The sequence below is a fragment of the Chelmon rostratus genome, chromosome 14, assembly GCF_017976325.1.
Source record: "Chelmon rostratus isolate fCheRos1 chromosome 14, fCheRos1.pri, whole genome shotgun sequence".
Lineage (NCBI taxonomy): Eukaryota > Metazoa > Chordata > Actinopteri > Chaetodontiformes > Chaetodontidae > Chelmon > Chelmon rostratus.
In genome coordinates this window covers 19,639,765-19,758,505 of record NC_055671.1, presented here as the reverse complement: position 1 = coordinate 19,758,505, position 118,741 = coordinate 19,639,765, and the positions used below count along the sequence as shown (strand labels likewise).

General features: G+C 41.7%; 6 protein-coding genes, 1 non-coding gene and 1 pseudogene across 9 annotated transcripts; 4 read left to right on the top strand and 4 right to left on the bottom strand.

Annotated features, from left to right (window-relative positions):
• The first annotated feature begins 3,870 nt into the window (after positions 1-3,870).
• On the top strand, positions 3,871-8,978 carry timd4 (T cell immunoglobulin and mucin domain containing 4). Its single transcript, XM_041952801.1, has 8 exons — positions 3,871-3,940; positions 4,908-5,086; positions 6,475-6,637; positions 7,077-7,154; positions 7,379-7,458; positions 7,872-7,983; positions 8,179-8,212; positions 8,852-8,978. Exons 1-8 carry the CDS (start codon positions 3,871-3,873, stop codon positions 8,934-8,936), a joined length of 801 nt encoding a protein of 266 aa, XP_041808735.1. The 3' UTR covers positions 8,937-8,978.
• Positions 8,979-12,805: 3,827 nt separating this feature from the next.
• trnav-aac lies at positions 12,806-12,878 on the top strand. The gene has a single exon. It is a non-coding gene; the product is annotated as a tRNA-Val (tRNA).
• A 1,109-nt stretch (positions 12,879-13,987) lies between these two features.
• Positions 13,988-19,804, top strand: LOC121617635 (15-hydroxyprostaglandin dehydrogenase [NAD(+)]-like). Its single transcript, XM_041952834.1, has 7 exons — positions 13,988-14,080; positions 15,085-15,208; positions 16,589-16,695; positions 16,907-17,003; positions 18,787-18,863; positions 18,975-19,132; positions 19,492-19,804. Exons 1-7 carry the CDS (start codon positions 13,988-13,990, stop codon positions 19,601-19,603), a joined length of 768 nt encoding a protein of 255 aa, XP_041808768.1. The 3' UTR covers positions 19,604-19,804.
• A 569-nt stretch (positions 19,805-20,373) lies between these two features.
• LOC121617353 (15-hydroxyprostaglandin dehydrogenase [NAD(+)]-like) lies at positions 20,374-25,321 on the bottom strand. Its single transcript, XM_041952508.1, has 7 exons — positions 25,127-25,321; positions 24,323-24,446; positions 23,483-23,589; positions 23,175-23,271; positions 21,806-21,882; positions 21,287-21,444; positions 20,374-21,079 (listed from the first exon to the last, which is right to left on the bottom strand). The coding sequence occupies exons 1-7, from the start codon at positions 25,217-25,219 to the stop codon at positions 20,962-20,964; spliced, it is 774 nt and encodes a 257-aa protein (XP_041808442.1). The 5' UTR covers positions 25,220-25,321; the 3' UTR covers positions 20,374-20,961.
• A 7,457-nt stretch (positions 25,322-32,778) lies between these two features.
• Positions 32,779-38,778, bottom strand: LOC121617352 (15-hydroxyprostaglandin dehydrogenase [NAD(+)]-like). Its single transcript, XM_041952507.1, has 7 exons — positions 38,580-38,778; positions 37,765-37,888; positions 36,931-37,037; positions 36,623-36,719; positions 34,296-34,372; positions 33,805-33,962; positions 32,779-33,597 (listed from the first exon to the last, which is right to left on the bottom strand). The coding sequence occupies exons 1-7, from the start codon at positions 38,670-38,672 to the stop codon at positions 33,480-33,482; spliced, it is 774 nt and encodes a 257-aa protein (XP_041808441.1). The 5' UTR covers positions 38,673-38,778; the 3' UTR covers positions 32,779-33,479.
• A 2,573-nt stretch (positions 38,779-41,351) lies between these two features.
• LOC121617606 lies at positions 41,352-47,607 on the bottom strand (annotated as a pseudogene).
• Positions 47,608-52,767: 5,160 nt separating this feature from the next.
• On the top strand, positions 52,768-106,706 carry larp1 (La ribonucleoprotein 1, translational regulator). Of its 3 annotated transcripts, none has more exons than XM_041952285.1 (21): positions 52,768-53,405; positions 75,797-75,861; positions 77,191-77,256; positions 82,502-82,573; positions 85,729-85,885; positions 88,339-88,473; positions 89,089-89,241; positions 91,474-91,636; positions 93,244-93,388; positions 95,276-95,450; positions 95,606-95,772; positions 96,461-96,559; positions 96,833-97,159; positions 99,548-99,671; positions 100,427-100,632; positions 100,756-100,862; positions 101,143-101,300; positions 101,473-101,617; positions 101,726-101,835; positions 101,953-102,080; positions 103,055-106,706. In XM_041952285.1, the coding sequence occupies exons 1-21, from the start codon at positions 53,018-53,020 to the stop codon at positions 103,277-103,279; spliced, it is 3,315 nt and encodes a 1,104-aa protein (XP_041808219.1). In that variant the 5' UTR covers positions 52,768-53,017; the 3' UTR covers positions 103,280-106,706. The 3 variants fall into 3 exon arrangements, with proteins under 3 accessions (XP_041808219.1, XP_041808218.1, XP_041808220.1); XM_041952284.1 differs by having other exon boundaries at positions 95,606-95,787; XM_041952286.1 differs by lacking the exon at positions 82,502-82,573 and having other exon boundaries at positions 95,606-95,787.
• A 138-nt stretch (positions 106,707-106,844) lies between these two features.
• faxdc2 (fatty acid hydroxylase domain containing 2) lies at positions 106,845-118,517 on the bottom strand. Its single transcript, XM_041952665.1, has 9 exons — positions 118,464-118,517; positions 116,743-116,780; positions 114,444-114,541; positions 113,198-113,301; positions 112,794-112,915; positions 110,537-110,742; positions 109,634-109,739; positions 109,189-109,355; positions 106,845-108,304 (listed from the first exon to the last, which is right to left on the bottom strand). Exons 1-9 carry the CDS (start codon positions 118,486-118,488, stop codon positions 108,148-108,150), a joined length of 1,023 nt encoding a protein of 340 aa, XP_041808599.1. The 5' UTR covers positions 118,489-118,517; the 3' UTR covers positions 106,845-108,147.
• Between the last annotated feature and the right edge of the window lie 224 nt (positions 118,518-118,741).

Below are 118,741 nucleotides of genomic sequence, written 5' to 3'. Positions count from 1 at the left end.
AACCATCATCAGTTTGTCTTACTCACTCACACAAACTGCTGGACGCTCTGAAGACAGCCGTGGCAGAATGCAATGTTTGACGTACTTCCATTTTATGCTGCCATACACTTCTACTCCACTACATTTATCTGACAGCTGTGGGGATTTGTATATTAATATTTAACATACAAAGCATGTTGTCACTTTATAAAATATGCTTCATAGATAAGGATTAAACAACCAGACAGGAGCTCAAAGTCGACCAGCAACATTAAATGCTGTTTACATGTTAATGCACCAATAGGAATCAATAATATAAAATAGACTACTACATAACAATATATCACTCAGCAAAGGGTCATTTTAAATATGATGCTTTAAGTACATTTGGCTGCTAACGCTTCTGTGCTGTGCAGGGTTTTTTTATCACCACTGTCATATCATATTTTATTTACAGCAAATGTAATTAATGTTTTTTATAATAACAATATATGAATTCACAATGAGTTCCATAATCAGCTGAATCTGCAGCTCCCCTCTGCTTTGAGGAACTTAATAGTGAGTTTAAGCTCATTGTTTCTGTCCAGACACAACTTAACTGTTCTGGTTCAGTCTCACCGCCCTCATAGTGTCGTTTCAGAGAAGAAGCTTTAAAAAGCCACTGTACACTACCTGCTCAGCAGCAAATGGCAGACAGACACAGTTAGAGATAAACTGGTGAACATAGTAAAGCATTTAGCAGCTAACGAGCCAGATATTCCCCTCAGGAGCTGGTGGGGACCAAAAACAGAGCTAAAAGAGAGTGAATACTGGACTTACATTCATCAGGTGACACAAACATCAGACTTCAAATGAATTATCAGGTTGCTCCGTAACTGCTGGATAAAGAATATTTCAACATTTAGTGAAATACTCTTCTCCTCTTGCTGCGATGGCTGCTAAAGCCCGCAGCTGGTCATCTTAGCTTAGCATAAAGACTGGAAAAGAGGGAAAAAAGCTAGCCTGGCTCTGTCAAACGATAACAAAAACCAGCTACCTGCAGCTCTAAAGCTCACTGACTAACACTTTTTATCTTTTTAATTTAATCTGAACAAATATTGAAACTTTAAAAAATCAGTTCACTGCTTTACAGTGTTTATGTTCTGCTGGTTGCCTGGCAACTGTGTTGATCTATTCTGTAAACACAACATCTACTCCCTGTCTGTCCGTCCTGAAGAAGGATCCCTAAAGCTGACTGGGCTACTTTGACACAGCATATTAACATAACATCAGCATGCTAACATGTTCACATTGACAATGCAAACATGCGATATTTAGCAGGTACAATGTTTACCATCTTAGTTTAGCGTGTTAGCATGCTAGCATCTGCTAATTAGCTCTCAACAAAGTTCAGCTGAGACTGAATGCAATGTCATCAGCTTTGCAGGTATTTGGTCAAATTGAAACATTGACTTGATGATGGCACTAGATTAAAAGTCACAGGATCACCGGAGCTATTTAAATCATCCTGAGGGGATCATGAATGACCACATGTTGCTGCTGAGATACTACAGTCTGGACCAAAGTCACAGATGGACACACAAACAAGCCTGAAGCCTGAACAGTTATTCTATGATATGAGTTGACATCTGATTTTGGACATGCAGCTTCAGTCAAACATTAAACCGGTGCTTAACTGATGTCTGTCATGCCTTCCTCCTCCAGCTTCTCTCCCTGTGCGTTTGGAAACTGTTTGAGATTTAATATCAGTGCTGTGGATCAATATTGTCTATCAATTTCTATGCACATCACAGTGAAAAATATGAGAACAGATGACAGGAGGGCTTTTTCAGTTTCATGACAAATTCACCCACATTCACCAACATTCATGTTCAGCTGAAGAGTTTTATACTTTGTATTTTTCTCTTTTTACTGACTTTATAATGAATTCAATGATCTTTCACATCATCCTCCTGACAAACTATATATATTGTTTTCATTATCATTTTGGCAGGTCAATAAGCAACATTCAGCTCCCCTTTCTATCTGCACATCTTGTAACAGCAAACATCATTAATGCTTATTAAGTTTTTAGCAATTTCCCAGATATTTTGTCGGCGTAAAAAATCTTAATCTTGTTAAATTCGGGAAATTACTATACCTCACAATCACCAGGAGTAATTATGGAGCCCATGTGGGAATTTAATTCAGAGTTTGTCCATGACATATTTGGGTTCAGTTATTTTGTTTTTCAGATTAAAAACCTTTCAGATTTGGGGAGAAACCGACTAAGTGAAGGAAAGAAAGAAATATTTGATGTGAATAACGAGTCCTTTGTGTTTCTGCGATGTCTCCACACAGCCAGCCTCAGTGTGTGAGTGTCCGTTACAGAGACAAGGGCCTTTTGTCCTCAGTATTTCCTTCCATCACTGTAAACACACTGCGTTCACCCTCTTTTAAATTAGTTTTAATCCTGTTTTTCTTTACTTTAATCAGCATAGAGAAACACTTTTAATTAATTAGCTTAATATTAAGCCTTAGCTTAACTCCCTTTGAAGTATAGTGAATTAGCCATTAGCAGTTCTTGTTTGCAGTGCACACCTCGATGTACAGACCACCATCGCTGGATCACTGTGATACTGAAGAAAACCTAAAAACATGATGACTCTCAGGCAAGTTCTGAAGCGTCCTTTTCCCATGGTTTCTTAGCAGATAAATGGATGTTTATTCTGGATGTGCATCAGATATAATGATATCCTCAGGAAGTTTAAGTCACACTGAATCTTGCATGCACATGTCTGTGCAAATTGCAGCCATCAGTCTCTATGTGCACCATGAGCTCTCTGTGGCTGCAAATCTGCAAACCACAATAACTAACCTCCTGTTCTTACCACACCTGCATGCACCTGTCCCTTTCTCCTCACACAGTATCTGTGACTCAAACCTCGACAAAAAAACGTGATGCAATCTGTATGTGAGTAGATTACATCTTAAAAGAGAGTTTATGAAGAGTGGGAATGGAAAATAACTTTTCCTCCACTATTATTGTGAGCACGGGTTTTCTGTCTCAGTCCACTGCTTTACAGCCAATTTACGCCTGACTGTAATGCTGAGTATCTGAGTTACCAGATTATTTAATTAGCAGGTGACACCACCTTGTTCGGCCTGAGAAATGACCACAACCAACGTTACTACATTAGAGAGATGAGAATAAACTTCCTCTCTTTGTGTGCAAAACCAAAGGCATCCCTCACCTCCTCCATCACCATCTGGTAAGCTGCTGCCACTGCCAAGGACAAGGGCAGACCACTGAATAGCATTTGCTCTGCTGAAAAGGTGATTGGCTGCAATCTTTCATCACTCCAGGACCTGTACTGGACCCTGAGGCGAGCAGGAAAGATTGTGGCCATCCCACCGCAGACACGTGTTTGACTCTCCTCTCCATCAGGACCAAAACCTCACACCACAAGAGAAGTTTCTTCCCAACATGTTAGATTAACACGAAGAGTTTGTGTTGCTAAAAGAATTATTTTAGAAACTAACTGAAATAAGTTCATTGGCATTAAAAAAGTAGTCAGAATATTCTCAAACAAACAAACACAAACATTCAGTTAAGGACTACAATACTCAATTTTGTGCACTGAATAAAGCATCATATTTCACTAACTGTCCATATTCAGGGGTAAAAAAAAATGCAATAAATTAAAAGTGCATTCAGATTATGAGACAGAGATTCAGTGAAGACTTCATCACTACGTCACACACACATAATAGCACACAAACAGACACAGTAACACACTGTGTCCCCCCCCTCCCAGCTCCATCACAGAGTCACACTGTGTTCATCGAACTGGACAATGAACACACACACACACACACACACACACACACACACACACACAGAGTCACAGGATGGCTGCCGTCTCGCCTCGCTGCTGTGGAACGCCTCAGACCTTCATCATCGTCCTCTTCGTCCTGTCAGGTGAGACATAAACTGCTGACATCATGACACAACTGCTGACATCACAACAGGACAATGCTGGAGGAAGTATTCAGACTAAAAGAACTAACGCCACACTGTAAAAAAAAAACAGTCAAAGTCCTTCAGTAAAAGCATGTAAGTATAATCAGGAAAATGTCTTAAAGTATTGAAAGTAAAAGTACTTAATGTCCTCTGTGACTGTTATACCATTATACATTGTATCATTAGAATATTATTACTCATGCAATAATGTAAAAGCAGGATTTTACTTTGTTGAGATGGAGCTCATTGTGAACGCTATAGGACTGCAGCTAATTATTCTCTTCATTATGGATTGTTTGGTTTGTAAAAATTCTGAAAATAGCCAGAGCCCAAAGTGACACCTTCACAATGTAGGGACCAACAGTCCAAACTTCAAAATTATTGCAAAAACATTAATGTTATTAAAATAATTCAAAGGAAAAGCAGCAAATCTTCACAGTAAAGAACGATGAAATGTTTTTACATGAAAAATGACTAAAATGATTATGAAATCAGTTGCCAATTAATTTTCTGTCAGTCCCCTAAGTGATTAATCTACTAATCATTCCAGATGTACTTGTAGCCTATAAACTGTGGGGTGGTTTAATTATTAACAAAACATCATTTTTTTAAGCTCTTCGTGTGTTTTGTGTGTTAAAATCTCAATTTGAAAAATCAGATAAATCTAGTGTCCCATTCCTGATATGTGCACACTAATAAACTGATTCAGATTCAGATTCTGAGATGACTGCTGTCTCTTCTGGTGTGTTGTGGTCTACGAAAATAGAAACTGCTTCCTTTCATATTAAATACATAGCTCACGTAGTTAAAGGCTTAAACATGGGTGGGGGCATATGTGTCCACACAACTACACCCTGGATGGATGTTAGACCAAAGTACAACAGTGGAGGTGTCTCAGGAGTGTCTGCATGTCTCTCTGCTGCAGGAGGACACTTTTCGTCTGTTTCCTGTTTTAAAGTGGCGGAGGGCGGCGTGGCCTCTCTGTCCTGTCAGTACTCTGTGAAGCGATTTGGTCTGAGTCGGGTCTGCTGGGGCCGCGGCTGCGGGACCTTCTGGTGCAACAACATCCTGGTGCAGACGGACGAGAACGGCGTCATCTCCAAGGTCAGGTTATGTCATCAAACACTTACTAGAACTAACTGCAGGTCAGGGCCTCGTTCTTCATGCCTGGTTTAAACATGTTATCAGGCTAAAATAGTCCCAATTATTCTCATCCAGATAATCTGGTTCTTTGGAAGCATTATGAGGACTGATTTATTGATCCTGGGTGAATTTATCTTGAATAACAGTGATCTTATTCTGAAATAAAGGCAAAATGAGTAGAGAGCCATTCATATGATTGGCTGAGTGCTGATCATGTGATTGATTCAAATTTAATTGCGATCATGGTGATTTCTCAATAACCTGCATGTTTTTATCTAAAACAGCACTTTAATTATAAATCCTCACCTGTCTGTCCTCTGTCTGTCTGATGTCACCTGTCTGCTCTTACCTGTCTGTCCTGTCTGCTGTCACCTGTCTGTCCTCAGTCAGTCTGCTCTACCTGTCTGTCCTGTCTGCTCTCACCTGTATGTCCTCAGTCTGTCTGATGTCACCTGTCTGTCCTGTCACTTGTCTGTCCTAAGTCTGTCTGCTGTCACCTGTCTGCTCTCACCTGTCTGTCCTGTCACCTGTCTGTCCTCAGTCAGTCTGCTGTCACCTGTCTGTCTGCTCTCACCTGTCTGTCCTGTCACCTGTCTATCCTCAGTCAGTCTGCTGTCACCTGTCTGTCCTGTCACCTGTCTGTCCTCAGTCAGTGTGCTGTCACCTGTCTGTCCTCAGTCTGTCTGCTGTCACCTGTCTGTCCTGTCACCTGTCTGTCCTCAGTCAGTCTGCTGTCACCTGTCTGTCTGCTCTCACCTGTCTGTCCTGTCACCTGTCTGTCCTGTCACCTGTCTGTCCTCAGTCAGTGTGCTGTCACCTGTCTGTCCTCAGTCTGTCTGCTGTCACCTGTCTGTCCTGTCACCTGTCTGTCCTCAGTCAGTCTGCTGTCACCTGTCTGTCCTCAGTCTGTCTCCTGTAGAGTCTAATGCAGCACATTGTCGTCTTATTTTGTTAATATTTCTAGTTACATTAATATCCCTTATTTCATTGTTTTGTATGTCTTGTATTGTGTGTCTGTCTGCTGCAGTTTTAAATAGTACCTGATCATGTATAAAGGTGTCTTGTATGATGTCTTTGACTGACATTAATGTTCTGATTCAATATTTTTCTGCATGCCTGTAGATGACTGAATAACTTTGACATTTCAATCTCATGTTTTGTTTTTAGTGATTCTGTAACATCAGTCCAGAGCTACAACGGAAAACAGCCTCTTGGTTTAACTCCTTACTGAAATGTTTCTTTATGCGTTCCATCCCTGTTAACTAAGCCAGTGAAATAAAGCAATAAATAAAAAGATTCTGCCTTCAAATCAAAGTGGCGGTGATCCTACCCTGACCCTGTCGCTGCAGGTGGAGGACAGGTACAGGCTGACGGGGGACGTCCTTGACGGACAGATGGACCTGGACATCCTGAATGTGAGGCGGACGGACAGCGGGCCGTACTGCTGCAGGGTGGACATCGACGGGATCTTCAACGACAAGAAGGTGATCATGAACCTGAGAGTGGTGAAAGGTGAGCAACACTTTACCATTACATGTGCAATTAAAAGACTCTTTCACAAATTTCAGATTGTGGAGTTTGTCTCTCATCACTTACATTGAAAGTGTATTAGAAGGCATCTTTAAAGGGCCATCCACACCAGGGACGAAGAGTATAACAATAACAGTAACGATGTGAGCATCAACAGTGATGAACGATAACGTGGTGCCCATCAGGTGCTGCACATTCCAGTTGTGTCACAGCTAAAGGAAAATGGATATTGATGAGCTGTACGTATGCTGTAAGAAAACCTGGAGGACATGGGTTCACAAAAAAAGATGAGAGGAGACCATTGTTTTAAGACAACATTCTTTGGCCATGTATTTCTTACTTTAAACTATTCTTTCATTCATCTTACAGGTATCATGTCGTCACTGTCTGACATTAGTTTATCCTGGTTTGTTCTTCTCAGCTCTGGTCACCAGATCTCCTCCAACAACAACCATGACAGCAACAGCCAGTCGAGTCACTGAGCCATGGACGTCCACAGGTGAGACGATTACCCACCTGTTGGTTGATCAGATAGGTCACATGACTTGCTGATACAAACAATAACCTAAAGACCAAGTTCACCTTCACAGAGATGGTCCTGGCTAATAACTGGTGTTATGAAGCTGGTTATCAACTGGTTCTGTTAACTCTTGGTTTACTTGTCCAGCTCTGAACGTGTTCATGTGACAGCGGTGGAGTTCTGTGCTGTCTGTCTCCTTGCAGTGAACTGGAAATCCCTGCTGTCGTCTCAGCTGGACCTGCTGAGGAAGAACTCCACCCTGCTGCGCTCCGACACCATCACTGTGAGCAACCATGAACCCATGTCTGTGTCTGCGGGGGAGAGTCAGTAAATACCTGCCACCCGCCTTTGAAAGCATAGAAGAAGAAGCTTCAGAACTTGCCTGAGAATCATCATGTTTTAAAGTTTTCTTCTCTATCAAAGTAATCCAGTGGCAGTTTTCTGTACATTCACGAGTTCCATCTAAACAGGAGCTGCTAATTGCTAATCAAGCAAACTTTTAATGGAGCTAATTTGACCAAATATTACCAAATATAGACTACAAGCACAGGTCTGTAAAAAGAACAGCAGGGTCTTTTTCTCCTGAACAAAACACGATCATTATCATCATCATAAACACCAACCAAGTTGTATCACACATATAGTTTGATGTTTAGGATATTTTAGGGATATCAAACCTCTCTCTCTCTGTGTCAGGTGGAGGACTCTCTACCTGCTCTCTCCCTTCAGATCAATGTTCCCGTCCTCTCTCTCTCCCTCAGTGTGTTGCTGATCTTGGCGGCAGTTTTTCTCTTCCTGGCCTTCAAACGTACGTTTTCCCTTTTAATCCTTCATACAGTGTCTCCACACCAGAGTTTGGTCACATGATATGAAGAAAATAAAACCATGAATGTTTGTTATTTCCTTCAAACCACAGTGAAGTTTGCAAACTGAATATGATTGTTTGAGCTGACACGCTGTAGACTTCATCCATTTCTAAGTCAAATTGTGCTTCTTTCTCCAGGTGGAATATACAGAAGAGCCTTGAAGACTGGCTGGTAAGTTCATCACATGTTGTTTCTCAAAAAACGCCATCTTGGATTTTGATGATCCAATGATGTAATGTTCTGACAATTTGGCCACACAGCAGCAGAAGCTGGTCTTCCGACTCAGTGAGATTAATGAAGAAACAGGGAATAAATGAAGAGAGAGGAAACAGATGTTCCTAAACTATTCCACAATACATCCCATCATTGTTTGTCGTAATCTGAGGGCAGTGTAATCTATTACTACTTTAATATGTTGCACATTTCATGACTATAAAGTGAAGTTCAGTCTCTATTTTGATGTTATAGATATCATTATTGTTCAAGAAGCGAATATTCACACAGATGAAGCTGGAGCCAGAGAATTTATGTGGCCCAAAATTAGAATAATGAAATGATCAATTAATTCTGACCACTTGACTGTCCTGCTGTTATTACAGACACTTGAACTAAGCACAGACACTTACTCACTCATGGACTCTCCTCTTCTATCAAACCGTGGACTCATGGAAATAGCGTTACCTAAAAGCTCTTAAAATATAAACAACTATATTAGATTAGAAATGCTAAACTCAGCTGTACACAATGTCGTTAGAATCAATTAGACCCGTTGTTTGACGAGTGTCTGTTAACTTTTCTTTTCTGTTCCAGTTTCTCCTCTGAGGAACCTCCTCACATCATCTATGAGATCCGGATGAGAAGACCAGTACAAGAGAACATCTACACACTGGACTAGAAAGCCTTGTTCATACCTGGACCACAGATGAACTGGTTTTCCTTACAACAATTAAATTAGATTAAATAAATCACACACACACACACACACACACACACACACACACACACACACACACACACACACACACATTCTTATATGAAGCTACATGTGTTTGGCTGAGTGGGTGCTGGTTTACAGTACATTTTATTCAGTGTGCGAAATAATAATATGACAATCGGGGGGTCCTGTGCCGTGGGCAGTACTTAGTAAAAATCAGCCACATGCTAACCAACACATCATCCAACATGCAGGGCATAAAATCTGTTAAAACAACCTTCTATCCAGAGTCCTGCATGTTTCTAATGTCGCAAACCTGCTGCACAGCTGCAGTGCTCTGCATGACAACCGACAAGTCACTTGCACTTGCATGATGATGATGACGATCATGCCAACACAACACTGGGTTTGACTGTTAACTGACTGTGCTAGTCTGAAACATTCTTAGTTCTTACACTGAGATCACTTGTAGATTAGCAGCAGATCTCTATGGGCCCTGGGACCCCCTGTATTTCGCACACTGATTTAATTCTACATGCAACTGTGTGTGTTGAGATGTTTCTGAGCAGGATGCTGCTGCTGCTGCTGCTGTAGTTTGTGTTTTATTAGTGTTTCTTGTGGTCAAACCTGCCTGAATCTTCTCAAAACAAGCTGAATAAAAATCAATCAAAATGCAGATGTCTGAGTGTGAATCCAAGGAGGAATCAGGGGGGCTTCTAGAGTTCTGACTGACTGGTTGGGAGGAGTCTGGTTTACTGTGAGGGCTCATGGTAGTCTGGACGTCTGGAAATTTCTACACACAGTATTCCAGACAGGTATGAAGGAGTCATTTCTAATATTCTAAAAGCACACATTTGAATAAATATCAGATTTTATGAACGATATTGATGAGTAGCTATCAGATATTTATTATTTCTAAGAATTTCTGGAATGTTTTAATCGATAAATGCTTATATGAAGCACATCGCGGAATCAAAATGCTGCAACTGATAAAGTTGGCAATTAACTAACTGACGTCATCATCGTCCATGCCAGAATTCAATTGCATATTGGTATACAGCTAGAAATACTGCACATGTGTAGCAGTAGGTCACAAGGACCCTGCAGAGAAGAGGCTGGAGACCAATCAGGAGGGAAAGGAGGGGCTGATTGGCAGCAGGTGTGACTGCAGCAGCAGCAGCCTTCAAATTGTGTGTGCTCACTCTGGCTGTGACTGCTTGATTCCCTGTGACTCTGGTAGGGTGGACTTTTACATTGTTTTATTGTTATGTTAGTATTTTAATTGTTAGGGTAAAGTAGGGGTACTTGCACCCTGAGGTATTTGTATTTTAATGATTTTAATTGTGGGTCTACCATGTTTCCAGGTCTAAGTCAAGTTTCACACTGCACAGAGGTATGTAAAACAGCCAGCATTTTAAACCTCTTGTGCTTGACCTCGGAAATTAATTGTGCTTTGTTTGTTTCCAGGCAAAGCACTGGCTGCCGTTTATTATGTTATTTTAGTACTACGTGTTTTAGTTTTACTGATTCTATTATTAATTGTTTTAGTGTAGGGTTTAGTTTTAATACTCTTTAACACTGTCTCCTCTTGTTTCTAGTGCGGCGGTTGGTGGGGTCCTCCACTTGCCAGTGTGGTTGACGCTGGGAGTTCACTTTAGATGGTGACAAGATTTTGTGGTGGCACATTGTTAATTGTGTGGTGTTTTTATTTGAAGTGTGTTGAGTTTTGCTTTCTTTGGTTATGTAGTATACTCCCAGTGTCCCAGCAGTGAGTGGTTGGTGTCCCAGCCGTAGTACGACTGTCTGTCCTCTCCTTTTTAGTTCCCTGTGTTTTTAATCAAATAAATGGCATGCGTATGACCCACACTGATTGTTGCGGCATCTTTTATTGAAGCCCTTTGTGTTTCACCTGGAAGGCTGCACATGTAAAACCATGTGGAGTATTTATAAACATGACATGATACATTTTAAGAATTGTTCATTTAATTCATTTTATAATATCAAACTCCCTCTCTTTAACATTAACACAAGTTCATCAAAAATGAGCATCATTTAACACCTTAGGCTAATAATTTTTAGGATAACATAAATAGAATTTTATATCGGAAATACATGATCTGCCATTCATATAATATACCTCACCAGGGCTTCTTCCTCCACCTGGTAACTCTATTCGTATGAGGACCAGATGCAAACGCCTGCAGTTTGTGGTCAGCAAGGATCAATTTAGGATTATTATATTGTTGTGAGACATTAGTTTCATCTGCACTAATCTCTTCCATTGCTGCTTGTGAGGTCAGCCCGTTGAATTTTTTCTGTTCCCTGACAAAACTTGTTGAATTCGACATGATGGACCTTATGCTGCATTTTACATGGAAATTTAGCATGTTGGTACTTTTCATATTTGATTTTTATTGTTATCAGGTCCCTCATGTAGTTCTGTACCTTGAGATAAGTATGTGGTCTTTAAGTAATCCTGGAGCGCCGTCTTGTGGACAAAGAAAACACTTACCACTGCCCCAGCTGCAGCTCAGTCGCCTGACTGCAGTCAGTTTTGCTTTCATAGCTCAGTAAAGTGTTCATTTGCTTTACATGTTATCGTTTGATACAGCATAGTCTGGTGGCCTGGTATATCTATATGTTCTGTTCAGTAAAGTTGTGTGAGATCTCACTCATCTTAAATCTTATACGATATCACTGTTTATAATCAATTAATCAAGCTGTTTCATCTGTAACAGATCAAACAGCTTGAAAATCATCTTCAGCTAGTAATATGACCTCCTGCCTCGATGGACTTACATACATTAGGAGACGCGGTTTCCCTTCAATTTCGGTCAGCTGAGCAGGCTTCTGTATTTATTTTGGATCATCTATTTGTTGATATTGAAGTACTCCATACACACAAGAGTAGCGTTTCTGCCGGATTTCGAACCAGCGACCTCTACTCACCTCTGTACTCCTTCAACGTTTTCCATTCATTTTCATGGTAGTTTTTCCATTCATTCTAGGGTGTAATATATTTTTGGCCACAAGCTGGGTTTTGGTGGCGCTGTTTCTCGCTTTTGGATAAAAGTAAGTTGAACCCATTACACATTCGAGTGAGAGACATCGGTGAAAGGTTTTATTTTTTCAGCTATACGGCATTTTTTCACGGTTGTGTTGTCCAACATTTCGAATGTAAATCCGACTCATTTTTTTTCGTAAATCAACGTTTCTCCGTCGCTCACGAGCAAACCTTTTTTCATCATAGATAAGACAAGGTGTAAGTAACCCTGTTTATTGTTAGCTAAGATAGCCTTTGCTAGCTGAGAGTCTAAAATGCAGTCATTTGCAAGCGAAGTGTGTTTCCCAAAAAGGTTTTTCAAAGTGTTCCTGAGCCCATGTAGTACACAATAATGTGTTTTACACACTTCCTTGTTTTGAATGACATTTTTTCGGGGTTGCGCCTTTCACATCCAATAGACCCACTGGCGGTGATTTGGGATTCATGCGGTTTGGGAAGTAGAGGAAGAGACGTGATAACCACTACGCTATGGAAACTACGCCCTACTAGTCCCATATGATGGCTTATGATTTTTTAAAGACAAAGAAATGCATACATTTTAAAGTTTCTCTCAATGTCAGGGGGATTGAACCTTAAGACCGTTGGTTTTGCGCTTTAATTTTGAAATCTAGACGTCCAAACCGGATGTGTGCTAATAATTTCATCATGTTAATGTCGTGCTTATTGTCATCTTGTTGCAGCTTCCAGCATAGAAATCAAGACATTTCATGTCAACAATAGACCGTCGTCGGACTAAATATGATTTATGCCTTACGTTTATGTATGGGTTTCCGTAGTGTAGTGGTTATCACGTTCGCCTAACACGCGAAAGGTCCCCGGTTCGAAACCGGGCGGAAACAAGATTTGATTTTCTCAAACAATTACACAAGTAAGTAAAAACAGAAATTAAGTGAGATGGTCACACCTGCAACAGAGCCACAATTCACTTTCTTTATCCTATCCTTGGTTGCACAACATGCTTTTGATATACCATGGCTTCATAAATGTCATATTTTATGTCACACCTTGGTGAGGTTTGTCTCGTCTTGGGGGTTTCTGTCTTGTCATTTCCAGTTTTATTTGGAAGGTCTAACTCTTCTCTCGTTTCAGAACATTTGCCCTTCCTCATGTGTCACCTGTTGTCTCCACCTGTTCCCCATTACCCTCCAAGTGTTTAAATAGTCGGCATCTTCCTTGTCTTTTGTCAGTGTGTCTTTGTCCGTAGGTTGATTCACCTGAGCCTGTCTTTGTCCCGGTGTCGTTGTTCTCGTAAGCCTTTGTGTTTTTTGTTTGTAAATTTAATAGTCTAGTTTTTGTTTTCCTGATCTTGTTAATAGCTTATCCGAATTGTAGTTCCTCGTTGAGTGATTTTTTGTTTGTTAACCTTTGTGATTTAGTGACTAGTTTCCTCCGTCTTTTAGGAGTGTATTTTGTTTTGTGAGATTTTCTAGTGAGGTTCTTTCCTTTGAGTTTATCTGTTTCATAGCCTTTTGTGTTCCTCCTCCCTTGGGAGCATTTTTGGTTTATCAAGTTTTGTAGCCTCTGTTGTTTATTTCTGATCCTCCTTTCGGAGCGTTTTTTGTTACTTTGCTCTTTTCTTTGAATTGTAGAAATTGATATTGTTCTCTTGATCATTGATTCCAGGTTAAGTTTCATAGCGTGTTGTTTTGCACTCAGCAAAGAGGTCCCTGGGTTGCTTGAAAATAAACCTGTGTTTGAAATCTCTGCATCTGAGTCCTGAATTGAGTCCCGGCCTGACATTTTATTTCAGAACTTTCCATTTCAAAACACAAAGAGCATCCTTCATCCTAAGCAGTTATTTTGTTTGCTCTGCTGGTTCAAAGTTTGGTTAATGGTTGATGTTTAACATATGCCTATCCTTCTGCAATCAGATATTTCAGAGTGACATTTTAATTTTGCCTACAGGGTCGATAGAGCTGACATCCTCTCTTTTTGTTGAACAGCTGAAATGGCATTAAATGGTAAAATCGCGGTGGTGACTGGAGCAGCGCAGGGCATAGGAAACGCAGTGACACAGATACTCCTTCAAAGTGGTGCTAAGGTAAAGTTAAGCTTCAAAAATGCAACATTATCCAATTTTGTGGGGCAGCTGCATTTGTTCGCAGCATTACAGATAAGAGCCAGCAGTGTTGTAATTAATGAATAGATTTGAAAACCAGACACATTTATTTAACAATGAGTCACTGTTACATTTAACTGTAAATGGTTTCAAACAATGCCCCGAGAACACGATAAGAGAGTTCATACTTTTCTGTTTTGCCTTATGTCCTTTTAAAACATTACCTGCTGTATGTTTGGCAGTTTATCGTGGCTTAGATATGGGTTAGAGTACTTGTTTTTAACCCTTTATAGGGCATTCATTGAAATACTTTGAAATTCAGAAATTCAACCTTAGAGTGTTATTGGAGAACACAACAAGAGTTCTGTTTTTGCCGACACAGACACCTTTCAAAATAAACAGTATAACAAGTATACATTGTATAACATACAGAGTACAACTTTATGTACTGTATAACAGCATAACACAGTACAACTTTATAAACTGAATAACATACACAGTATAACTTTAGACACCATTCATGTGATCTGCAATGTAGGGTGATCTCTTCTGATTGGCTGAGTGAGGACCACATGGTTCTAATAATAGATTTTATAACACACTTTACATTTGAATACAAATCTCAAAGTGCACAGTACAGGCAACAATAAAAGCAACAATAACTGTAAAAACAAGCAACACAGCAAAACAACAAAAAGCAATAAAAAACAGTCAGCAGATTAAGAAAAAACATGGTTCTTAACCCCACTGAGGTACAGGAGGTTGGCCATTTGTAAAAGGTGCAGAAATTACCAAAATAGTCACTTGCCCTATAAAGGGTTAAGTGATAAACCAACTACTTTCAAATAGTATATTTTAGTATATTTCTACAGCTCTGCATCTATTTGGGAGCAAAATCCAGCCATAAAAGTCAATGGACGCAGACTCAACCATGAAAAGCATGGAGATGTCCTGTCTGGCTCTCTGACGGACCTTCACCTGTACAGGTAGCCCTCCTGGATGTGAATGAAACTGCAGGGAAGAGTTTTAAGGAAGCCCTCGACAAACAGTACAGACGGGACCGAACTTTGTTCCTGAGCTGTGATGTTGAGTCAGAGGAACAGATCAAAGGTAACACACCCACACACATACTAGGGTTGGGAGACATGGCCGATAATTTGTATCACATGATTACGAAAATTAGGGGGATACTCCACTTAAAACATGATTGTACCTGTCTTCACTCTATTAACAATGTACAGAAACATCTTAAGAAAGAAAAGATGATGAGAAAAAACGTGTGTATTGGCTTGAGGAATGAAAACGAGGGTTAGGCCTGTGTTTTGGATGGACCTGCATCATAAAGTAGATAATTAGTAAATGTCCTGTGATTCATTGTTTGGAGTAGACAAGGGGTAGGATTAGCCATCTCAGTGAGCTCAGTGTCTCAACAGTGTTTTTCTCAGACGAAAATCATATGTGCAACAGTTAGTGCACCAGTGCATGTCTGTCAAGTACATTCAGATGCGGCAACAACAGACACACACAGCACACAGCAGAGGAGGCTTTCCTGTAACAACACAACCAGCTGAGCTTGTGTTGCAGTATGAAGTGTGGAGATAACGTCAGCTCTGGCTTTGTTGTTGGTTTCAAATGAGGCTTAATGTACTCTTGACTGTCCCTCAATATTAAATATCCTAACATCGCTCCAGCTTTTTGGTCTATAATGGATGCTACTGTCCACATTAGCCGTGGAACGTGCCAACACTAAATTTAAAAGGCAAACCAGCGAAATAAACAGTGAGGATGAAAATGGCAAAACTTACAGGTGAAGTTGATATCGATCATCCTTTAGCTTCAGTTTTGAAGCGAGTCCTGCATTAACTTGGCCCTCAAAGCAGCCTGAAGTAAAATAATTACTTGTAATTACTGGGTGTAACTCATCACAAATCACAGCCACTTTAAAGCATATTGTTTTTAATATGCTAAAACATTTATCATGGTAATAATGGTAATTAGAAATCCATGATGTGACAATGGTGATGGTGACAAAACCGGTATGAGCAAAGCTATGGGGAGTGTAAGGCAACTGAAACACGGTTAAAGTTCAGGATTAAACTGCTCATTTAGTTGAGCAGAGTTTTTAATCGTAGACCTAGAAACACACATGACAATGTGAGTCTACATTTCTTAATCTCTTTCATTTATTTAGTGAGGAAATCTCATTCACATCAAGATCACTTTTTCAAGAGAGACCTGAGCACAGCAGAAGGAATGGAACAGAGATAGGTCCAAATCTCTTAAGTGTAGTTCTCTCCTTGTTGCTACTAAGGACCATCTTACTTTTTCAGATAGTGAAATGTGATTTATCTCCTGTAAGGAAACACAGGGCTGTTAAACTGTATCAAGTTATCTCAAAGTATAATGAGCAGCATGACAGAAAGCTGCAAATATGGACATTGGTGTCAAATGAAAACGTAATCACTAACTGTGGCATTTTCTTCTTTCAAGCTGCCTTACAAAAAACGGTAGAAACCTTCGGTGGAATAGACATCCTGTGCAACAACGCCGGCATATTGAATGAGGGAGAATGGGAGAAAACAGTCTCCATAAACCTTGTAAGAATTTATACCGTGACCTCATCCAGGTCAGACGATAAGTGTCTACATTAACATTAACAAAAACTACACTCTCCTCAGCTCACATTTCCCCATGTGCCCTCATGTGCAGGCTAACTTATTATGATTATTATGATTATTTATTCAGTGGAGGACAGAAAGAGACATTGCTGTAAAAAATCAACACCAAAATAACAAATCTATGATGTAGGTGGGTCTTGTCAGGGTAACCTACCTGGCTCTGGAGCACATGAACAAGTTGACTGGAGGTCGAGGGGGAGTCGTTGTCAACATAGCATCCATGGCAGGTAAGGCAGCAAGTGGTTTCTTTGTATGTCCTCAAGCACGAAGCACAGACACAGAGCATTTTCAGTTTTGTGAACAGGTTGTGCAATTTAGAATTTAGATGGTCCATGAGTAAAAAGACTGTGTATTTTATTGAGCTAACAGTCCCTTTGGAAAATTCAGTGGAGGCAGCTTATGAAAGGAAGAAGACCAGGTATGCAGATTTAAAGACAGAATCTGAGCAGAGGGGATGGAAGACCAGGGTTTGAAGTGGGGTGTAGAGGTTTTGTTGCAGGGTCAGCTGTTTCACTGCTAAGAGAGCTGGGAGTGCAGGGGCAAACTTTAAGGAAGACAGTGAGGTAGATGTCAGATGAGGCTGCTAGGTCTAGTCAGTGGATATGGATTAGGAGAAATAATAGTAGTTTGGGGGTGAAATAGGGGCGGTGAGGGAGTAGGGGGAGGCAGAGGACATGCATGCCTAATCTGGCAGGAGAAGAGGTTAAAATCTGAACAAGACACCTCTCCTCTGCTCTGCTTTCCCCGCCCCATCTGCTCGCTCTCCCAATAGGAAGAGATTCAGGAAGAGGAAGTGTAGATAAGGTCGGGGTGTGGCCAGCTAGAGTCTCCTTTTGGGACCATATGGCCTGTTCCGGTGAGTTTGCATTGTAAGATACAGAGTTGGCCTGCTTGTTCTTTTTTGGTTGTTTTCCTGTTTTGTTTGCTTTTTGAAGGAAATGGTAGGGTTTGTTGCTTCTTGAAGGAAATGTTAGAAAAGGCCGCTAAATCTAATCTGTGGATTAGGCCTCCACCTTCAGAACCCTCTAAACTTTCTACCCCCTACCCGAACCAGGGTTTGTATTCCCATCCCGCTTTTATTGGTGCAGTTGGTGAGAGGCAGGGGTAGATGATGGTAGTGTGGCAATTGGCAGTTACATGTGGCATCAAGGCCTGTGCTAGCATTGTAGCAGCTAACAATAGCTAAAGCGGTGGTAGTCTGATAGTATCTTAGCAGTTAGTATTGGCAGCTAGTCGTTAACATTAACAGTATAGGTGAATCTAGCTGTATTGTCTTCTTCTGTTCCTCTTAGCAGGTAGTGGTTGGCATTTAGCATTAGCATTGGCATTAGCTAAATGGTTGCATCGGAACTGTATTGTCTTCTTCTGTTCTCCTTAGCGGTTAGCATTAGCATTAGCTAAATGGTAGCATTAGTACTGGCCACTACCTGGAGCATCTCCTAAACAGGCCTGGGTCAGTTGAACGTGCCTGTTTGGATTGTGTAGGAGCAGTGTGAACTGGCACTAGGGGGGGTGACTCTGGGACGCCGGAGTTCACCACCTAGCGTCCTGGAGGTGTAGTGGGACTAAGTAGGCGAAGCACCGTTGACCTTGCACCGTCACCTGATGACCCCCAGAGACGTGTTAGGAATCGCCGCTCTTTGGCATGTATAGAGGCAGATTAGAGCTCCAAGGTTCTTCACTGAGAACGAATCCTCTTTTTGAGCACAAGTATCTTGTGTTTAAATTAACTAAATTTGTCCACACTCTTTTGTTTCTAATTCTATTGGAATTTAAATATTCAATGTAAGCCAAAAGCAATCTATTCCATTTAAATGGAGTTGTTAGGTCAAAACTCCACCAGCTTTTTATTTGCAATGACAAATGCAATGAAGATGGGAGATTTAACAAGTGCCATCAGATCTCGACATCATTATTTTAAAGGGAAATTGTTGCATGGAAACAAGCAAATCTTGGAAGAGATTTTGTTCGTCCGTATTATTCTGGTTTTTGAAAACCCACATTCTACAGGTCTAGGTCCACTACTGAGCAGTCCCGTCTATACAGCCACGAAGCATGGCGTGGTCGGCTTTACTCGAGCCATGGCGGTAAGGAGGTTTTAAGATAAATAACAGCTTTTCCTTTTATTGTATGTAATTTTTATTTTGCCTCTGAGCAGCAGTTGAAGCGTAGTTGTGTGCATGTGTGTGTCTTACTAGGCTGCCTCTACCGCCTCAGGTTATGGTATACGGTTCAACGCGCTTTGCCCGGGTTTTGTCCAAACTGACCTCTTCTCCAACTTATTAGACAAATTGGGACAGTTTTCCCACCTTAAAGATGTGACCCAAGAACTGGCCGACAGGACAGGGGTGATAAAGTGAGTCTTTTCTTCTATCTTGTTTTGTTAAAGTTATAATCCTTTATATTTTCATGACATCAGATGTCATTTTTGATCGTGCTTATGGTCTGCATTTTTTACTTTTTGGTGGCTTTCAGTCTGAGAAAGAGCAAACATTACAAATTGTTTTAATCTTATGCAGCCTCTCGAGAGTTCCACTTACCTCAAGGGACGCACCCCTGACGTTTTTCTTCCCTCAGGTTTTACTCTTGAAAGTGTTGAACACTCGAGGCTAGCCTTTGCATGTCTGACCACAGTGCTATTATTGTCAAAGTACCATGACCGTGTGTGATAATGTTTACATCATCACTGTTAAATCAGTGTATCTTCTATTTCAGTGCGTCTCAGGCTGCCGAGTGCCTCCTCGAGTTGGTGACCGATGAGATGAAGAATGGGGAGGCCCTCGTGGTGAAATCGAACCTAAAAAAATATATAACATTTCTGTATTAAGCTAGTAGCTCCTGGCCACGACAGACCACAACACCATCATACAGAACCAATCCCTCTGACTGAATCCTGTAATGTTCCTCTGTGCTTTAATGTGCATAGAAAGACAAATGACCAATTTATAAAAAGCGATTGTCTGGTGTTTGTCTTATATAGCTATATATCTGACATGATAACAAATGTTAATAAAGAAATGAAAACTTGGTCATCATCCGTTCATCTGCTCGTTTTCAGTAATTTGCGGTTTCACAAACATCCTCAAAATGCAAAGGATTGTGGGTATAAGTGAGCACTGACGATTGATGCTCATATTCAGCTGTTGCCGAGTTAAAGTTATGGGAACAGGAATGATAAAATCCTACCTTTAGTATGAAGCAATACAAAAAGAACATCCTCTGAAAGGATCGTACAGTTGAATCGACACCTCTCTCAAACAGTTTCAACAAAAACTGAACATTATAGCCTTCATGAAGGTCGGTGTTATTTCAGGACTGTTGTATTAGACTGCATTAGTTTCAGCTACAGGGCCCTACTAAACTGGAAACTGACTGCAGATCAAATTAATCTATGTAATGTAGTGCAGACTCAACAAGCCAGACCAGATTAATCTGTTTAGGCTTCTGATCTTTTAAAACAGAGTCATGTCAACGCTACACCTGCAGAGGCTGCAGGACACATTTATCTAACACCTTTAGTTATTAGTTACTTTGCAGATTCAGATTAATCATTCAAAATATCACCAACAAGTAGAATGTGATGTATTATTATAGGTTAAGATAAGACTTTATTGATCCCAGGGGGAAATTCACAGGATATAAATTAAAGAACCATTAATGCATCAGTAATTATAATCAGATAATATAAAATATGCACATTACTCTAAAATGGCCCATTCTACATAGTAGTACTTTTACTTTTGGTACTTTGAGTAGTATATCTTCATGAATTTTGAATGCAGAACTTGTAACAGTATACATATTTCTACACTTTGGAATCGCTTCTTTCACTTAAGTAAACATTAACTACTTTGTAATGCTGAATAGCAAAGGTACAGCATCTGCAATAAGTTGTGAAGAACAGCTGGTGGAGGAATGCAAAAAAAAAAACTGTTTTAATTCAGACAATTCCCTAAAAAGTAGAACTTAATTATAAGAGGGATCCACTACACAGTGGACACAACAGCATGATGATAAATACACATAAAGTTCTCTGCACTCTCAGGCAAAAATAAATCATTTTAATGTTTGCTGATTTATTATGCATTAAAATATTTATTCTCTCCAAACGAGAATTACATGATGTTATTTGCAGAAAGATATTTTAGCTGAAATTACTTGTCTGCTGTACAAAGCACAAAGTCACTAAACCAATGAAGGAAAAGTCACATATTCTTTTCCTTTTGGCAATATCAGGAGGGCCTCTCCATTCTTCGTCTCATCTGTCAGCAGCTCGAGGAGGGACTCTGCTACCTCAGCTACACTGAAATAAAACGGCACAGTTACTTCAGTGAACGTGCATGTGCACAGCATCATCTATGGTCATGATAATGTGCTTCCATGGGATTGTTTTTGTACTTATAATCAATGCTCTGAATGGAATTAAGGCAAATCTGGTGCAGAACAAACAGTAGAAAAGGTTTAACAGAGCCCAGAACTAAATGTAGGTTTTTCAGAGGTAAAGACTCACGTTAAAACCCCAATATTATCTACTATTTTTTGGCCTGCATCAGCCAGGTGGGAATATTGCCCCAGTTTGGATGGAAAGGCGGTGAAAAGCTCAGTTTGGACGACACCTGGGCAAAGAGCGTTGACTCTTACACCGTAGCCTGATGCAGCAGAGGCAGCCTGGTGAAAGATACACACATACACACAATTAAGCTTCAACTATTTGCATGCACAGTTTATAATACAAGCAATGAAAGGAAAAAGCTGCTGTGTCTGTCTCGCTCCTACATTATACGACTTTTATTGTACTGTACTGTGCAAAACAAGGTATGCAAACAACGTTAGTGGATCCATGATGATCATAAGGACTAGCACAAGTTAGCTAGCTTGTGATCTATCCATCCCACTGCATGTGTGCAAGACTTTATCCAAACATGGAAAACTGTTTAATTGACACCTGTTTTTTATTTCTGCTGCAAATTCTTGCACACAGAAGTTTTCTTCATCTGTCTGGACTTGATCGTAAGAAAACCTTGCTTACCGCCACGGCTCGAGTGAAGCCGACCACTCCGTGCTTTGTGGCTGTATAGACAGGACAGGTCAGCAGAGGACCGAGACCTGTAGGATGCAAGTTAGATCAGTCAGTATTGGAGTTAAAAATGTGGCTAATAGGGATGCACAAACTTCCTGTCTGCATTGTGTCTTATTTTCATGCAACAGTGTCGACACCTGGTGTCATTTGTTGCATTTTCTCATCGTGTGCTGTCTAACTATTGGTTTACTGACTAAAATATTGCCCAAAGGCAAACACAGAAATCATGAACACTATATTACATGATTAATGCTTTATGGACTTGTGTTACTTTCAGATGCATTGGATTAGCTGTTGGCTTCTTTGCACCATTTAAGCATCTTTTATAAAGAAGTTTGTTCATCTGATCCACTAATTATTCATGTTATTGCCCGTGTGCAGATCAGCAGTTCATGATAGAGACACAAACATGGCACAGCTGTGTCTCACAAGACTGGATAAACATTATAGTGAATTACATGTGTCTGATAAGTGTGTCAATGGCCCCAGTTGCTGGTTTTATTGTTCTACAAACAAGGATATAAAAAAATCATGAGTGGAACATCCTGTACAGCCCTCCAGATAATGTCATCATAACTGCCTTTCTCATTGTCATCAACGAGACAAATATGTCTGCTCTCTCTTTCCAGACTCTGCCCCCTGCTTTAAAAAACATGGCTGCACCCAGTGAGGCTTCATTTGGGTTGCCTGCTGTGAATTTTGAATGGAATAAAGTGGTGTTTACAAAGAAAGTGTCAAGTTGCAAATGCAGAAAAAACTATTAACAAATAAGTGTTACTCAAGTAGTCTTTGAGCACCACTTGAGTAACACTTGAGTGAGCTTGAAGTGTAAGTAGCTGCTGAATTGGCTCTACTCTTGCATTACTCACACTTGCATTATAATTGTATTATATCACCAATGTGTTGGAAACATACTTAAATATACTTCAAATTAAGTGAAATTAAAGTACACTTTAAATATGCTGCTAATAGTGTACAACAGGCTTGAAAATTAAGTAAATTTTCTAAAAAAACTAACAATAAAGCACACTGTTTATAAATACTTTGAAATACCACTTTAAGTACTGCAGAATTAGTATATTCACGTGCACGTTTTGAAAGTATATGTCAAACATGCTCCAAATTAAGCACAAAATATAAAAGTGTACTTGTACTGACTTTTCGATTCTGAGTTTATGTTTTTAATACACTAAAGTAAACTACTGTTTGACCAGGTATGACCACACAAAACTAACTAAAACAAATGTCTTTGTGCTCTTTTTTCTTAAGGAAACCAAAGAACACTGTTGTCTTTTGTGTAGTAAATCGTGGGCTTTACCTGCCAGGGATGCTGTGTTGACGATGACCCCTCCCCGACCTCCACTCAGCTTGCTCATGTGCTCCTGAGCCAGGTAAGTTCCTCTTATGACACCCACCTACAACACAGGATTGTTAACCAAATCCTTAATTTACACTCTAAGTGCTGAAAAGAAAGAAATCTTAATGTTTCTGTTTGCTGTGGTGCAAGATGTGTTTCATGAAACACTGCAAGTGCAACATGTTGTGGTGCAATTTCCCTTGTGGGTGTGGTGCCACCGAGTAAAAGTAATGCATAATCCCAACCAGATGCAGTTTGCTGCTTCTTACAAGGTTTATGGAGACAGTTTTCTCCCAGGCACTCTCATTCAAGATGCCAGCGTTGTTGCACACGATGTCTATTCCTCCAAATGTTTCTGCGGTTTTCTGAAAGGCAGCTTGAGCAATGGAAAAAAAAATAGCAGTTTACCAAGTGGAGCACTTTCTCTTAAAGTATACGACCTACTTAGACCTAATTAGTGTGGCATCGGTGTCTGTAGAGCTGCAACGATTAATCGATTACCCGATCAACAGAAATTCAGCTTCAGACTGTTTGTCGGACAAAACGAGACATTTGCAGACCTTCTAACTGTGGGAACCTGTGATGGTAATTTTACTATTTTCAGACGTTTGATAGCCCAAATAATTAACAGAAAATATAATCTACAGTTTTAGCTCTCACTCACTGACATGAAATTGGATTTAATTAACTGTAGTAACTTTCTGAAATATGGACAATGTAAGTACGTTCATAAACTTTGAACCTCACCTTAACTTCCGTCTGAGCACATTAAGCCCTTGACCTGTTTTTCTTCTCCGTGATGTTGGCATGACCATTTAAAATCTCAGCAGAAGATTTTCTCACACAGTAATTAACGGATCTGTGCACTTCAAACTACTCTGAGGTGTTGTTCTGCACCTGGGCTTTAGTGCCATTCGATCGTCTTAACTCAAGGCATACTATCCTTGAGTTTGACAGCTTCCTGTTGATTGAAACTCCTGGTTGCAAAACTAAATCTCAAAAAACTTGGCAATCATGATTAGTTTCATGTGTGTCTAAGCTTGTTTATGTCAGTAAATGTGAGTCCAGCTTTTTTCTTTATCGAGTGTGTGTGTGTGTGTGCATGTTACCTTTGATCTGCTCCTCTGATTCAACATTACATTTCAGGAACAAAGTTCTCTCCTGTCCGTACTGTTTCTCGAGGGCTTCCATTAAATTCTTTGCTGCAGTTTCATTCACATCCAGGAGGGCTACCTGCAGGTGCAGACACTCAGATAGTTAGGTACGCCCACCTAATGCAGTCTAATGTAACAGTCCTGCATTAAATCTGTTCAGTTTTTGTTGAAATGGCTTCAGAGTGGTGCTGAATGAACTGTATGACCATCTGTAACTGGATCCTAGCATTCCCATTACATAACATGTTTCATTAAACACACCTCTGCTTCACAAATTACTTCCAAATGCATCTCCTCCAGTTTTTTCATGTAGTCTAAATGAAATAATCAGGCTTTTCTTCACTTAAGAAAACTCTTGAAACATTTCTGCAACATTAGTTTTTATAAGAAAACAAAAACTTAAAGGACCCCAGACCAAAATTACCTTTTTCTCCCTATCAATGCAATTTGGATGCTGAAAATCATATGCATAACAACTGGTAAGTGCAGCTGTCAAAAAGGCGAATGTAGTGGAGTAAAAATGCAACATTTTCCTCTAGAAGTTTTGTGGAGTGGAGTTATAGAGCAACATAAAATGGAAATACCCAAGTACAGTAGCCTGGAAGTACCTCAAAGGTGATTTTGAGACAGTACTTGAGCAAAAATACACAGTCTGCATGGTTTACATATGTTGCAAGGATGCACAATGAACCTGTGCTTGCAGTCACAGAGTCACACAGACAAAAGGGCTTTTCTACACAACTGAGGCAAAAACTTTACCTTGGCACCGTTTTGCAGGAGTATCTCCACCATTGCTTTTCCTATTCCCATCGCTGCTCCAGTCACTACTGCGATTTTACCGTTTAAAGCCATTTCTGCTGCTCAGTCAGAGGAGAGGAGGCTGTGAGGCAACCCTGACCCGCAGGAAATAAAAAAGATATGAAGCGAGAGACGCTGGTGTGCTTTTAATCTGCCACCGCCCACCAGGAAAATTTACCAAACGAGTCAAAGGTTATGAAGGGAAGTGAAAAAAACGCATTCCTTACATGTTGAGAAGTGTTAGTGGGGAAGAGGAATAAATGCAGTCCGGTGTGTTTTGAATTGAGGAGGAAATGTTCTGTAGATGTTAAAACATGTTTAAAGTTCGCACTGAGAGCAGAAGTGGTTGTGAAACAAACCTTAGATTAGATTAGATAAGACTTTATTGATCTCACAATCGAGAAATCCACCCTTACAGAAGCTCTTCAGAACACAAGGGTGCTAATAAGAACAAATTACAACAGTGACAGTTTAAAGTGACCTTTTCCCTGCAGTAGTGGATCTGGATGTTTATAATCAGAGAAGAACAAATAAGAACAAACATTACAACTGTAAAGTTTAAAGTGACTTAAAGTGACTTTTGCCCTGTAGTAGTGGATTTGGATGTTTATAATCAGAGAAGAACAGAGGTTATTGCACATAATAGCTATACATTGGATTGTACAGTCTGACAGCAGAGGAATGAATGAATGACCTGCAGCAGCGCTACAATAGGAAGAACAAGAACAATAAAGATGCAAATAAAGGTGCAAATAAGAACAAATAGAGCGATAAATTACAACTGTAGAAGTTTAAAGTGTCTTTTGCCCAGCAGTAGTGGATTTGGATGTTTGTAATCAGAGAATAACAGAGGTAATTGCACATAATAACTATACATTGGAGTTGTACAGTCTGACAGCGGTGGGAATGAATGACCTGTGGTAGTGCTCCTTCCTGCTCTGAGGGTGTCTCAGTCGGCCACTGAAGGAGCGGCACAGCTCCTCTACAGTCCGGTGCGGTGGGTGAGATCCTTCATGGCCTGCCTGATCCTCCATTGTTGCTCGCGCTGGATTCCCTCTGTTCCTTTCTGTCCCCTGAGTTAAAAGCCCTTTTCTTCTGGTTCAGGAGGGCTTTGGGCTCAGGGGTGACCCAGCGGTGGTTGTTGGAGAAGCACCGTACCCTCCGAGTTGGCACAGTGCTATCCACACAGAAGTTTATGTAGTCTGTGATGCAGTGTGTGAGGCCGTCGATGTCATCTCTATAAGAACCTGCTGAAACAAATCAGATCGTTGTGTAGAGGATTAACATACAGGAACTGATATCTTAATCTTAATCTTAAATAAATACTGATCAATAATCGTCAGCCGATTGATTTAACTTATAGGTGGCATGTGAGTTGGGTGAGTTTAGTTTTGTCAAAGGAGTCAAAGCCCTGCATGGCATAAAACAAATTTGCTTTCAAAAACTTTGCATTTTAATACATTTTCCTTGACATCACATACAGATGCATGCTTAAAATTAAATGCACTTTTTTTGCTTCGCTGAGACACCCTCTTCAATTCGGCATATGTTTCTATTGGCAAGTATTTTAGTTAAAGAAAAAAAAACCTGCCATCACAAAAACTCCCCATGTGGGCCACACGTGAGCCTACCGGTGAATTCCATCAATGCCGAATTTAAGAGCGTCTCCTGGCATCTCCACTTATCACCACTTAGTTAGAATTTGAGTATTTCGTATCTGCTTTGTATAGAAGGCAGCATACAACTGACACATTTTTAAACGGAGTTTGGAATGACTGTACCGAGGAAAAACATTTTCCGAGCCCAAACACGCGCTGTTTAAAAATATATGTTGGATGCAGTGGCGGCTGGTGGTGAAATTTGGTGGGTGGGCTATCAAATGCATAATACCGATTAAATAGTTAACATACCTGCAAAAGCAACATCACCTATGATACACACAATTACACAAATTACAGGTACACTATACTTTTTTAGTGCTCTACATTAACACACACTCTCTCTATCTCTCTCTCTCTCTCTCTCACACACACACACACAGATACACACTACAAGACGTGTTCCAACTGCACCGACTGCCCACAGATAGCCTGCTGCAACTGTTTATTACAACTGTTTGACCACATGTAGTGCCAAACACGCCTTCAGTTCAATAACCTCAGCAAAAACAACGTGTCACAGTCCTTTAACAGGTCTACATGGGCCTACCTTATTTGAAAAGAAGCTCACATCGACGGCCGTTGGGATGCAAACAGGTTAATCATGTCTTAGAAGTCTGGTAATTTTTGGATGAAGTCCCTCTCGATAGACAGCATGGCAAAGTGCATTCAATCTGTCCTGCCCCATCGTACTTCGGAGAAACGCTTTAATCCTCTGCAGCGTACTGAAACACCTCTCTGACTCTGCAGATGTCATCGGAGTCGTGATTTCTATTTGTGTTGATTTCAGTGTCTCAGAAAAAGTGCTCTGAAGGTTGTTCTCCGTCAGCATCCTTAAAAGTGACAAAGCCGACTTTAACCCCCGAACTCCGCATGACTGTAGGCTACATCCAAATCAGCTCACCTTTCAATTTCTCTTCACGTCGGTTGGCTGATGTGATCCTAGGCTCTTAACTTCCATCTTTTCCTCCAAAGACATTGAGGAAAATGGTCAAGAAAGCAAATAATCCACCTCGTTCATGCCAACGCCCGCCATAGCTGAACTTCTCCGTCCTTCCCATCTCTGGCACAGACAGCAGCACCGCTGCGTTTCCTTGCTGCTATTGGTCAAAAGCCCGCAGGCCGCTGACACCTGCCAATCACTTACAAGAATGAAATGAATAAAAGCGGACTGTTCGTGCTGGGGATGTAAAAAATAAGCCCATTTAGAGATATTCTATGTTTTTCTTTTGGCTGACCTAAACTCAAAACAATCTGTTGTGAGTTATTTAAAAAATAATTTTCTCATCTTTTGTGTGCTAGCTTGGTCAGTTTGACCCATAAACTACTGTATCAGAGTTTTAGTGGCTTGAAATGAATTGAGGAGCTGAAATACTAAAGATAAGTTATGTTTGTTAAAGATAAGTAAGTAAGTAAGTAAAACTAATTTCTAAAACTATAAATTGCTTCATAGTTACAAAACATATTAAAAGCCTGTATTTAAGAGGCCCAGTGGAGGTGTGTGGGATCTGCATCTTACTGTAATAATGGTGGGGCAAAAAATGTTAGAGGCCTTAAAAGAAATTGGAAGAATTTTGCATTTGTTTTGAATTTGTAATTGTGCCACAGCTTCTTGGCTGTTTCTTATACATGTAGTCACTTAAAGTCATCACAGTCTTTACACTTCTGGCATAACCTGTGATAGATATAGATAAGATACCCCCAGTGGTGATTTTAATTTTACGTATCTACATATTTTATGATAACATGATAAATACTATCTATTCAAGGGCATTTGTTTTTGTACTGATATCTCTTTCACACTGAATAAAATTAAGTCATTTTAAAAGGCCAAATTCACTTAAATATAATGAAAATTCGACAACTTTAAAGTGCTATGTCTAAATGATGATTTAATCTAATTTAATTGTCTTCTCTGCCAAATGCTACTAGCAGTAGTAGCAAACTAGTAGTAGGCTGGTAGTATCAAAGAAGGAGTTGGGTTCCTGTCCTATAATGAAAATATGATATTATGACTTAAATGATGGAATTTATATCTTCTATGCCATTTTTACACATCAACAAAAAATCCGACCTTATAGGAAGATAAAGCAGACATCTTGCTGCAGTTGGGAACTTTTAAAAACATTTTTATAATTCTCATAAAAATCAATTTCATATTTTGCTCTGAACAAATGAATAGCTCCTCACATGAATCTCTCTGTTGGCTTCCTAAAAATCTGTCACCAAGTCATCAAGCTCAACCTGCAAACAAAATTTCAAATGGAGAAAATCGCTACCATACAACACTATTTGTGTTTTCTCACTTATTTGCAAAGGTCAGTTCCCAAAGTTGCTGCTAATTGGCTTTGAACGACCTTCAAGTACGATACCTCTCAGGACACAAGTGTGTTCCTTAAATCATTTTTCCCCACCCGGAGGTCAAAGCTTTTCCACGGACTTAAAAGATGGATCAGAAAAGAAAAAAACACATTTTACTGCTCCAGATAATTTTCGTTCACTTTCTCTGTAAATATCTGCATGATTTTACTCAAAATGAGGGTCACAGAGAGACACTGCTTGATTCTAAGGGGTTATAAAGGCAACCAAAAAGGCTGAAGACCACCACTAACTATGCTGTACCTTCATGGTGGATCAGAAGACCTGGTAGTTGCCTGCCTTTCAATATTTAATGTGCTACTCCTGTACCGTTACGCTGTGTATATATCAGACACATGAAATGTAAAGCGTTGCACGTCTGGGTGTTATTTTCATAAATAAACACGAAAGGTTAACCAGTCTATTTGATTTAGTGCTGATCTGGGTTCCCTCATTGACTTTCTGTCAATGATCCAACAGTAAAATATATTCACAGTACATATGCAGTGTATGAGTTACTCCTTTAGGGAACTGATGATGATGTGTGTGTGTGTGTGTGTGTGTGTGCCTAAAGGGTTGTTGCTTAAAGGGTTTTGAAAAGCAAACTGTGCATGCTTCTGTAACTGTAGAGTTAACTCTATAGAGTAGAGTGAGGGTCGGCATAGAGAGTTCAGTCACAGCCACAAGAAATGTGTTGCATGCAAATGTGAAGCAACAGCATATCAGCACTGACTCTGCTCAGAGGTCAACAGGCTGGGATGCTGCTCTGTACATTAATGTCACTCTTGTTTGATGCAACAGGAACCATGTTGTTGCAGCTAACAGGATCACACAAAATCTATCAATTAAGACATTTTTGTGGGAAGTTGTGTCTGCGGCCTTGACCCCTGAGTCCAGAATGAGCCATGAAGCGCCTGAGGCTCACTAGTTGTCCTGGGATCCACACAAGAAGAGCAACAATAAAAAACATGCAATCATTTTGAATTATAGATTATCAATGAAGCAAGAAAATGAAAAACAAGCCAAAACTAAAAATCAGAAAATAAGCCAATAAAACACTAAAAAGTAGTAATTAAACATGACAATGTATGTGAGGTTTATCCATTTTTGTATTAGTGACTTTGTGAAAGATACCAGTGACAAAAAAACCCAGTATATTTCACACACAAATGACATTTGTCTCCATAAACCTTGTAAGAATTTATACCGCGACCTCATCCAGGTCAGACTATAAGTGTCTACATATTAACTACAAAAACTACACTCTCCTCAGCTCACATTTCCCCATGTGCCCTCATGTGCAGGCTAACTTATTATTCTTATTTATTCAGTGGAGGACAGAAAGAAACTGCTGTAAAAAATTAACACCAAAATAACAAGTCTAGGATGTAGGTGGGTATTGTCAGGTCGAGGGGGAGTCGTTGTCAACGTAGCATCCATGGCAGGTAAGGCAGCAAGTGGTTTCTTTGTATGTCCTCAAGCACTAAGCACAGACACAGAGCATTTTCAGTTTCGTGAATTTGTCCACACTCTTTTGTGTCTAACTCTATTGGAATTGCAATATTCAATGGAAGCCAAAAGCAATCTAATCCATTTAAATGCCCAATACAAACATTTCCACATCAAAATGTGCATTAGGTAATGGTGCATTTCATTTGTCAACACTTCCGCCTGAGTCACACCAGATAGATTTTCATTGGCAATGGTGTCTGTTTAACAATGAAGACAACTCGTATGATCCTACGCTAATTCAGGTCGTCAACAAACTCCAGAAATGACATGCCGTGCATTTAAAGCTGGTGAGGTATATGTCAGATCAAGCATGATCAGGGGTAAACTGATGTCTGGCATGGAGACCACTTTTAGTTGTGGTATGAGAGACCACGTAGTGTCAGATAGGGAAAAGATAAACCAGAGTTAGTAATGTTTAGGGGGCTATTAGGACTATTAACTTTAGATGTAGACATAGATTGTCACAAAGGAGAACATTCCTTAGTGGGACAATGCCCAGAGCATGATCTGGTCTTTAAGGTAGGGAAAGGTATGGGTGGAGTTAGATAAACAGTCATGCTATATATTGTGATGTCTGTATGTTAAGGGCAGAGTTTTCTGATCTGACCCTGAAGCTCTCTCGGATGGCCGGCATCTGATCTGATACTGCTTGTTAATAAAGGTCTCTTCAACTCAAGCTTGTATCAGCGGAGTTCTTCCTACATCATTATCATACCACTGCTTGGCAGGACCTGGCTAATAAACTTCACTGGAAACACTGTTTCTGGTGTTTGAACACAGGTCTCTGCAGCTGCTTGACAGCTTTCATCTCTGTTTCACCTCTGATATGATGGGCATACCCTTACACTGTATGTTATTATGAAGGTAGTTTCTGAACAAGAACCTGAGGTTAGAGTTGGGTGAAAACTTTTTATTTGCAATAACAAATGTGATGAAAATGAAATGTAACAGTCAGAGTGCGCAGATGGGAGTGCCATCAGATCTCGACATCATTATTTTAAAGGGAAATTGTTGCATGGAAACAAGCAAATCTTGGAAGAGATTTTGTTCGTCCGTATTATTCCTGTTTTTGAAAACCCACATTCTACAGGTTTAGGTCCACTACTGAGCACGCCCGTCTATACAGCCACGAAGCATGGCGTAGTCGTTTACTCGAGCCATGGCGGTAAGGAGGTTTCAAGATAAATAACAGCTTTTCCTTTTATTGTCTGTAATTTTTATTGTGCCTCTGAGCAGCAGAGTCTTTTACTAGGCTGCCTCTACCGCCTCAGGTTATGGTATACGATTCAACACGCTTTGCCCGGGTTTTGTCCAAACTGACCTCTTCTCCAACTTATTAGACAAAGTGGGACAATTTTCCCACCTTAAAGATGTGACCCAAGAACTGGCCGACAGGACAGGGGTGATAAAGTGAGTCTTTTCTTCTATCTTGTTTTGTTAAAGTTATAATCCTTTACATTTTCATGACATCAGATGTCATTTTTGATAGTGTTTAATAAAGCAGGTCTAAAGGAGAAAAGAAAGCTTGTAGTGGAACAGGTGAGTAGGCAGGAGGAGTTGTTAAGGGGGGCAAAAGCAGTTGGTCAGGCCAAACAGGGACAATGGTTGAATTGGGAAGGTGTTGAGAAGAGGAAACTTAGTTGGAGGGACCTGTGGAATATGGAGGAAGGCCAAATTAAATTTCTGATAGGGGCAACATACAATGTGTTGCCAACCCCGCAGAACCTAAGTCTCTGGGTACAGTGCGATCAATCGTGCCCACTCTGCTCAGGTACAGCAAGTTTAAAGCACATTTTGTCAGGTTGTAGAATTAGCTTATCACAAGGCCGGTATACATGGCGGCATAACCAGGTGCATTCTGACTGAATCCTGTAATGTTCCTCTGTGTTTCAATGTGCATAGAAAGACAAATGACCAATTTATAAAAAACAATATTGATTATATTCATTTTGAAAATCTATTTATCAAACACTGAAATGATGCGATTGTCTGGTGTTTGTCTTATATAGCTATATATCTGACATGAAAACAAATGTTAATAAAGAAATAAAAAACTGATCATCATCCGTTCATCTGTTTGTTTTCAGTAATTTGCAGTTTCACAAACATCCTCAAAATGCAAAGGATTGTGGGTATAAGTGAGCACTGACGCCTGATGCTCATATTCAACTAAACTGGAAACTGACTGCAGATCAAATTAATCTATGTAATGTAGTGCAGACTCAACAAGCCAGACCAGAGTTATCCGTTTAGGCTTCTGATCTTTTAAAACAGAGTCATGTCAACGCTACACCTGCAGAGGCTGCAGGACACATTTATCTAACACCTTTAGTTATTAGTTACTTTGCAGATTCAGATTAATCATTCAAAATATCACCAACAAGTAGAATATGATGTATTATTATACGCTAAGATAAGACTTTATTGATCCCAGGGGGAAATTCACAGGATATAAGTAGAACCTGGACCATTAAAGAACCATTAATGCATCAGTAATTATAATCAGATAAGATAAAATATGCACATTATTCTAAAATTTAATTCAGACAATTCCCTCAAAAGTAGAACTTAATTATAAGAGGGATCACTACACAGTGGACACAACAGCATGATGATAAATACACATAAAGTTCTCTGCACTCTCAGGCAAAAATAAATCATTTTAATATTTGCTGATTTATTATGCATTAATATATTTATTATCTCCAAACGAGAATTACATGATGTTATTTGCAGAAAGATATTTTAGCTGAAATTACTTGTCTGCTGTACAAAGCACAAAGTCACTAAACCAATGAAGGAAAAGTCACATATTCTTTTCCTTTTGGCAATATCAGGAGGGCCTCTCCATTCTTCGTCTCATCTGTCAGCAGCTCGAGGAGGGACTCTGCTACCTCAGCTACACTGAAATAAAACGGCACAGTTACTTCAGTGAACGTGCATGTGCGCAGCATCATCTATGGTCATGATAATGTGCTTCCATGGGATTGTTTTTGTACTAATAATCAATGCTCTGAATGGAATTAAGGCAAATCTGGTGCAGAACAAACAGTAGAAAAGGTTTAACAGAGCCCAGAACTAAATGTAGGTTTTTCAGAGGTAAAGACTCACGTTAATATCCCAATATTATCTACTATTTTTTGGCCTGCGTCAGCAAGGTGGGAATATTGCCCCAGTTTGGATGGAAAAGCGGTGAAAAGCTCAGTTTGGACGAAACCTGGGCAAAGAGCGTTGACTCTTACACCGTAGCCTGATGCAGCAGAGGCAGCCTGGTGAAAGACACACACATAAACACAATTAAGTTTCAAATGTTCGCATGCACAGTTTATAATACAAGCAATGAAAGGAAAAAGCTGCTGTGTCTGTCTCGCTCCTAGATTATACGATTTTTATTGTACTGTACTGTGCAAAACAAGGTATGCAAGGTTAGTGGATCCATGATGATCATAAGGACTAGCACAAGTTAGCTAGCTTGTGATCTATCCATCCCACTACATGTGTGCAAGACTTTATCCAAACATGGAAAACTGTTTAATTGACACCTGTTTTTTATTTCTGCTGCAAATTCTTGCACACAGAAGTCGTAAGAAAACCTTGCTTACCGCCACGGCTCGAGTGAAGCCGACCACTCCGTGCTTTGTGGCTGTATAGACAGGACAGGTCAGCAGAGGACCGAGACCTGTAGGATGCAAGTTAGATCAGTCAGTATTGGAGTTAAAAATGTGGCTAATAGGGATGCACAAACTTCCTGTCTGCATTCTGTCTTATTTTCATTCAACAGTGTCGACACCTGGTGTCATTTGTTGCATTTTCTCATCGTGTGCTGTCTAACTATTGGTTTACTGACTAAAATATTGCCCAAAGGCAAACACAGAAATCATGAACACTATATTACATGATTAATGCTTTATGGACTTGTGTTACTGTCTTATGTAAAGAAGTTTGTTCATCTGATCCAATTATTCATGTTATTGCCCGTGTGCAGATCAGCAGTTCATGATAGAGACACAAACATGGCACAGCTGTGTCTCACAAGACTGGATAAACATTATAGTGAATTACATGTGTCTGATAAGTGTGTCAATGACCCCAGTTGCTGGTTTTATTGTTCTTTCCAGACTCCGCCCCCTGCTTTAAAAAACATGGCTGCATTTTGTTTGTGCCTTTCTAGTGTTGTCGTTGTCCATAAGTTATGCCACGTTCCATGTGTTTGTTCTGTGTCTCCCTGTCTTATACCCATGTGCCCTAGTGTGTTCTTCTTCATAGTTCCCTGAGTTTTGGTTTTCTTGGTTTTCTCTTTGTTTAATAAATTTGTTAATTTGAACCTGCGTCCCCTCGTGTCTGCATCTGGGTTCAAACCATAATTCTTATAAAACCCCACCTTCCTGACAGAACAACCTGACCAAAAAATGAACCCAGCAGACTCTGATCCCATCTCTGACTCTTGATTTCCTGGGTGCCCCATACTGGGGACCTCCGCTGGTCCTCGATCCACCCTCCTCGGGGAAGAAGCTCCAGCCTCATGTCCAGTACCCAGCAGACTCTGATTTCAGCTCAGACGACGACGATCCCCTGAGAGACCTGTTCCGAGGAACATGGCTCGCCATCAAGCCACCCTCCACCCGAAAGAAGCGCCAGCCTAAAGCCAAATACCCAGCCAACACGATCATCTTTTCCGCTGATGAAATGCCCCAAAGCTCCCCATTCAGGGGAACAAGGTGGGCGATCAAGCCAGCCCCTGCAACGAGGAAGCAGAGGTTACGATGACTGAAGGTGTCGGTTAGCCATCGGCTGGCTAGCCTCCCGTCGTCCCCAGGGCCCGAGCTGCCGTCGTCTCCAGAGCCCGAGCTGCCCTCGTCTCCTATGCCCAAGCCGCCCTCGTCTCCTATGCCCAAGCCGCCGCCAGTGCCAGAGCTGCCGCCTCCTGAGCACGAGCTGCTGCTGCTGTTGTCGCCTCCTGTACCCGAGCTTCCCTCGTTCCCAGCGCCACAGCTTCAGTTGCCTCCAGTGCCAGAGTTGCAGTGACCATCTCAGCCAGAGCCACAGTCCCTCCCGTCGCCGGCCTCCAGTCATGCTGTCCCGTCGCCGGCTTCCTGTCCTGTTGTCTCAACGCCAGCCTCCTGTCCGGTTGCCTCGTCGCCGGTTCCTAGCCCTGCTGTCCCGATGCCGGCCTCCTGTCCTGTTGCCTCGTTGCCAGCCTCCTTTCCTGTTACCTTGTCGCCAGCTTCCTGTCACGCTGTCGCCGGCTTCCAGAGGGCTTCCGCCTTCGTCTTCGGCCACCTGCCAGACCTCCAGAGGGGCTCCGCCTTCGTCGCCGGCCTTCAGAAGGGTTCCACCTTCGTCGTCGGCCACCTGCCAGACCTCCAGAGGGGCTCTGCGTTCGTTCCCGTCCTCCAGAAGGGCTCCGCCTTCGTCACTGGCCACCAGAAAGGTTCCACCTTAGCCACTGGTCTCCAGAGGGAGCCCGCCTCCGCCTTCGGCCTCCTGCTAGTCCTCCAGAGGGATTTTGCCTCAGCCCTGACTCTAAGTTGGCTTTCTTGGTTTTCTCTTTGTTTAATAAATTTGTTAATTTGAACCTGCGCCCCCTCGTGTCTGCGTCTGGGTCCTAAAACCCCACATTCCTCACAATAATAAAGCACACTTTTTACAAATACTTTCAAATACCACTTTAAGTACTGCAGAATTAGTATATTCACGTGCACGTTTTGAAAGTATATGTCAAACATGCTCCAAATTAAGCACAAAATATAAAAGTGTACTTGTACTGACTTTTCTATTCTGAGTTTATATTTTTAATACACTAAAGTAAACTACTGTTTGACCAGGTATGACCAAACAAAACTAACTAAAACAAATGTCTTTGTGCTCTTTTTTCTTAAGGAAACCAAAGAACACTGTTGTCTTTTGTGTAGTAAATCGTGGGCTTTACCTGCCAGGGATGCTGTGTTGACGATGACCCCTCCCCGACCTCCACTCAGCTTGCTCATGTGCTCCTGAGCCAGGTAAGTTCCTCTTATGACACCCACCTACAACACAGGATTGTTAACCAAATCCTTAATTTACACTCTAAGTGCTGAAAAGAAAGAAATCTTAATGTTTCTGTTTGCTGTGGTGCAAGATGTGTTTCATGAAACACTGCAAGTGCAACATGTTGTGGTGCAATTTCCCTTGTGGGTGTGGTGCCACCGAGTAAAAGTAATGTATAATCCCAACCAGATGCAGTTTGCTGCTTCTTACAAGGTTTATGGAGACAGTTTTCTCCAAGACACTCTCATTCAAGATGCCGGCGTTGTTGCACACGATGTCTATTCCTCCAAATGTTTCTGTGGTTTTCTGAAAGGCAGCTTGAGCAATGGAAAAAAAAAACAGCAGTTTACCAAGTGGAGCACTTTCTCTTAAAGTATACGACCTACCTAGAACTAATTAGTGTGGCATCGGTGTCTGTAGAGCTGCAACGATTAATCGATTACCCGATCAACAGAAATTCAGCTTCAGACTGTTTGTAGGACAAAACGAGACATTTGCAGACTTTCTAACTGTGGGAACCTGTGATGGTAATTTTACTATTTTCAGACGTTTGATAGCCCAAATAATTAACAGAAAATATAATCTACAGTTTTAGCTCTCACTCACTGACATGAAATTGGATTTAATTAACTGTAGTAACTTTCTGAAATATGGACAATGTAAGTACGTTCATAAACTTTGAACCTCACCTTAACTTCCGTCTGAGCACATTAAGCCCTTGACCTGTTTTTCTTCTCCCTGATGTTGGCATGACCATTTAAAATCTCAGCAGAAGATTTTCTCACACAGTAATTAACGGATCTGTGCACTTCAAACTACTCTGAGGTGTTGTTCTGCACCTGGGCTTTAGTGCCATTCGATCGTCTTAACTCAAGGCATACTATCCTTGAGTTTGACAGCTTCCTGTTGATTGAAACTCCTGGTTGCAAAACTAAATCTCAAAAAACTTGGCAATCATGATTAGTGTGTCTAAGCTTGTTTATGTCAGTAAATGTGAGTCCAGCTTTTTTCTTTATCGAGTGTGTGTGTGTGTGTGCATGTTACCTTTGATCTGCTCCTCTGATTCAACATTACATTTCAGGAACAAAGTTCTCTCCTGTCCGTACTGTTTCTCGAGGGCTTCCATTAAATTCTTTGCTGCAGTTTCATTCACATCCAGGAGGGCTACCTGCAGGTGCAGACACTCAGATAGTTAGGTACGCCCACCTAATGCAGTCTAATGTAACAGTCCTGCATTAAATCTGTTCAGTTTTTGTTGAAATGGCTTCAGAGTGGTGCTGAATGAACTGTATGACCATCTGTAACTGGATCCTAGCATTCCCATTACATTTCATTAAACACACCTCTGCTTCACAAATTTCTTCCAAATGCATCTCCTCCAGTTTTTTCATGTAGTCAGTAGTAGATCAGGCTTTTCTTCACTTAAGAAAACTCTTGAAACAAGTTGATTTAAGGGTTGAAACATTTCTGCAACATTAGTTTTTATAAGAAAACAAAAACTTAAAGGACCCCAGACCAAAATTACCTTTTTCTCCATATCAATGCAATTTGGATGCTGAAAATCATATGCATAACAACTGGTAAGTGCAGCTGTCAAAAAGGTGAATGTAGTGGAGTAAAAATGCAACATTTTCCTCTAGAAGTTTTGTGGAGTGGAGTTATAGAGCAACATAAAATGGAAATACCCAAGTACAGTAGCCTGGAAGTACCTCAAAGGTGATTTTGAGACAGTACTTGAGCAAAAATACACAGTCTGCATGGTTTACATATGTTGCAAGGATGCACAATGAAACTGTGCTTGCAGCCACAGAGTCACACAGACAAAAGGGCTTTTCTACACAACTGAGGCAAAACTTTACCTTGGCACCGTTTTGCAGGAGTATCTCCACCATTGCTTTTCCTATTCCCATCGCTGCTCCAGTCACTACTGCGATTTTACCGTTTAAAGCCATTTCTGCTGCTCAGTCAGAGGAGAGGAGGCTGTGAGGCAACCCTGACCCGCAGGAAATAAAAAAGATATGAAGCGAGAGACGCTGGTGTGCTTTTAATCTGCCACCGCCCACCAGGAAAATTTACCAAACGAGTCGAAACATGAGGGAGGTTCAACCTTAGACGGAAAGTGAAAAAAACGCGTTGCTTACGTGTTGAGAAGTTTTCGTGGGGAAGGGGAATAAATGCAGTCCGGTGTGTTTTGAATAAAGCAGGAAATGTTCTGTAGATGTTTGTGACATTTTGTTTAAAGTTAGCACATACAGATGCATGCTGTAAAATGAAATGCATTTGTTTGCTTCGCTGAGACGCCCTCTTCAATTCGGCATATGTTTCTATAGGCAAGTATTCCAGTTAAAGAAAAAAATCCTCGTTTGACCTGTCATCACAAAACTACCCATGTGGGCCACACGTGAGCCTACCGGTGGATTCCATCAATGCCGAATTTAAGAGCGTCTCCTGGCATCTCCACTTATCACCACTTAGTTATAATTTGAGTGTTTCGTATCTGCTTTGTATAGAAGGCAGCATAAAACTGACACATTTTTAAACGGAGTTTGGAATGACTGTACCGGGGAAAAACATTTTCCGAGCCCAAACACGCGCTGTTTAAAAATATATGTTGGATGTACTTTTCTTGGGAGTCAGTTTGACCCATAAACTACTGTATCAGAGTTTAAGTGGCTTAACAATAATTGAGGGAGCTGAAACACTGAAGATGGGTTTTGTTGTTGAAGATAAGTAACTAAATAACTAAGTAAAACTAATTTCTATAACTATAAATTGTTTCATAGTTTCAAAACATATTAAAAGCCTGTATTTAAGAGGCCCAGTGGAGGTGTGTGGGATCTGCATCTTACTGTAATAATGGTGGGGCAAAAAATGTTTGAGGCCTTGAAAGAAATTGGAAGAATTTTGAATTTGTTTTGAATTTGTAATTGTGCAACAGCTTCTTGGCTGTTTCGTATACATTTAGTCACTTAAAGTCATCACAGTCTTTACACTTCTGGCATAACCTGTGATAGATATAGATAAGATACCCCCACTGGTCATTTTAATTTTATGTATCTACATATTTTATGATAACATGATAAATACTATCTATTCAAGGGCATTTTTTTTGTACTGATATCTCTTTCACACTGAATAAAATTAAGTCATTTTAAAAGGCCAAATTCACTTAAATATAATGAAAATTCGACAACTTTAAAGTGCTATGTCTAAATGATGATTTAATCTAATTTAATCGTCTTCTCTGCCAAATGCTACTAGCAGTAGTAGCAAACTAGTAGTAGGCTGGTAGTATCAAAGAAGGAGTTGGGTTCCTGTCCTATAATGAAAATATGATATTATTACTTTTTTTATTGAATAATTTTATTCAAATGATGGAATTTGTATCTTCTATGCCATTTTTACACATCAACAAAACATCAGACCTTATGGGAAAATAAAGCAGACATCTTGCTGCAGTTGGGAACTTTTAAAAACATTTTTACAGTTCTCATAAAAATCAATTTCATATTTTGCTCCGAATGAATGAGTAGCTCCTCACAAGAATCTCTCTGTGTCTCAGTTCCCAAAGTTGCTGCTAATTGGCTTTGAACGACCTTCAAGTACGATACCTCTCAGGACACAAGTGTGTTCCTTAAATCATTTTTCCCCACCCGGAGGTCAAAGCTTTTCCACGGACTTAAAAGATGGATCAGAAAAAGAAAAAAACACATTTTACTGCTCCAGATAATTTTCGTTCACTTTCTCTGTAAATATCTGCATGATTTTACTCAAAATGAGGGTCACAGAGAGACACTGCTTGATTCTAAGGGGTTATAAAGGCAACCAAAAAGGCTGAAGACCACCACTAACTATGCTGTACCTTTATGGTGGATCAAAAGACCTGGTAGTTGCCTGCCTTTCAATATTTAATGTGCTACTCCTGTACCGTTACGCTGTGTATATATCAGACACATGAAATGTAAAGCGTTGCACATCTGGGTGTTATTTTCATAAATAAACACGAAAGGTTAACCAGTCTATTTGATTTAGTGCTGATCTGGGTTCCCTCATTGACTTTCTGTCAATGATCCAACAGTAAAATATATTCACAGTACATATGCAGTGTATGAGTTACTCTTTAAGTGAACTGATGATGTGTGTATGTGTGTGTGTGTGTGTGTGCCTAAAGGGTTGTTGCTTAAAGGGTTTTAAAAAGCAAACTTGGCGAGACTGTGCATGCTTCTGTAACTGTAGAGTTAACTCAATAGTGAGTATAGTGAGGGTCTGCATAGAGAGTTCAGTCACAGCCAAAAAAAATGTGTTGCGACGGAAGCGACAGCATATCAGCACTGACTCTGCTCAGAGGTCAACAGGCTGGGATGCTGCTCTGTACATTAATGTCACTCTTGTTTGATGTAACAGAAACCATGTTGTTGCAACTAACGGGATCACACAAAATCTATCAATAAATAGGTTTTTGTGTGGAGAGCGGTGGGGGCAGTAGATGTTTCTACAAATATCCTCTGATGCACTAACTTGGACACATCATCAGTGTTGTTTCCCGGAGTCACAGGGTGTTTCAGGTCTCACAATAGACACCCTCACCCAGGCAACCCGAGTGAGGCTGATCAGACCCCGGTGTCCAAGTGTCATTCTACTGCCCCCTCCGCTCTCCACTCCTCAACCTTCTGTACTTCCTTGACGAACTGGATGGCCTTGGCTGTAGCCTGGGTGTATCGACTGTCCTTTATCCCATCGCTGATTGCCTCAGCAATGGATTTAAGGACTTGGTCGTGTCTCCATCGATCATGGCCCTCACTCAGTGCCTTGGAGCAGCATCTTAGGATGTGTTCCAGTGTCCTACCTCAGAACACAGGGGGCATACAGGTGTTTCTATTTTGCCCCAGGTGCACAGGTTGGATGGGCTTGGGAGGACATCATAGACCCCTTGGATAAAGAACATGATCCTCTGGGGGTTCCACTGCTGGATGTCCTTCCAGGTGATGCGCCACTTCATCGCCTGCTCCCAGGTGATGCGCCACTTCAAGCACCATGCTGCCTCATGGCCACTGCTCTGCTGGTCTGCTCTTCCTCAACTGAAGCTCTCACCTCCTCCTGCACCAGCCTCTGCCTCTCCCTCCTGCTGGGAGACTCATACAGGGCTGATGTAAAGCTCTCAAATCCAGCTCTGCCTTGTGCCACTCCCGAGGATGGCCTTGTGCTTCAGAGTTTCAGCTTGCTGGACAGCCTCCACTGCCTTCCGCTTTCTCCCTGTCCTCACCACAATTCCTGAGTACTGCAGGTGTTCCTGTGCCCGCGGCACATTAAACTCTTCCCTGCGAGGCAGACCCAGCTATCTGCGAAGATAGCGGCTCACTCTTCGCTCGAAACTTTCAATCACAGTCATGGGAACCTCATAGATGAGCAGAGCCCAGAGGATTCTTGGCAGGATTCCATGCTGGTATATCCAGGCCTTGAATCTTTCAGGGAGCCCAGACCTGTCCACTGTTCTCAGCCAGCCCTCTAGGTCAGCACTGGTTGCCTTGATGGAGTCTCTGTCATTCAGACTGCAGTTGAAGACCTTCCCCAGGCTCTTCACTGGCGCTTCTCAGTGACTGATGGGGTCAGATGTTCTCCCAGCATGAAGTGGAATTTGTCTATGACCTTCCCCTTCTTTAGAACCAAGGACCTGGATTTTGCAGGCTTGAAGCTCATGTTTGCTCATGCCATGATCCTTTCCAGCCCCTGGAGAATCCACCTGGCTCCTGACGCAGCTGTTGTCGTCACCATGAGGTCATCCATGAAGGCTCTGATGGGCGGTTGCCTTACTCCAGACCTCCTGAGTAGACCTCTGCACTCTGTTTCAGCTCCCTTGGACAGCATGTTCATTGCCAGTGCAAAGAGGGTCACTGATTTGGTGCAACCAGTGATTATGCCCACTTCCAGCTGGTGCCATTCAGATGTCAGCTGGTCAGATGAGACTCTCAAAATGAACTTGCTGCAATAGTCCAGGAAGAAGTCTTTCACCTTCTGGGGTACATGGTGTTTCTCCAGTGCAACCTCCAGCAGCTTATGGGGTATGTAGCCATAAGCGTTGGTGAGATCCAGCCACAGCACAACCAGGTCACCTCTGCCCTCTTTCGCCTCCCTGATGAGCTGGGTTACCACTCCTGTGTGTTCCAGGCAACTGGTATTCTGCCCAGACGTGTCAATGTACTTATTACTCAACAGGAAGTGAGAGAAAATCTACACGTTCTACTGCTCCAGATCATTTTCTTTTATTTTTTCTGGAAGTACCTGAATGATTTTACTTGCAGTTTTTCAAATTAAACTCTTGTTAAGGTCTTACAACCCATAAGAAACACACAATGAGGGTCACAAAGAGACACTGCTTGATTCTAGGGGGTTGTAAAGGCAACCAAAAAGGTTGAAGACCACCACTAGGTGCCTACCTTTCAATATATAATGTGCTACTCCTTTACCTTTATGATCGAGCAGAAGGCCTGGTAGGTGTTTTTTTCATAAATAAGCATGAAAGGTTCTCCAGTCTATTTGATTTAGTGCTGATCTGGGTTCCCTCATTGACTGTCTGTCAATGCTCCAACAGTAAAATACATTCACAGTGCATATGCAATGTATGAGTCACTCTTTTAGGGGAACCGATGATGTGTGTGTGTGTGTGTGTGTGTGTGTGTGTGTGTGTGGCTAAAGGGTTGTAGCTTAAAGCGTTTTGAAAAGCAAACTTGGCGAGACTGTGCATGCTTCTGTAACTGCAGAGTTAACTCAGTATAGTGAGAATCTACATAGATAAATAGATTTTTGTTGGAAGTTGTGTCTGCGGCCTTGACCCGAGTCCAGAATGAGCCATGAAGCACATGAGGCTCACTAGTCGTCCTGGGGTCCACACAAAAAGAGCAGCAATAAAAAAACAAGCAATCACTTCGAATCATAGATTATCAGTGAAGCAAGAAAATGGAAAACAAGCCAAAACTAAAAATCTGAAAGTAAGTGAGACAAAATTGTCAAGAAATAACAAAAAGCATACTAAAAGAGTTGTAAGATAACACTGTATGTGAGGTTTATCCATTTTTGTTTTAGTGACTTTGTGAAAGATACCAGTGACAAAAAAAAACAGTGTATTTCACACACAAATTTGGCTGAATAACAGAATGTTAACGTAGCCTCCACAGTTAGCCATTGTTGTATTTCATGCACAACATCGACGACCTAATCTGGATTAGTGAGAGAAAATCTTTATTTTGTACTGTCTAAGAAAACATTTTTCACCACTGCAGTGAGTATTTTTGGAGTCTTATAATTCCATGTCGGCTGAGAATTTGGGGAGATTGTTCTTATTCTACTGTTGCATTCACCAAAAGTCCTTCTCAACAGGATTAATAGGATTTGTTTGATTGTGCTGTGGAGATGTGTACAGACCCCTATTCCTAAACTGCCACTAGATGGCGTGCAGAGCTGCCACATGGTGGCATGTTGCCTGTTTCACTGAGTCCATTACATCATAGTCCCTCAGATACAAAAAGTTTGAGCACATGGACACAGAGAGACTTCCATGTCATCATGTTGTCCTCTACCTTTGTAACTGAAGCCTTTACTGAAGCGTTGAATTCTGTTCTTTTTAGCATTTTTTAAGATTAGTTCTGATTAGATTAGTTCTTCAAGGTTATGATTTGACCACTTTTATTTGTTTGTTGCCTCCATGTTGTACCCATTGATGATGCAAAAAACCCTTATTATTTTCACTGTTGCTGCTTTAACAGCAGCAACTGATATAAACAAACATTGAATTTTCACATTTCCAGATAATCAACCAATATTTCCTTTAAATAGTTTTGCTTTTTACTGAATAATGAATAAATATACTTTTTGTTATACATACATATACATAAATATACTGTATGTGTAAATAAATACACACATAAATATATATACACACACACACGCATATGTTTTTGAAAATGTGTCAGCAGCATCCAACCAATAGTAACCAATAATAAAATCATATCTTGAAACTGTATGATACAGTTTCAGCTTAGTGGATTGTCAGCTCTTATTTTGAAATATGCTTTAAAAACGTTTCCTGACAAGAAATTTCAGTGGATGAGAGTTTAGATTCACCTTAAATCAACTCTGACACAGTGGGAGGGTCTGCCTTTTTTAGTGAAATCCAGTTCCTCCATCCCATGAGGCATAAAAGGACAGCATACATAACTCACAGGCCTTATGGATCTAACAGATATACATGAAAAAAACTCTCTTCTTCCAACTGTGTGCTCTCGCAAACTGGGTTCACAAAGGCCCCCCGAGCTCGTCTTGCTTACGGGGCAAATCCACCATTTAATGGCTTTCAACTGTGATTTGCTGACCAGCTGCTGACTTGTGTTTTCATCCCAGTGGCCCATTGCCATTTCACTGGTGATTACACTGCTAAAGAGCTCCAGAGAGCTGGACAATGCCAGAGAGCTTTACATGTCACCAGTGTCATCGCCTTCAAAGAATAGGACGTCGCCATTGAACGAAATATCAGCCTGTTTACAGTGAGGGGCCACGATGGGCGGGCAGGGGGAGGGCGAGTGTGTGTGTGTTTGCGTGTGAGGGTGTGTGTGTCTACATGTCAATACCTACAGGAGACTGTGACTGTGAATGCAAAGGCTTTGGTGTATCTATGTGCAGAGATTATGTGGTCTGAGGGTGTGTGAACATCTTAGTCAGAACAGGGTGTTTGCTGGCTCGCCAGCAGTGACGGAGATCCACCTCACGGCTCACGCAGTCAGACATGTTTGTGTGAGTTTCATTCAGCTGCTCAAAAACAAACCGTGGTAGGAACAGCACTCAAGTCAAGTCACAGATGCACAGCAGACAGTGTGTGGTCTGTCATCCAAAACCACGATTGTAGCCTGCTATTGAAGGGCTTCACACTCAGCTCATTAATGGTCTGTTTGAATGCGGCTAATAACAGACGTCAAACGTGAGGCTTAAGTAGGGGATTGTTCACGTTTTAATCTAGAATTTATCACACAAAAAACCCACAAAAGTGGTTTTAATGCCTTCAACAGCCGCATTCACATCATTCTTTTCACAACTTCATGACTTGTCACATAGCTTACAAATGCAATGCTTGTTTGACTGTCAAACCTCAAGCTTTTAAAAGCATCAACAAAAGAGCGCTTTCAAAATAAACGCTCCCTGCTGGCAGCTGCATCACCAGGCACCTGTAACGTCTGACGAGTGATGAGTCCCACATATTGTTTCCCAAACAGGAGATGCTGTCTATCCAAAGTAAGACTTCCACAAAGGGCATCTTGCACGTTGTCATAGACATACAGTGAGTTTTTATATTGCATTTCTCCTTTTTTTTAATCACGTATTGACAGCTGGAGAGAGACAGGTCATCAAATTTAATGAAGTGATCCATACATACAAAGTCTCTCTTAATGTATTTGTAACCTTGTTTGCCTTTTTGACATGTTTTCCAAAATTTAAATGGGAATGCATTGGCCATTGATCTTTAAATTAACAGTTTGAGCCTACTTACCTTCTTGTCGAGAGTTACATGAGAAGGTTGATACGACTGTCATATATGGAGCTGCAAATAGCAGGCAGTGAGCTAAGTTTAGCATAAAGAGCTGAAACAGCCAGCCTGGCTCTGTCCAAAGGTAAAATCCAGCCTAACAGCAACTCTGAGGTTCCCTAATTAAGACATATTTCATTTGATTGATCTGTAAAAAAAACTGAGATGTGAAAATGACTAATTGTGGTTTGATTCTGGACTCTTTCTTGGTCCAGCTTTATAGTTACTTCCTGGAGTCTGCTGGTTGCCTGGCAACCTGACAGTGACGACAGGACTCCAGGAAGTAACTGCATCATATTGCATATGACACATACAGCTCACACATTAAAATACATTTACTGTTATATGCAGAAACTTTAAAATTAAATCAAATGAAAAAAAAAATCCTTGAAAAGCCTAAAAATTGGTTAAACTAGGCAGGGAGGCCTTATAAGTATTTTTCATCCTCCGCTGCATTCTGCTGAACACAGAAATAGCTTCAGCAGCAGCTTGTGAATGCAGTCAGATTAATCCCTTCAGGAGAAAACCTGTGTGAGTGTGTGTGTGAGTGTATGTGTGTGCACATGTCTTGTAAATAGGCTCGTCACAATTATTACATAATGGCCTGATTGCAATTAAATGAGGTGACCGCTATTGGGCGTTTGACTGGTGCTCTTTTAATGATGTCATCTGGCTGATTGAAACACACATTATTTCACATTTTCTTTGGCTGATTTAGTGTAAATTTGATTCAGATGTGTGCTACATGATGGTGAAATATACAAATACAGAGTGAATTAGGTGAGTTTCCATCAGCTGGTTGAGGCAAATAAAGTGTTCAACTGAGCACAAAGTTACAGTATCAGGAAAAGAAAACATGGAAAAGAAAGAGCTTTTAGCTTTACAGCTGTTTTAGTTCATGTGAGACCATATTTTTTTGCTTCATATGGACATAAAACTGAACAGAAAAAGACAAATTATTGAATGCTATTATTATTTGACAACACTTTTTCAACATGTTACCATCGAAACCTGGCTGCTAAAACTGGGAATAATAATAAAGGGAAAGGGAATTATATGTTCAAAGCGAATTAGCCAGAAGAGGTACTCAAGTGTCATTTCCATTCCACTGGGGTACCTCAGGGATTTGTGCTTGGTCTCCTTCGCCTCTCAGTAAACACCACCTCCGTTTGTCCAGTAATCAGCCCATGAGCCTCTCTCATTCCATTGCTATACTGAAGATACACGGCTCTATCCATGGATGGGTTACTGAACCAGCCTACCGGGCAGGAGGGGTCAGAGGGCTCCAGGTCCAGAACCTCTGTCTGAACTGACATGTCTTGTTGGAGGGTCACAGAACCCAGTTAAAAGTATGTCCTGATGTGTCAATGAAATCACATCTTGTTATTCTTTTTTGTAGTAAAACATAATGTCAACATGCTTTTAAAGGAATTCTTAGCAGTTTTGTGTTATCAAAAGGAAGAAGAAAGGTTTTCTGGGAAATATCACAAAACGTTCCTTTTTGTGTTTGTGTTTGATTGACAGCAGCTGGCAGAGCGCCTGCCTTGGCTCGTAGGAAACGAGGGACACAGTAAACAAGCATGTGCTGTAGCCTGCATGTCATGTGCTGACAGCGTGTTGTTGGTGGTGCTGAAGAGTACCAGCATCCAACCACACAGAAGTGACATTTGCTGGTGCGTTTACATGCTGTTTAATGTCAGCTGAGCAGGTCATTAGCGAGCTAGCCTGCAAACTGACAATAGGAATGTGAATGTTTGTTTGATAGTTCGTTCAATAAGCTAAGGTGCAGGGCATGATTGTTGGTGCTGTGCATCTGTCACTCGGTTTTGTCTCCTTGTGCTGTTTAAAGACTAACAACACCACCTGAACATCTTGTTTTTGCTGACCTCCAGCAGTTTAACTGTTGCTGGTTGCGGTTTACAGGTGCCATAAAGCACTTTTCTCACCACACCCAGCATAGTCTGTGGTCAAATAGAGGCTCTGTGTTCAAAACCGTTTCTGAAATAAGTGAATATAAAAATATCTGCTTTTACAACTTGAGCTTTCTTGCTATTTTGATCATATGTGAGCTAACATGCACTCTCACATTAAAGAAAAAGTCTGAAATCTACCAGCATTTTTCTGGTACTGGTTCCCTCACCCAAACTTTCATTTTTGTTACTGTGTATTCAGGCAGGAATCTCACATTTCACTGGCTGAAGGTCATGTGATGAAAATGTGAGCAATGTGTGAGGACGGCGGCTGGTTCAGTCTTGTCCGCCACACCCCGTTCAGGTGGGGGGATTTTGGTTCCTACCTGTGGGATTTGGGGGGGTTTGGTGTTGCACCATGTTGCATAATCTCATTTTCAAAGGAGTTTCGTAATATCAACATTTAATGACAAGTTTCTCAGATGATGAGGCCTCTCTGCCAGTCACTTAGATAATACAATGTCATATTTATAGACATTCATATACAATAAAATCAGTTCTACAGGCAGAGTGCCAGGACTAATGAGGGCTGGCCTTGATTCTCATTGCGTTCACAAGTCAGCGCCACCCATCAGAGTAGCACAGCTGTGAGGAAGATGTGTGAAAGGTGTGTGTGAGTATGTGGAGGATGTGAATTTATGGGGAATTTAACGTTAACTGTTCTTGGTCTGCAGCTTCTTGTTTTATTCACAACACTATTTTCTCCTCTACACCCGCTGACACGCCCTTCATTCAAACACCGAGCAACCAATGCTGCACCCTTCACGATGATGGCACCATTCAGAGCATGCAGTGAGAAACTCCATACGCGCCACGATCAGTACTGACTGACGGCATATTTCAGGCTTTAGTCATAAGCATTTGAGGAATCCTGCAGGCTGTGTGCTGCAGCTGAAGTCCCATAAACTGCAGAGAAGCTCCTGTGCTGTTTGTCAGAATGCTTCAAGTCACACAAGGTCTATTTGTGAAATGTCAGACCTTATATTTGACACACAGTGACACGTTTAAAAGATGTTTAACCTTTTAACACCACAATACTGATCACAGTCATTAATGTTGATGAGACTCTGGAGTTAGATTAGGCAGCCCTTAATAATGTGTGATCATTTTGTTATTTATTGTTAGTCTTTTATTCTCACTTATTGTATTTAATGTATTTACTCTATTTCTTATTGTGTTATTCTGTTGAAAATCACTTCTCAGCTTTCTGCAATGTTGTGACTTTATTCTGCTCTTTTATTTTGTGCCTCATTTGGTGAATCTGATCTTAATATGTAACAGAATATTCTTCTGTTTACTTTTCAGTAACCTGTACAGTAATATGTACATTAACTGGTGCTATCCTCTCATACCTTAGATGAACGGTGCTGGATAAACCCGGGTCAGGGGCAGAGCAACCACATGTTGATCCATTCACACTTGCAGAAAACAGGTTTTTCCAGGGCCTGTGCTGGTGTGAAAGGCTTATCAGACTCACTATCTAAGTTATGATGCTTATCTAAAACAACAGAGAAAATTAAATGTGCAGAGGATGAAGGGTTTTTGTTGTGTAGGATCTTGGCCGGTACTACTGTCCTACCATACTGCTAACACCCTTGTTTGCAGTGTTTTATGCTGTTTTATACATTTATATTATTATCATTCATCCATGGCACATATATCTAATATATTTTTATTTTTCTTTATTGTATTCCATATCTGTTCCTCATTTATTGTTCATTTTCTGGTAAGGTATGAGGTATTTGTACTTCATCTGAGTATTTACATTTAATGCTACTTAATACCTCTACTCCATTACATTTCAGAAGGAAACATTGTTTATTGGTGGCTTGTCATACTCACATTATTAATACAGAATATGCAACATTGACGTGGTGTACATATCAATGCCTCACTAATTAAAATCCAGTGATAATATTATTTTAAAACAGGCCTTTCTTCATAATGAGGACTCTATCCTCTCCACATCCCACAATATATCACATTGACACTCTGCAGTGTCTTGGATTATTAACTCTCTACATTGCACACATTCTTTACACTTCATATTGTGAACTTTTGCTCAATCCCTGATCATAATTGAAATGTTTCCTATTTTATGTTTATGTGTCCTGATTTTCAAAGTGCTTGCTTTTCATTCTTTTATTTTCTCAACTTTATTTGTTGCTATGCACTAAAATACCTCAGCAAATTCCTTGTATATGAAAACTGTGGCAATAAACCTCTTTCTGATTCTGAGTACTATTATGTTTCGTACTTAAAGTTTATGTTGATACTAATGCTTATGTAAGATCTTGGATGCCAGGCTTATTTGTAAAAAGTGTATTTTTACACTGTGGTATTTCGACTTTTACTTCAGTAAAAGTTCATAGTATTTCTTCCACCAATGACAAAAACAGGCACAGTTAACTTGTGTGACGCTTCATTTCTTTTTCATTCAACAGAAACCAAAACTTTATATACACTTTCACTCTCTCTCTCTCACACACACACATACACACACACACTCACACATTTAGTATTAAATGGCACACGTTAAGTTATGGCTATTATATAATCAACCTCACTGACTAAAAAAAGGCCCTTTAACGATGAGCCACATGTTGGATGTCACTACACAACACACACACACTCGCGCGCGCGCACACACTCAAACACTCCCAGTTTGTTATAGTGAAATGATAAATCTTCAGAAAAAAAACGACAAAATTCCCCAAAAAACAGGAGTCGGAGCCTCACGCACACGTGCAGCTCCGGTATGGACACGTGTGTACCGTGAGCAGTAAAGAAGGCTTTGTTTAGGTGCATTTCCCCACCTTCTTGGACAGATTATACAAAACACAGTAACAAAAAACGAGTCGAGAGAGGGACAGAACATGTCAAATAATCACCACAATGTCTTATAAACTGGTAGCAACAGAAAAACATTGTGTTTTGGACGGATATTTAATGAGGTGATTTACGGACGCCTCCAGAGGGCGAGACCGACGTCATTCAAGGCTCCGAGCTGCGTTCATGTTTGTCGGAAAAATCCTATTTATCGTAGAAATACATTTTGTGAACTGGTAAGTAGGCTCAGTGAGTACATAAGAAAATGCATTCATATAATATATTTATGTTAAATATATTACACGCGTTGCTCCTCACAACTATATAAATTGTGTAGATAAAAAAACTAAATTCAACTTAATCCAAATCTTAAAAGACTACATTAAGTTAAATAAGTCACATACACATATTTCCTATGTGATTGTAAGAGCAAAACAAGCACATGTACTCAAATACTGCACGTAAATACATTTTTCAGGTATTTGTACTTGCGGCGAACAATCTATATGTATATGATGCTTTATTATAGATTAAACTACACTGTTATGATAATTCAAAAAAATTCATAAAAAAACTGAGAAAAAAAACATGTCAACTGTAGCTACAACATTAAAATGCTGTTAATGCATCAAAAACAATAACCCAGTGATTTAACTTATATAATAATATACAATTCTGATTACTTTTGATACTCGAAATATATTTTGCTGTAAACACTTCTGTGTATTTACTGAAGTAAGATTTTGACTTTTACTTTACTTTTTAAAGACTTTTACTTTAAATCTTTACATTGTTCTTTTACAACGTTTAATTCAGTAAATGATTTGAATACTTCAACAATTGTTGACTGGTGTAAAATTAAATGTAACATACATGTGTTAGAAAGACAGACACCAAGTATGATGAATGTGTAACTAGGTATCAAGGTTTGATATCATGACTGATGAACAGTCTTCTGTGTCATGTGTTGCAGTGATCTGACTGATTATAGAAATGACTCACCTCCTGAATTGAGGACAAAGAAAGCTGTAATCTAATCAAATCACACATTGAGGATGTGATGCAATTGATCTGTAACTGGCAAAGTTTTGGTTTTCTGAAACCCAAGTTCACGTGATGTAAAGGACAGCGAGAAATGAAGGTGCATGGACAACTTTGTTTACTGGTTAATTGTCCATATGTTATTCATGTATGTTTCTAGGGATACTATGGGGTAGTTAACAGTGTCCATTTTGACAGGGTGTTGTATTTCAGTTCAAGCTTTTATTGAGGGCAGTTACAGTTTTTGTCTAAATCTATTGCTGTAGTATACATGACAGAATAGTGCATTAAAAACATGCAGTGAGAGCATATCTCATGTACTTCTACTGCTGCAACACAAAACTGGTTTGGTTTATTTCTCTTTTAAATAATATATTAAACTAGTTTAAACAGCTAAGTTAATACAAATGTAAGTCATATATTTTCTGCATGTAGTTTCTAAAAGCACTTGAATTCGCCCGAAAAGGTGCCACCTTATCACTTCCGAAATTGGAAATGAAGAAGTCGCGTTTACGACGAGGAAGCACTTGAAAGCAGCATCTCAACCTGACCCCTAAGCGCGCTCCCGGCCTTACGTGGCTACTCCCCCTCTACGGCGTACGTGCGCGCACCCTTTTATCGCGTGGTGGGGATCATCCATATTGCTGCTAGTGCTGGAGTTAAGGTTGTAATCCTGAGAGGCCCTCGGACACGTTTCTTTATTTTTATACATGTTTTAATCCAACGCTGACTGCTCTGCGTCTTAGACTGAAGCGTTTTGGTCTAGGAGCGACAGAGGAGCGGCAGACTCCGCGGAACAACTTCACATTTCCTTGAAATTGAAGGCGAATTCGGGCCGGGGGGAGGACTGGTAATCCTGAGGGGGGAAGAAAGACGGTGGTGGGAAATGGCCACTCAGGTGGAGACTCTCCTGCCCAGCAACCCGCTTGCCAAAGCGGAGGAGCACGGTAAAGTGATCCGCGGTGAGCCGGAGGAAGAGGAGGGCGGCCGGGGAGACGGGGCCAAGCGGCAGACGGGTGTAGCCGACCAGGGGAGCAGCAGCGGCGGCAGCAGCCCCGGGCAGGGAGGGACCCCCGGTACGGAGGAGCAAGCCCCCACACAGGCGACAGAGGAGGGCAAAGGGGGTTGTGACAGCGACGACAAGCAAAACGTGGAGGGTGGTAAAAGCTGCAACAGAAAGGAGTTTACTGAAGCTCCCCCGCCCAAGGTGAACCCGTGGACTAGGAAAATGAATGCGGTGACCGTGGTCAGCGTGAATGGACAAGCACACCACGGTTTGTACCCTCCCTTCATGTTGATTTACTGGTTGTCAGTGTTGTGTTGGTGTCCGTCCGCCCAGGTGTGCTCACACGGGACGACCGAGCAACTGTCACGGGGTTCAGGTATCATTTATTGAACTAAAAGAGCCGAGTGAGGGCATGAACTAGCCCAGTTTGTGGTCGCCCTCTTGTTGCTCCCTTGCAGGCTGGTTATATTTGGAGTAAAGTCCCCGCAACCCCTCCTCTTAGTGAAGGCTATTCTTGGAGTTCAGGGTGGCAGAGTAGACCCATGGGTGGCTTATTGCACAATGGATCACACCCTTTAAAAAAATCTCCAAAATGCGTCCTCATTGCTTTTTGAATTGATTTTTTAAACTCTCCATATGCCAGGACGGAACGCAGCCTGTGTTGAACCCCTATAATCACATCCTCAACAATATTTACTTTAGGTTTATTTAAGATGAAATTGTGTTGTTTCTGCTTCTTAATCCCAATTTGCAGAGTTTCGGGTGGAATTAAAGAGACGGGTTCGTTGCTCGCTTGTGCTGCACGTTTATGGACACGTTGTGTTGTCGTGCAATGGTTGTTAAGTTGCTGTGCCTGTGCCACCACACCAGACTAACTATTTATTTCACTGGAGCAAGTTTTCGGGTCGGTGGGTGTATTTTTCTGGCAGGGGGGGAGAATATCTTAATTTCAGCAGTGTCACCGTGCACGCTTAAGATTTAACCCAGGAGAAGACAGTAGTCAGGGTAGCTGTCCCTATGTTTAGCCTGCTCCGTGACCATGTTCTTCATCCCCTGCGTGCCTCATCCTCCGCCACCCAGCCACTCAAACGTTAGCTCACACACTCCCTGCGCTTGCCAAATACTTAAACCGGTGGTTACTACTGTTTGTTTGCCCTACACGTTTGTTGTAGGGCAGGTTTCGGCATACAGCCACGCCAGACATTAATGAGACATCCGCCCATGTCTCGTATTGCATCAATTAGAAGAAAAGCCACGATCTTGGCCGGCTGTGTAGCTGCTTAGCCAGCTAACAATAGCACACAGTCTTCTTTGGCCTAGCGCGTCGCCGAGCCGTTCCCACTCAGATGTTAGCTTAGCCTCAAGGTTGCTACTGTCCTTTTCCAGTCACCCCGTGTAAAACTCGCTAGCTTCGGGTTTTTCCAGGATCGATTCTCGACAGTGAAACACGACCTAACATAAAACATCTGCTCGTTTAAGCTCTAAAAAGGAGCAGGTTTGTTATGAGACGTCACGTGTTCACTCCACGTGTTCATCTAGAGAAAGGCATGGGCGCTGCTAGCTAGCGAGTTAGCTGGCTAGCTGCGTCGGATCGGTGCAAACTCGTAGACCATATATGATTCGAGGTTGTCCTGTGTGAGGCAGTCTGGTTGTTTCGAGGTTAACAATCCGTTTGTCACGTACTGTGTGTGTTGTCAGCGCCCTGCCTGCTTGTCCACCCAGCTAGTTATCGTTAGCATAGAAGCTAACGCTGGTGAGAGTCATCATGGCTTCTGTATGGTCTCATACTGGTCTTTGATTAAAAAAAATGCAGCTCACCATGTTTTGTCATGAAATACAAATGATGAATATTCTCTAATTAAGAACGTATTGCCAAAATGAAAGCCACATGAATCGGCTATGTAGAGTGATTTGTCGTGATGCACATGCAGGCAGCTCGCCTCTCTGCTCTTTGCCAAGGCAACGTGGTGTCTTGCCTCACAGCCATGTGTGCTCATTCCTGGACACTGGCTGTTTTGCAGTTACACAGTTGGGTCATCCTGTCAGCGATTTGTGTTGTCTTTTTGTTTGCCAGCTGGTTTGTTTGCGGTGCTGATACATGTGTAACTAACGTAGACTTCAGAGTACAGCCTGTACCCTGAATTTGGAGCGGTCTGGGTGGACTGGATGGATGTGCTCCAAAAGCTGTCACATCAGCAAGTAAGTCTGGCTTGGAGCCAGAGGTTGAGATAACCAGGCAGTAGTGCCCATCTTTTTATGTTGCATTCACAGACCAAAAGCTATACTGTTGATTTGTGTGTCTAGAGAACTGATTCCAAACCCCCTTTTTCCTCCTTGTGACCCCTGTAAAACAAAGCCATGCCTTCTTAGGAGTTGTCACAGGGTGTGTGTTTATGACTCATGAGCGGTTGAATCAAAGAGTGAAATTTGCTTTTAACATGTTTAATTTGAATATTAATAATAAGATGTCGGGAGGCTGACCACAGTGTTTCACAAGGAAAGAAAGCAAAGACGTGTGACTGTGTCATGAGGATATTTGCTTGATCTTTTCGTGTGAGTGTTGCCTAAGTTATAGCAGTGCTCAAAAGTTTTACTGTTTGAAAGTTATTTTCTCAAGGTGATGGCAGCCTTTGCAAATTTTTTTGCGTGGTTCGATTACAGTCAGTATGGTTGTTCATGAGCCGAAAACTAAGAAGTGGAGGCTTTGTAACAGGTAGAATGCTCTTTAATCAGTCATGTGTGCTCTGTGTGTCCTTGAACAACATCCTGGGCTCCTGTCCTGGATTAGAACACCAGCTGAAAAGCTGAAAATGTGTTTCCACGACCCAGGCAGCTTGTTTCAGGATCACAGTGGGTGTATGTTACTGTATGTGACTTTAATTTGCGGCAAGAGAAGGGTGGATTTGGACTCCGTATTAGCAGCACATTTTCACAATCCCCTCAGACATGCCAGCATTGACCGGGTTTACTGTCAGTTTACTGTTTGTTTGTTTGGGAAATATTTTAGCCTAAATGATACAGTGGCAAGAACATCACCAGCTTTCTGTCTTGTCCCTGCAGAGTTGGCTTTACGTTGTGGAATTGGATTGTTGGGTAAATCTGGTGATGTCTGACGTATTTAAATCTCTGGTCCTAATGTCTGATTTAATAGTAATTAGTCTCTCATGCCCGCCCTCTCTCTCATTCTTCTCCTGATATCTCCACATCTAACCCTGTCAATTTCAACCGAACCAGAGTTGGTGATTGTTGGAACAGTGCAACGACGAACCAAGATGGTGTGTTTTACGGTGATAAAATGAGTGTTTCTGTAAATGAAATCTAGTGGCTTTTGCGAGAGCGGCTGTTTCTGGTTAAACAAAACAGATTTTACTCTTTAACAAAGAGGTTCATCGCTGTAGGGATCATAATGTTGTCAGACTTTTAGAATAATGATCAAGGCCTGGTCTGTCTCCATTAGTCACTTAAACACAAAAACAAGGGAAAATAGGGTCCGTAAATACAGCATACAATATTTGACCAGAATTTCTGCCATTTTTCCAGGACACCTGGAATGGCACCTTTTTTTTTTCTGACAACCTTTTGAGGCTAAAATCTACCACCTCAATTCGCACAAGTGTACATAAAGCCTGTACATCCAGCCATGACCATCCAGCCCCGTCATCAACGGTTAAAACATCATTACCGCCCAGCACTCGTTATATGGAAGACTGATCATCAGCTGACTCATCAGAAGCATTTAACACTTTGAGAGATGAAATAAATCCCCTCCCTGTTAGGCCTGACCTTTTGATACTGCGTGTCCCTCCAGCGGGGAGAGACTCAAACATATAGAGGTCAGAGAGGATGCTATTATTGGACGTTACTTGACCTCCTGACATTGCTCTGTTTGTGAAAATGCAAAAAGGGCAGTTTAAATCCAGTGATGTTAAAAGCCATGTGATGCAGCGTGATCTCGTCACCTGTCAATACAGCTAAAATGATAGCTTTAGCTTCAGAGTAGACTTGCTAATGTGTGGCTGTTGGTGATAGTGGTAGACATGACTGTGACTGTCTCGTCTTCAGGGTGTGTGGCTGCATCCTTCACACTGTCACCAGAAACCACCGCTGAGACTGGTTTGCAACGACACTACTCAGCTTTTTTATACGGCACGTTTCATATAAACGTGCAGCCCAAAGTGTCTCGCATAGCAAAATTGGACACACGCAAAAAAATAAAAACAAATACAATTTTGCTAAGCAAAAAATGAAAATAATTTTAATGTTAAAAGTCAAATCAAGTTGTGCATTGTTTACAGTCATGCTTGCTTGGTAGCAGTATTCTTCTTCACAGCCTTTACTGGTGCAGTGACCGTTGAACAATGGCGTACTGTGAAACGGGCTGAATCTGCATCGAGTCACCTGTCTGCTGGTGTACAATACAAACAAAAGTGGGACCCACTTGTAAAAACATTGCTCCGTAGTGCTGCTTCTGGTCAAAAACTCCACAGGGAACCTTGCTGTGATCCCACTGGACTCCACACCCCTTACTGATTTCTATGAGGGACGTGCTGAGGCGTATTAGCTTCTAGTTGAGTTGACCTCCATGTGTGACCTCTCATTCTGGAAGTATTGATCATTTATACCATGTCTATATAAGTGAATGGCAAAATAATGCAAGAAGCAGACCAGGAGGGATGCTGCTTGGCTGAGTGCGAGGGAAGTGACAGTAAAGTGTTTAATAAGAAGCTGTATAATTTAAGGTTCGCTGTTGTTAGCCCTGCTTGCCCCACTAGCTGCTGCAGCTTATTCTCACAACCTTCCCACACTACTTCCTGTCCTGCCTGCATTTGGCCACACCACATGACTTAATTTCATCCAGCTAAATCTGGTCTGACCACACTGAGCAGCTCAGACTGAAGTGTTGAAGCTGGTCTGATATTCACATTTTTGCCATTTAGCTGAATCACTACTCTGTTTGTGATGGGTCATGTGACACAGTCTGCACAGTGGTGAAGATGTTTTGTGTTCACCTCGTCTACAGTATGTTGTTTGCAGGTTTGGAATTTGCTCGACTGCTGTATGTTTCCTTTAGTGGCGTCTTTACAACAAAAACAGGACAAAGTGAACTACCCTGATGCAGTCAGGGTCCTTTACTCTTCGGACTGCCTCGTTCATGTGTTAGATTTTCAGTGTATTTTAAAGGTTGATTGTTCAGAATTTGAGTTAATTTAACAAGTAGGCTGCGTTCCTCTGATCAGTGTAAATGTCTTGATTCTTCAGTGCATTTTGGCCCTGAGGGGGTTCATGGTGAATTAGTGATAAATGCTAGCATTGGTGTTCCCCGCCTTCTTCTGATGGGTCACCACTGAACAAGAGTACCAGTGTCTTTTTTTTTATAAGCAGACTCTTTATGCTTATTTTTTTTCTAAAACATTTAATTCATTCAGTCAGATGGTGAATATCCAGGCTGCAGAAAAAAGCAATGCAAGCAACGTACAGAATAAAACATGCTACGGTTGATCAGACAGTCCAATGCACAAAATTAATACTAACTGCCAGCAAAATGCAGCCGCTATGGTTTAACAAGTTAGCGTCCTGTCCTGCTGCGGCACCTGTTGCTGCTAACTGACGGTAAAGCCAAGTTCAGGCTAAAAGCATCCCCACATCAGAACAAATGCAAGGGCCAGTGCTGGTGCGTTGGTACAGGTAGGGGTGAGAAGATGAATCATGAACCAGGAAGTGAGGTTTGAAGGCTTCACAGATGCCGAGACAAACTGTAGAGAGTAGAATTGGCAAAATGATTTTAAAGCTGCCTGTGGCAAAATTAAAGCCTGGATTAACTTGTTTAACCAGGCAACTTGTTTCTTCCCACTGCATCAACACACAGTTGTTTTAAAGACTGAAATAGACATCATCTTGATACAATCAGGCTTCAAAATGTGGACTGATTTAATGATGATACCCAAACGTGATGCTCACGGGCACGTTTGTTAATTACAGGTGCTGTAAGTAGGATTAAGTTCTTCATGGACCTAAAACTGAGACCCACACCCAGCCTGTACAATATAAGACCTAACCCATCTTAAATTAATAAATTGCTGAGCACTGCTTTTCCCCCTGCCGCTACTTACAGCACACAGCACACATGAGCTATTGGCAGAGTCAGAGAGAAGCGGAGACAAACATCTTGTCAAATGACATTTTGAAATAACCAAATTGTGACCGAATCCCAGCAGGACAGTTTGTCCGGACCTGTCAGGTTCAAGTGGCAGAGCTGCAGTGAAATTTAGCAATAATATGCTGTATGTGGCAGTGACAGTGCAGTGAAAATATCCAGAATTCACAGTGTTATTGTAAGAACGTTGCAGATGTGTGGTTCAGCTGCTTCTTGCTATGTGGATGTTCAGCACACAGGCTTTCAGTTTGTTGATGTTTGTATGGCTTTACCGTAATGCCCGCTGAATGAGTGAGTGAGTGAGTGAGTGTGGTGTTTCCTTTATATGGGACTACAGCCACAGCAGTGTGTAATGTAGCTCCTGTAAGCTGTGCAGAAGACATGGCACATCAAGCACAGATCTTCATAGTCTTGAGAACATAGTCTCCTTAAAAACTAAAATGCTCTTGCATTTTGCAGAGAAGTGAACCAACCAGTTCAATTTATTGCCAGGTAATTGTGCAAACTCAATATTTCCAGAACAGGACGTTTTACAGTAGGAAAGTAAACTTCTCAGAGAATACATAGATGTTGATGGAGGCATAGGGCGGTAAAAGTATTAGACATTTCAGTGTTTTAGCTTTGATACCATTTTAAAGTATAGAACACTATTTTTGTGAGGAAATTTGGGTGACCTTTCAACAGGAGGTCTGATGTACAGTCATGTCTTAGAAATCTTATATTTTTAATTCAACGCACCAGAAGTGAAACCCAGTCCGAGTACAGCCTTCTTTAAAGTCTGTTTTCTTTTTGCTGTTGTGAAGAATGCAGGCTGATATGTAATGTTGTCCCCTAACTGAGACGTGACCCCCATGGTCAAGGAGTCAGGAATAACTGGCAGGTCTGCCAAATGATACATGTTAATTAGAGTTCAATGATATGCAGAAAAAAATCATATATTATTGCGACAGATATTGTGATTGCAATGTGAGACATTTAGTTGGAATGGTAATTTTTACACACACACAAAAAAAGAAAAATGATGATGCTTTTATTTTTGCTAGAGTTTGTACCAAACAAGCATGTTCCCATGTGTCTGGAGGATATGATTTGTAGGCCGGTGCGTCTCCGTGGCACCACAACGCTTCATTTATAACGGTGCGTAACAACCCATTTTACCTTTATCAAAAATTGCGGCTCGTGATTTGGGTATTGCACTCCGCCATATTGCGATTTGTGTAATATTTCCATGAATTGTCCAGCCCTAATGTATATGTATGTGTGGCTTGATGCATTAGCATTCATTTAGCATATGCATGAGCCTTGGTTAACACTTGCAAATGAAGCTCTGTCTGTGTGAAACTTTAGATAGAAAGGGATGAAAGCCATGACAGGATTTTGGCAAAACTTTCCTTTTACCCCATACATTTAGCATTTATAAGCAGGATATAAACATGGTTTATAACCCACTTGAATGTAGTTTTAAGCGGGCATAAGCACTTTTGTTATACTTTAAATGTATTTGTCAACAATTATGGCTCCATCTGTGGACAGCCATAAGTGGTGGCTGCTGTATTTATGACAATATAGTAAAATGTTGAAGTTTTAATTATATAAAATACATGTTCATAGAAGTTGCAATTGTTGAAAAATAGTATACATTAATTAACACTTAAAATAACCATATATCTATGTACATGGGGGGATTAAAGTAAAGTGTTGCCATGGTTTCCTTGTTTTTTCTAACAGACACGAAAGCCTTCACCCTGTGCGTATTTCTTTCTTGCCAGGTCTAAATGAAGTTGTGAATATGAAAGACTGTGAAGTGTGTGATGTTTCGGAGCTGCTTGCCATTCCTGCAGCGGTCTCTACTACAGCGGGGCTTCGCAGAAGGGAGGAGGGGGGTTGCTGTTTCAAAATTAGCATGGACGCCTCACCTGTCTCCCACATTTGTCCCTGCTCTGAGAATCTTGTCCTCATTGTTGTGGCCATGAAGAGGCAGACCCCCCTCCCGCCTCCCGTCATCAGACTCCTCGGGGGCTGTTTGTAGTCAGGTTTTATGAGGTGTCAGGACCCTGCAAAGGTCACGAACCTGGAAGGAGTGCTGAGGCGTGAAGGGGTAAAATTGGAGCTCCTGTTGCTGCTTCTGAATGGGTGTCCGCGGTGTTCATGCGAGCTCAGCTGATTGGCCAGCTTGTGGAAATTATGTTGTCGTCATGTTAGCAGGTTAAGGTCAAAGTGGATGCCTTCTGTTCGACACACACCTTAAGTGTCTTTATATCTTAGCTTTATTTCAAAGCTCCAGTGTGTAGGATTTAGTAGTGTCTAGCAATGATGTTGCAGATTGCGACCATGTGAATACCGTGCGCCTCACCCTCCCCTTTTCTTGCTTTTTGAGCTCGTCATTGGATGAGTTGGGAGTGAGAACGGGTTCTCCCCTTATGGAAGCTGCTAAAAACATAGTAGATACAAAGAGCTCATTCTAAGGTACCAAACACAATGACTCTTATTTTCAGGTGAGAATACACTAATGGAAACATAACTATCAATGTTTTTGTATATTTCTGCCAGTGGATCAGATGAGTAGATTTCCAAACTGAAAGGGAAATTAAGGGGGGTTGATGTGTAATGAACCCAGTTGGCTGTTGCCATGGAAGCAATGAAAACTATTGGTAGAAAGCAATCTGTACTGTTTTCGTCTATTTTCCGTGACATTTATTTTGGCTTCAGTTTGCTCTGAGCCTGCGTTTTTGCTACTTGTACCAACAGTTTGGACAAATGTGTCTTCACACGTCTCGAGCAGCATTAATATCTTCCAAATACGTGAATATTACAAATGATAGACTTAACGATGAATCATAATAGACACATTAATTGATCATGAAAATTTCATTTGCAGCCTTAGATATTACAGAGTCGCCATGAAAATGCATCTAAGTCAGGCATGTCAAACTCATTCCATAAAGGGCCGTGTGGCTGCAGGTTTTCATTCCAACCAAGGAGGAGCACACCTGGCTGGAATCAATTAATCAGCTGATCTCAGTCTTCAGCTGATAACTAAGTGATCCCTTGATGTTGATTGGTTGGCCTGGTGTGCTCCTCCTTGGTTGGAACAAAAACCTGCAGCCACACGGCCCTTTATGGAATGAGTTTGACATGCCTGATCTAAGTCATGAAGCATAATTGAACATGGGTCATTTGTCAAAAACTGAAGGGCAGTGTTATTTTCCAGTTGGCCAAGTTGAACTGCTTTATCTCGTGTCTGGACTCGACGATAGCGGTACGTCCCTCCTGTGGAGGCTCAGCGGCGCAGTCAGTCGCTCAGGGTGTGGACTGTTTGCTTCAGGGATGTGCCCTGTTAGTGGTGTGTAAAAATGTGACAAAGATCCTGCAACCAAATGCCTTGAGTCAATAATGAAGACAGTGGGTTTTACTTTTATAACACATCGAGGAAAGAAGCGTAAATGTAAATGTGTATTGCTGATCATGATGTGTCACGAGGGAGAAACACATGTCTCAGATTTAGTGTAATTAGTGTCCACTACTCCTACTAGTACTACTACTACTACAAGCTAAACTATTTGGGGTGTTTGTTGCTTTAATGACCTGCGCACTAACTGGATTAGTGGCTGAGTCGTCATTAACCAGGAATACAGTAGCTGCAGCTTGTTGGTGGCTGGTGCTCATGTTCTCATAAAAGAGGATATCTGAAAAAATTGTGTGAACTTAGGTTTCTAGGAAATCTAAAAAAAACATGTCACATGAAGTGAAGCATACCAGACGGGTCAACACCTCAAAACAAAAAATGCATGATAATAATCCTTTTGTGCTCTTGAGTTTATGCCTTCACTCCAAACCAGTCGTTCCTGCCGAGATGAGATGTTTTTTAAACAGCGTGAAAGGCAAATGAGGGGTGTCAAGATTCTGCGAATACATGATTCTGTTTGACTTCCGAACATTTTTTCATCACTTTGCCATTGTTAGACTGTCTTGAATGTTGGCAGATAATGGGGTTGGCATCCTAACACGACAAATTAAAGATTTGACATCTGGGAAACATTCAGCATCAACTTTGACTGAGTTTGAGCACCGAGCATCATTGATGTAAACACACAGTCAGCCTTCCCTGGTCTCGCCACAGCCTTGCATTCATTAGCCGGGACTAACCTGCTTAGTAGTGTAGCCTTAGTTCTGAGCTGGGTTAGCTTAGCTCTCATCTGGGCTCTCTTCTCTCTTTTCCTGGGGCGATTGACCTGCAACCGTGCTTGGTTCGGCTGGTCTATCCGGTTGGAAAATGCAATGGGCAGTGATCGTCCCAAGGTCTGCTTAACTTAATCCAATCCATGTATTTTGCATGTGTGTGTAGCCACATTATATGCATTATACCTGGCCCTAACAAAAACAAACTACTGTAAAACTGCAAATTAATATATTAAAAACGAAAGCTAAACCTTTCCGAAACTAGCAAACACACAAAACAAAGTCAAACTAAAAGGAAATGTAAACTAAAAAACTAAAATCAAATTAAAAGTAAATGAATAATAATAAACTATTACAACCTGCTGATGGTGTCCTGCTCCAAACCAGCTGTGTTTTGCTCACAATGCTGCAACTAGACAGTTACTGTGTTCGGCTTTCACTTTAGTAGATCGTAGCCGAATCTCTGTGCTTTGGAGTTCAGTTTCACTCCTGCGTTCCTGTTTGAAATCTCCACTATCGGCTTTTACTTTCTGCAAGCAAGACTTTTATTGTGAAGAAGCCAAAGGAAATGTAATGTATTTTGCACTTGTAAACAACCTTGTTTACCTCCCTGTGCTGCCCTGTGGACAACAATTTGCACGGTGCTAGCACTGCTTGAAGGATTCCAGATGCTAACAGCTGCCCATCCCTTTCAGGAAAAACTGCATTTAAAAAAATAAATTGCAGTCTGAACCATTTAGACAAACTTTGCAAATGTATTGCCTGAGAAATTGACTCTGTTTTTATGTTATGTCAGTTTTGGCCTTTATTTAAAACCCTGAGACATCAGACCGCGTTGTTTTAGCTCCCAACAGGACAGGAAGCAGCTGTTTAGTTAAAGCTCACAGCTGCACACTGGAGCTGAATGAGTTCGAAACAAGCCACAGAAAAGCATCCCAGAATAGATGTTAGGATTCAACCAGGGGTTTGGATGCAGAGGTAACAGCTGAGTGTTGATGATGTCCGGTGAGATTTGATGTCGGGGTTAGTTTTGTGGAGCCCAGGTCACTCCTTTGGTACATGACCTGGACTTAACGTGTGTGTTGTCACGGTGGCTCAGCATACTCGCCTCTCAGCCTTCTGCTGTCCGAGCTTTTGACGCCACAAGAGGTGATGTCACCACAATGACCATGTGACGCCCTGGAGAGTCTTTGACGTGTGTGTGTGTGTGCGTGCGCGTGTACGAGACAGGCGGGCTGCCGGCGTACACTCTGACAGTCGTTTCCTCCATATTTGGTTCTTGCAGACAGGCTTCCCTCCTCTGTCGTCACTCAGCTCTGCTGTGCATATACAACCATCAGACTGCCAGCGGCTTGTTGACAAAACTATTAACCGATTAAGTTTCATGCTAATTAAATGTTGGTTTTGAGCGTGAGAAACTAACCTCAGGTGATTATCACACCTCCTCAGCCTGTTCCTGTTTATTTTCCTTAATAAGACTTCTCGGCTGTTTCTATGTGCGTCTCAAGCGAGCGTTCTTGTCATTTAATTCATTCAGCGAGAAATATTAATTAGTCTTGAAATTCAAATGTGTGTATTTCATAATAAGGGTTAGTACTGTTAAACCCTGGCTTCTGTCGGTGTAAGGAAGATGCTAGTGTGCTGGTTTCCCCCCCATAACTTTCCACAGTAAGTGGGAAGTCCCAGAATACAACACTCACCCCAAATAAGTAAATCTTTCAAATGCAGTATGACCTCAGAATGATGGTACAATACATGTGGGAGCAGAAAAAAAAAACCTACCATAGCCAATAAAAAGTCCCAGCATCTGGCTGTGGACTGGGCCTGTTTCCCAACACTGCCACTGTGTTTATCTAACACTGCAGAGGCGACGTGGCACAAGGTTTATTTATAGGACTCACCAGCGATCCCCTGTGGGCTTGGAGCAGGTATTGTCACTGATGTGTGCCGCTGCGCTCATGGGAATTTGTCTTTGGACTCCACCTGAGGTGTGTACTCTGTTGAGGGTTTTGTGAGAAAAAGAGAGTTGGGACTGCATCTGGGGAGAGTGGTGAAATTGGAGATAACAGTAGGTGGAAAGAAAGAGGATACCTGACTGAGCGCTTCTGTCTTAAAATTAAAAGGAAGCAGCAAGGCTTTGTGACGGTGCAAAATGATCACATGTGGTGGAGCCTTCGCAGCTGAAGGACATGAACGGAGACAGAGGGAGAGGTAATGGTTAATGTGAAGTGGCGGGGGTTGGTTGTGGCTAATGTTAATGGTAGCCTCTGGCAGTCGGGCGTGCACAGTAGGCTGCAACAACTGGCTCTGAGTGCTGTGAAGAAAGACGTAGGGGATAAACACAGGAGACAGTGAAATGAGATGAGCTGTAAGAAGAGGGGAGTCACTGACGGAGAGGAGAGAGTGACGATGGGCCGAAGAGGAGGAGGAGTCACTGAACACCGATCAGCAACAGCATTAAAGTCACTGACAGGTGATGTGAACAGCATTGATCATTTCATCACAATGCAATGTTCTACTGGGGAACCTTAAGTTCCAGCACTTGTGGAAGTTACCAGCCCCGAACACCACTGCCGACCAAGTCCACCCCCTAATGGTGCCTGCCTTCCCTCACTGCAGTGGAGGACCATGCACCCTGATGCACTGCAACAAAGGTTCTGACCTGGCCCCCGAATTCCCCACATCCCTATCCGATCGAGCATACGTGGTATGCGCCAGAACAAGTCCGATCCATGACTCACCCCCCAACCCACAGGATCCAAGGGATTCAGTGGCAGCATCCTGGTGCCAGACACCCCGAGAGACCCTGTGTCGATGCCTCGATGGGTCAGAGCTGCCTTGGGGGCACTCGGGGGACCTATGCAACATTAGGCAGGCAGGTTTAATGTTGTGGCTGATCAGTGTGGACTGATGTGTGTTGCAGTTCACAGTTTTCTCTGTCGGCTGAAGCCCCTTTCAGACATTCATGGTCAGTGTGTTAATGTGGTGGCAGATTTACATTTTGACCTCATGTCTGATTAAACGCCTGAGTTTTTTCACCTTGAGATAAAGAGGATAAAAAAAAGCCCTGGTACAACCACAGTAATGATCAGATTCATAGTCCCCCGTCCTGTTTAAATCTGTGTTTCTGCCAGTTGCATGGATGAAATTTACATACAGCATGTGAGCAAATGGGACTTAAGAGAGTCCCATCTATAACTAATATTTGTATATGATCAATTGATGACTCCTTGTATTTGAAAGGAGCCACTTGTTGTGTTGTGCTTGTATGTTGCTAGCAAGCCTTTTTGCTAATACAACACATTATTAAAATGAGACCATTTTGAGCGGTTGCAGGGTATTTCTTTCCTGTTTGGAATGTCGTAGGCTAGCAGCTTCCCCTTCCTTCCTGCCGCTATGCTAAGCTAGGCTAAACACATCCTGCGCTTTGCTCTCTACTGAACACACTAATTAAAGGAATGCAATCTTCTCTTCTGACTCATAAGAACACAAAGGAGTGTATTTCCTAAAACGTGTTCAAAAAATTTTGCTTTAATGAGATTAGTATTCACTAATTTGTTTGTGGTGCACAAGTATGCAAATACAGCATACAGTTACATAGTTAATTTAAACACAAGATACTTGTGCTCAAAAAGAGGATTCATTCTCAGTGAAGAACCTTGGAGCCCTAATCTGCCTCTATACATGCCAAAGAGCAGTGATTCCTAACACGTCTCTGGGGGTCATCAGGTGGAAACCTCCCTTCAACAGTGTTTCGCCTACTTAGTCCCAGCGACGTCCCAGAGTCACCCCCCCTAGTGCCAGTTCACACTGCTCCTACACAATCCAAACAGCACTGCCACGTTCAACTGACCCAGGCCTGTTCAGGTAGTGGCCAGTACCGAAGCTACCATTTAGCTATTGCTAATGCTAACCGCTAAGAAGAACAGAAGAAGACAATACAGTTCCAATGCTACCATTTAGCTAATGCTAATGCTAAATTCTAACCGCTACCTGCTAAGAGGAACAGTAGAAGACAATACAGCTAGATAATGTGCTAATTTTAACTGCTAGATGCCAAGACTAACTGCTAAGATACTATTTTACTACCACCGCTTTAGCTATTGTTAGCTGCTACAATGCTACCACAGGCCTAGATGCCACATGTAACTGCCAATTGCCACACTACCATCATCTGCCCCTGCTTAAATTACTTCCGTATTGTGCAGACCATAAATAAAATAAGCATGTATTAAATTATTTCACTTTTTTCCACCTTAAATTATATGGATTGGTTGAAATTCTGTTATTGAAGTTGCACTGAAGTGGACCAAGCAGGTGCCGGGTATGTTTGGCCTGTATGTTGCTGGTGTGTGTGTGTCAGGTCGTATTTCAGGTCCAGCTGATCCAGCTTCATGCTGCTCATTGTTTTGTTTATTCATAATTGCTCTGGAGTGATACAGTTACAGGTCAAACCGGGTAGTCAGATTTGTTAGAGACTGGCACACTTCAGCATGTGTGGGGGCAGGTTATCTATGTTTTTGTTTGGAAGCTGCAGTGAAACAGAGAGTTTGATTTAGTGCAGAGAAAATGAGACTCCTGTTTTGTCTCAGAAATCATGTTATGGCTTCTTCGTCTTCTTCATCAACTGAGGGTTTGCATGTACTGAAGCAGTGATGCTGCTGTTATGGATGTGTGGTGGTCAGACTGTATTTTCTGGTGGTTTTTGTTTCCATACGAGCAGATTGTTTTGTCAGGAGGAGTAATATATTTCCTCGTCCTTGATTCTGACTCAGTTTGTTCTCATTTGCTGATGCACCTTGAGGATAAATTAGGAGCACTTGGCTTGATGAAACTGATCTCTCTTCTAATTCAAATACAACAAAATCATCAGCACTCCAGTTGTTCCTTCCTTCCTCCTGCTCCTCCTCCTCCTCCTCCTCTGTGTGTCTCTACTCCTTTCTGTTCCATATGTTTCAATGATATTTAACCTTGCGTCTCTGTAACACACATGCACACACACCTGACCTGTCCTTGAGTTTTAGCGAGTGTAACATGCTTATCAGCGCTGTTGTACCGTTGAGCACATACTGCCCAGATAACGCCCAGCCTTCTCTCCTACCTGTCCTCTCACATGGATCTTGCTTTCATGCTTTTAGCACAGTTTTTAGCACCTTGAAACTATACGCCCCAAAAACTGAAGATCAGCAGCAAAAACTCGGGGACTGAAAGTTTCTTTTAGAGCATTTATTTTGGTGTTGATCTGAGAGGAAGAATTGTTATCTAATCACATTTAAACAAGTTAGATTGGTTACTGATTAATAAATTTACTTTGAAACTTACTGTTGTGCGATTGTGATATTGAATTTTAGGGTCAAAACTGAATTAGATTCCTGTGATTAAAATGCACCCTCAACATCTTTAGTTATACAGTTGCGTTTATTAACTGGTTATTTATTGGTATGTTAATATTATTACCAAATATACCAGCACTTTGCAGTAGGACAATCAACCTTTTGAGAGAACGTGAAATATAGGAAATGTCGAACTGAAGCACTAAATGGAGATAACAGACAGGTGTCTATCTAGCTGTACCTCCTTTGGTTACTATGGCAAAGGTGGGTCATCCCATCAAACCTCTCCTTGCAGATAGCCAGCAGGTGGTAGCTTTTTTCCAGGCTTCTGATTGGCTAACATGGCTTTGGCGTGCTCTTTAACAGCATTTCAGTTGTGTTTTTGTATGGATGGAGATTTTTTTCGAATACAAAGCTTGTGTGCACAGGATTTTGTGAATGAAGAAATGCACAGTACATGTGGACCAGATGTGAATGCACCACTAACTGTGACTGCCTGGGGAGCGACAGGCGTCATGGCCCCCGGGAAACTCTGCTCTGACCCTTAAACTATCATCTGATATCATGTGATATGCACTGAACACTGATCCGCCCTGTGACTGATGCCTACATGCCCTTAGTGGGGGAATCGTGGCGCATGGCTCAGCTGATCAGCAGAATGTGGCAGCGCTCGACAAACCTGCTGTTTATCTTTGAACAGCCGCTGTTTGTCCACTCGTTGAAGGACTACATAATTCCATTACGTGCCTGATAACGTTTCAGAAAGGAGAACCCAGTCGTGTTTGATGCAGGGCCGGTGGCGCTCGCAGTTAGTTTCCCAGAAGAGGTTTTGAAGGATCTGAAGCAAACTTGACTAAATGGACCAACCAAAGACTTTTGCAGCTTTACTGCAATTACAGACGGCAGTTGTGTAAAAAGTTGCAGTGTCACCCCCACAGGTGTGATGCGGACAGGAGCTGAGTTGACACATTTTACAAAGAAGAAGTGGTCCAGTTGACTTCAAATGATTGTAAATTCAGGTCAGAGATTTGGTGTCTTCAATTTGAGAATCACTAGAAATACAAATAAGCATAAAAAGGCTTTTCCTGTTATTGTGTGGAGATGTTATAGAGACAATATTTTATATGTGTGTTTTAGAGCCTGTGTGAGTCCTCTGTCATGATGACGAGGCAAAAAGTCTCCTGAGTAAGCGTTTTATCAGTTGTCCCACTTCCTGTGACAGGTATTCAAAATCTGTTTCAGAGGAAATCGATACAGCGGTACGTTGGGGCATTTCAATGAAAGATCTGATGGTCAGGCTGTAAATCTGACACCCAGTGTGTGTGTGTGTGTGTTTGCCTGTTAAACATGCTCTGTCATGCACTGTAAGCAGCAGTGTGATTTTCATCTTTGAAACTTTTCACACTGCCGTTGCTGACACTTTTTGCTCAAACTAAGCAGATAAGAGCGGATAAATACTTGAGGAATTCTTGCTGATTCCTTCACTTAATTTAGCACAAAGTTGTGCAAAGTGGCCCCGGCCAAAGTCTCTACGTCAGGCTGCTGAGAGGGGCCAGGAGTTTTTGTTGCCCTATGACCTATTAATGTGTGTTAAATGGCCAAAATGTGGCTGTATGTTCAGGATAATGTAGGAAACTCCTTGTAAGTCAGTGTCAGTGGAGGCTGAAGAACATTTGTGATTTTTCAGGTATTTAGCTCTGCAAAGGTTAGGTTTTGTCTTGAAAGTCTTGAAATTTGGTGATCTTTGATACTCTGGTTTGAGAACTCCTTTTGTTCCCATCCATCATTATTATTATTATTATTATTATTTTTTGGCTGAATTATAGGTTCATGTGACGTCATCGGCCATGATTAGGATAAGCAGCAGGCTGTCGAAGCAGCGCTAAGTGTAGCATTTAGTGTGAATTGTTGAGTTTAACCACTGGAAACAGCACAAGGTTATAAGAAGCTTTTATTTAACAGTAAAATGTAGGCAGGTTAAGAAGTTGAGCTGTAAGCTCCACAAAGCACAAGTGTTGAATTAGTTCACGCGGCCTCTTTATACAAACATTGTATAGACCAGATTAAAACGGCACAGTACCAGGAACAAGACAAGATGTACAAAACTCATCGACTAAAAGACAAAATCTACATTTGATTTAATGTCTTTTAATTGATGGCAATCAATTTATTAACATTTTTTTCCTGAGAATCCTCATTTAAAATAAATGGGTGGCTGACTGTGTGGATATCTGTAATTTATTTTCAACTTTGTGCAATTAAAGAATTAAATCTAACAGGAAGTAAATCTGCACCCATTACTCTGTATCTGCAAAATAAAAAAATCTTCTTGTAACTGTTCGCAATTAACAATAGTTGCGTATTTAAAGCAGGATGCACTACAAATATTTAATTGTTGCTGTCTGTCTTTTCTTTGAATTCCTTTGTCACTGTTTGTGACTGTCTGTTAGAGAAACAACTGAGGAACAAAAATTACACGTTGTGTCAAGTTAGGATTTCTACCTTCAAACTTGTGTGAAATCCCTGGAGAACAAGACTGTGACTCAGTTGAGCAAACAAAATGAAGCAAAGGTCAAAACTGCAGTGTCAGGAAGCTGGAGTTAAATCTCTGTTAAACCATTTCTCGACTGCATGACTGCAAACTAAATACACAGTTCAAGTGTAAAGTTCAGAGGTCACGTAAGGTGATGTGAGTAGATGACATAAGTTGCATTTCTTAGATACCAAAGGACGCTTATAGACATGAGAGGCACACGAGTCAGCTTTGCAGTATAGTGTTGGGTATCAAGAACTGCTTCTGAGTTGGAGCCTGCTCTAAATTTAACTCCACTGATTTTGAGTCTGTTTGCAGGTCTTGGGGATTTGTATTTGTATTTGATGTCACTTGAGTCAGCATTCGATGGGTCTGAAGCACCACCTGTTTAAAAATGGAAAATATTTGTGAATGATTACAAAGGTGCAAGCTTACCAGATCTCTGTAGGACCTCATTTCAGCTCGAGGCTAGCAGCTAGACACTACATTAGCCGCTACTAGCATAACACACCTGAATCTATGATCTGTCAGTGGCCAAGTTGCATTGTGGGTGTTGTAGGCGCCTGGTTTTAACAAGGAAGGCTGATGTACTGAATGAGTCTGCTGCATTGATTTTGATACTTTGATAAGAGTGCGTTGGAAAATTAGTGGAGCTCTCTGTAAGACTTGTAAGACTGTAAGACTGCACTTCTGTCTATGTTGCTGTTCAGGTGATGAAGCATTTCCTGTGACATTTTTGTTGCCCTTATCTGCGCTCAAAATGCCTCAGAACAACCAGCATTCAGACCAGAGAATATAATATGATTTTTGTTTCTGTTCATGCTGTGTAAGATAATATGACAACAATCCAAACGGAGATTGAAGAGGATTGATGAGCTGGATCAATAACCCGTGCTGCTGAGTGCAGCTTTCTGTGGATGGTGCTCTCTGTAGTTGCTGCTCAGGGCACAGTTCTGTCTCTTGTAAGTTGTTATTGGTTTACTCTGTGTGCATGGAGAACATTTCTATAAAGCTGCTGCCATTTAGAGCCTTATTTTGCTTCTTTCTGCCTAACCGGCCTCTCAGTGCGGTTGTGCAGTCATGCTCTCTGCAAACGTGACCTCCACTTGGTCACAGTTTTTGCCCGAAAGATTGTGTGACTGTACGTAAGAAAACACAGTATAGATGGGGCTTTTGCACTAATCTCCCCCACTGGTCTTCTTAGCAGGGATGAATAATGAAAGCAGCGATTTATTTAATTATTTATTTATTTGAGGGCCAGAAAAAGTTAGATTCTGAACTTTTTAATCCCGGTACACTTCTGGCTTGATTTAACAGGGTAATGTGAGTTAATATTATGCTTGGTTTGGCTGCCTTCAGCGATTCGAAGTAATTGTCAAATCCAGTCAAGAAATTCAGGTTTTTCGTCGGTTTCTGTCGAGCCATGGCCGCGTCTTTACTCAGCCTGACCTTTTGTTATTTATGCTTTTCCTTCTCTCAGTTTCTAGTCTCAGGAATGTGAAGAATTGTTGTGCCCCAACATAAGCTGATGAAGAAACCCTGACATGTGAACACACTGCAGCCGCGGTCTGCTCCAGATATACAGTAGAGTTGTGTGTGTAAACACAAAAACACACAATGAAGACACGTTACTGATGAAAGGAGGAGCTCAGCAGGCGGCTGTGTGTCACACACAAGCATAATAATAATTTAAGTAGATGTGTGTTTAGAATTACAGAAAAGCTGCAAATCTTCACTTTGAGAATCTGAAAAAAGAAAATGCAAAGTGTTTTGATTGACCTAAAATGTTAAATAAATTTCAGTCTAAGGCTTCATTAATTAGTCAAGTAATCAGTAATTGCTTATCAGTAATGATTTTAGGCCATTGAATAATTGTTTTTTTAAGCAAAACTGGATAACATTACCTGGTTGCAGCCATACACATGTCAGGATATGTTACTTTCTCTTGTCTTACATGATATTAAACTGAATATCTTTGGTTTTTGGGCTATAGGTCAGACAGACATTTTGCACATTTCTCTGTCATTTCATTGACAAATAGATTAATTAAAACAAGAAAATGACCATTAGATTCAGTAGTAGAAAAAACCACTTGAGTCCATTGAGTAATTGACTCAGTAATCATAGCAATCGTAGTAATCAAGTCGTTGTTTCAGCTGCAGTTGGCTGAATTTCTGGCTGCTGGTTGTCGTTTTCTAGTTTAGTTCCTTGTGATTCAGAAGGTTTTTGTACTGCTAATTTAAATATGAGTAGATTTTGGTTTCTCAGAAATTCATATTGTCTATCATTGGACACATTTGGTAAATTTTCCAGCTGTAGGCGTTCCCGGTTTGCTGATCGTATTTCTCACTCATGAATACATTCATGTAATGAAACCCTGGCGCTCTGCTGTTGTTAGTGATGCCGTCCGCCAAAGGATTTAATTCCCCTCTCTCTTTCTCTTTCTGGCCTCGTCCCTCGGCGTGGTCATCCTTAAGGAGCTTACTGAGATTTGTTTTTGGCGTAAACGGCTCGACGAAGTCCCTGTGAGCCGCTTACACCTCCTTGTAGTCAAACTGTGGTGACACTTCAGCCAGAGACGGCAAGAGGCAAGATCTCTGACTTCAGATCTGGTCTGTTGGTGTATTTCTATGAAGACTCATGACTAGGTATGCCGGGGCAGATCAATTAACCACATTTATTAAACACTAGACTTAACTGCGTATTTCGCTAACTGTAACTTTTAGTAAAAAATAATCATCCGTCATCTAACCTTTTATAACACAGCGTTATGTACAGGGCTTCTGCGGTTACAAATACTAACCGAGAATCAATAAGTGCTTACACTGGAGAAAGAAATGCACGTGTACCTGAAGCAGACATCCTGTATGGCTGAATATAAATGTCCTGTATCTAATGTTGAGTTTTCATGGGTTTTATGAATGAGTTGGGTACTTAAACACAGCTTTATTGTTGTAATTATTATTGATTTATTCAGGATCAGCTGCTTTTGTTTCATCAATTTCTCTTTCTCTCTTTTTTTTTTAATGTTTTGGCTCGGATCTTGCTTTCATTATTGTACTAATGTTTAATTTGACCCGGGGAGATTAGCTAATGATATGCTAAAAGCTAATGGGGATCCAATAAAACAAACAGTAGGCCAGGCTGCTAGGCCAAATCATACAGAACGGAAAAATGCTGGAGGCAGACGAGCAAAATAATTTCATTTTATTGGATTATTTAGTACTGAAATGATTAATTGAATAATCAATTAGTCAATGTAGAGAGAGTGAATCATTGGCAGTTTTGCTTGTCTCCTTGTTTGTTATATTTAAAGGTAACATGAGTTAACAGTTGCTCTTTCCAGCTTCTGTGATGTTTTTCTCTTTTCTATATCACTCTAAACTGAATATTATATAATGTATAATTGCTTTTTGCACTATTTTCTGAAACTTATAGACTAGATAATTATAAATCTAAATCATTCTTTAAACCACTTCTGTGAATGACTTAGTTAGTTTTTTATCCACCTGACTAATTTCTTCCACTTGATGATTTCTGCTGTTGTGTTTTCTTAAAACTTTTTCTTTCTTCACGTTGAATCACTGTGCTCCAGTTCTGCTTATGTGTTCTGGCGGTTTTGCATTTGCAAGTTTTTGTTTCGGTCTGTTGAGATAAGCGGATGTTATGGATCCACCTGGTTAAGGTAATGATTGGACCACAGAGGGTATAAAACATGGACGTAGTCTCCTTGACTTCACCCATAGGTTTCTGAAGAGCCACTGTGAAGATTTGTGACTTTGGCTGACTCTGCCAAACTTGCATGGGTGGAGCTGAGGTGGGCCGGGTGAAGCCTGGTTGCTGAGACCTATCAGCTAACTGTCACTCAAAGTGGCCATGCCCATAATTCCGCATAACTTTAAGCCTTAATGTGATTTAAACAAGTGAGCTGTATAAAAATGTGTCCTTCAAAGAGTTGTCATGAGTGGGGAAATCAGCTGTAGACTTTTTAATATGGAGGTCTATGGGGATTGACTCTCTTTTGGAGCCAACCTCCAGTGGCCATTTGAGGAACTGCAGTTTTTTTGGCACTTCACATTAGCTTCATTCTTCAGTCCTGGAATTGCTGCTTGGAAAAATTAAGGTATTGGTTTGTTGTTGTTGCTGCTGTTTTGGTTCATTTTATCTGAAGTGATGCTGCATATGAAGCAAAGGGGAGCTTGGGAAAAGCCAAATAAAGGCAGATCATTTATTGATTGATTACTACCACAGGCAGATAGGGCAAGTAATGGACACATCAAAACTAATTAATCTGAGACAAGCAAGTCTGTACATGTGGGCAAAAACCTCTTCTGTGTTTGATCTTGTGGGTCTGCTCACCTGATGTGAATCTGTCGTTTTCCTGCTGTCCTGTCATTCATTGCTGCCAGATGGTTTTCAGAGCCAGTTCTAATGTCTTCCATCTTAATGTGTTCCCACAGAGTCTACTGGTCCCGCCAAGGTGGTGAGAGCAGGGAACCCCCCCAAAGCCAGACGTGGAGGAAAGGTAATGTTCTGTGTGAAGTCAAAGGTCCTTGAAGAGAAATGCTATTTTATGCATGTATTTATATCAGTATAGCAAATATTATTTGTGTTAAATTCTAGCATTTTAAGAGAATATTAATTCGACTTTTTTCTGACAAACATGCAGGAAACACTGTGTATTGATAATTTACCATCACATGAACATTGAACGTTGGTATCTAGCTGATTTCAGGCATCTATATTTGCTTGGGTTTCAGGCCATTAAGTACAAAGTCACAGTACGCTGTTGATTTCTATCCGTAGATTTAAAAAAAAATCTGATTCAGATGTGATTCACAGCTACAGTCCTAGAATGACAATGTCCTGTTTTGACAACTATAGACCCTCAAAACGAAGCACACTGTTTAATACTGTAAATACTAACATACTGTGATTATAAATTGAGAAAACAACCTTTACTCTGTGTAATTATACACAATGAGTCAAACATTAGTTCAGAGCTTCTTCAGAGCTCAGAGAAGGTATGTGTGGTCAGAGTGCTGGTATTTATCTGTCATGCCTCAAGCTGTGTAGCAACCTTGCTTCACACTTCCTGGAATGCAAATGTGAGTTCCTGGCGAGCCAATGGCGGGGCAGATAAAGCAGACTCTCCAGGCTTTACCCCAAAGCGTTTCATTCACAACTTCAAACCTTTGATGGTGACGCTCCGCTGTTGTACTCCAGAGTTGTTAACCACACCTTGGTCACAAACTTTTACGACGTCTTTGTGTAAAAAAAAAAAAAAGAAACAAAAGACAGAAATTGAAAAAAACGCAGGAAACATATGGTTAAGCATAAAAAATGTTGCCTTGGCTGCTAGCAGCAGGCAGGTTAGGAAGTGTATTTGCTAGTTTTATGAACAGGATTTTGCAGCTGACACATTAAGTTGATATATCAGGGCCAAAGGCCTCATGAGTGATGCTGCCTGTGCAAACAGGCTCAGTTGTTTGCTTACATATTTTAATAAAAATGTGTTTTCTAGCTGTGAAATACAAGGTTTTACCTGGCATTTGTTTTGTTGTTTAGCACGTGGTGCAAACAGAGGAGAAGTGTGCAAAACCAATGAGAATTTGAACGTGCTACAGTGCCAGCAGCCTCTCCTCAGACGATAATCTTGTGTTTACACTCTTTTACAGCTTTTCCTCTGTAGTAATAGAATGCAATAACGCAGTAAAATCCTCACCTTTGACTCTGTAATATCTACACTTAAGGAGTGTGATAAGGTAAATGTCTCCATTGATAACCTGCTCTAACAATTTCCAGATTCCAATTGATTCAGCTTTGCCTTTTTTTGTTTAAATTTGTTGCTCAGGTCGGAGATTTCGGCGACGCCAACAGCTGGCCAACTCCTGGGGAGATCGCAACTAAAGACATGCAGGTAGGTGTTGTTGTCTGTTCAGTCACAGGCAGGTAGCTGTGCGGGGGACACACTTATGAGATGAGGGTGGAGTCTGTCGTCCAAAACGCTGTCAGAGGCTTGGAAAACTGAACTTTTGCATAGTTGCTGCAGTGAAACTTGATCTCCATATGTCTGCCTGTACATACATGTTCAGCAGGCTGATGAAAGTGAGGAAAATCGTCCATACAATGAAATTTTATTCCACATGTGTGCCTTTATCAGCCTTGTGTTTTTGTCTTTTTGTCAGCTGGTCAGACCAGAATCTTTGCGGCTTTGCAACAGTGGATTTTAGCTGCAGAAAGATGGTACAGCGATGCCGTTCTAGCCAGACACCTTCATGTTTTAAGATCAATGCTTTTAACCGGAATGGTTGCACTAAGTGGCTACAGAGCGTCCTTTCCTCGCAGTAAACATGTTATAGCCAGAAGTGAGAGATGTCCACATTGGCACCTTAATGGTGGCTCTTGACCTGGCTGGGTTTCATTGTTTTGCTCATAATCGAGTTAGATGAGGTGTCCTCTGGACTGAGTGTGACTAGAAGTGACTTAATCAGTAAAAAAATCCCTTAAAGCCACAATAAAACAGAAGTTGAGCCATCTTTATCTTCGGTAATGTGACAAATAACCGAGTGGAAGAGGAAATGTGGTCGAGGTTTTAGTTACGAGAGGGATTTAAATAAGATCGGACCGAATGTTTCCATCCACAGCTCCCTCACCTGTGTTGTTAGATCAGGAGGCGAAGGATCAGGGAGAAATTTTATTCCATCTCAGAGTGGATTGAAGTTTTTACCACCCGACATCCAAACATAGAGCTAGTCTGTTTTAGTAGCGTAGAGTAATTTAGCAGTAAAGTACGGCTTTATATGATGTTAGCCTCTTGCCCCAAATCCCACTTGAAAATGATTTTTTGAAAGTATTGGATGCTTGAGAGTTAAGTTTAAATGAGAGCTGTATTGGTCCCAAAAAATCCTTAATATTGGCAGCAGGTAGATGCAGAAAGGACTTCGTTACCTTGGCTGTAACTGTCAAATACCAGCGAACAGACAGATATAAAAGGCTAATTTAACTCAGAGGGCAACAGAGTGAGAAACAGGATGGTGTTTATAAAAAGAGGATCGTAGTAGTTTCAAGTCACAAATTACAATAATCATAAACCAATCAGAATGAGCAGCTCAGCTCGTCCGGCTTCACTTTGCTGTAGTGGATGTGTTCAGTTTTCTACAATAGGTATTTTAGAGGTTGTGGCTGTAATTACGCAGCAGCTAAACATCAAGTCCAGACAGAGCAGTCTGCTTCTGCTGGCCCGACTTTGTGTCCTCAGGACTGCGTGTTGCTTTTTTTTAAAGGACAGAGTTAGTCCAGGCTCGCCGCCATGGCAGGACCTCTCGGAGAGTTTGGAGACAAAACAAAGATGGCTGACCTCAGAGCAGGGATCAGGCAAAGTCCTCCAGCTCTGAAATCGAGCTCACGTCATTGTATAATTTTGAAAAAAAAAAATTAAAGAAAGTATATTTAGGTGTATCATCAGGTGTGTTCAACATATACATAGATGCTGGGGAAATTATCTTACACACACACGCACATACGCACAATGGCATCCAGGTAATGAGGTATAAAAGTTTAAACACCAAACTATCATAAAATTGGGTAAGGATCAGAAGATGGTGGAGTTGCCATTATGATTACATCCACATCACCAAACTATCCAAAGGTCAAAGAATTAGAAAATGTGTAAGTGGTGAATAAAGGCCGTCTTCCTTCATAATGGAGACAGGAAATCATGGAGTTAAACACCAGTCATCAAAACCTTTGTCATATGTTGTATCATTATAAATGCACTGCTCTAAACTTCGCTTTCATCCACTCAGCAGCTCATAGAGCTGTTATCTCAGTCCGTTAATGGATTGACAAAAAAAGCCATCAACAACTTTAATAATTGTTTAAGACACTTATGAAGCAAAACAGTAACCATTTGCTAGTTTCAGATGTACATTCACAAATGTAAGTATCTGCTGTTTTTCTCCATTTAATATTGTTAACTGAGTGTCTTTGTGTTCAGGACCGCTATTTAATAATCGTTTAAATAATTTTTCCTGCAAAAATGCCAGAATTTTTTTCCTCCGTCCTCTCATTTCTGTTGGCTCCTTGTGGTTCATGGTGGGCAAGTTCTCAACCCTCCGTTTAGATGAGGAAAAACCTTTGCATTCAAGCTCTACTCCAGGTCTAAACCAGCTCAGCTCTGTGTGTCCAGAACACCCTTAACTATACATCCAGCATACTGACCCCCTACCTTAAATCTCTCGCCCCCCCAGCTGTCGGTCAGACAGGGACGGGTCTAATTTGTGTCGCCTTACAGTAACAGCAGCAGTCAATCACCCCCCAGAGACGTTTGCTATTTGTGGTCTCTGGGTGATACTGTGTCACCGGGAGAGCGACCCTGGTAACCTCCCCTATTATAGGCAGCCAGGTCTACGTGGACAGGAGGGAGGGCGCATGTCCCAGAGCAGGAAAATGTGGGTCACACCATCAGTGCCAGGAATAACCGGCGGGTCCGGTGGCAGAAATTGTAGGTGGGGAGGGGTGGAGTTTTGGGACGGGGGCCAAGGCTTGGGAAGGGATGTCCTTTTAGGGATCCCCTTCATTAAACCACCCCTGGATGGGTGCTGCTGCTATTCTTAGAGGGCCGGAGTTCAGGGTCCATCACGTAACATTTAAAGCTGCAAATTGATTCCACAGATCGTTCACGCTGGGAAACGGACAGGCTTCGAGGGAGGGGCTTTGATTGCAGGGTCCTGCTTTAGAGTTTGGTACTGTGTTGAAGTTAAACCTGAGATTTGTCCACGGTTTAAAGGTTTTAAAATATCGACACTGAGAGTATGTTTATCTGAGGCCACGGTTCTGTTACTGGAATGAATTTGCACTTTAAGCATAAAACACCGTCCAGTGGCATGTCGGTGGGACGCCTTAAAGCCCCACGAACACGTCTTCATCCACGCCCGTTGAGTGTTGAGTTGGCAGCAGAAATATAAGAGCTGCACAGTTTATTTCCACGCCATGACACATAGAGCCAAATGATCTTGTGCTGAAATGCTTAGCAGACTTATCAATTAACAGAGAATTACCTTCATAATTGGTTTATCATTCATCAAGTTGGGTTCAGCTTCTTCTTTGAGTGTGTCGATTCTCTTTGTTTAATATTGTTGTAAAATAATGAGTTAAAGTAAGCAATGTGACGATCTCACCTCAAGCTCTGTGAACCTTAGATTTTGATGCTTTTCTGTGTCATTTATGATAGTAAATGTAATATCTTTGCGCTTCAGTCTGCTGATCGGACAAAACGACACGTGGGGGGAAAAATGTATTTTTCACAGTTTTGCAGACAAAACAATCGATTTCTCGATTAAATAAATGGAAGGTGAATCAATAATGGAAACAGTTGTTAGTTAAAGCCCTAGATTAAATAATTAATCAATTCATTGGGAAAAAAGTTCAGCCTAAGTGAATATGAGGCTTCAGTAGTCTGAGTTAAACAAATCTAATGGGCAACTGCCGACATTACTGCCTTTTCAGTCTGAAATCTTACTGAAGCCTCATAGTCACTTCAGCTGAACTTTAAATGCACCAAAGGACTGTGCATTTGCTGTAGGAAGGGATCCCTACACAGCCAGTAGGGACGGAGTATAACATGTAAATAAAAGCAGGATTTATTAACAAACAGACTGTTTACCAGCAATAGTTTAACAGTGTTCCTGAGTCCATGTAGTAATCTTTTTTATCCAATCATGTGTTCACAAAGTGGTGAACCTCGCTCCATCCTCGCTTGTGAGTGACAGAGCCTTTCCAGGATGCCCCTTTCATACCCAATAATGATGCTATCACCTGTTACCAATCAGCCTGTTTACCTGTGGAATGATCCAAACAGTCTTTTGTTGCTCCTGTCTTGACTTGTTTGAAACGTGTTGCTGCATCAAATTCAGAACAAACAGATATTTACAAAAATCAATGAAGCTGGTGAGGTCAAACATTAAATATACAGTATTGCTTTGTGCTGTTTTAAGTTGTATATGTCAGAAAGGATTAGCAGGTGATCACATTCTGTTTTACGTTTTACACAGTGTCCTAACATCTTTGAAATCAGATGTACAGTATATGTCATCTAATTTTCTGCCTTTACAGTCAAACCTTTGCCTTTTCCACCTCCATGATTAAACAAGTATTTAGCTGCAGCAGGTATAAGTAGGCAAAGCCAATCACAATCCTCCTCTCATCCCAACACATGCTTGTTCAGACAGTGTGTGTTGCAGGACACACTCGGCAGCAACAAGCTGTTTGTCTATTTGTCATATCAGTTTTCACCCCATGCTGTTGTCTGCTCTGTGTCTGGAGTGGATGGGTCGTCCGTGTGGAGTTGTTGTGTCGATTAGCGGTTTGTGTGCCTGCAGCCGTGTTCAGGATCCTTCTGGTTGTGGAAGCGCCTGTAGCAGAAGCTTCATTAGTCCCTTCCTGTTGGTGGAAGAAGAATGAATCAGCATCCCTCTGATCTCAGCACTGCTGTCGACATTTTCTCAGCCGTTACACCGCACGTCCTCGCTGATTCAGGAAACGCACTCCACCTCTCACACCTGAGCCTTACATGCTGTCATCTCCTTCAGTGGTTCGTTTCTGTCATCTCACACCTCGCTGTCCTCACTAAAAATAATCGGCTCTTATTCCCATCTGTGCAGAACGCAAAGCAAAAAACTGTACGCCTGTTTTGATGTAGTGGCACAGCATTAGCCACTTAGCTATTGAGATGACGTGGGATGTACTTAAAGAAACCCAGAGGGAGCTCAGAAGGCAGCAGACACTTCTTATTACCCGCCGCTTGTGCTGCAGCCACTTGCCGTTTTCAGTGTGTTTGATGGCAAAAGGAAGAAGTGTAATGCCCTTGTGGTCTCAAAAGAGCTTTTAAAGAGGCAATATGTTACAAAAAAATGACCGGATTATAACTGCATGGAAGGACTCGCTGATGACTGTAAAATACTGAAGACTCTCTACTCGCATCCGTCTTTAGCTGTTTAGCAGTAGAGATTTTTCATACAAGCTTAATCTTTGTACACCAGTGTGTACATGTCCTACATACTGTTTGTGTGTGTGTCCGTGTTTGTTCGTTCATGTGTGTGTGTGTGTTCATCATGGTCCACCTCATTGTCTTCTCTAAACTGCTCTTCCCTCCCTCTGTTCAGATTGAGGCGGTGACACGGACCGTGTCCTGCCCGCCGACTGTCAGGCAGGTCAGAGACTCATGGAGATTCACTGTAAGTTCAACCTGCAGCCCATGAAACCTGCAGCCTGATACCTAAAAACTCGACACCACACAAAGAAATGCCAAACAATGTCAAAATCAGTTGCAGCTTACGAAAAGTCAAACTGAACGTTGAATTCTGCTCACGTTTTCATGTGAGGAAACAGAAAACTTTGTCCCTGTACAGCAGCCAACATGTGGGAGGACCCGCTGTGCTGATAAGTTTGTATTCCATTCAGAAAGCGGATGCTAGTTAGCTTAGCTTGCTAGCATTAGCACTGCTAGCCATTTCCTCCACACTCAGTGCTGTGTTCATCCCAAATTATTCAAATGAGGATTTTTTTTTGTTTAGTTTTGGCACAGTAAGAGAGAGAGGACACACATCTACACACAAATCAAGGATAACATAGTAAACTGTGTTTTTAGGTGTATGTCAGCATTTCCGCCAAACTGAAATCTGCTATCAAAAAGCCTGACTGTATCACAGTTTGTTTAATCCTCTGCCTCCTCCTTCACCTCTCCTTTAAATGCAAGGTTCCAGATCACACCTCATGAAGGAAGAAATCTTTTGCAGCAAGATTAAATCAAGAAAGTTTCTTAAGAAACACAGACTTGCACAACAAGCCTCCAGATTTCGGCGTTATCGGTGTTTCCTCATTTAGGTTTGCTGATATTCACTTTCTTCATATTTGACTGTTTTCACAGTAAAAGTAGATATTATATTGGCTCAGCATTCAGTAAACCCCCATCTACATTTAACAATTTTCTTTTGGTGCCTCTCTGAAAAGCAGTTACTCTCTCCTGCTCCTCTACAGCCCCTGTTAGACACACACCTCACACACACCTGTGAATAAAAGAAATACAATACAAGAAATGCTTCATGCATTCATGGATCAAACTAGCACCTCCACTGTTTGTTTGATTTTTATTCATGTCAATGGGATGAAATGAACTTTGAGCAAAAAACATGAACTGCAGCATGTGAGCAATTAGGAGAAGAGCAGAAGTGCAGCAGAATTCATGAATTTCATGATGAGACATTTCATTATTATTATTATCAAGAAGTAGGGGCCAGTGTCATGATGTCCGCTAATCACGGCTTCAACAAACAAGTTTTTAAACTGCATCACTGATGCAGCCTGTGAGAGAACAAAAAAAAGTTCTCCAACTGTGACTACACATAACTTTGTGGCTCTTTCTGTTATGGTCCTTTCATTAGCATTGCCATGACTTTAACAGAAAGATGGAGCCAGCAATGTTGTGTGTTCCAACACTTAAAAGGGCCTAAAACAGTACTCAGGTTTTGCAGAAACACTATTTGTATATTTGAATATACATAAAGTGTGTTAATAAAGTGAAATTGTATGTTCCATGTAACCTGATTGGATCCTACTTCATATCTCAGGTGTAAAGGATTAAAGAGAATTAAATTAAAAAGCTCTAGCGTGCCATTACGCACTGATTTAATGGTCTTAACCCTGCAAGTAACCAAAAGTCAGGAGGGCTTGGATCAGAAGCTCTGCAGCCTGGGATGAGTACAAATGCTTCCTTTAGTCAGACGTGAAATATGTTCCTTCGGCTTTTTAAAATAATCTCCCCATCAGTCTAATCACACCATTTTACAGCCATAATGTTTTACAATAGGTGTAATTTGCCCATGTGCGGGGTTTGTGAGTGTAACAGCATGGCTTGTGCCTCTTTTGCTGTTTAGTGAGACTCACTGTTAACAATGTTTAGAACTACAGTGCATGTTTGAATGGAGTTCAGTGTGATTAGATTAGTTTGCGACACCTTGAAGCATGATCACATCAGGGTTTGTGGGGGTGTGTGTGTGTACACGGACAGAATGGTTTGGGCCTTGATGTGTGTCGCACCTCTTGTCACTGACCTCGACTTGACTCAAACGCAATGCGCGACTCGTATGCAAACCCCTCAGGAGTGTCAGACTTTGCAGATGTGCGTGTGGCTGATAGCTGAACTGCCGTAGCGTGGATGAGCAGCTGAACTCGGTTTGATTTGAATGAAGTCAGATATCCGCTCTGTGAGCAAAGATAACCAGGAAGGGCAATTCATGTGCGCCGTATTCGTTAGGCTTGGCCGGAGGACAGCGGTTGTACTCGTGTTGCTCTACTGCACTCAAACATTGAAAAGAGACCGAGCAAGAGGCGAGATAATGAAAATTGTAACCGCATGCAGAGTCTGCTTTGTCCCGGTCACTTTTATCGCGGCCCGGAGGAGGTAGTATTTGCACTTTCAATGAATGGTTTAAATGCTTCTCTCAAACAGTTTGATGTGAATGTAAAACCCATTCTGAACATCAATCATGCATTTTTTTTCTTTTATGCTCCCATTGCAGATTATGAATGCTACATTTGCAGTGTTGGTTGTATGCTTGTAGACTAGATATATTAGTCCAGTGTCTGCTTGACAAGGTTGAATTGTCCAGTGCTCTGTATGCTCTGATGAAGTAATCAGCAACAATTGACTCTTCGCTAAGCTCCGCCCCTCCCTTAGCAACTGTTGCTACACAGTTTTACCCCTTTTTATTTTAGAAACGCTCCATATTTGATTTCAGACGTGGACTAGTGCTACTTATTTCAAGCTGGCTGAAATGACCAATACTGTTATCAGCTTTTATTAGCGGAAGCTAGCTAGCTAATTAAGCAAATGTTAAGTTTGTGAGTCTGCTGATAGCGTAGTCTCCTGCTGACTCGTTTTAACACGGCCCGTCTGTAAAGGTCTCAATATGCGTTCAGACACGTCACAAGTATCTCTTGTCACCTGAGCTCCATGCACACCTCTTCAGCATGCTGAGAAATCCAAAGCTTGGCATACAGAAACTAGCATAGCGCTACAGTGCCTGCTAGTAACGTTGCTAAGCTGCGGTTGTTGGGGGGAGGGGTCAAGCTATCGGCCTGTTGCCTGAGTGTCATCTTGTGCACGTTTTAACCAAAAACAAACTTTGGTCTTGAGGTCAGATTCCACTTTGCTGAATCAGAAAATAACAATGTGAATCCGTGAGCATCTAACATCGAATCTGTGGCACTAATTTCAGCCAGTTTCCCGTTTCCTGTGCGTCTGCCTGTAATTCTTCTCTTGTTTGAAGAGGTCTCAAGTCTCTTCTACAGCTCTTTTCTAAACGCCTGTCTCCACCTGTTTCCTGTCCAGGGTCCTAAGAAGACGACGACGATGACCAAGAAGGAGTCGAAGGAGAAGAGGGAGATCATCGAGGAGAGCAAGGAGAACCTGAAGGCCAAGTCAGACGACTCCGGAGAGGAGAAGAACGGTGACGACGACTCCCAGAAGAACGGACCAAAGAAGAAAGGTGAACATGGATCTGACAGTTGTCGTGTTAACGTATGTGTCCAAACAGGCGCAAATGTTTCGCGTTCAACCTCAAAATGTTGACATCCAGCCTTAGTTAGCATGCTAACTGTAGCCATGTTAACTCACATTTAGCTTATAACACAGCTTAGTGGGTTAGTGGGTAAAATGGGGTTTTGGATCAAGCTAACAGACAACTCCACATCTGTATTTGTTTTGCCCTTTCGAGCATTTTATATCACCCACTAAAGAGGCTATTGGAAATAGTTTAGTTTTTATTCTTGTTGGCTCCTCAAACACTTTCACTTTTTCTAAAAACACCCCAGTCATGACTTTGGGTGGTTCCCGTACTGTTGTTTCCCTCATCGTTTGTCTCCGTGTGTTCTTCAGAATTCGCTTAATTTGTCACAAAAAAGCCCCAAGTTTGTTAACAGTGGTATGACTGACTTTAGTCAGCAAGTCAGAAGTGAAGATAAACACTTTGACACAGCGTCAGTTAAACAAAGCTGGAAAAAGTGATGAATTGCTCCTGGAAACGGTGAAATAAAGGCTGTGACAGTCAGTGTGTTTGTATGGACACAAATAGCTGTTAAGATGATTAAACCTAAGTGATGCCCAGCTCACTTTAGAGGTCTGGAAATTGTGAACTGGGGAGAATGGACGTACTTGTCTTGTGCCCCATTGAAGAATACAACAAGGTCATATGAGTTTGTACTTTGGACTGATGACCACAAGCATTTCTGTTAAAGTCTGTTTAGTTTAGAACGATAACTTTTCTTGCTTTAACTGGATTTAAGATGCAGACGTGCTGTAGAAGTGATGAGCTCTTCATGTCTCTTCTCTGACTAAACATCAATGAGGAGAACTTTCACAACTCTGATCTCAGCATTGAAGCCAAAAACACAACCGAACAAACAAAAATTACGTAAACGCTCCTGCTCGGCCGAATCGGTCGCCTCCGACTGCTTTTAAAATCGCGATGATAGGCAATGGTTTTACTTTCAAAGCTTCGTTAAATACACAGTCGACCAACATTGTGGCTGTGGGACTTTTGTTGGATGGATTTCGGGCAGGCCCAAAATTTAGGTCGGCCATCTTGCTGTTGTGAACAGTTCCACAAACTTGTTTCCCACATTGCTTCCTTCAAAAGCCTCTTTCACACATAATTACTGGAATACGCTTTCAGGCACTGTTGGTGATTTCACTTTCACACATGTCATGGCAGTGCTGGAAGAGAGGGGCATAGTGACAGCGCAGCAGGTGGTTGTTGATAGGGGCAAGACTGGACGTTTTAGCGGAAGACGTCTGATTGTTTTCAGGAACAGGGCGAGTGAGGAGGTTTTTTTTCTCTGGTGCTCTTAGTAATGACTGATTTTTCATGATCTACTAACCATAAGCAAGTGACACATTCAAATACATCATCCGCACAGTCCTGTGATTGGCTAGCTCGCTCTGTGTGAAAGCGTCTTTCATCAGACAGATGTAACCACAGCAGTACCGCCGCTTTCCTGCAATGTTACTGAGAAATTAATCCCTGCTGTCATTCACTCGTGACCCCAATGCAGGAATTGTTCCTGAACATTTCAGGGACAGACTGCATGTGTGAAAAGGGCTAAGATATCCTGATTGTACTAAAAAGTGTTTTTCTCCCTTTGAACTCTCCGTGTCCTTCCCTCACCTACTCAGTCAGCAGAGAAACACAGAGCCACGTCACTTAACACTGGCTGTCATTTCCTCCCTCTCATTGCATGTGGTATCGGTCACACACTCGCCCACACATCCACACAGCACCCCTACAGCCAGAAGTTGTTTTAAACAGCAGACCACTGATGCGCCCTGCTGGCCAGCTGAGGTACTGCTCCGTGCTGTTCACCTGATGAAACTTTCAGCAGGGATGATACCAGTTTTCATAATGAAGGTTGCACATTTAATTCCTGTGCTGTGCAGCTAACCATCCAGCTTGAAGAGGTGCTGTTGTACCCTAAAAACATCTGACTCTGAAATTGAGATGCATTAATCAATTTATCAATTACCAAAAAATGCTTTAAAGGTCCATAATAGATGTGTTTCTTTGAAGGCAGCATCTGGTTACATTTTTTTAACTTGTAGACCTGAAGATTTTGTTTGGTGACTTTTGAAAAATATGAGATTTTTGGTAATGAAACTACTTAAAACATACAAAGTTAAATTGTATTTTTGCCAGAAAATAAAGTATGTTTTGCTTAAAGCTCATTTTATCCTGCTAATATATCAAACATACAAATTTTGCCTTTGAAGGAGCAGTAAAAAGATTGTTAATGATGAATTAAATGTAGTTTATGCCGAAATTAAAAGGTTAAGGTGATTCCTGCAGACAACTTTCAGAGTCCAAAACTAGATACAGGACTAAATGATTCAGTTGAATCCATTATTTTCTTTTCTAACTGTGTTATGTCTCCATGTGGTTACAAACAGGAAACAAGCAGAAGTGGGTTCCCCTGATGATCGAGGTGAAGTCCGAGGGTCCCAGGGAGCGCTCGGCCTCCAGGAACAACAGCAGGCAGAACGAAAACCCCCGCCTGCCTCCCAACGCCAGGAACGACCTCAGAGGTCAGTCTGTGATGTCAGCATGCTGCACTGGCGTCACAGTGAGCCATAGTGAGGCGGCACGTGTTCAGGTTGCTTGCTGTAGGTGACACTTGGTGAATGTCTCAAAGACGGCATCATCTGAAAATGAGGTTTTCCACCTTTAATTGCCAGGAGTTGTTAGTTTCCACCATTTCGCTTGTGATAACATGTGACAGCAAATTTGTATTTGTTGTACTGCTTGTGTCTGTATTGCAGCATGCATTGCTGTTGATGCACATTGGTTGAGACAGCATGCATGACTCAGCAGCAGGATGTGGAGAGATCTGTGTGCTCCTTATAATCTGCTACTTCTGCTTTGATAGCTCGGCTCTTTAAATACATGCAGTGTAAAATACTTGTCTTATATTCTCTCAGGAAATGAAATATGTTGGCATGTGAACTGTCGTTGTGCATAAGATAACACGTTAAAAGTCACTTCCTTCTGATGAAAAGCAGTAATAGCAGTAATTCAGATGGTCTGTCTGCAGTTACTCAAAGTTCCCTTTCGGCTTTCACAACTGCGTTTGATATTAGTCTTGTTCCTGCTTGTGTGCTGACGTGTTCGTGCTGACCTGAAGGCTGTTGCTTTGCCTGCAGACTGGCACAGTCAAAAGTACGAGCGGGAGTGGCGCGACGACCACGATGAGGTGTCCAGCGTGAAGAGCGAAGGGGCGCCGTTCCGCGGAGGGTTCAGAGGTCGCGGGCGTGGAAGAGGAAGAGGCAGGGGGCGAGGCAGAGGTGCTTCAAGAGGTATGTGGACAGACACGCATAGAGATTCATGTAAAACGCTGAAAATACGACTTAACCACCAGTTTTCTGTCCTCATAAAATTGCTAAAAATGGAGCTTTGTTTTCTTGGCCTTTGTGTGGTCATCGGCCTCCTGAAACAATACTGGTGAGGATTTCATTACCGAGCTGCTTGTGTGTTGGTCACCACCGGAAACTGTCTTTAGTAGCAGATGTGATGTAAACAGACCTAACAGATGTGCAAGAGTGTGTCGCATTAACAATTCACAGTGACTGTCAGTAACAGGCTGAAACACAGGATGAAAAGGTCACATAGGTGCGGTGTACTCTGGCTGTTTCAGTCCGCTCTAACCTGCAGACGTGCTGTAGAAGTGATGAGCTCCTCATGTCTCTTCTCTGACTAAACATCAATGAGGAGAACTTTCACAACTCTGATCTCAGCATTGCAGCAAAAAAGCTAACCGAGAAAAAGGCACTCAACCCTTTATGCTGGGCTAATTCAGGGTGCCAGAGACAATACAAACACTGATAATAACACTGTCGATAACTTGTATTGCTTGACAAAATGTGAGCTGATCTCGTTGCGGTCCTTTAGGAACAGAATTACCACGTTATTGTTTTGGTGTCAAAAGTTGGTAAATTGGACAACCAAAGTAAAGAGCTGTCGCGCATGAAAGAGTTAACATTTAAAGCCACGTTTGGACCCACAGTGGACAAACGGGATTAGACTGCTTACTATGTATGCGATAAACACTGCTGAAAACATGTGCCAATAAAGATGAGAAATACCGCAAACACAGCTTATCATCTGAAGCACCACCCTTTAATGACGCAGGCAAAGTACAAACGCTAACAGCATCACAACCTGTCAAATTCTGTCCAGCGTTAATGGACACATGACACATACTGTTGGTTTTAAATTGGAAAAGACAGCAAAAACAAACCTCATCTATCGCTCAGGGGGAAACAAAACAAATTAAGTTTGTATCTCAAAATGTGCAACTACTCTTTTGAATACTCTTAATCCTATTTATCTTTATCAGTTTTGGTTGTGTTACGGCTCAGTATGCTCTCAAACTGGGTGGTTGGGGACCTTAAACCGGCCCCACAGACGCTACAGTGAAAACAAAAAAGTGCAATAACAGCCAGAGAGGGCTGGAATGAGGAAAGGCCTCAGATCCAGCAGGAGAAGCAGGTTTCCCTGAAGGCCTGTTGGCTTTGGCAGGACTGGCCCTCTCCTCCTCCCTGTTGTTCACTCTTTTCCTACACATTGTCTTCCCTTAACGTCCCCCTTCCTCTCGCACACACTCCCTCTGTTTGTCTTCCCGCTCCCCTCCCCACGCCGAGGCCGAGAAAGCGCTTTTTGAAATGTCGAAGAGGGAAGGAAAGTGTGAGAGAGAACAAACAACCCGGAATAAGAGCGAATCGTCCGTTAGGTCCAGTTTTACTTCTCCGTGAGGACACGTTGTTGACTTTCAGCAGCATGAGGAAACGGTCAGAGTTAATGCTGAGCAGATGAGCTTTGTGTGTGTGTGTGTGTGTGTGTGTGTGTGTGTGTGTGTGTGTGCGTGTGCGTGTGCGTGTGCGTGTGTGTGCGCGCGCGCACGTTCTTACACACTTACACACACACTGCATTTCTCAGTGATTGCATTCGCTCTTTAAGCTCTTTCTATGTCATCTGTATGATGGTATTTTTAAGTATTTTCTTATTTCTGGAATAGAATGGAAACAAGCACAGGAGCTACAGCAGACCTATTCCTTGGTGATCGACCTTTTATAGTTCTTATATTTTAATACACTTCTTATATTCTACTAAAAGAGCAATGCGATTGCAATTTAATTTCTGTCGCTTTTCCAAATCCTAAAACTTTTCCTCAAATTTGAATTCAAGCCATTTTTGGCAATAAATCCAGGTAATTTATCTGCTTGCAACTTTGTCCAAAATGGACATATTTCACCGAAACGAGGTGCGAATTAGGAGCACGATGTTAACTCTAACCATCCAATAATAACTAATAGCGTGACCAGATGGAAAACTAAGCACTTGTGGTTGTCTTAGCAGAAAAAAAGATGTGAAAACAACAGCTGGATGAGGAGGATCAGAAAACTACTACTGCTCTAAACAGCATTGAAATGTTCTGTGGATTCAGGATCTGGTATCTACACTTGACCAGACAAGATACAAAAAATTAAATGTACTAATACCCGATCTGTCTGTCTGTCTGTCCCATCAAGGCCACTATGACTACCAGTACAGCTACAAGTCCTACGACATGAAAGATGGACCCTACGGCCAGAAGTTCAGCAACACGGTGACCTACTACTACGACAACATGAGCAGCAACGACCTTTACTCTGTCGATCAGGACCTGCTGAAGGACTACATCAAACGGCAGATGTGAGTTTAGCTTCGTCCTTACAGGACAAACACCGAACACGCTAACAGAAATAAGACATTCCTGACACCTACTTTTCCTGAAAGCAGTCAAAACTGAACACAATTAAATCTATAAGGTCAAACATTGTCCAGAAAATGATGCGTATATTAAAACACACATATATTAATCACATTCTTCAATAACCAAATTTCAAATGCTGCTGAAAAACTGTCTCACTTTGCACCGAGCATTATAAAAAATTGTCAATTAAATGTGTGCATTAATAAAATAAGTTTAAACCGTTGAGTATTTCTGGTGCCGACTTGTGAGAGTAACAACGTTTAAAGGACTAAACGACGACACATCCCCAGCTATCTGGCAGACGTGCTGCAGAAGTGATGAGCTCTTCATGTCTCTTCTCTGACTAAACATCAATGAGGAGAACTTTCACAACTCTGATCTCAGCATCGAAACAGAAAATAATAATAAAACTCTCGGCCACTGTTACACTTTGTTTTGTACAGACAGAACAGACAGTACAGCGCTTTATTCAGGTATTTGCTGGGTCGGCACCTCCAGTGTGAGCTGGAAACAGATGAAATAATGAACAAAGATGAACAGCTGGACAAACTTCTCACCTGACCACAGTTCAGACTGCATGCCATCCATTCAGGAAGCTGTTTAGATCAGGGTATCTGAGGGTCTGGAAAAGTCTGAAAGCATAGTCTTAAGAAGTCTTGATTTAATCTGATGAACTCTACACAAACCCTGTTGCTTATTATTTAAATTCGGTCAATTCAGATTCTGCCTATCAGTACTGGTTCTATAAAATCCTGGATTTGATTTTTGTCACATGATCTGTGCAAGAAAATAAATGGAAACATGAAAGAAAACTTTCTATTCAGGAGATTTTTGCTTTAGTAAAGTGTTGACTGCTTTAAATGATGAGCTGTTTTGTGAATCTTTTTGATTTAAAAGTTGCACTAAATTCAAATATCCTCTATAATAATATCTCAGCCACAGTTCTGTTGGCACATGCTAAATAAGAAGAAGTTGACAGTTTTTAATATCACCTCTCTGTTTATGATTAAGCTGACACAATGTTAGAAGCAAAAATATGCAGCTCCCCTCAGTTCAGCACCGCACTCAGTTCAGCACTTGCAGTCAGATGCAGATGCCGATGTAGATGCAGACCCTGTGTTGAGATACTAGTTTTTTGGCACCTAACTGAAGGATTTAACAGTTTCCTTGTGTGCACCCAGTGCCCCATTCGCTTCAAATCTGCATCAAGTTACTCAGAGGCTTTGAAATCCTGTCAAATATTCTGTTTTTGATCGGTGGTTCTTTGGAGGGTTTTTGGTTACACGTGACACATGTGAAAACCAAAGTGTGTTTCCACTGTTTTTATCTCATTAGTGCGGCCCTGTGTGGTCTCCTCCTCCTGACCCCCCCCCCCTCGTTGTCCGACTCGGTGCTTCTTAGTTGTCGTCTTTTTTTGTTTCCCTCACTTGTGTCTTGGTCTCTCCCACTTAAGACACGAGGGAGAAAATGGCAACAAACAGCTGAATTGTCAGTATATTCTAGCTATTGTTGACCCTGCGTTTGCCTGTTTCTCTGCCCCCTGCAGTGAGTACTACTTCAGCCTGGACAACCTGGAGCGTGACTTCTTCCTGCGGAGGAAGATGGATCAGGAGGGCTTCCTGCCCATCGGACTCGTTGCCAGTTTCCACAGAGTGCAGGCCCTCACCACCGACGTCAACCTCATTCTGGAGGTAAGCACATTTCTTTGACTCACTGTTTTGTCTTTGAAAGTGAGCGGTGCAGTTGGAGAAAGATAATCTGAGATGATACTATGCTAAGCAGAGTTTTCTACCCAAAGTTAATTTAATTTAAGCCACAGCACCAGTCAAAACACATATAAAACCAGAGACATTGCAGGAACAGAAACATTTGGATGCTGTCAAAAGGTAAAACCTGAGAAGAAATGAAAAAGGTCTGATAGAAGTGAATCAAAAACAAAGTGAAAGAAAAATTAATTAGCATCTTTAGCTTGTGTAAGAGTACACCAGACATTGAGACACAGCTGACGAAGAAGTGTATTTTGACAAAGCAGAAAAAAATGTCAGGAAGCAGCTCTGAAAGATTCAATTTAAAAGAGCAGTTTGACATTTTCGGAAATAATATTGTGATAATACTAAAATACAGTATACCCTTGTTTTTCGCGGGGGTTACGTTCCAAAAAGAACCTGTGATAGGCAAAATCTGTGAAGTAGAAACCTTTAGTTTTTTTTACAATTGTTATACAATTAAATACTCTATTATACATTGAAAAGAAAGAACAAACCATTTTACAGGCTCAAGCATTTGTTTCACAAATAAAAGTACTTAAGAAACGTTTTTTTTTAACAAATAACTTCTGTACTGTGCTGTCAAATAATAATTTTAATCATCGATGTGAACAGAAGGCTTCAAATTGCGGAGATTAGCACCGCCCACCGCGACCCGAGTAGTTGGATTAAACGGGAGAAAATTAAAAATGATTATGAAAAAAATTCAAAGTACAGTCGGACAAATAGTGACTCAGGTGTATTTCACTGCTCTTCAGACTGAGCCGCTGCATCCTGACTCCGCTCTGCAGTGTTTTCTTCTTTTGAAGCCCGCGGTGCAGGTGTGTTTGTTCGGGAGAAGAACATAGTGATAAGCAAAACTCGAAATTGCAAGAGAATTTGCACGTACGTAATGTCAATTTGGCAAGCTGTTTTACGTACGTGTACATATTAAACTGCAACGTTATTGACGCACAGGTAGAGAAGAAGTGGAGTGACGCGGAACACAATGCACGATGCAAATCCGTGAAGTAGCGAAACCGTGAAAAGTAAACCGCGTTATAGCGAGGGATCACTGTACTTCGAATTAATCAAACGACATGTTGAGGCAGATTTTGTTGCATTGGACAGAGGCTAGGTGTTTCCAGTCTTTATGCTAAGCTAACAAGCTGGTAACTGTAGCTTCATATGTTCTGGACAGACAGAGTGGAAGACAGCAGATGAGAGCTGCAAAGCGGTCTATATAATGATGTAAGATCATGTTGTAACCATGGCAACACCGGTGGTGGGAATTTCACTTTGTGCCTCCAGAGAAGACAGATAAACACATCATGTTCAGCAAAGTGCAGCACAACCTGCTGTTAGTCGCCAGAATTTGATTTCTGCCACGTGGGTCCATGTAGCGCCGATGACGCAGGATGACATCACTAAAACTGACCAATGAATGAGTCAGCCGTCCGTCCTTCTGACTTCCTGTTTCCAGCTCTTGGTTTGTTAAAAAGTCAGTCAGAGCAGAACTGAAAGGCAACAGAGGATAGTTTTTGTTCTTTTTGAACTGAACTGCAGGTTAGCTGTTCATGATGTTTTGAACATTTGACTGCACTTGTGCTAATATTGCCGTTTAAAATGTGGCCGTTTATATAATTAAAACTTTTATCTTCACACTAAAAAAAATCTCACCTTCTCAAGTAGAAGACATCTGAAATCACGTTTTCTCTGAGCTCTAATAATTCATATGGCTCATCCTTTATCGTCGGTGACGTCCTTTATAGGACTTTATAGACTTTATTTCTGTTATCGCACAGACTAACTGACCCTCATCTCTCCTGTCAGGCTTTGAAGGACAGTAAGGAAGTGGAAGTGATTGACATGAAGATCCGTCGGAAGGTGGACCCAGAGAAGTGGCCTCTGCCGGGCCTGACCATGCCCAACCAAACCCACACCGACTTCTCTCAGCTCATCAACTGCCCAGAGTTTGTCCCAAGACAGCTGACCGAGGAGCCCAGAGGTGAGCTTTTCTCCACTCATCCGCAGTCAGATCCAGTCAAAATAATTCCCGTTTTTGCCAGACATGCCTGTCCCGCATCCTGATGTCGTGGTTACAAAGCTGTCACATGAAACCTAAATCTGTGCGACAAGTAATCGTCTAAAATGTGTCTGCAGGGTCTCCCAGGGGCTCCACACCGGTGAAGCAGAAGATGAAAACTGAATCAGACTCCTCCAACCTCAAGACGATGCCCAAGGGCCTCTCCGCCAGCCTCCCCGACCTGGACTCTGAGTCCTGGATTGAGGTCAAGAAGAGGCCCAGACCCTCCCCGGCCAGACCTAAGGTCAGCACAGAGAAGGTAACATCCAGGACCGCTCGCTCATATGACCGTTACATTAAGACCATGATCCCTTTTGCTGCAACTGCAGAGAAAAGTGAAGTAGACTAATGAAAGTGAACTAATTACTGAATTATTAAAAATGAGTTTTTTCAGAAACAAAATCAGCTTTTCTCGAATTTTCTTCATGATTAAACGTGTGAAGAAGTCTTCATGCCAGATCGTTAGTGCTGAAACTAATTAGCCTATAAACCGTTCAGTTAGAAGCTGCTACTTTTCTTGTTTTTGCATAATATCTTAAATATTTTTTGACTGTTTGTACCAAAATAAACAATTTGAATACATCACTTTCAGCTCTGGGAAAATATGATGGATACTTTTTACCATTTTCTGACACTACTAGATGATTAATTTAAAAAAAAAATATATATATATATATATATATATATAAATTGTTTATGAAAATATGAAATGAAAAACAAACTGAAAAGTGGCCATCAGGTGTTGTTTAAGAAGAACTAATGAATTTCAGCTTTGCAGCCACGTGCGAGTACATGTACAGTATTGCGTCTTGTAATAAATGTGTTTATGTTTATACATCATATGCACTAATTTATTCAATAGAAAACTTCCATTCCATTCACTTCTTTTCATTCCTCCTTCTCCTCCTCCTCCTGTGTGCTCGGTGATGAAGGCCCCCTCGTTGCAGCAGCAGAAGGAAAGAGAGGACTCGATTCGCTCCCCGGTGTCCCAGCCCGGCCTCTCGCCCTCCCCTGCTACTACGGGAAATAAGGTGAGGAAAAAAGTCTTTAGACTGCTTCTTGGTTTATTAATTTTTTGATAAATGATTTTAAATGACTAATTGATTATCGTAATTGTTGTCCTTTGAATCTTCCGAAGATCAATGAATCAGTTAATTAAGAAATTGTTGGTTTTTCCTGCATGTTGCAATGTGCAGGCAAATACAGTTCTTCTAAACTGTTCTTAATAATCCCCAGTTCCATTCAGTTATAGCGGCTAATCAAACATGGTGATCAGAAACTCCTAATAATAATTGATTTTTCAGGACGGAGCGGAGCAGGACGAACCGGAGGAGCTCGACTTCATGTTCGACGAGGAGATGGAGCAGATGGACGGCCGACGCAACACCTTCACCGACTGGTCGGACGAGGAGACGGACGGCGAGATCGACGACCACGACGTCAACAAGATCTTGATTGTGACGCAGACGCCGCCCTACCTGAGGAAGCACCCGGGGGGCGACCGCACGGGACACCACACGTCGCGCGCCAAGCTGACCAGCGAGCTGGTCAAAGTGATCAACGACGGGCTCTTCTACTACGAGCAGGACCTGTGGGACGACACGTACGAGCCCGAGTACGCCACCATCAAGGTGAGCTCGTTTTTCACACCTGACTTATGAGTACCCCCGTCTCTGAGATTAAACATCTGCAGAGTGGAACAGAGGGCGGACACACTGGACTGTGTTTGACCCCCTTTCAGAAAAGATTACTGAGAGACAGAATCGGCTTTATTGGCCAAATATGTGTGAACGTACAAAGAATCTGACTGTGGTTTAAAGGATAACTTTCGTTTTTTTACAACCTGGACCTTATTTCTAGCATTAAATACGACCATTTACTCACCCAGACAGCTTTGGTGGCATTTGGAGTCGTTTTGAAGAAATTAGCCCCAGAGGAGCGGCGCGTATATCCGTATAATGCGAGTACTCGGGGCATCCATACGCAGCCTCTATAACGCATAATCTGCGGCGAAACTCGTTCATATTCCGATATTTTGTTATGATATGCTGGTGCTATTCCCCTCTGAGCCGGCGGTGGCATGTTATCAATATCTTGCATCTCTAGACAACTACCTCTGACTTGGATGATGTCATTACCGAACGCCAGGCGCTGCGAGCAGCCAGCCACAACACGGCTGACTCTGCGGCGGTCGGCCACGAATACGCAATAACGAACCATAGCTGTGCCAAACTACAGCTAAACTAGCCGACGCCGGCTCAGAGGGGAATAGCACCAGCATATCATAACAAAATATGGGAATATGAACGAGTTTCGGCGCAGATTATGCGTTATATAGAGGCTGCGCATGGCTGCCCCGAGTACTCGCATTACACGGATATACGCGCCGCTCCTCTGGGGCTAATTTCTTCAAAACGACTCCAAATGCCACCAAAGTTGTCTGGGTGAGTAAATGGTCGTATTTAATGCTACAAATAAGGTCCAGGTTGTAAAAAAAACGAAAGTTACCCTTTAAACGTTGCACTTGATGTATTTGCATTGAAAAGTTGAGTTCACTGTTCGGTGTTAATGACTCGCACCAAAAAAAAAAACCTTTTTTAAAGAAGCAGGTCAGTTTAAACAACTTTCCAACTAGATTTTACGGCACCAACCACCCACAAGTTTAATTTATTTGCTTTATGCAGACACTTACACCACATTCACAGTACATGAAGTCGTCTTTGCTCAGGAAAGTCCTCTGGTAATCCAAAGTAAAGGGTTAAAAATGGGAAGAAAGCACAAGCGGACTAAATTAAGATCCATTATCCCTTTTAAATGAGTTGAAATTTTATTTTTAACGCCCAGTTTTTACAGATTTTATACACTTGTAGTTATATTTTATTATTTTTTGGGAATTAAAGAAAGACAGTTAAATTCCTCTTTTTGTTTTTGCTATAAAAACCTAAATAAAGAGCCCTCAGCGTTAATTAAAAGTGAGGACTCGAGCAGAATGTCTGCGGGGGGAGAGTTTGAGGATCAAATAAAACCCTGTAGTGCTGCAGAAGTGGAGACCGGCTCTTCCGACAGCTTCCACGTTGCATCATTGTCATATTGGAGGTGTTTCTGCCCAAGACCAGGCGATGAGTGGATTTATTCCCCTTCAGTTGGAGCTGTTTCTGGATACGGAAACCCGACACAGAACAGAAAGTTTGTTTTGTTTTGCTGCCCATTGTAGCATTGTTGAGCTCACTGTGGGACCTTCACGTACTCGCCAGCACACGTCCAGCTGCGCGTGGAACAGAGGGCGCTTGTTTATAAATACACCCCCACGCGCAAGGCCCGGGCCTGAGGGGTCGAGCCGACGGGCTGCAGGGGGAGGCAAAGATGGACGCTCAAAGATCCGAGGATACGTGGCGGAATGAAGGGGCGAGTGTGAGTCACACGTGGTGGTCTCGGTGAAACGATCGGACGCTCGGGGACTTGTCGTGTGTTTGCAGTGAGATTTGAAAGCGAGCCGCCGTCGTAGGAGGAGCAGTCACTTGTTGTTGTCAGGAGGTCTCCACACGTGGAAAATTCAGGGTTTAGTGTGTGTAATGTAACGCAGCTGGCTGGTGTCAGATCAGTAAGAGGCGTCAGCATGAGGGTGAAAAGAGTGTTTTTGGCAGCCGTGTTTTGCTGCTACATCTCAATCTCCAGATTAATGCAGATCAGGTCTGTTGACGAATCGCAGGTTAATGCTTTCCTTAATGTTCCAAGTTGTTGTTTTTGTCTTCATTTATATATTTTGGTGAAGAACAGGAGTTTCAGTACAGCGTTCAATTCCGTTTCTTTCCTATTAAGAGATTTTTGTCAGTTAAATTCTGTAAAATGAGTCTTTATTTGGTGTGTGCTGGGCTGTCATGTGTATCTTTAAAAGCCAACAAACTCATTTTATCCTTGTAAAAGTATATTTTTTTATCATTTAGCCAAAAATAATCTGACAATCTGCACATCTTTTCCTACCAAAGTCGTATTAACGCCTGTTTTTCTCCTTTTTGCAGCAAGAGGTGGAGAACTTCAAGAAGGTCCACCTGATCAGCCGCGAACAGTTCGACTGCCTGACCCCTGAACCCCCTGTCGACCCCAACCAGGAAGTCCCTCCAGGCCCCCCTCGACCCCAGCAGAGTAAGGACACGCAAAGACACATAAGAGACCCCCATGATAACTTCACAGCCAAGTAAAACTGTCACATCACTGCGTCTTTTGCATTCTGAAGTAAGATGGTGATGAAGTAAAACTGTGAACATTCGGGGATGTTGGTGTCGTACTTCCCAGCCTGGTGCTCTGAACCCCTCTAGAGGGTACAAAGATAAACCTGAGGGGTCATAAAATGGCTCACAGGATAGAAGAGAAGACAACAAACACTTCTTCTGCACAAAATAATGTGTTTTTTTTCTGACTTTTCTCTAATCTGTGTTAGTTTATTTCATAAAAACTGGATACTTTTACCTCTAAAAACTATTCAAATGACACAAATCCGAAAGAAAAATGCAGGTAAAAATCATAGAGGTATTAATGTATTAATGTATCGGCACCCCATACAGGATTTGCTGGAATTAAAGTGAAGTGCATTGATTTACTTGATAAATGTTCAGTTCTTCATAACAAAGAAATCACATGAACCAAGTGAGTGTTTTACATAGAAAAGACATAAAAACAGGAAATAAAATCTAATGTAGAATAAGATGAAGAATAAAACCCAGTTGATAATGATCCATGAGATGGAAATCAAAGCCACAGAATAGTAGTGATAAAATAAAGTTAGAAATAAAGGACATAGAATCCATAAAATACAGAAGTTTAAAAGAAGCACAACACTGCATCAGCGCGAGTCAAATCACAGAGTGAGAAGTGTGAACATCTCTGTATCGTGTCCTTAGTCCCCACAGACGCTTTGGCAAACAAACTCTTCGGTGCCCCCGAGCCCTCCTCAATAGCTCGCTCGCTCCCCACTACCGTGCCTGACTCGCCCAACTACCGCAGTGCCCGGACGCCTCGCACACCTCGCACGCCTCACAGGAAGGACCAGACCATGACGCCGCGCTTCTACCCAGTGGTGAAGGAAAGTCGGCCTGTAGATGCCAAGGTAGGATGGCTGCCGTTCGAGGGTGAAACCAGGCTTTTAGTGGGGGTTTATCAATACCTGCTTTTTATTTGGTACCGTTTTTTTGACCCACTTGACTTTTAACTTTTCTCTGTGACCCTGCAGACGCCCAGGAAGAGGAAGACCCGACACAGCTCCAACCCACCCATGGAGTGTCACGTCGGCTGGGTGATGGACTCCAGAGAGCACCGCTCCCGTACTGCGTCCGTCAGGTGAGGCTCACTGCTCACTGAGCTTCCCTGCACCGTATTCAGCGATGAAAGTGGTTTTATTCATTCTAACAGGCATTAAATGGATCTAAAAAGAGAGAGACGTCTCTTATTTTTATGATGCAAGATGTAAAATAGTAAATGTACAAACCTTTCTAGCATTATTTCAGTAAATTTGCTATTTAAGTTTACACAGAAAGTACAAACAGAACTACTTTATTTCTCTTTTTTGGTGGAAAATGTGTCTTAACATCCTTTCCACCTCCACCTCTCTCCCTCTCAGCTCCAACGCCAGCCCGTCAGAGGGCACCCCTGTCCTGGGTAACATTGGCTGCACACCTCAGTCCCTCCCCAAGTTCCAGCACCCATCACACGAGCTGCTCAAGGAGAACGGCTTCACGCAACACGTTTACCACAAGTACCGCCGGCGCTGCCTAAACGGTACATGATTATTTCTTCTTCTGCTTTTTCATTTACTGTCATCAAATATCAGTAAATACTGCAGAATCATCTCAAACTGTGAACAGATACTAGATGCTAGAAATCCCCTCTGTTCACATTGTATTTTTATTAACCCTGTCCACGTTATCTCTCTCCTCTTGACCAATCACAGAGAGAAAGCGGCTGGGAATCGGCCAATCACAGGAGATGAACACACTCTTCCGCTTCTGGTCATTTTTCCTGCGAGATCACTTCAACAGGAAGATGTACGAGGAGTTCAGACAGCTGGTGGTCGAGGACGGGAAAGAAGGATACAGGTAAGAGCCCCGACCGGCGATGGATGGATCATGAGTGTGTATCAAGCTCTCCGGCGTCCACTGCTTCATAACAGTTTTCCTCAATGTGTGTGTGTGTGTGTGTTGCAGGTACGGGTTGGAGTGCCTGTTCAGATACTACAGCTACGGTCTAGAGAGGAAGTTCAGGCCAGACATCTTCAAGGACTTCCAGGAGGAGACCATGAAAGACTACGAGGCTGGTGAGAAATCCTGAAACTCGCACTGCACACAGATCAGACGAGACAAACACGAACACCACCTCAGCTGGGAGGCACCACTTTCAGACTAACTCCCGTTTTTCTGCCTCCCGACCTCAGGCCAGCTTTATGGACTGGAGAAGTTCTGGGCCTTCCTCAAATACTCCAAAGCCAAGAACTTGGAGATCGACCCCAAGCTGCAGGAGTACCTGAGCAAGTTTAAACGTCTGGAGGATTTCAGAATTGATGTAAGTAGAATATTGTTGGGAGTTTGTGAAGACTTTTCACTGCCGTCTGTTTTAGCAGAGGGAGTTTTTTCATTCCAACTAAATTGATGGGTTGAGGCTTCTGTCCAGCATCGAAGTCCACTTTTCAGACAATAAACGTGAGACCTCCTCTATCTGCTAAAGCTTCTTCGTGCATTCAGATTTTTTGTCACAATTTGACGTGTCTTTAATCGGTAACCTTTTTCCAAACACGTACATGCGTGTCTAAAGACGGCCGACAGGGACAGTAACAGCTGAGTGACTCGATGAAAGGAGAGAATACACAGAGCGATGCAGCCACTTATTTACAATAAGTCGATCCAAAGTCCAACTACATCCACATGAATACGATTTATTTTTAAACTTTTACGTCCACATTGCTTTGGCATTGTAGGACCCCTAAAACTTTTAGTTTTAGGCTTTAGGGCATTCAATCGTTCGCAACTGGACCTCATCAGTTTGTCTTAGAAGACGTTTCGCCTCTCATCCGAGCAGGCTTCATCAGTTCATGCGCAACCAGACTAGATAGGACAGCTCTAGTCCAATGAAATGGTGTTAGGTTCAAGTATTTATCCCCTGAGTGAGGCCAACCCCCAAAACCAGTTTAGTTTTAGTTTAAAAACTCCAAGATTTTATTGTAGTCTAGACGGGTGGGAAAACAGACTTTTACTTCCTATTTGGGTCTTATTAGTCATGATGTGTCCTTCCCTGATTCGTCATGGCACTATCATGTGGAGAAATCAAACGTCATCAGCCTGTATCTATGAGCCCTGACTACCAGCGGCTAATTCACCATGGATAATGAATTACAGGTGTGCATGTTGTGTATGTTAGCAGCTGCTGTGCAGTTAAATTCTGTATCTTATGCTGCTTCCGCCTGCATGCACATAGCAATCACCAGCATGTGTGCTATCGTGCTTTGAAAACGCTCTAATCTCCGCCCCCTCTGCTTCCAGCCGCCTATGGAGGAAGGAGGCCGCAGAAGACACTCGTCCAGCGGGGACGGTCGCCGCCGGCACCCCTCTCTGCCCTCCAGCCGGCCCCACAGCCAGGCCGGCTCAGGCCCCAGCCCCGCCCCCACCGCCCAGGGCCCCGCAGCCAAGGATGATGCCAAACCCACCAGCCAGAAAACCCCCGCCCCCGCCGCTGACCCCGCACCGGATGCCAAGACACTGAAGTAACTCCACAAACACGCCGGCCAACATGGATCAACTCAACCACGTCTGCAAGTCGCTGGTTCTCTCTGCGCCACAGGAGGGGGAAGGAGGGCGTCCAGCTCTTCATTCAAGCATGGCAATATATATATTTTTTTCCCTACGACAACTTTTCGTTTGAGAAATAAGGACGACAGATAATTGATATGGTTTATTAATTAGTTTTAAGTTTTTGAGAGGAAAAAAAAGACTTTTTTTTGTCTTAATGAGGCAAGAAATGGATGAGGTGTCAAACACTTTTTCTTTCACCAATCATTGCCGGTCCACACGGTGGACGGCTCAGTGATGAGTTATTCTCCTGGAATTTTTTTTTTTTTTTTTTTAAACACAGTTTCATGTTGACCCCCCTCACTGTCGCTGGGACCCCTCTTTGATCGTCACTGTCTTGCTGGCTGAAAAGACATTTGATTCCTCACCCAGATCTCAGATTTATGATTATTATTTCTTCGGCATGTGGTGAGACTGAAGACTTGGAAATAGTTTGAACAACACTGAGCATCTAGAGGAGGCCGCGCTGCTCCTGCATCCAACCGGACCAAAGTGGTTTGAACCGAGCGACTGACGTTTTCCATCCGCAGAGCCCCCAGTGCTCTCTGTTGAGGGGCTGAAAATTCAAAATATTTGATTTACTTCATGGCTGGACATTGAGGGGAAAATATGAACGAGCCAAATGCTAAAAAATAGAGGAAAAAAAAAGACTTGTACCGACCCCTCAGTGTGGACACGATCATTGAAAGTTGCCTTATTTTAATGGTTTTACTGCTTCTAACTTGTGCCCGCCACCTTATTGTCGATTGTACAGCATCAAAATCACCCATATATCCGGTCACCATTTCCAGCAGAGGCCACCAGGTGGTGCTCTGTTCTCCACGTCCCCCCCTCCTCACTCCCCTCCCCTCCGTCACCTTTTCTGAACTGTCTTCCAAGTGTCACTCGGTCTGTTACAAGTCCTGTATTTCTTCCCTGTGTTTGCAAGTCGTGGCTTTTTGTGCTGAAACACGTCGACCCGGTGGAAGTTTGTCCCCCTCTGCCCCCGCCCCCCCTAAAAGAAAACAAATTAAAAAAACACTTCAGTGGGGTGGAGACTCAGGGAGGGATGACCTCCCTTTGCGCCTTCACCGTCAGACGAGCTGCATCCATCCGTTCATCCATCCGTTCGGCATCCATCCATCGGTTGATGATAGCGACGATCAGGACTGGAATCATCGATCCGGATTACTTGAAGAAGCGATGGTTTTGAGGAGGGCCGTCGCCCTCTGTCGCAGGTGCTCTGGGTGGAGACGCTCATGAGGCCCAGACATTTGGCCTCCGACTTCACTGCTAAACTGAAGTCCGCTCGTCCCAGGCTTGATCGGGCCTCGGGCGCTCGCCACCTCTTCCTGTTTTCACACACACACACACACACACACACACACACACACACACACACATCAGTTACAGGCACGAACCCTGACGCAGGTACAGATGTAGCAGCGTGAGCAAGCTGAATACAAAACACACACACACACACACAGCTCGATGTCTTGCCTCGCTGTGGAGAAAAATTAAAGACGGGATTGTTCGTTGACACTCTGCTCAGTCGCCACACTTCCTGCGGTCACCTGTGTGGATCATCTTCATCCGACTGGAGTACTGATGATATCATATAGACGAGTGATTCCCTTTTTCCTCCACTAATGTAAATGTGAATTTGACAGAAGAAGAGACATGATCACAGCTCCCTGCTACTTGTTTGTGTTTATAGAACAGATTATATATTTGCCTTACACGTGTATGTACGCTAACTTTTTTTTTTTTTTAAATGGTCTCATGATTATCTTTTAATGCTTTTTAATTTCATTTTGCAGTGTGTCAGCGTTGTTACGATGGAGGTGGATGGAGGTTTGTGTCAGGCTGTTAAAACATCTGTGGATTTCAGAAACGGGAACACGATTCACAACACAAAAGGGAAAGTTGACATCAGGGCGTCAACGGATATTCAGTGCAAAAACTAAATCTGTTCAGCTTATAGTATTTCATGTTGAAATCAGTTAATTTGCTCTTTTATTCTTTTAGCAAAGATGTTTTTGCCAAGATGACAGAGCAGCATTTGTTAACAAGACTCAAACTAGGTGTTAAATCGTCAGCCTTCAGGTTTCTGCAAACACGATGTCTGCAAAGTCTAAAAATGCTTAAAAATGATTTGATTTTGAGGTTCAAATTGAACAAGAAGTTCTAAAATTCTGGAAAAAAAACTTGAGTCTTAATACACATGTTTTTGCTCCTGAGTGATGATTCAAAGAGTCAAATAATTTAGAGGAATTAGAAGAAGAAGCCTGACATTTTTTTGGATGAAACTGTTTTGGACACTTGTCTTTTTTCTTTTTAAAGTCTTGGCCCTTTTCTTTAATAATCCTTCAGCCGTTTGGTTGATGTTCCAGCAGATTGGGGTTGGATTTCACTTTGTCCTGTGAGTGTTTCTGTTCTTCACTTTCTTCCTCCAAATCCACAATTGTTGGAAAATGCAAAGCAAAGCTGTACTTTTTTTTTTTTTTTTTCCCCCGTTTGTTGGTTCATCTTCAGGGAGATTTGGATCAGTTTCAGAGGCTTACAGTTGATGCATCAAAGTGTTTACTGGAGGTTTAAAGACAGAAAAATAAGAGCTAGAGAATATTCAGACAAGAAAAACTCATGCATTTCCCAAAACCAGCGAAGCCTTTTAATGGGTGAGCTGGTGCGTGTGGCTGAAGACATGGCAGACTGCCACTAGAGGGCATTCTTCCTGGGACAGTCACATGAACCCTCCTTCTAATGTGATCATCACCTGTCACTGGACATTTGGGAGGGTTTCAGGTGTTTTGGGAGTTTTCAGCCTTCTCTATCCGCATAGAACTGCTGCTAGCTGTCCAAACAAACTACAGGGGGCGCCGCACCCTCCGCTCGTCAGTTTTACACGGACTTGGCCAGCCGGCCGGACACTGGAGAGATGAGTGATGGACGTGGAAATGGAGGGAGGAGCAGAAAATGAGAAAAGAAAGCGAGAAACCCCAGCTGGGGTTTGTGAAGTCGCTCAGAGGATTATCGCTGGTTATGATGTCTGGAGACTGAAAAAAAAGGACAAAATTCCATAAAGCCATATGAATAAGATATAACTGTATATGAACCATTAAAATAGTTCATTACATTACAATATCCTAGGCTTGTCATGAGGAAAAAAAGATGAAAACAAGGAAAAAAGGAACAAAAAAATATATAAAATGGAAAAATGTAAAATACTTGAATGAGATCTTGTATTATAACATTTAATATTCATAATATCTGCTTTGTAGGCTGATGTGATTCGCTATTAGTGTTATTTGTAATTTGTAGTAATTATGCTTTTCCTTAATAAAGAAAAAAAACACAAAACGGACAAAAAAACCTCAAAATGCCGACTTCCGAGTGATTATTTCTGTCGTGTGTGAGAACGAATGAAGAAAACATGTCAGTATGTAGCAGTTTCATTAATACCAGAAAAAAACAGGAGGAGAAATGAACTTGTACACATCTCTTCTTAAAATGTTTTAATATTAAACAGTCCAGTCGAAACATTAACATGGTATCAATCACAGTAGGAGATCTCTCTCTCGACATTCATTTCTTATTATACAACCATTACTGAGGCCTCCTGCAATACATACATTTAACATTCAAGCACGTGTCTGAGCGCCACCAAAGTGCAAATGTATCTTCTGTCCGAGCAGCAAGTGAACGCAGCAGAAGAGTCTGGACTGGTGAGCTTGAAGTGCTGTTACCGAAAACTACTTACAATACAAAATGTGTCTGTAAGAATAAAAATAACTCGAGATTAAATAGACTCCACTGACATTAAAGATAAGATTGGTGTCATTCATTCAAAACATTCATTTTAAACAAATTTATTTGAACTGGGAGATGATCAACATCACCGACATGAAATTTAAGATACACGGCAGCAGAATCTCTTCATACTGAAATGATTTGGAAATTATCTGCTCTCTTGATTGTTGGAATCTGAATGCAGCATCAATCACATCCAGTTTCCTCTCAAGGTTTTGTGGTGGTCGATACAAGTGAAAATATAATCTGGATTACTGCCAGTAAACAGCAGTACTATGGGTCGAGGGCTGAATATGGCTCCTTCACCTCATTGTCATGGCAGAGTGCAGTAAAGTCTCATCATTTGTTTTAACTCATCGCCAAATTCTTCACATCTACCGTCACAGGGATCCGTCCGATAACGAGCTACTTTGATTTGCTTCAAATTTTAAATAAAATCTGGACATTATGAAGGCAAAACAATGCAAGCGTTTGTGAAAGCCCAAAATCTATTAAAAACATTTAAAGAAATACTCACAGCTAGTCAAACTTTTGATCCAACGTCTCATAAATTTGACTCCGTAGCTCGTAAATGAGCTTCAGTATTTCTGTTTTTAATGTGGATACCTTGGTTGCATTTACACAAAATAACCCTGAACCACTGACTGCTCCACTACGTTAGCATCCATCATCCAAATTAAGAGCTACAATAACATCCTTCCCAGGTCGCAGGAAGATGAAACCACAGGAGGAAACGGGTTAAAAATAATCACAGAAGCAGGCGAGTCCACATCCAGAGTGAGCGCAGAGGTCGCGCCTAAAAAACAGCTTGAAGTCTGCATGTCTGATAAAGTGCAACAACAACATTTCTACAAAGTTGGTTACCAGAGAGTGTGGGGGGACGAGTCTGAAACTGATCAGCAGGTTTTCTGCATTAAAAAGAAATCAAAGTGTATTAGTCGTTTAAGATCGATTGCGACCCCAAACTTGGCGAGCCTGAGGTCAAAGGTCACAGGTCGTCACTGGCCCTTCTTGGGTGTGTCAGGGATGCTCTCGGTCAGAGGGGTGAGGCTGGTGAGCAGGGTGTGGCGCTCATACTGCTTGGTCTGCCTGAATTTGGCGTCTGTGCCGTGGAGCCGATCCAGCACGCCGAAGACCCCGAAACACTGGTTGAACCTGGAACCACGAAGGATGTGTGAGTAAGGCTGCACAAACAAGCATCTGACTCAAACGACCACATCGGGTCTGTGTTCTCTTTATGGTCATTTCCAATTTACAGTAATTAGTTAAGAGTTGTCGCTTTTGCAGATTTCACAGAAATAATAAATTAAAAACAACAGTTTAAAGTGTAAATACTCAAGAGTGCACCAAACTTGAATTAATCCGCCGCTGAAAATAGTCCCAAACAAACACCTGTTTCACTAACATTTGCTAAATCCTACAGTGCCCGGCTGTTTCAGGATATAATTTAGCATTTTCAAAAAATTAAAAATTGAATTCATGACCTGTTTTTAAAGATTTTAAAGAGCCACTGATGGGGAGTCATGAAAGTGTTGACAAACAGACTAACACATTGGTGGTTTTGCTCTTTTTGTGGGATTGGTTGACAAGAACAAATATATAGAATATCAAATCAAAAGAAGCAGATTAGTTCAAACTGTTTTTCATCAGAATTTTATGTCCTGATGTGTTTCAGGTTGTAAGAAGATGCCGATCACCACAGTTTACTGTGAACAAGGTCCTTCTGTGACAAACTCAGAAGATCAAATTAAAGAAAGTCAAGAGAAAAATTGAATTATTGATGCTTTTACCCCATTTTCATCAAGTTTTTAACATTTCACACTGATAAATTCTTCAATCTATAAACATAAACAAAGCTAGAACTACTGCCTCGTGGTTGTATGCCTCCGCCAACCAGCCAAGTCATCAGATGAGGTCACAGTGACCTTTGAACTTTGAACTCTGACCATCATAATCCATTAAGATCTTCTCTAACGTACAACACAAAAATATTAAGCCCCATTAAAAGCACTCTTGGAGAAGTGGATTGTTGGACTCACCTGAGGTGGTGGAAGTCGTGGAACTCGGGGGAGGGCAGGAAGGGGAGGTGGTATCCACAGTGGGAGATGGTGGTGCTGAACAGAGCCAGGCAGTACCACAGGGAGGTGGTGGTCAGGTGGGAGCCCAGGATCACCGGCCCGATGGCCACCGGCAGCATGTTGGAGAGCTAACAGAGGGAAGAAGACGAAGAGGAAGAACACTGTGAGTTTTCAGGATCAGGATCAGGATCAGGTTTGAGTCCAGATGTAAAAATGAAGCATGTTTGATTCATTTGTAACAGCTGCAGCTGATCTGTGGCTCAATAACTCAATAAGAAGAGACCTGGATCCTAACATAGACCCCTGCAGACTCTCCATGATCCTCCACAATCCCAATCAGAGGCTCAAATCTAGAGAAGTCAAGAACGTGACAGAGACAAACAAGGCGGGGAGGGGGATCATTCACCATGTGCTCCAGAGGATGAGCGTAGATGGAGACGACACCGATGGGAGCGGTCCACTCGTGGTGCTGTTTGTGGACATGCTTGTAGAGGCTGGGGTGGTGGAACAGCCTGAGAGAAAGGACGATGAACAGTCACCACACAGATACATGCAGCCATGCCAGCATGTATTTAGGCACAGCGGTGCTTTGAGCTGAACACTAACGTCAGCGTGCTAACGTGCTAATGCTTCTTCATGTTCACGTACTCACTCAAGACTCACTTTTATCTTATGGCTGTTTTCTTAACAGATGTACTTGTTGTAACTGTTAAAAAAGGTGCTATATCAATAAAGTTATAAGAATTTAATAATAATAATAATTAAATAGTTTTCGTTGAGCATATAAGCCAACTAGCATTTACTAATTTGGACTGAAGACAAAGTTCACTTGAGGCTGATGGGAACATCATTAGTGTTGCAGATGTTTGGTAGTAAGCCAGTTTTGACCTGATGCTGCTTCTGGGTGAAAAGTCATTATTTTCAGTCAATACGGTTCCACTTTCATTTTGTGAAAGCTTTTGGAAATGTTTGATATGTTTTATTTATTTCTATTTTTACTTTTAGTATTTATTTTCTGAGCCTAATTAAAAACTTACAGCATTTAGCAACACACGGTAAAGTATCCGCATTTGTTTTCTTTATATTCACACTTTTCACTCTCACCACTAGGGGGCAGTAATATGTAACATTCAGTGTTCTTGTTACAACTGAATCTCGAATGATGTTGAAGTGTTACCGTCTGTTGGGTGGAAACGAGCTTGAATCCTCTGAATTTACCTCCACTTTGCACTGACTGTTAAGGCTTTTTTAACATGCGACATGTTGACATGTCACAGGTGTAGTAGAACAGTAGAATTAATGATCTCACCTGTGGGAATAGTAAAACATAACTTCCTCCACGAAGGCGAAGACAGCCAGCTCGGTCAGGGCCCAGTGGAAGGTGGGCAGCTCGGGGCCACAGGGGTTCCCTCTCATGCTCATCAGGTAGTAAGCCGCCACCACCATGGGCCCAGAGATGAACAAATGGTTGAAGATGACAACCTTCAGCGCATGGCGAAGCTTAACTGGATCCACCTGGTGGACGAGGAGTCAGAGAGACGCATGAATTTAATTTACACAGAGAAAGACTCGATACTGGAAATTCTAAACCATCACCTGCGCTAAAATGCAAAGATAAGAAAGTCTCCAGTTTCTGCTGGAGACAACTCGACTTTTCACTGTTAAACTTTGGACCCTGGTTATAAACACACGGACACATCATGAGGAGGTTTTGTGTGTGTGTGTGTGAGATAACATGTATGTGTTTGAAGTGCACATACATGAACTTTTGCACAGTTCCAGCGATATTTTTGTAATTACCACGTGTTTACCCGTGCACAAACACAACAACCCAAAGAGCGCCGTTTTCACAGCGGCCATGTTGACTCATCATGGCAGTAAAAGAACAGGCGTTACTAATGCCACTAACAATGGCTCTGTTTTACTCAGGCGTCCCAGTAAGACAGTGAGCCAACATGCACAACACCAGACACCCTGCCTGCAAGTTACTGAAGCTGTCAGACAAACAGAGAACAATGAGATGAAGAGGAGTAAAGTTATTAAGTTGCATAAAAAATGTATTTTTTCACATTCCACCACTGCTGTGATTTGTCAAAATGTCTGTAGCAACAAAGGTCTGTTTCTCTTCTGTTGTTTTTTTGTACTTTGATGATGTGGGCAGTGTGTTACTGTGTTTGGTTGGATTCATACCAGCAGGAACTAGTGCACAGTGAAAATGATCTGAAGACTCGCCAGCAGCCGAACTGCTTGACAAACTGCAGAGCGACTGTCACCTGAGCTGTATTGTTGCTACACAGCAGCATGTCCTGACTTTGTTTACGACCACAGACACTCTCGTCCATAGACCTTCAGTATCTGGGCTCACAGAAAGCCTCCAGGACACTTGTAGGTGATATAAAGTTAATAAAGACATAAACAGTAAGGCTGATAAACCCACACATGTAATGTACATACATGCTTCATCACTGACTGTATATTCAGAGAAAACATGTGGGGAGAGTTTCACCTGAGCGTCTGTTGGCTGCAGGATATATGGATTATAGATTTAAAGTGACCTGAAATAGACTGAGGATATTTTTTCCGCCAGTGAACCTGATCTTCCTGTGTCCATCCAGCCCCAGTTATCAGCAATGTCAGTGTTTATCTCGTCAGTGTCCACCAACAACCTGCTAATCAAACACAGCCGGAGGACTTTGTTCAGACGGACAGGTGGACACGTCAGATCAGCAACACCGAGGGTCGTGTGTGTGTGTGTGTTCATGTACACTGCAATCAATAAAGTATCTATCTACCTATCTATCTATTTAGTGTATGTCTAGTTTGCATTCATACAGGATTTCTCAAAACCTGTAATATGACTATCAAAGGCAAAATAATTTGCATAAATATTCTTTATTAGGGCCAAAAGGTGACACAGGAAATAAATAAATTCAATAAATACACAAAGAAACGGAAATAAATGGAGAAATAAGTAAATATGTAAACTATAAATCATAAATAAATGCGGAAATAAATGTACAAAAAACATGACACAAACAGAAAAGTATATGATATACTGCTATTTTTTATTTTGTGCCCATTCATTTATTTAATCATGCAATTTTAGTTTCAATTTATCTCGCTATTTTATTTATCCATTCTCTGAGTCACTTGTATATATCATTGTAATAATTGTAACGCCAGCGATTACCGTATTTTGCAGTAATGTGTAAAAGCATATTTTCTTCTAAATGGCCAACCGATGAAGCTAAACTCAGTGTTTTGTTCTTAAACAGGACAAATTCTATTAATTCATTTATCCATTAATCAATGCCATGTTTCACATGGAGGGTTAAGGGTTGACAGAGTGAGGAGACTGAGATTAGATGGATGTATTATCCAGAAATTTGCCATAAATGTATTTTTAATCTGATTACTCAGCGCAGTAACAGCAGTCACTGAGGTGGAAAGTGGCCTGACAATGATCCATTTGCAGATACGAACTTGAGGATAAGAGAGAAATAGCCGAAACTTCAAATCCTCATAAAGTGAAACTGGCGGAGGCACTGTGACAGATCTGGACATACCGGGCTGTTCTTGTCCACCTGGATGCGGTAGCGAGTGATGAAGGAGGGTTTACCGGTGGTGTCCACGAACAGCAGCAGAGCATTCACCAGCCAGAACGTCAGGGTGGGGATCAACATGGTCCCTGTTGAGAAAGTCCACACCGGGGGTCATGACTTCATGTGCAGAACTGAACTGTGCTACACAAACGTGGCACCGAATAAGATACAGTCTGAAAACAAAGTCCTGTTTGTGTATCAGAGGGGATGAAATCATGTGTGTAATCTAATTTAAAACTATAGTTAAAAATGTTTCATAACACGACTGTGAAAAGTAGGTTGGAGAACGATACAGATGCACGAAGCCAAATGGTGTTTCACAAGAAGTGTGTACTGATAACAGGAAGGTCATCGTTGTTGTTCCTCACCCAAGTAGAACAAAGCAGTGTCATGGCCCTCAAACGCTAAGTGCAGTTTGTTCCACTGGTTCTGCCAGAAATCTCCTGAAGCTCCCCAGAACCTCTGAAGATGCCTGCGGGAGGATTCATCTGTCAATGTCAAGTTCACAGTCCAGTCCTGCTGTCCACTCTCTCACAGACTTTCAGGCTTTCACACCTGATTTCCAACAGGCTTGCGAGGTCTCAGAGCCAGCTGAGAACCACCTAATGATGCTCTGCTAACCGTCCAGAAACGTTGAAGGAACCATATAGCAACAACCTAGAACTGGCACTGAACACCCTAGCAAATACTTAGCCACATCCTAACAAATAAAACGCCCAGAAAACGATAGAAACCACTCGACAGAAATCTAGTGACACCCTAGCTACGTACTCGAACACGTCCATGTCATGTCTCCAAGTCATGTCACGCCCTCTCCTGCGATGTCCTGTTACCTCATGTCCTGTTAGGTTGTATCACACATTGACTGTGTTTACACGCACACTAATATTCTTCTATTATTCCGAATTTTAATTGGGTCATGTAAACAGCATATTCCAGTTGGATGTTCCAGACCAGGCCTTAGTCCGCATGGAGCATTCATGATGAAGACATGTAGGATACGCTGATATTATTCAGGTTTCAGGAGCATTGTCTGGACATTTATATAGCACATTCAAAATAAGTTTGGATGCTGTGTGAAACGTAAATAAAAACTGAATAACATCATTTGCAGGTTAACTGTGTTTACTGACAGCATTTTAACAAAGTCTTCCTGAGCTCATGTAGTAACATCCTTTATCCAATCATGTGTTCACAAAGTGTTGAACCTCGCTCCATCCTCGCTTGTGATTGACTGAGCCTTTCCAGGATGCTCCTTTCATACCCAATCATTATACTTTCACCTGTTACCAATCAACCTGTTTACCTGTGGAATGATCCAAACAGGTGTTTTTGGAGCGTTCCACAACTTTCCCGGTGTTTTGTTGCTCCTGTTCCAACTTGTTTTGAAACATATTGCTCCATCAAATTCAGAATAAACATATATTTGCAAAAATCAATGAAGCTGATGAGGTCAAACATTAAACACATTGTCCTTGTGCTGTTTTCAGTTGAGGATCTGACAAAAATGATCAGCAAATGACCACATTCTGTTGGACTGTGTTGGGCTGTAGACATGTTCACCTCGGGGTGGTTTGTTGCACTGTAATACTGTAATTTGTAAGTAAATCCTACCATGTCAGCGAGTTGCCGAACGCAGCCAAGAACAAGATTCCAGACCCGATGACAAACGCAGCTTTCTTCACAGAGTCCCACAGTCCCCCAGAGGCCTCCTGCACCGAGAAAAAGCAACAACTGTGTGTGAACAACCTCTCCGTTACCCTGACGATACTGTGCGATCTCATGACGTTGAGCCGCATCAGCGTTTCCCACAGAAACGTCTTCTGGTGCAGAAATGTCTCTAAAACAACAGTGAGACTGATGCTGAAACCAGTGAGAACGTCTTTCCCGGAGGACGAGCTGTGGCTGAAACGCTGATCTACACAGACAAAGAACACTTTTAGTGACTTGTGTTTTTATAAAGGTGGGGCATTTGGCATCCTGGGGCTGCAGAGGGAGATATATTTCTTTCACGTGTTTGCTTCCATAATAACCTAAATAATACACTTGTTTAACTCTAAAGATACATGTGACGAGCAAGCTGCATGGAAATTATGTGGTTTATATACAGCAGAGGGAGAATAAATGTGCAAATATACTGTAGTTATGTGCACGAAGTGCTTTTGGTCTCTATCGATCAAGAGCAATTCAAAGCTATCAAAGGCATTTCATGGAGTCCACATGGTCTGTGTTGTGACTGCAGTGCTTTACATTTGAATGAAAGAATAAAATTAAGGTTTTACTGCTTCTTTATATGAAATGTGCCATGAAGAAATAAAATGCATTTATTGTGGAGATTTTGTTCCGCTTGCGATTTTGACAGCGGATGAATTTAATCTTCTGCTGCAGATGATCCAGACACAAGCATTTCTTTTATCTTCAATACTACACATGTAACGCAGTGCATTTAGCAAAAAGCAAAGTCTGTGCCGGCCACACTGAGAGAAAACTGGATCAGTTCACTCAGCGGGAATTAAGTCCAGGGATTGATGTCACGTTCAGCAGACCTTCGAAAATGCCAGCTTTTACCCCGGCTGCCCCTTGGCCCAGCCACGACGGCAGCAGTGGGAACAATGTTACACAAATGTCCTGCTGCTCTCAGCACTCGGCTGTCTGTGCGGTTTTTAGGGCCACAGACACATTAAACAATCACATCTTACAGATACGGATTTTATTATCGTTTCACTATCAGCAGCATTTCGTTTACTACTGTTGATACCTACAATCTAATCTCTCTGAAATTAAGTCATAGCAACAACGGCCACCTCAGCATTCCTGACCCAAACACTCCTTAACATTTCTCATGATCATGTGCATGCTGTGATCCATTATTTGAAATCCTCTTTGTTCCCTGCAGGCTCCATTAATCTGTGCACAGGGGAAAAAAATGTCACTTGTCAGGTCAAGCCTGTCCCAAAGAACAACATGGCAAACAGGACAGATGTTATGGAGCCTCCAGTGGAAACAGAAGCAGTCAGGTGGAAACCTTATTGGTGAGACAAGTCAAGGCAGATCACCGTCACGTAACAGGTGTTATAAAAACAAACATACAGAGAAATCTGACGTTATCAAAAGAGGGGAAAAAATTTTAAAGGCACAATCGCTGATTTGGATGTTCTGTAAGCGAGCATCACTTCAAATTTATCTCTCTAACAAACAAGGATGAAGGACTGAAACGCCAGAGCAGGTAATAAGCCCTCCTTTTTGAGTCACTTAGACTAATGCTAATGTAAAAGCTTGCACATCAGTAATAACATTTCACATTTTCTCTGATGCCAACATGAGATGAAAGTGATGCTCAGCGTGTTATGAGTCATGAAAAAATGTCAACCTCATGATTTTGCAGACAAACGACATGGAAACATCATCCCTCGCTCACAGATCTTCATCTAAATGTGATATCAAATTTTTGCCAATAGCATCATTATAAATTTGGTCATTTTCAAGCCCAAAGCACGCACAGAGCTCATGTGTTTCCCGGGAGGAAAACGCCCTGAAACTAACAAAAGGATCCGTAGCTTCTTGAAGAAACAGGTGGCTGGTGTCATTGCCGGTTGGACACGCCTGGAGGTATCTTCAGCTTAAATACACATGTTTATAAAATATACATTAACTAGCAGTGGTCGGGAAGTAGTTACTGTGCAGCACCCACCTTCCCATTAGACGCCACAAAGGTTAACAGACTGGGACAAACATTTTGTCCATTTTTCAAACTTAAAAACCACTGAGAGACGAGCAGATCAAACAAGAAAGGAAAGAAAACAAAACACATGATAAATAATTTCAGAGGCTTCTTCCTGTGTTCATCATCCACCTGCACTATTTAATTACAGTAATAGCAGAGCGCTCTGCTGTAAAGGTGTTGTGTTCTTACCTGTCTGCTGCTGCTTGTTGTGGCAGCTCCCCTCATGTCTGTAAACACAATAGAAATACACTGTGAGCTGCTGATTTCTATTTTCCAGGTAAAAACAGAGCAGTTTCATAACTACAGTATAGATTAAGCCACATCTTTTATTGTTATTAATAAAAAACAGATTGAATTTCAGCAAAACAAACACAAAAATCCTCTAAGATTCCACTAAATTGATGATTTTTGAAGTAAATGGGAAATCTGTGCTGTCCCACAATGACTGAGGGCACAAGATTGAACATTTATGTTCTAGGTGACCGAATCCCAGCTGGCTTTTCAAAATAAAACTTCCTTTTGTGATGAAGTTTTTCAAAAGTTTAAGAAAGTAACTTTCATTACAAACCTCATTGTACCTTTATATCAAATACAACACACTTCTCACACACAACGCAATTCTTTGTCTCACACACGGCCTCATACACAGAACCTTAAAGGCAACTTTACCATGAATGTGAATTAATTTAGCAGTCTAAACATCTCAGACGGCTTTTTATCTTTCTGTGGTTCAATAATCATCTGAGTGCTGTGTAGTCTGGTGCAAAATTTACAGCTGGAGGATTATACTGGAGGGTAATCCTATTACAATCCATCCTTCTTACAGGGGGCACTTTTCAGTTCAATTCTTGGGGATAACGACCTGCCCTACATCACGCCGTCTCTCTTTGTGGTTCAGCACAAAACAGAGAGTTTAAGGAGAGAAAAGGACAACAATCATACAGAGATTTGAGAAGAAGGCAACAAGTGTAACACCCAAATTACATTTAAGTGCTCCTTCACCCAAAAATGTGTTCTCTGGTTTCTTCTCCTTGATGAGAAGATGATTTATGTACAGAGCTCAACACTTAAAGTCTTTTTTAATTTGCTGAAGTTTCTCTGTTTCTCACCATCTGAGCTTAAGAAATTTATAAGATGATTCTGTGTAGGGCTGCAACAACTAATTCTTCAACTGTCAACTATCAAATTAATGGGCTAGTATTTTGATAATCAATTTATCAGTGTGAGTAAAATGATCTGATTCATCGTGGACAAAGCAAGACTTTTGAGTTTCGGCTTTTTCACCATTTTCTGACATTTTATAGACCAAACAATTTACCGATTAAACAAGAAAGTAAGAGAGATAAGACAAGATGAGATAAGATAAAACTTTCTGATCCCACGCCGGAAAAATGTAGCTGTTACAGACAGCAAGAACAAACAGAATAATAATAGAGGATAATAATCTAATAATAATAATCTACAGATTCATCAAATTAATTAATAAAAAGTTAATTTTCTAACATCACAACTAGTTTTAAGTTTTTTCTGCAATTTCCCAGCTTGGGATAAATAAAGTATATCTATCTATCTATTTAACCACATACTGGACACACATACCAGTATGCAACTCATAAAAAAGAGTGATGTGGAAACTTGAACCTTCAGAAATACAAAGAATATGCAGATTTTATTCATGTCAGTGGAATAAAAACTCTGCTTTTTCACTTACGATTATTTGTTATTGCTGCTCATTAGATTAAGATCAGTCTTTGGGCCTTGAAAACTTGACAGAATCATTAAAGTTTGACGTTTAATGAACTGATTAACATTTACGCTGCCTTGTTTTCGGATCATAACGACAGTCATACAGCTTCACTCACACCCGGACTCCCTCGACTTGTTCACGGTGAAACAAAGCACTGACTTACCGCTAACTCTGGTCTCCACCGTCATGTCTCTCCACTCTTTCTCGCCTGTGTCGCTTCTGGTGGCTTTCAACGTGCACCCAAACCAACCGTGTATTTACAACGGTGAGCGACTTCTGATTGGCTGACCCTTGGTCAGCTGACTCAAGCCGTACCCGGAAGTAGCGACGATTGTTATTCTGATGCGAGGATGTGTTTTTCCCCTTACCAATATGTAAAACATGTATTCAGGTGAAAGTTGATGCATGGAGGGTGGTCGCTGCATTTCAATAACATCATAG

Excerpts from the sequence above, each read along its gene's own strand:
- timd4 (XM_041952801.1), top strand. The coding sequence starts at position 3,871 with ATGGCTGCCGTCTCGCCTCGCTGCTGTGGAACGCCTCAGACCTTCATC. Across the intron at positions 5,087-6,474 it reads AGAACGGCGTCATCTCCAAG|GTGGAGGACAGGTACAGGCT; the intron begins GTCAGGTTATGT and ends CTGTCGCTGCAG. Across the intron at positions 8,213-8,851 it reads AGAGCCTTGAAGACTGGCTG|TTTCTCCTCTGAGGAACCTC; the intron begins GTAAGTTCATCA and ends TTTCTGTTCCAG.
- LOC121617635 (XM_041952834.1), top strand. The coding sequence starts at position 13,988 with ATGGCATTAAATGGTAAAATCGCGGTGGTGACTGGAGCAGCGCAGGGC. Across the intron at positions 16,696-16,906 it reads AAACAGTCTCCATAAACCTT|GTGGGTCTTGTCAGGGTAAC; the intron begins GTAAGAATTTAT and ends TCTATGATGTAG. Across the intron at positions 18,864-18,974 it reads GCTTTACTCGAGCCATGGCG|GCTGCCTCTACCGCCTCAGG; the intron begins GTAAGGAGGTTT and ends GTGTCTTACTAG.
- LOC121617353 (XM_041952508.1), bottom strand. The coding sequence starts at position 25,219 with ATGGCTTTAAACGGTAAAATCGCAGTAGTGACTGGAGCAGCGATGGGA. Across the intron at positions 24,447-25,126 it reads TCCTGCAAAACGGTGCCAAG|GTAGCCCTCCTGGATGTGAA; the intron begins GTAAAGTTTTTG and ends CTGCACCTGCAG. Across the intron at positions 21,080-21,286 it reads GATAATATTGGGGTTTTAAC|TGTAGCTGAGGTAGCAGAGT; the intron begins GTGAGTCTTTAC and ends GTTTTATTTCAG.
- LOC121617352 (XM_041952507.1), bottom strand. The coding sequence starts at position 38,672 with ATGGCTTTAAACGGTAAAATCGCAGTAGTGACTGGAGCAGCGATGGGA. Across the intron at positions 37,038-37,764 it reads ATCAGAGGAGCAGATCAAAG|CTGCCTTTCAGAAAACCACA; the intron begins GTAACATGCACA and ends CCATTGCTCAAG. Across the intron at positions 33,598-33,804 it reads GATAATATTGGGATATTAAC|TGTAGCTGAGGTAGCAGAGT; the intron begins GTGAGTCTTTAC and ends GTTTTATTTCAG.
- larp1 (XM_041952284.1), top strand. The coding sequence starts at position 53,018 with ATGGCCACTCAGGTGGAGACTCTCCTGCCCAGCAACCCGCTTGCCAAA. Across the intron at positions 95,788-96,460 it reads CTAAGGTCAGCACAGAGAAG|GCCCCCTCGTTGCAGCAGCA; the intron begins GTAACATCCAGG and ends TCGGTGATGAAG. Across the intron at positions 102,081-103,054 it reads TGGAGGATTTCAGAATTGAT|CCGCCTATGGAGGAAGGAGG; the intron begins GTAAGTAGAATA and ends CTCTGCTTCCAG.
- faxdc2 (XM_041952665.1), bottom strand. The coding sequence starts at position 118,488 with ATGACGGTGGAGACCAGAGTTAGCG. Across the intron at positions 109,740-110,536 it reads ATGTTTTACTATTCCCACAG|GCTGTTCCACCACCCCAGCC; the intron begins GTGAGATCATTA and ends CCTTTCTCTCAG. Across the intron at positions 109,356-109,633 it reads CTCATCCTCTGGAGCACATG|CTCTCCAACATGCTGCCGGT; the intron begins GTGAATGATCCC and ends TCCCTCTGTTAG.